Below are 144179 nucleotides of genomic sequence, written 5' to 3'. Positions count from 1 at the left end.
CTGACATGCATACATCATGAACAGAAGGGTCATAACTGCAATGTACAGTCCATGCCTAATCATCTTGAGCAAAACTGCAGATTCCTTCTTCTTTGCACTTGATGTAGATGCATCAGCCACAACCATGCCTGATTCTTTCTTTTTCTCCTCCTCTAGCCTTTTCTTGCACTCATGTATGTAGTGCCCTGGTTTCCTGCAATAGTGACACTTACCCTTCTTTTTAGGCTTATCACCTTCTTTCTTTGCATCCTTACATGAGGATTCTGATTTTGGCTTATAGCCACCATGCGAAGAAGCTTTACCTTTTCCTTTCTGATTGGCAACAAAAGCTTGGTCACCAACTCGCATATTAGATCTGTTTTACCTAGACTGCTCTTCTTGCAAGAGTATCGAAACCAGCTCATCAAATGTAAGGGCATTTGGATTTTCCTTCATCATGAATCCGGTAATGCATTGAGAATTGTGGGAACCAATGTACTATCAGGATATATCTCATTCACACTAGCAAGCTGCTCCTTAAAATCTTTGATCTTGTTCAAGAAGATATCCATTGAGTCTCCCTCATTCATGTGCTCAGACTCCAACTGTTTGCGCAGATATGCAACACTGCTTCATTGTGCACCTGGTATAATGCAGCAAGTGCATCCCATACCTGTTTTAAAGTCTTACATGACTGAATATGAGGAATAATGCTACGCTTCACACAAAGTGCAAGCAATGCATGTGCTTGTGCATCTCTTCCATCCCATCACATTTGAGTAGCAATGGGAGGTACTAGTGGTGCATGTGGAGGAGCCACATCTGTATTAGATTCTACTTCAGATGTACTGGCAGCACCTGGTTGCACTGGTAGTTGTGAAACAAGACGAGTTTCACTATACCACTAACCACATTCCAAAGGCCTTTAGCAAAACTAGTACATGCCTCATCGTATAGGACCACAATGGGTAGTTAGTCCCATCAAGTTTGTCCTCATTCATCAGCAACATGTTGAATACATCACTACTGCCAGCCATGACTTTCTACCAAATGCAAAATCTTTCAACACACTGCAAGTACTCAGTATTCATTGGATGCAACCCTGGATAGCTGCCAACTGACTGAATCACCTACAAAGTGTATGAAAAATAACACAGAGTAGAGAATAGAGTGTTACTAGCAAAAGTATGATGGTCGATGTTGTTGAAGACATTGTAGATGCTGCTGCACACCAAATCTTTGCTGCTACATAGCCCAAACACCCAAAATCGAGGAGAACCAATCCAAAATGATGCCCCAAAACGTTTTGCAAAAACCATGTGGTGCCCAAAACGTGCCCGAATCGTGCCGCTGACCCCGAAAATCCTGTATAATTTGTATACAACACACTGCAGTATACACCTTCTTCTCCTAAGAGGGTATCTCAATCGGGGAGATAGAAAAATAGGGTCGTGAGGAGGGAGGCAGACTACTAGATCAAGTGTCAAGGAAGCTAGCTCTGATACCAATTGTTGAAACCCTAACCCCAATTCCAATAGGTCTCACAAATCTGAAGCAATACGTGCTCCTCTCCATCTACGTGGAATTAATTAGAATGACATACACCAAAAATGTAAGCATGACATACACACACGCAACATATGTACAACAACACACAAGGTCTTAATGAAGGGAAAATAATCTCATCACTCATATGTGCAGAGATTCCATGGTGGGACAATGTCATTGGGGAAACCATAAACAGAACCTCCTATGGGCAACCTCACTACAATAAAATCACAAGCTGTGTTTATATTGACACCTTTAACATTAAAGGTCATGTCTCCCACGTTGGCCTTCAGAAACATATCAAAGACATGTTCTAGCTCCGGTGGACACGGCTGGTTCAAAAGGTCATGTCTCCCATGTTGGCCTTCAGAAACGTATCAAAGACATGTTCTAGCTCCGGTGGACATGGCTGGTTCAAAAGTGCACGGCCTATCTTCAAAGGATCTCCAACACATGCTATCATCTTTTTAGAATGATGTCCTACCACACCATGTTGAGTAGAGTTATACATCAATTGTTATTACAAGATATAAAAGACACATCTTTACAATCATTTCACATGTGGTAACAATTGATTCTATGACGGTAGAGGAACTAGCACTTTGATGTTCACTGGGAGTACCGAGGACTACTGTTGTGGTACGATGAGACACTCCTACAAAGTGTACATTTTGTAAGTGCATGCACCACACAAATACTTTACATTATCATTGCCAATGAGTAAAATAATACCTGACAAATTCATTTGGATTGGATTCAGTTCACCCAAGCTAGGTGGATGCAATGGTTCATTTGAGGCTTCACCTCTTGCTAAGATTATATGAATCCATAACTTAATCTATGTTAGTATGCAAAAATGTAACAATAATACTAATGAACCACAAGTAAAAGAGTGCCCTGCTTGTGTTGCTGCATGATCAGCTTCTTCAACTTTTGGGGTTGCCTCAATCTTGCATGTGCTGTCATCAGAATCGCTTTCGTCATATTCTGATGGGGAGAGGTATCAGAATCGTCCTCTTCCTGTAGTGACTTTCCTTTTCCCTTTCCCTTCATTACATCCTTTTTTGGAACTTTTTTCCCTTCATCACATCATCCTCTTCATCTTCATCATCCCCTTCATCTTTAATAAGACCTTTACCTTTGCCTTGAGCATGTGATTTGTCACGTAGACTTCTAGGCTTCATAATAGAATTCACCATTTGAAAAGATATAAGAAATAATATTTAAAATAAAGTGAAATATCTAATTGTATAGTTCATACCATGGTTGATTGCTTTGCTTTACAAGCCCGAGTATACATCTCTTTCTTGCTCTTGGGAAATTTGCCACTTGGAAAGTCAAGGAACAATGGGTATCTCTTGTATATCTCTGCATCCCAAAGGTCTTGAAGTTGTTGCTCTGTATACATAGTGCTTTCATGTTTTGGATTGTGCCATTCTTTTAAGATTGCAGGCACACACATTTGCAATAGATCTCTCCGCATGGCACTTACAAATCCATCTACACATTATTACATCCATTCAGTTTATAAATATAAGAGTACAACCAAGTAGTAAGTACGCTTTATGGAATCCTACCCGCCTGAACATAGCACGCTTGGTAGCCTTGACAGTAGGGTTCGAAGCTACCATATCTTATTTCTGTAGGGATCCCACCATTTCCATGAACAACTTCCCAAAATACATTCTTAAGGTCGGCGAGGTAATCCAGGAATGTATCTGGAAAAATTACCTTGTACTTTTTTGATATTTCTGCAAGGACGTTTACACCCTGCACTCTAATCTCATGCCATATGACCTCTTTGAAGCCAATCCCTGAATAAACTTACATTTGCTGCATTGCCATTGAAATTGTTATTCAAATAAAATAGAGTACCTTGTAAATATCAAGAAGATAGAAAAAGTAATTATTACATACTTTTAGGGATTTTTGAATCCTGTAGCGTCTACAAATCGCCATCAATCAAAATATCCAAAATCTATGCTTTGTGGTCATTTGGCAACGAGCTAGCTACCAAGCTGTATAGCCTATCCTCTGCCAAACAATCCGGTTTCTTGTCCCAATTAACTTGCACTAGTCATCTACAACACAACACCATAATTAAACCACAACATTAAAACCATAAAATGTTGTTGCCTACAAAATAGATAGAGGAAATAGTGTAGGATTTCTTACTCAAAGAAACCTTCCCCTAGTGCAGGGTTTACAATCACTGCCATCGACCTTGTAGCATGTCTCCACTTTCTTTCATCTTTATAAAATGCCATTCTCCATTTCTCTTCAACCTCTTGTGTAGGCAAACTATCTACTAGGGGGTCAATATCTCGGGTGGCTGTGAGATACTCATCCTATTATTCACGAATGATGTGAGCGAGAAGGCAACCCAAATCACTTAATCCAATTGTATCCAAGCAAGACCGCCTCCCTCTCTACCATGTATGTTTCTGATAGGGAATTGTCAAACATATGCCTAATGATTTCGTCAAGTGAGTTTGAGCAATCTACTCCAATTGATGAAAGTACTTTCCTGGATCTCACAAAAGGAGCTCCATCGAGGTCTCTAGAGGTGGTCGATCTCACAACTGATGGACCTTCGCGACAATGAACTTGGATGCGGTGCCAAAAGGGTGATGAGTTGAACAGCATTGTCAACCTCATAAATGAACTCCTACTCTCATGATGGTATTTTGAAGAAAATGTTGATGGCATGTTCGTGTATATAGAAAGTCCATGAAGTTCTCGAAATATATAATGGCAACATTTCTTTTGAGCTCCCATGCATAGGTGATTCTTCTCTTTCTCCCATGCATGGAATGGAACAAATGTATGACGGCCAAACCAGTGAGACTACTGTGAAGTTCTAGGGCGTCGTGTGAGGAAGAGCTATTGTGGAGGGTTTTTTGAATCCTCCTTATGGTTGGATTTTGGAGAGGGTAAAGGAATCAAAAGGTGGTTTTTAAAGTGGTTTTGTGGTTTTGGAAGGAGGTTTTGAAAAAGTTGGTGAAGAGGTATTATCCAATGGTTAAAAATGCCCTTTCACTTCTCAATCAATTTTCACTTGTCCTTCAATTTCTTGACCAGTGTCCCAATTCTTTGGCCTTCCTGTGCAAGTATTCCTTCTTTATTTGAGGCTTTAGTATTTACCAAAAATCAAATCGTTGACTTTCTTTGCTCCAAATAATTGCGTAAACTTTGATTTTAATTTTTTCTTAAAAAATCATTCTCTTTGAGTAGTCCCCAAAGCTCTGATACCATTGTCACGACCTTTATGACACTTAGAGAAGAAATTTTAATTCTTAAGCACAAAAATTAGAGCATAATATAGACTTCCATAAATTAAAAGTATAAACCAAATAAAATTAACAAGAGAGCTAGAGAACAAGAAAGATATCACCGTCGATACCTATATTTATATGTATAACTCTAAAAAAACAAAGCACAAGTGTTTTTGAGTTTTTGAGCATAAAAAATATACAAAAATATAGTAAGCTACAAATATAAAGTCTTGGGCCTACCAAAAGTATAAAATACTAATTGGTATATACAAATGTTTGAGGCCTTAGCCTTACAAAAATATTAATGCCTAAATATGAAACCATAAAGATGTTCACATGTCTTCCAAAATATCTCATAGTGGTCCAACATATGTTCCACCCACGATTACCACATAATCTGTCATCAAAAATAATATTAGTCAACAGACACAACTGATTAAACACATTAATCTTGATGATAATATACCAGTGCACACAGCTGATTAAACACATTCATCCTAGTAAACGATATAAATAAAAGGCGCATCCAAAATAAAATACCCCAAAATAAAATAATGAGTATCACCATAGAGATTATGACTAACAGTGTAAGATGCAAGACACTGAAAATGAGCAAGCTTTTAACAAACAAACAATTATCTTTAATTAATATCTAGTAATTGCTTGGCTAGACCTTTCTACCCTACTCTTCTTTATAAGTCCCTTTAAAGTAGAGGTACTATTGTAATTGCTTGGCTAGACCTTTCTACCCTAGTCTTCTTTATAAGTCTCTTTAAAGTAGTGGCACTATTGTCTTTATCTTGTAATGGATTGGCGAGAAGTTTCTTTATGAGATTTTTCTACTCTATATCTTTCTTTATGAGTCCCTTTATGAGACTTTTGTACCCTATATCTTTCTTTATAAGTCCCTTTAAACCATAGTACAAGTAGAAGTATAGAAGCATGATTGTAATTGGTTTAGAGTTAGCTCGCACCTTGAAGTATCCACATAAATTGCAAGATAACAATATCATGAATAGGAATCTAGTTGAGACAACCTTGTCCCTATTGGTTTGAAGGTAGTTTGTCTCTCTTTTAAAGTGGGTTGGAAAAAGCTTTCTTACCCTTCTACCATACTAAAGCTTTCTTTAAAAGTTGGTTGGGTAATGATTTCTTTACCCTTCTACCAGACTAAAGACCCTTCTATCGTACTAAAGGGATCTAGTTAAATTTGAGTTTTCCCCTACTACCAAAGGGATCATGAGAAGGGTGTATCCTTTAAGAGGGGTGGCTTTGGAAAAAAATATTCTTTAGTAGACATTCCCTTAAAAGGATGGTTGTTTGGAAAAAATTATCCTATCTCTACCAATTTCTAGGCATTGAAAAATTGGCAATTGATTGTGAGTAATTCAAAATCTATTGTGCTCTTTTCACAACCATGAAAAAGCTGAAAAATTTATCTGCATGACCGTTCGACATTTATATCACTGGCGAGTTTGGTAGTTGGCATCGACATATCTTCGCCATAGATTCTACAACTAGACTAGACTGACTAGTCCACATCTACCCACTCCTCTTAGCATGTTCACATTACAGACCGCTTGTACATACTCTATTATGTGTGTTAGTCACTTTATTTTCTTTGTAGACCTCTTTTGTTGTGTGAAGAAGAAGAAGATTTTTCTTTTCAGTTGTGTCTACCTAGACTCTAGTTGAATTTGAAGCTTACCCTACCAAATAGAAGGGGGGGGGGGGTGGGATTGGTTAGATACTTTTTCCACACCCAAGTTATCTGGGACAACACGTAACATTCCATGCTCATTAAATGCTTGCAAGAAGGGTTGTTCGGTCTCATCTCTATATTATATAAAGAAAGAGTTTCACAAAGATACCATGTGGTAAAAATTTGGAGATTCGAGAAGAGGAGGAGGAGGTTGGGGTAGAATTTGAATTTGGAGCTTTGAGGAGACGTGCCAAACACGGGTAATCCCACTACTAGTTTGAATGGCCAAGTTTTGTGAATGAAATCATAAATGCACTACATATGGCATGATCACAAACTCCCATGGCCAGGTTCTTTGACACATCTAAAGTTCAATTATCCTTATCAGTAACTTACTCATCAAGAAAATTATGTGCTCTTAAAATTTGAAGGCTACCCTATCATTGGGGATCCAGGGGCACATGGGGTGTGTGGATGTAGGGGGACATGTTGGTTAGATACTCTTTCCACAACCAAGTTAACTACTACACAAAACATTTCAATGCCCATTAAATGCAAGGGTTGTGTTGGTTAGATACTCTTTCCACAACCAAGTTAACTACTACACAAAACATTTCAATGCCCATTAAATGCAAGGGTTGTTTGTTTTCAGAGTTTGAATGGCCAAGTTTTCAGAGTTTGAATGGCCAAGTTTGAATGCCCATTAAATGCAAGGGTTGTTTATTTTCAGAGTTTGAATGGCCAAGTTTTGTGCATGAAACAAAAAATACACTTGTTTTCACATAGTTATAAAAACTCCCATGACAAAATTTTTTGACACACACAATATAATTGCGGGTACCTAACTCATCAAGAAAATTGTGTACTCTTGAAATTTGAAAGCTATACCCTACCTAGGATGGGGATAGTAACTCTTAAAATTTAAAGGCTACACCACCCTACCAAGGACGAGGGTTAGTAACTCATCATGTTGAGGGTATATTCTATGATTTTAATAAAAACCAACCTATAATTATTGGTTAATGTATCATATAGAAATGTGAACCTCTTTAGAGTCTTGGTGATGAAAATGTGGGGCATAACTTGGGACCATAGATGAGTGAGAGTGATATATTATGAAGCATTTATGTGGTTTCTAGTCCTACACGTGATAGTGTGTATGGTCTCTCTACCGCTTTTGTAATTAGTAAATTAAAGAAGTGGTATTGTGTACATGGTCTCTAATGTTTTCGTAATTAATTCATTATAAAGGGGATAAATTGACCTTAAATAATTGTTGTGTTAATTTGTAAGCATGTATAAAATAAACTATTTTTTAATTATGTCCAATATTGGAAAGATATTTGTGAGGGTGTATAAAATAAACTAAACTTTTATCAATTATGTTTATTATTGCAGATATGGCACTGTCCAAGGGGTAGTGGGGTGGACCTTTCTCATCAGTACTAGAGGCAAGCATCTCTCTCTCTCTCTCTCTCTCTCTCTCTCTCACGCACACACACACGCACACATGCACACATACACACACATGTGCATGTGCATGTGCACGCACATGCACACGCGCGCGTGCGCACACACACACACACACACACACACACACACACACACACGTGTGCAACATAGTGGCTAGAAGGATATGACATCTTCTTGTTTTACTTGGATGAAGGGGGAGGCACTAGGGAAGGGTTAGGTCTTGGCTATGTGGCAAGGCAAGGTTTTAGCCTTAGCATATTTAATGCAAATTAAAGTGTTTTCTAAATATACCTAATCATAAGGTAATATGCAACACCTGCTTGACTAATTTCCCATTGCTTCCACTCCTTTAACCTCCCCCTAGCTCCCACCCCTTCCTTGACATAACAGCCTTTCAATCTCCCTCCTCTCACTCACGATCACAACTACCATCTCCCTTGCTTCCTCTTCATACCCTCAAGACCCTCCCTTTTCTACCCTCACCCTCATCTATTATTGAGGACCCCATGAGAAAATTTCACTTCAATGGTGGCTAAGAACTAGTGTCATTGCTAGAAATTATCGATCACCCACGGCAAGCCCACGTCACTGCGGCCCATCAAAGTGCCACTTTCCTTGTTGTGTGACGACACTTATTTTTAAAACCTACTTGCTTTGCTCCTTTGTTCCAACATATGTACCAAAATGTGCAAGTGTGTGTGTACACAAACAAGCACACGCATGCACACACGCTCCTTAATGAGGTTGGGTCTTGGGCCTTGGCCTTGTAGAAATATAAGCTTAGCATAATTAATGTAAATTAAAAGTGATTTTTGAATACGTCCAATTAAATGTATGCCCATTGAGCTATTACATTATTACACAAAGCTTCTTCCGTCTTTCGAATTATCTATTAGGGGTCGTGTGCGAAAAAAGGGTCCCCTAAATGGTGAAAAAACTAGATATCTAAATATTGGAGGTATTGATAATAATGTGAAGGTATTTATAACTAATACCTATCCAAAATCTTAGAATTTCATCAAACCATCAAATCCAAAATTTGCAAGTAACTTTCAAATTTCCCGAGTGTGCAAAATGCACTCTGCTGGGTTTTTTTTATATATTGCGAGGGATATATTTTTAATTTTTTTAGTGTGGGAATTGAGAGACCGCAAACGGCATGTGGGAGGAGGGGGCGAGTATTGAACCCAGGTTGTGTGGCGGTGTGTAGGGCAAGAGCCCTTACAACTCGGCTTATCTCATTTAGGGAGCAAGGACCTTGGGCATGGTGGCAACAATGGCAAAATTTTTTTTTGGGACCAATATATATACATATTCATATACCAAAAAGCTTTTACATTTTTATCCCTGACTTAACATCCTTCAAACCCCATTTAACAAGTTACAAATCCATCTCTTATCTCATCTCTTATCTCTCATCAAGTATAAGATCTCATAGCAACAATGGTAATTTTTGATAATTGTGTCCCGACTGAGTTAGTGTAGTGGTCAAGCTTGTGACTTGTAACCTCTAGGTTATGAGTTCAAGTCCCACTAGGCTCTCTCATGTTATAAAGGGACACCTATGCTCGCTTGATGTGTTTGGTTGCTCGGGCTCTTGCCCCTTGAACACTCGAGTGACTCCTCCTCCTTGGGTGGTGGATCACCCGAGATAGGAGGATCCATATGAGACCCCTCCGCTGTTCCAACGCTCGACTCATCGCGGTGGTCATGGTGGATGCCTAATTCGTGGCTCTTGCCCGATGGTACGTGGCCTTGGCCCGACCATGATAATTGGCTAATTGTTGGAAGGGGAAATCGGCTCCACCCACTTGAGTGGGCCCCGAGTGTGTATGAATTTTTTTTTTGATAATTGTGGTTCATGGTAGTGCTCACATAACTCGGGTCGTAGTGTAATTTTCCCGCCTGAAATTCAAAAACCCCAGTTGGAATCTTAGATTGCCCTTAATTTTAACATTTTAGTTATAAATCCAGGACATTTGTATAATTTTTTAGTGATTTTTAAGTCTAAATCTCGGTTAAGCCTAAGCATTGCCTCTAATTTAAAAAACGTTTTTTTTTTCGAGGAGTGGTTCAATAGGTAAATGGAACTTGGCTTTTTGATAATGGGCTTTGAGAGGGGGTAAAGTGTTCGGAGTCAACAGACTATTTATAGCCACCAAAACTGGCTGACGCGCCTCTTTTCCCGCATTGACTTTGAACACCACCTCGCAATTTTCAATAAATATTTCTTTCGCCAACCCTCAGCTCACAGAGTCTGGACTCTGAGCTACACACACACACACACACACACACACAATTTGCTGCTTAAAAGCGATCGTCTCCAAAATCCAGCTCTTAACACACACTCTTCTGCTCTTAATTAAGGCCCTTCTTGCCCTCAATTGCATAATTATCTCTGCTCCTTTCACTAATTAAGCCCCCTGCTACCCTTGATCGAAACAATGATGCACAGCACCAAGATTAGCTTGGGCTGCTTCCTCCAACCCAAGTTCAGCCCTGCAAGTCCCGCCTTCCCACCACTTCGCAAAGACAGAACCAAGCTCTTCAGCCCCATCAGAGCTGTGCAGGTGAGCAAACCCACCATCAGAGAAGGCACACCATCTAGCAGTAGTCCTGCTAAAAACGGCCTCCCAGCAGCAACGAGGGAGTCGAAGCCGGGGACTCAGCGAAAGCTCATCGCTACAGTGACCATCAGAAGAAAGCATGCTTCCAATCTCCTGGCGTCCCTCTTAGAGAGAGGCCTGGAGGCCTTCTTAGACAAAGGTCTGGAGGATTTTGATGCCAGGTTGGACTCTGCAGGCCTCAAGGTCATCTTGCAACTCATCAGCACAAAGATCGACCCAAGTGCGTATTATCTAAGCTCAATCTCAGGCTGGATAGAGAACACTCCTCCTTGCCGGGCAGGCATTGTTCTGTATCCAGCCTGAACATCCTTAATCCCCATCTAACTTCTTCTCTATTCCCTAAGCTAACACATGCATGGCACTGGCTAATCTCACACAATCATTTCCACGTACATGTACACAGAGACCAAGATCGGCAAATTAAGCCAAGAGTCCACCTTGAAGGATTGGGAGAAGAAGGCGCGGTATGTCGCAGACAAGGTAGAATACACTGCTGAGTTCATGGTTTCGGAAGACTTCGGGTTTCCGGGTGCCATTACAATCCTCAACGAGCATCCACATGAATTCTATCTTGAGACGATTGCATTGCAAGGATGGCATGGCGGGAAAGTGTACTTTCCCTGCTACTCTTGGGTTCATTCTAAGGTGGACAATCCTGAGAAGAGAGTCTTCTTCAGCAACGAGGTTTACCTTCCACAGGAGACTCCTGAGGGCTTGAGAGATCTCAGAGAAAAAGAGATGTTGTCTATGAGAGGAGATGGGCGAGGGCACCGCAAAAAGCACGAGCGCATCTATGACTATGCGATATATAATGATTTAGGACAACCTGATAAGAATAAGGCTCTTGCCAGGCCTTCTGTTGGTTCCACCGAGGAGCTTCCTTACCCTCGTCGTTTACGCACAGGCCGTCCTCCTGCCAAAACAGGTATAACCTCTAACATGACCCATAAGACAAGTGCATGTCTAGACCTTGTACATCATAAACTTAGGTTAATAAGTTAGCCTGCTAGCAGATGGTTAGTTGAGATATGGGTGATTGGTTTTAGTGAAAACAAATCACCAATATCTCCACTAACCAGATGTAATGGGATTTTGAACTTGTTTGAGTTTTCATACATGCAATCTGATAAGTTGATTTGCTTGATATGTTACAGACCGCACCTCAGAGAGTGTGCTGCCCAGGGGGTCTTACTACTACGTGCCCCGAGATGAAGCCTTTGAGGATCTCAAACAAGAAACCTATGTGGCAGGAAGCATCAAGCTTTTTGTGCATGAATTGCTTCCAGCGATCGAGAAAACAGTCACCAAAGTGTCTGAATTTAATTGTTTTAGTGAAATAGACCGCCTGTACAAAGACAGTATGCTGCTCAAAGAGCAGCAGCCTGACCTATTAATGAAAATGGTGAGCATTTTGTCCAACTTCAATCTTTACAAACAAGGGCTTCCCAGGTTCTTGCAGAAGCTCGAAGACTCCATGAGTCTGCGATTCGCGCCACCTCAACTCTTTTCAAGTAAGGAAAATGTGGAAATGTTTGTCTATGCTTGTTGCAAAATCATGCAGTACCCAATGAATTACCTTATGCTAAAAACTGTAGTTAATGGTATGCATCATTTTTAATGCAGAGGATAGGTTCTCCTGGTTGCGTGATGATGAATTTGGTCGCCAGGCATTGGCCGGGGTCAACCCTTTGCAGATTGAACTCATGAAGGTGTGAATTTTGCTATGTTTTCTCTACATGGATGTTGCCTTGTAACCAATGCACTTTAAGGTCTAAAATTGAGAAACAAACTCTTTTTGCAGTCCTTCCCTCCTGTGAGCAACTTGGATCCAGAGATCTATGGCCCAAAGGAGTCAACAATCAAAGCCCAACACATCCAAAGACTACTAGGTGGTCTTTCTGTGCAAGAGGTACATATCATCATTCGTCTTATGAAAATTTTGGTTACAGCAGATGGGCACCTACAAATGGTTATCCCCATCCTTAGCATTGCCAATGGGGTGTGTGAGCAGGCTTTTGAAGGGCCTTTGCATCAATCTGATCAGGAACACAAATAGCCTTGCAACATAGAACCAGCTAACTGCTCTAGTTGGATCATTGACTTGCCAAAGCTTATATTGGTGTAACAGGCTATTGAACAGAAAAGGCTCTTCATCATTGATTATCATGACGCTTACATGCCTTTCATCAACAAAATCAATGCATTGAAGGACCGCAAGATGTATGCAAGCCGAACTGTCTTCTTCTTAACTGAACTTGGGACTCTCTCTCCAGTGGCCATAGAGTTGAGTTTGCCACCTTCGTTCCCTGGCTTCCAGGGTAGCCAAAGGGTTTTCACACCTGGGCAGGATGCAACCAGCCATTGGCTATGGCAGCTGGCAAAGGCCCATGCAGCTTCCAATGATGCAGGCTTCCATCAACTAATAAACCACTGGTAAGTTACATGATTACATTTAGGTTCATCCCTTCCGATCATCCCTTCCATGGGGCTGAACAAAAATGCCAATGTTTGCAGGCTCAGGGGTCATGCTGTAGCCGAGCCTTATGTCATTGCCACACATCGCCGGTTAAGCATCTTACACCCAATCTCAAAGCTTCTTCAACCACATCTCCGATACACATTGGAAATCAATGCATTGGCAAGGCAGCTCCTGATCAATGCAGATGGTGTAATCGAGACCTGCTTTACACCTGGTCCTTGCTGCATGGAGATAAGCTCTGCTGCTTACAAGTCCAACTGGCAGTTTGACATGGAAAATCTGCCAGCTGACTTGCTCAGAAGGTCAGCTCTATCTCTCTCTCCCTCCCTCTCTCTCTCTAGAGCATACACATACAAAGTGGGGCACCCTAGTAGTTCTGGGTGTGTGTGGGTTCAAGTTTCACACCCATTAGCTACAGTGAAGCAGATTGGTTAGCTTGAGTAGTTGTAGATGCGTATATGGGTGCAAGTTTTAGTCCCATTGTAGTTTGTTGGCTGTGCGCCATGCTACAAAAGAATCTCTATCTCTCTCTCTCACACACACTCACTCAGGTGCATACACGAAGCATCTATAAAAATTATAAGGACATGCTTTTCTCAAGCTATGCAGGGTTGGAATGTGCAGGGGCATGGCAGTGGAGGATCCAAACAACCCAGGTGACCTAAAGCTGGTGATAGAAGATTATCCGTATGCTGCCGATGGCCTGATGATCTGGAATGCCATACGAGATTGGGTGAAGGAGTATGTTTCTCTGTACTATGGTGACCCTGAAGCTCTAGCCAAAGACAAAGAGATCCATGAATGGTGGGAAGAGATAAGGCATCATGGCCATGGTGACAAGAGCCATGAGCCATGGTGGCCTGAGTTGAATACTGAGGAGGATTTAGCATCTATTTTGAGCAACATCATATGGGTGACATCTGCACATCATGCTGCTGTGAATTTTGGTCAATATGCATATTGTGGGTATGTGCCCAACCATCCATGCATGACAAGGCGCCTCATACCGGAGCAAGATGAAAGCAGTAGAGAGTACCAAGAGCTTCTTCAAAACCCTCAGGAGTTTTTCTTGTCTACAATCTCCAACAAGTACCAGGCTACTTATGTGATGTCTGTCATGGACTCTCTGTCCACCCATGCAGCTGATGAGGAGTACTTGGGGCAAAGGGTCCAGATAAACTGGACATCTGATGCAAGGGCCAAAGCTGCTGCTAGTGATTTTGCCAAAAGGGTCGAGGAGGCTGAGAAGGTCATTGATAGTAGAAATGCAGATGCTAAGCTGAAGAACAGGAATGGAGTGGGAATCCTGCCCTATGAGCTGTTGAGGCCAACATCTGGTCCAGGGGTCACTGGGCGGGGCGTCCCAAACAGCATCTCCATCTGAAATCAAGCACTGCCATGGAACCTATGGGATAAAAACTTGCACTTTACCCCAAGGAGGTGCCCTCAAGTAACCCATACACAAATGGACTTTTCCACATTTTTGGTGAATCTCGAGATGTTTTGGTCGCCTTCTGGGCTCCACTTGTAAGCACCCATGATGTTTGTTATGTATGAGGCCTACTGATTTGGGCACCTTGAGACCCACAATGCATGGGGGTGCCCAAAATGCCCAAAACTTTGAACAATTTGCCCAAAAGAAAACTAAAGGCAAGAATCCTCATGTGCCCCATTAACCATTACCAAAGCAGTGTAAAGGCCCTCCCTCACATGATAGCAAGTCAGGGCTATAAAGGTAAGATAAAGCTATCTAATAATTGAGTCCTAGCTCTGCAGTTCAAGAGAGAGGATGGGTTGGGATCATCACTTGTTGAGTCCTTATACAAGCACTGCCCAAATGCCAAGGTCATTATTGCAAGCTAAGCTTGTGAAAACCTTATTCCTTATCACATGAAGCCCAATTTTTCTGTTGTATCATATCAGTTTCTAGAAACATGATTTTTGCAGAGAGATGTTTTATTCATAAAAATTGAGGCCACTCTACTGTAGCATGCAAGGAGAAAGTTTCTTTGAGTAACTTACAAGAATTGAACCAATTCCATGAGGAATTCTCTCGAGTAAAGTTTTGAGGTCTTTTGTTGTGCAGCAGCCTCTACCTCTGCTTCTGGTGTGCCATGAAAACCAGCCTGTGAAAAAAAATAAACAACCTGAATTCAAGTCATTTTCATCAATTGACAAGAGTAGGAGGTATTACCTGAACATGAAGGAAGCAACCTTTTTGTGTATCTAACAGAGCTAGCTCCACTCTCACATAATTTAGATTATCGTTATCTAAAAAGAAAAAGAAGCCATAGCAGTGGTAATGAAACATTCTTATAGTATTCTCTAACCCTTATCTTCACTGTAGATAGAACACAAAAATTGCATAATGTGACTTGAAACAAGGCATCTAGCTCCTAATTTTACTCACTACAATCAAGTAATGGTTGAGGACTTCACCAATGTGCATCATGCTTGTCAACACATTTGGAATATGGTCCTGAATGAGGTAGCTATTAAGACAATGAAGATAACAACCTTAGTCTAGGAGTACCTTAAGTGAGATTAGATTGGAGTTGTTTGGTTCTTGTTTGTAGGTGTGGCACAATCCTAGTAGGGGAGATTGTGCCACACCTAGAGCCCTCCTACCTAGTAACCCCCCTTTGAGAGAGGTGTGTTCGAAAAACTTTTTTTAATAAACATACTAATTTCCTCTTTATTACTTTAAAAAAAAAAAAGAGACATTACTCACACCACCCCATCTTGTGGAGTGAGGGGAGGGGGGAGATTTGAAGTCACACCATCCTTGGCTAGAGTGTTCGCCACTACCGATTCCCCACCCTCTTTATTACTCATCAAAGTTCGAAATTTCATGAAAATAGCTACACTTTTTTTGAAAAGTTTACATTAGACGTTTTGAAAAGTTTACACTATTATTGAATTTTTTTCAACCAGCTTAGGAGAGAAGCTCTCAACTCACCATTTTGAATTTTCAACCTGGTAAAGGATAAGCTAAAGACTAGTAGCTACCCTTTCTTAGGAGAGAAGCTCTCAATTGACCAATTTGAATTTTCAACTAGGTAAAGGATAAGCTAAAGGCTAATAGCTACCCTTTCTTAAACACCACACCTACATCCTGGCGATTGGAGAAACCCTACATGTGGACCACTTAATGGTTGGATGTCCAAATGTGAATTAGTCACACAATGGAAAGTTGTGCACATAGAAGGTGCTAGAAAAGTGACGTCACCATAGTATATCATTAGATCAAGAGATCAAACTCTAAGATTGAGCCTATGAGAGTCTTTTTACATAGTGGTAGTTTTGAAGGAGCTCAATCCCATAGAATACAGGTATGGGTTGTAGACACAATGGAAGCAATTTTTCTAGAAGGCAAGGTGAGCCAACCTGAAGACTAAGTGCCTCGTCTTGCTAAAGGGAACGGGGTTACCATGAAAATAGTAGCGAGAAAAGATGTACCTATCCAAGACTACGTAAACCAATCAAGCATATTTGTGGATAGAATGAAAAATAGCAATCAAATTTATAGTTGAAGAGAAAATCTCCTATTGCAAGTTGACACGTAGAGATAGCTCACCCAAGATAGCATAGCACCTTGCTTTTGATAAATGCTAAAAGTAAGAGGAGGGTTCCTATGATTCATGGCAAGTATTCATAACCCCCTTGCCCCTAAGGTGGAACATCCCAATAGAAAGGGTAACGGAACCCTCTAGCCCCTCTAGCCCCTTGGTGGAACGTAGCTCCAAGTAATACATGGTCTTGAAGACTCTTGTCAGATGGAATTGATGATATAAAATGTTTGGGAATGTAGCCATCACTTTTTCACTGTCAGATACTATAGTAAACTAAGGATGATAAACTAGTTCTACTGGAGGAGTGTATCCTTCACTCTCCCCAAAAGAGGTTCAATCCAAGCGGATGGTAGGTCAATGTTTCAAGTGTAGCTACATTGACCACACTACAAAATTTATCAAAAGAGGTTCAATCCAAGCGGACGGTAGGTCAATCCAAGCGGATGGTAGGTCAATGTTTCAAGTGTAGCTACATTGACCACACTACAAAATTTATCCAACAAACACAAAGAAGCTCTCCAATGAGGAGGCTACCAGAGGATGCTACTACTAGAGGATGATTTTGAAGAAATACACATGCAACTGTTTCAACTCTCTTCATTTTGGGGTTAGTCATACACTAGGGTTACATGATCATTAAGACCATGCCTACTACATCACAAGAGACTTTCTTGTGGCATCTTAATTGCCCAGTAAGTCATCTAGAGGACTATGTGCCATAATAATATGAACTTATACAGAATAGTAGTCGGAATTTCTAATATGGGTTACCCATAGACCACAATTGTAAGAGGTTAAAGTTTCCAGACATGTGTCTGTGGAAAACTCTTTGAAGCCACGAGTCGTGTTTAATGGAGGCTTGGTGGCTCCTTCTTTACTTGTGGCACCATAAGAGAACACATTGGTCGCTCGATACGTCTTCACCAAAGTGTCTTCACCAATGGTAGAAGTAGGTCACTTTAAATCTATTCAACAAAAGATTAATTTTTTGCTTTGGTATTAGAAATGTTATTTTCTTAAGCATGTTCCATAATAGGGTGTCAATAGGGAGGTTTGAGCATCAAAGTTGCTAACCCTATCGTTTGTGGTTGCACAAATGCCTTTCTCGCAGGGTTTGCAATCACCACACTAGCCACGTGGGTGGCTAGTGTATTGAGGCAAGTTTTTGTTCCTCCCTCTTCTAGCTATCACTTAGAAGAGAAATCTCTAGATTAACTTGGATGGTGCGAACACCAAAAATCTACCTACACCTACTCCTTTGTTCTCCTCACTCTTGAACCTACCTACCTAATCGAGGTGCCTAATCCATCCATTTGAAGTCTTTTCTTACTTCCCAGGTGCATGTGTGATGTAGCATGTGTGGCGTGTGATGTGTGACGTGCGATGTGTAGTGTGCAACATGTGCATCATGCAATGTGCGGTGCACAACGTGTGCATCATGTGATGTGCGACATGCAATGTGTAGTGCGTGATGTGTACAGGTTGCAACATGGTGAGGTGTGATAGATGAAAAGTGCGAGGTGCAAGATGCGTGGTGTACGATGTGAAGTGCAAGGTGTGACATGTGGGGATGCAAAGTGCATGAGATGTGCGAGTGCAATGTGTGATGTGCGAGTGCATGAGATGTGCGAGTGCAATGTGTGATGTACGACGACATGCAAATGCAATGTGTGATGTATGATGGCATGCGACATGTGAGCTACAATGTGTGACGTGTGACATGAGGCAAAATGGTGTGTGAAGTGAATATTGTGTTTTGTTCATCTAAACATGGGGAGCAAGTCTTCTTTCCCCTCCTTCCTTCTCCTTCATATGCATTATGCCTCCTTGTGCCCACTCCTTCTCCAAGAAACATAAGGAAGAAATAATGGGAGTTTCTACTCTACTCTCCTCTATCCTTCTTCAAGAAATATGCCTCCTTGTGCCTACTCCTTCTCCAAGCAACACAAGGAAGAAACAACGGGATTTTCCCCTCTCACAAACATTTCCATAATCTCATTCTTCAACACAGATTTCTCTTGCTATCATTTCCATAATCTCATTCTTCAACACACATTTCTCTTGCTATTTTCTTTTCCTCTCCTATGCACATTTCCCTCTCATCTCTCTAGATCCACTCCCTCTCCATGTCCATGCTTCACTCCACCCTAATCTTGTGATTTCAGCCAAAGCATTTCTCCACTCCCTTCCCATGTGCATGATTCATTCCATCCTAATCTTGTAATTTTAGCCCAGCCTTGCTCCTTCACTTGAGAGAAGTCAACATGAGCTTTCCCTGATCACACATACCTCAAATCTTCTATAGATTTAAAACTTAACAAAAAACACAACAAATTAGAGCTAACATGGCTAGAACATTCACAAGTCCCATGGAAGCTTGAAATTCCAAGAGAGCACCACACATAGAGAGTATAGAGAAGCAACTAATTTCTTATTATGAATTTTGATCTCACAAACACACCTGCCACTTTTAGCCACATGATGAATCACATATTCGTGAAGTACCAGCATTGTGTTATTGTTTTGTTTGAGAATATTATCCATTATTTTCATAAATTTTCCTCATAGAGTACCTTATATGCAAAACCATTCACCAAAAAGAGATTCAAAAGCAAATAGAAGAACTCTTAGACCATGGACTTACTTGACCTAGAATTTCACCCTTGGGTGCCAATTCTTTGAGTGCAGAAAAAGAATAAATCTTATCATTGTGCATAGACTATAGGGCACTAAATGAGATTACTATGAAAAAGAGATACCCTCTTCCTTGTGTGGATGATTTGTTAGATAAGCCTTGTGGGAGCATCTGTGCACAATAAAGTTGATTTAAACTTTGGTTATCATCAAGTATGCATGTATGCATATGATGTGTTTAAGATTGCTTTTCGCACACAAACTATAACTATGAATTTCTTGTTATGCATTTTGATCTTACAAACACACCTGCCACTTTTAGCCACATGATGAATCACATATTCTTGTAGTACTAGCATTGTGTTATTTTATTCTTTGATGATATTCTTGTATCACAATGAAGAAGAACATAAAAATCATTTAGAACTTGTCTTGATACTCTTGGAAAAAACCAATTGAATGCCAATCTTGAGAAAAGTTACTTTTTTCAAAAAGAAATCGAATATCTACATATTGTCTCTTTCAAAGGTATTAGAGTAATATGTATAATCTTACTTTTCTAAATGTTGGATATAGTTCAAAGGAGTATCTAGAACTTTTCTAGAAATCGACATTTTCATTTTGCAAAGTTTTCTAAAATTTTACATTTGCATTTGTCAAAGTTTTAGTGCAGAATTATAATGTTGATGGGATATTTGAGATGTGCATTTGGTAATTATAACATTGATGTGAGTGTTGAGATGTGTTTCAAGCTGCTTTGCATTTGGTAACTTCTACTAAAGAGCTATAACTCTACAAGGAAATTGGCATGTGCTTACATTTTGCAATACTTGTTGAAAACAAACAACAAATTAAAATTGCTTGTCAAAACATTACTTGTTTTTGATGATGGAAAAAATGTATCAAAACTTATACTATAGTATTCATAATTAACTTTTAATAAATTATTTATAATTAATGAAAAAATTACATACGTGAAAGCATGATTTGTGATTTTATGAATGAAAAAATTTTCATATGTTAAAGTATGCTTTACAATTATAATTTTATGAATGAGTCTATATCTTTTATTTTACAAATAAGCCCATATAATTTTATTTAAGATTTGATATTTTATAAATGTGTTCATATAATTATATTTATTAAAATAATGTGATACCTAATTAGTATCATCAATATTTGAGCTTTTAAACAATAGTAACAATCTATAATCTTATTGCTCTATTATAATTTCATTTATGTGAGGTGATAGTCATCTTGGAATGTGGAACTAGATTTCAATGTACAAGTTGATATTGTGTTGATACTTTAACACATAATTATGGCATGGCCCAAATATTTTTTATATGTAGAGACTTTTTCAAATGTTTGTACTTTTCAATGTACAAGTTGATATTATGTTAATACTTTGACACATTTAATGTAGAGACTTATTCAAATGTTTGTACTTTTCAATTATACTTTTGTAGTAAAACTTTTATTTTATGATTATCTTATTATGCATGTCATTGAATGTGAGTTTTGTTAGCATTAAACACATGTTGTTATTATGCATGTTGTTGAACTTTGTAATTATTGAACACAATTATCTTATTATGTATGTTGTTGAATGTATGTTGAGTTTTGTTAGCATTAAACACATGTTATTATGCATGTTGTTGAACTTTGTAATTATTGAACACGTGAGCATAAACACATGTATGTTGTTGAGTTTTGTTAGCATTAAACACATGTTATTTTACATGTTGTTGAACTTTGTAATTATTGAACACGTGAGAAGACATTGTAAAAAGCATTGCCATATATTTATTTTAAGTGTTTGTAAATTTGGATTATACTTGTGTAATCTTCTAAAACCTTAACTATTAAACACATGAGCATACAAATTGTGAAGCATTGTCATTCTATGATGTGACAACAAAATGAAAGCATTGAAAATTTAGAAAAAATTACAAATGATTAATATGTGCGAATGGCATCAAAGATGTAAAAAGGTTAATCTGTACTAATGTCATACAAATATACCATACTTGGTATCAAAATTTATAACAATTGTTACTATAAAGTATATTCATGTGATGGGAAAATCCCTAAGAGTCTAGAAATAGCTACACTAAAGCGACATGCATTAAACATAAAATGAGATATATTATGATTTTTGGCCTATATCAAGGGTTGATATATGCATGCCTCATATTCTATAAGGAAAGTATGATCATATTCTACATGTAAAAGTAATTTGTTAATGTGGGAGCATAAAGAATATTTGTCTTGTGCTATAGAGAATCAAGATGGATTTGAAGCACTTTGGGGAAACATGCCTATATAACTTGTGTAATTTTATTTATCTATTCCTTACTTAGCATGCAAAATTATGGATGATGTCTTTATAGTACTTATTAAATTAGTGTGCTCATTCCAATCAATCAATCAACCCAACTTATACTGCATTTGACTTACTTGAATGTATATAATGACATTTTTACAAATGATTGTGCAAAAAATAGTTGTCATGCATATACTTTATTATCTCCATTAGAACATTGATTCTATCAAATATGTGTTGTTTGAAGTTAGTTTGGGTATTACGACATTGAGTATCATTATACTCAATGTGTTGTTTGAAGTTAGTTTGGGTATTACGACATTGAGTATCATTATACTCTATTATCTCCATCAAAACATTGAGTGTACGATTTTCACTCAACATCACTATGAGAGAGGACCCTAAACTCACAAAACAATAGAGGCGAATAGGGGAACAGCACATTGTATTAACTTTCATAAACTATTCCAAATAACAAAGGTGTGGATACATGCTTTTATGGCCTTAGGAAGACATTTCACTTTTCCTATAATCTCCCCCATGATTTTTTCCACCTCTACGAATTATGTACTTAGTTGACTGCACCTTGTAATATCTTCTACCTAGCTAATTGTAAAACATGGGGTAGCATTAAATGAACCTTAGTATGTGCTACACTATTACAAAAGTCATGCACCAAACATGCATTTTACTAGAAATCTAACACCCCCCTTCAAGTATAGAATTGTACTTACGTGCAAAATTTGATACATCATGAATCATCCTATGCCTTCTCTTTCATATGACCATTCAGTTGTTGCAATAATATTAGGGAAAAAAATTTATATCTTTAATTTTTAACTTATATATATATATATATATATATTGGTGGATTTGCAATAGAAGCAATATGGACTCTTGTCTAAGAAGCTTGCCACACCCGCAACAACGGTATGGCATCATGTAGCATGATGGCACGATGGCTTGTTTTGATGACTTCCTTGACAATGGTTCTTGTATTTCCTAAAAAATCTTTTATGTGCAAATGTGCACATTATAAATACCCCAAGTACATTTAGTAAATAATTGTTGTCATTCACTAGTTCAAGTGGACACCCAAATCTAGTAACTATAGGAATTTGGTTATTAATCTAGCATTAACCTTTCTTGTGGCATGGGCCTCCACCCATTTGGAGGAATTATCTCATGATCCCATCTCGGCCTAGTTTGTATAATTTCCCAGCTACTATCATATAAGGGATTGCCTTCTTGATGAGGCATCTAGCACGGTCTGGTTGAGTGGCCGTTCCTAAGGGAAACCATTTACTAGATAATAAGCAATCTTCTCTACCCATTTAGGCATACTTGAAACAACGGAGTGTCTGGTAGATCATCACATAGATCCCCTCTGGTGGTTCTCTGCCATTAGGTACACACAACAAACAGTTGGCAATGAATGTGTTGAGAGTCCTTTTGTGCATAGTGTGACTTTGAACTCAAACTCTATTAGGATCAAAAGTTGATGGGTGATCCTTCTCGTAGCACAAGGAGAAAATAAATTTAATCATGGAAAGGTATATGGTATTTCAATTTCTCTCATAATAAAAGGATACTCTCCCATTTACAGAGTTGTTTTTTCCCTTGTGTAAACCCTCTTTCTAATCTCATTCTTAATCCCTTGCAAGACTAAGCTTATTAGTGAGAGTGAGAGTTCTAAGAGGAGAGTTCCTATGGATCACAACACAGCTATGAGCTCAGAGAATGGAGCTGGAGTCAACACACACAATGTTCAAAGATAAGAACATAGAGGTGTAGAGTTTGAGAGAGATTGGCAAGCTCAAAGGAGAGAGATAAATCTCTCTACAAGTATAAAGAGAAAGTATGAATGAGCAACAACCCTAAACTATGGATGAGGTTGCTTATATACTAGCTAACCCTAAGGTTCATGTTCACTCCTAGATGGCCATGGGGAAAAACCCAATGGGACAAAAGTGCCCCATGGCATAAGTACAATACTACCATATATCTAATAACCCCCATTGTAGTACAAATGTGGGATGTATAGAGATCAGCCTTTGAAAGGGAAGAGGCCCAAATCTTGTATAAGGCCTTAAACTTTTCACACGATAAGGCTTTAGTGAAAAGATCTGCCACATTATCATGTGTACTGTAATATATCAGATTGATCTCTCTTGCATGAAGTCTCTCTCTGACATAGTGGTAATGCACTTCAATGTGCTTGGTCCTAGCTTTAAATAAAGGCATGATACTTCGCAATTGCCATTGCACTTTAAGTGTCAGTGAGAATAGGAGTAGGAGTGTTTAAAGAGATATAAAGATCCTCCATCAATCTTCTCAACCATACACATTCAATTTTCATAAAGAAAATGTTGCTCTATATTCAGCTTCATAAGATAATGTTGCCATAGTTGGTTGCTTCTTGCTTAGACAAGATATGCATAAATTTCAATATGTGGACTATTGTGCATCGTAATTGCCTCTCTCATAATTCTCATTGTATATGTGGACTATCGTAACTGCCTCTCATAATTCTCATTGTATATGTGGACTATCGTAAAACTACCTCTCATAATTTTGATTATATATGTGTGATCACCACATAGACATCATGTTCAGTAAAACTAAGCCATTGTAGACTTCATCCACATAGTGTAAAGAGAAACACAGAACAATAATAAAATGGCAAGATTGCTCTTCATTATATTCCAAAAGTATTGCAGATTAATATAGAGCAATTGGCCAACATAGACTACCATTTCTTGAGTACTATCACTATAACAAGCTTCATGACACAACTGTCAACTATGAGTTGAGAGAGCATACAATGACTGCATCCTTCATACATTCCTTTTATCAGAGTGTCTATGTCTATTCGTGTCTAATATCGTATCTCCCTTGTCCCTATCTGCAGTGACCGGTTGCCCTTTTACACTAAGGCTTCTTGTTCTTGAATGGCTCTCTTGTGGTTACAGTTTGCCACCTCCACACGTGAGTGGGTTGCCTGTGCCTTTTGCCCCACTAAGCTGCTAGGCACAACACCTGGCATGCCCAGTGCTTGAGCTTTTGCTCCTGACGCAGTTTCCTTGACAAATTTCTTTTTGAATCTTATAAACATTTCTAGGGGAGTATGGTCCGGGATGTATACATCATCCAAGTAGGTGGCGTGCTTCTGTATCCTCTTTAATTTTTATGCATATTCTTCTGAGCATTCGAGACCATTATTGTCGGTCTTTTGTGTCTTCTGGTCAAAAACTTTCACCACTGATTTGAGTGGAGTTTGCCCTAGGATTTTGTTTTCCGCCATTGGTATGGGTCTCCACTCGACCTATACAGCTTCTTCATATTTTGCTGGATCATTTGAAGGTGAGCTTTGCACCTTTTTTTTTCTGGGTTTTTGGTTTCCCACTTCCAGACATTTTCACTTGTAGGTGGTTGCATTCTTGGTGGAAGCATCCTCCTTCCCTTCGGCATTTTGTGAGAACAAGAATTGTGAGCATGGGTGTTCCAGAGGAAGAGTTTTCCTGGTGGTAAGAAATGACGATATTATGTCTGCATTTTGAAAATATGGTGGTAGCTCTTTGTTAGCTCTCAATGGCTGACAGAATATCACATATGAAGCTTCAAAGAATGGATTGTCTAGGCTGGCCCATGAAGCTGCTGAGATGTTGACCAATCGGTCTTTCAGGTGCTCATTCTCTTTGTGCAAGGCTTGGTTGGCGTCATGCAACTTTAGGATCTTAACCAACAGCTCTCCGCGCTCCTTTCTGGGTACTCCAGGTGATAGCATTTTCGTGCTTTCTGTGGCTAGCTCCCTTTACCTTTGCAAGTTCTGCTTGGAGTCTAGCCATTTCTTCCTTTGCTTCCTTTAGCTCTAGCTTCCATTGTAGCCTTGTCTTCTGGGTTTGTTGCACCCTTTCCACCACTTGCTTTGCCTCCTCTATTTGCATTTGGAGGGCAGCTCTGTAGTTCTCACAATCTCCGAGTCTATTATTTCTGACTTGATTTTCATTCTCCATACAATGCTGCATTTCTAACTCCAGTGTGTTCAACTCATTGATGGCATCCATTTCAGATTTAGTGCTCCTCTCAAGCTTTTGTTTGTACTCCTCTGCCTGCTCTTTGGCCTTGTCTCTATCTTGGAGAGCCTCTCTCAATATATTTATATATTCTTTGGAGAGCGTGGCATCCTGCAATTCCTGTTGCAATGGCTTATTTCTTTCAGCTAACTTTTTTGCTTCCTTTTCCCAGTGTTCTGCTTTTGAAGTGGTAGTTTTTAGTGCTTGTGCCAAATTTTGGTCTTCATTTTCCACTTGCTTACCCTTTTCGGAAGTACTTGTTTTGGGGGCCTCTTGGCCTATTGGCTGTTGTTATTGCTGTTGCTGTAAATCCCTGTCTGCATCATCATCTTTATCTCGGTCATGGATGACTTATGTTGTGGCTTGCAAGACATCTGTTCATGAATCTCTATCAGGGCTTGCAGCACCTAATCCCACACCTTGCTAAGTCTGGCCTTTGTTGTTTTTATCACTGCTGCTTTGGCATCTAGTGGTAGGCACATAGCTTGTTCTTCTTCTTGGTTTTTCAGGGCTTGGGCTTCTAATTGGGTGACTTCCAATGCCGTTGTGCTATCCAGCACTTCATCCTTCAGTCCTTGTATGGTGTTTGCCCAGACCTTTGCTGGCTTCCTTGCTTTAGCTAATTCTACATAGAGCCCTTTCACCTGAGCTTGGAGTAGGTGCCTCTCTCTAATGAGGGCTCTGATCTTTCTCTCGCTTAGCTCCTTTTGTCGTACTAGGCCCTTTCCACCATTGCTATCTTCTTCTGCATCTCCTCATTTTGTTGTGCCATCATTTGTGTTTTGCCTTCTAAGTCTTTGGCTTTAGTCATGGTGTTTAGTAGCATTCCATGTTGTTTATGATTCAGGGTGCACATGTTATTGATTGTGCTCTAGGCCTTCTTCTCATGCTCCTCCATAGAAGGGAGAGCTTGTGAGAGGATGTTTTGGGTTGTAGACATCAGCCCTGTGTTTGTATGCAGTTGCTGGGGCTGGGGAGTTCCGCCTCCTCCAACTCTCCGGATAGCGTGAAGTTGTGGCTTGGCCCTTCTTGCACTTTCTGTGCCGCTTGGGTCACCACCCAAGGCCGTAGTTATGCTGGTATGACCACTTCTGCTCTTGTGGGCAGCTTCCCCTTTTGAGCTTCTTCTCTCTTTTTCCTTTGTTCTCCTTCTCTTCTCTTCTTCCTCCTTCCTTCTCTTTTCTTCTTCCTCCTTTTTCTTTTCCTCTTCTTCAAGTTTCTTCTTCTTTTTAGCTTCTGCCAACTTCTTGCTTCTATCTCTCTTCCAGCTCCCTTTTTCTTTCTTCTTCTGCCTTCTGTTTCTTGACCTCTTCCGAGTCAGGCAACATCTCTTCATCTATTCAGTTCTTCCTCTTCTTGCTGGCTTTCTAGGCAATCTTCTACCATTCCTCCTCATCATCTATGTCATTCTCAAACGAATATTGTATCTATTTTGTGTATTAGGCATTTATTTGAGTCTCTTTTAGAGCCTAACTTTACTTAATTTTACATTGTTTTGCAATTTTAGAGTCTAATTTTACACGTTAAATGCATTATTTTGAGTAATTTTAGCACCTCGGATGCTAGAACAATATTTATAGTTTATTTTTTGGTTTGATTGCTCAAATCATTGGTAGATTACTTGATTTAGGCTAGTCATTGTATAATTTCTAGTTTTTAACATTATGAGTGTGATTAGGATAGATTAGAGAGCTTTGAAGAAGGCCTCTAATCCACTCAATTTCTACTTAAGGGATGTTATGGCTCACTCTAACCCCCCTTAAAACACATCCAACAAGAGATTACCTGCTGGTGAACTGCAAATGTCATGAGGATCTTTCCAATGGCTGAGCTCGTAACCCTTGAGGTCTCCAAGCTCTACAACTCCTTGATAAGCAATTCCACCGTGCCTCTCATGAGCGTTGTCACACCGCCATGTTGCACTACGAGTACTCACCCCTCCTCTCACCTCACATCACTCACACAAACTCATTAGCATGCATTAGGGAGAGAGATTAGCAAGAGGACTATCAAGAGCAAGACTCAATTGCACAACGGGAGAGTATGTTGTATTATGAGAGAAATTCACTTATATACATGGCCATAAGTGTTCACACTCACTTAAACTGTGGTCGACTGAGCACTTTAGGCTCATAAGAGGCCTAATGTTGTTACAATGACTACTCTCATAATATATCCATGAAGTACATCACTTGGGACTTCATCCTACATGATATCACATGCTCTTGAAGTAAGAATTATCATAAATACTCTGTCACACCATTGCGGGCACCCGTCCAAGCTGTAGATTTGGACACCATTGCTTCATATCTCGAATGTATGACCCTTTGGTGTATCTACCTTGACTCCTTCATGTAAGATAATGGTGGTAGCTCTTGTTAACCCTAGGAATGGATTAACAAGGGATCATATGTAATGTGAGTACATTAATTAGAGTGTTTAGAACCTAATGTGAGTTGAATTTTTTGATTCAAAACCCATAATTTGATTGCACATTGGAGATTTAGGTGTAAAATTGGCTAATTTTTACACTAATTGGTTTTTCCCTCTTGTTTGTGCAGACAAATAAGGGCTAATCTATGCATAAACTTGTGAATTAACTTCACAAATAGCTTAGTTTTTTCTTAAACTTTCCATTAATACCATGTAAGTAAGATAAGCATTTATTTATGTTTAATTAGATCATTAATGTTCCCTTAAATTTAAGCTAAAAATAAGTAAGATAAGCATTTATTTATGTTTAATTAGATCATTAATGTTCCCTTAAATTTAAGCTAAAAATAAAAACTTAGCATAAGGATTAGTCTTTCAAAAACTTTTTCACACATCTCATGAGAGCCAAGAGAAATAAGTGCTAACTTTTCATCTTTGTAAACTCAAAAAAGAGCAGCCCACTTGAAAAGTGTAAAGGAAAAATGGTGCTTGTATTTTCCATCTTTGAAGAAAAAGGTTTGTCTTTTTCACACCTTGTTTAGCTTCACCACATCCATCTCCATGCGTCCAAGCCTTACCATGTCTATTTACACCAGCCTGGCACTATGGCCATCCTTGCCCCACGTTGCCATGCCTATGCTTCCTTGCAACCTCTCCTTCGTTGTCATGCCTACACCCTGCCTATGCTCCTCGTTCACATCTGTTATGGTCAACATAGCCCTGCCCACACATGCCCATTCACACACACACAATTATTTTCCTTTTCCTTCTTAATTTCTCCTTTTTATTACTTTTTTATATTTCCTTACATTTATTTTCTCGAAGGTTTTCTTACTTACTAGTAAAGTAATGCATTCAATTTGCTCCACTATTTCTATGGGTCTTCTAATGGTGGTTTTGGTGTTTTTGGTGGTTTTATTGTTTCAAAAACACTTGGGCAACACCTACTCACATGCATTGATTATTTCCTTTTAACTATAAAGATATATTATCTTTTAATTCTTTCCAACACTACTTGTGTTGGAAAGAGCAGGTTGCTCACCACACATATAGGCCTTCTCGGTCGAGGTTTCAACCCATAAAATGATATTGATTCTATTCCAAGATGTGACAAGATTACAAATTGCGATCACAAATGTGATGAGAGAAATCTTATGGGTGTCCAAGGCACAAGATCCCTTGCCCACAAGCCGGCATGTATCTAGCTTGACGTAGGTAGAAGAGGTCGAGCTAGGCCACATTGCTCCACCTCAAGGTGATCCCACATAGATGCAACATATTTGGGGCACCCAAGCTCACCTTAAGAGCACCATGTGAGGCCGGATAGAAATCCCAAGCTTCACATATAGCTCCCTTTTGGAGAGCTTGAAGCCTCTGTCAAGGAGTTAATCCTGCATCAGATCATCCCTAATGGGCTGAATGTCATAGAAATGCAAAACAAGGTGGCATGCTAGTTGAAGCATTTTCTCTTCTGGCACCCATATACAATCCGTCATGGGGCGGTACTTCCATTTAACATAGAATTCAGCAGGCCGCTTTTGAAACACGATTTCAGAATGAGTTTTGGGTCAAAGCATGCATGCACCATCCCCATGCATAGGCACATGACAACCAAAATGTGCATCCGGATAAAAACTTTTGAGAAAACTAATATGGAAAGCATTATGAATATGCACATTTTCTGGGAGCTCTATTTTGTAAGTCACTCCATTGAAAGATTTGAGGACCCGATATGGACCATAGAACCGATGGTTAAACTTAGGCATAAGATTTGTGGGAGGGCAATGTTCTGTGCACTTACAAGCACTAAATCGCCCTCATGGAATTCATCATGATGCCGTTTGGTATTGGCATGTCTGACTCCATATATGATTTTTCTCTTTTCCAAGTTCTATTTGGCCACTTGTATCCTTTTCTGCCAATTCTATAAAAAATCATTTGCATGGACATCTCTTGTTACAAGTGCAGGTGTAATCACTTCCTTGTTTGGTAGCCAACTCAAAAGGCATGTAAACGGTAGCATTGTGAATTGAATTGTTGTAATGGAACTCGAGGATCTCTAAGTAGTTTACGTAATATTTTTGATATGCTCAGACATAGCTACGGATGTAATCCTCAAAGGCAAACCATGATATTTGAAGACTTGACTAAAATAGAGTTTGGTAGTTTGATATGCTGTGAGTGGTGGTTTGGATAGAATGAAGTGGGCTTGATTTGAAAAGTAATTGACCACCACGAAAATTGTATTGTACCCACCATGAGATTCTGGGAGATCCATGATGAAATCCATTCTCACAATGTCCCACGGCCTGGACGAGACGAGCATAGTTTGCAGTAAGCCTGTTGGCTTTACTCGGTGTGCCTTGACGAGTTGACAAGTGGGACAGTTTGCTGACATATTCGATGACATCTTCCTACATGAGAGGCCAAAAGAAGTGCCTTCGGAGTTGCTCAAGAGATCATTTCAGACCTCCATGCTCGGCTAGTGTGCAGTCGTGTGGGTTTCCCAAAGGAGCAGGCTTTTAACTCGTGACATCGGGGACATATTCCTTTTGGTGGGCATACAACAATCCATCTTTGAAGTCAAGCAATCCCACTATCGATGTACCATTCTGCAAGTCTATTTCCATTCTGACGACTGTTGTTGCATCCTGTTTTTGTGCTTCCTTGATTTTGTCTAGTAGTGCACCATTTGCGACATTGACTACATTGACCTGCAACATGCGACTTAAAGCATCAGGCATCAAGTTGTGTTTCCCTGGCTTATGAATAATGTCCAAGTCAAATTCGACTATAAAGTCTTGCTATCTTCCTTGTTTTGGTGATAACTTCAATTGAGTCTGAAAATATTTCAATGATATATTGTCGGTAAAGACCTTTGTGTGTTTATCTTGTACATAATGGCGCCATTTCCTAAGATAATGAACCATAGCCTGCATTTCCTTTTCATGCATTGTCCAACGGTGCTCCACATCACTGAATTTCCTTGATTCATAGGCTACTGGGTGCCTGTATTATAGTAATACTCCTCCTAGGGCCCCATCCGATGCATCTATGTGATAGCATTCAGCATCTCCTTCTCCGACTGAAAGATACCATCATCATATCCCCATCTCAACCGAGGTCAAGTACAGAGCATTCTGAGAGGGTAATCTCCTGCAAAACTGAAACCCTGTTATTTTATTCCTTAAATATATTCGATGAATAGACAATCCTTAAAAAATTCTTTTAGAAAATGAAGTGCATATAGATATCGTTGTTTTTTCTATTTTTGTCGGGAAACGCGATTTCCATGGGTCTATTCTTCGAGAACCTTGAAAATCGCTTTTTACTGCAAATATTTGTATCATGCTATTCTGTTCTTTCATAATACATCAACATGAAATAAAATGGAATAATTTGTAAAGAGATAGTACAAATTAGTGGGAAAACGCGATATGAACATATTTTCCATCAAATTTTCCGAAATCGCGTTTTCTGGCAAAACTCTTCCTTTGACATGCTGTCTTGAGTGGAAGCTTACCTTATGTTGTCATCTTTAAAGTTAATTAAATATTTTGCTTATTACTCTTTCAGTTCTAATGGCAAGAACAAGGAAACTGCAAGGAAAAAGGGAAGTGGGCCTAACCTGGCAGTGGCTGGAGGTCAAAGTCCTTCAAAGGGGAGGTCGAAGTCCTCCAAGAAGGGCAAGCCCATGCACATGCTCCAGATATGCCAGAAGACGAGAATCAATCAGGGAGAAAATGTCCTCAGGGAGATCAGGAAGGCACAAAAGGCTGTAGGCTTCGCAATGCCCATGGCTCCTTTCCAGAGACTTGTGAGGCAAGTATGTGACTATTGGGGTGTCGGATTTAGGTGGTGTAGGACAGGCCTTCTCACCCTACAGGAGTTCAGGCTCATTAGAGACTGTATAAAAGCTCTTTCCCAGAGGAAGTCGTACCTGACAGATACTCTCATCCTGGCTACTCTCTAGTACGTGTTTTCCAAGATTAATTTTTTTACAAAAGTATCAATCCTTTTCAATCTCAAACTGAGTCTGCCTTGTGCAGCATGTTCAAGAGCAAATTGCATCCTGGGATTATGCATAGGATCTTCATCACTGATCCAAGAATCTCTTTCAAGCTCATAGATCACACAGAGAGCAGTGCAGACATTGCAAAATGGTTCAATTACTGTAATGTTGAAGTAGTTGATGTCATCTTCCTACCACAACACTCCAAGTAAGTACACATAGATTTTAGATTTCACAGTACTTTACTTTTTTGGTTCCTTTATCTTTGTGGTTCTTATATTATTCTTCTTCTTGTAGCTCTCATTGGAGTTTTGTTTCCATTGACCTTGAACAAAAGAGATGTTATACATTTAACTCTCTTCAGGGTACCCACCAGGAGCTAGGCCTGTAAGTCTTATCCTTAATGTATTCTCATGAAACTTTGGAGTATGGAGGATGCTAATATCAAAGAAATTTGATAGTTCTCACATTTCCTTTGGTATTGTAGTGGCTTGAAAAGACTTTTTGATGCCCTGGACTTATGTCCTCCAAATACAAATTTACTCAACCTGATTAAACCAATTGCACTGCAGGTTTGTGGAAGAACGCCAATCTTATTTTATCTTCTGTATAGAGAACTGTTTATCTTTATTGATATTCTCATAATTTATTTACAGACACCACAGCAGAAAGACCCATATTCTTGTGGATGGAGATTACTTATAGCAGCTAAATACATGTTGGACTCCTACTATGGAGAGAAGCAGCCTGAGTTTGTAAGTCAAAAGATTTACAATCATCAAATTTTTTAACATAAATGCAGTCAGTTTCTGAAAATAATATTTTCTTTATTACAGATGCAAGAAGATAGTTTTGTTGGCTATGACTATGTCTATAGTTTCAGAGCCAATACAATTTTGAGGTTGCTAGGACTTGCTTCTCCTATTCCTGCATCTCCTCCAATTCTAAACTCCAATTCTAAACCAGCCCAATATGCCCTTCCAATATTGATGTAGAAGTGATTACTGAGCAGAAAGATGATTTGAAATCTTTCAATCTAAATGATAACATTCTTGATGGGTTCCAGTGTTGCCATATATATAGGCAGTGATGTGTGTGAACACACTTAGGACCGTCGGGGCACTTTTTCTCTCTTTAGGAGGTTTTTTCCCCCGGCTTGTATATACGCCCATCATTCTAGGGCTAACTTATCTTTTGTACATTGACACAATCTAATACACTTTGTGTTGTGTGCATTCTTGCTTCTTCTTCTCCAAGCTTTGTGTGCTTTCTTGCAACCCTAATTCCAACAATTGGTATCAGAGCAGGCATCGGCTCCCAGGGCTACGCCGCCAGCACCCTCCGACTCACGTTCTCCGATTGAGGTAAGCTTTCAGGAGCGCTTGTGCAGGTCCCTATACTCTGCAAATAATCCTGTAGAGCTTTGCGTTCTCAGAATTTGCATCTGAGGTCGTTTCGGGCTCCGTTTTTTGCATTTCAAGTTCTGCACATGTGTTTTCGTCATTTTCTGTAGAAATTTCGACAGTGCGGTTTTCTGCAAAACAGGCATACGTGTTCTATTGTGGACTGTGCTACATAGCACAAGTTGTCTTTTTTTCAGTCTTTGCTTCATTACAGGTAGCTTTTGCATCAGTTTCAGTCAGTGGCCATGGTTGATAACAGCAATGATGTATTTCGCATGTTGTCTGCTGAAGACAAACTGGATGGAGACAGCAACTACCCACTTTGGGCATACATGATGCAGCATGTTTTGGTTGCAAAAGAAGTGTGGAACATTGTGCAGGGTACGGATGTACATCCAGGTTCTGTGGATGTAGGATCTGTTGAGGATGTTGCAGGTTCTAGCAGCTCTATTGTTGCTGCTGTTTTACCCACTGCTGAACAAGCTCGTTGTTGGGATAGTAAAGATGAGTAGGCTCATGCCTTGATTGCACTTTCTGTCAAACGTAACATCACCCCACATATTCGTTCAGCTAAAACAGCAAAACAGGCTTGGGATATTCTAGCTGGTTTGTATGCAGGTCGTAACGAGGCAAAAATCGCTTACCTGCGTAAAGAGCTAGAATTGAAGATTATGCAAGAAGATGATGACATGAATGTTTTTCTTGCTGAGATTAAAGATCTCAAAGAACAGTTGATATCTGCAGGTGAGATTATTCCTGATCATTCTCTTGTGCAGACTGTTCTTGATGCTTTACCTGAGACATATCAGACTTTTGCTTCCACGTGGAGACTTCTTAATGAGGACAGACCTGATGCTGTTAAGTATGATACTTTAGTCAACAAGCTCTTGCAAGAAGCGCAGTCCAGGCAAAACAGGGCTAGGCAGCGTGCAGTTGATCAAGCATTTATTGCTGCCCAGCAGCAGAGAAGAAGTGGTAAGGCAGCCCCTTCCACTGTTTCTTCTCCTATTAGTAGGTCTGCAACTTCTTCTCCTTCCACAGGTAGCAATAATAAGTCTGAGAAGGCTCTTGATAAAGGCAAGAAAAAGACTAGGTGCAACTATTGTAAGGCAAATGATCATGTCATTAAGAATTGCCCTAAGCTAAAGGCTAAAGAGGCAAAGAAGAATGAGTCAAATGTAGCCACAATAGCGGATGCTTCTACAAATGCAGATTCTGCAAATGTTGTGCAGGATACAGAATGGGCGTTTAGCGTGTATTGCCAGTATGACCCATCTGTACATGATGCATGTTTGGCAGTTTCTGTTGACTCTCATGCTTGGTATTTTGACAGTGGTGCTACAAAGCACATTACCTCGCATCGTGATATGTTCACTTCTCTTGAGGCTGTCCCTAATGGGAATACTGTCACATGTGCCAATAATGCTTCTTACCCAGTGAAGGGCATTGGTAAAATTATGCTTACTGCTGTAAATGGCAGTGCTTTCACACTTTCAGATGCTTTGTATGTGCCAAGGATAAAGAAGAATCTATTGTCTGTCTCTGCGCTTGCTAGACTTGGACTTGTAGTCAAATTTGTGGATGACAGATGTACTGTTCATGATTTGACTTCTGGTGATACGATTATTATATCTGGCACCTTGTTTCGTGGGTTGTATAGGCTCAATTCTTATGACAAGTGTGTGGAAGATTCAGCAAATGTAGTTTCTGATGAAAAGGCAGTTTCAGATGCAAAACTATGGCATGCTCGTTTTGGTCATCTGAACTTTGCTAGTTTGCTGCGGTTGCAGAAATTTGATATGGTTGCTTCATTGTCCCTCTTGAGGCACCATTGAAACATGTTTGTGAAGGCTGTATTTTGGGCAAAATGCAGCGTTCTACGTTTCTAAAGGATGGTTCTGTGCGGGCCACTCGCAAATTGCAACTTGTACATAGTGATGTATGTGGGCCTATGCAAACTCCGTCATTTGGTAAACACTTGTACTTCGTGACTTTCATTGATGATTACTCAAGGCATGCATGGGTATATCCACTGAAGGCAAAGTCCGAAGTGTTTTTGTGCTTCAAACAGTTTTTGCTTATGGTTGAAAATGTATCCAATTGTAATGTGGGCACCCTCCGTTCTGATGGAGGGGGGGAGTACATGTCTAAAGAGTTTGATGCATTTCTGGCTAGTCGTGGGATAAAACACCAATGTACAGTGCCGTATACCCCTCAGCAAAATGGTGTTGCTGAGAGGAAAAACAGGTCACTTATGGAGATGGCACGATGTATGGTCAAGAGCCAAGCTTTGCCACATGCGTTTTGGCTTGAGGCTGTCATGTGTGCTGCATATGTACTCAACAGGTGTCCTACTAAGGCTTTGCAGTCTATTACTCCATACGAAGCTTGGCATGGCAGGAAGCCTTCTATTGGTCACTTACGTGTCTTTGGTTGCTTGGCCTATGCTTTAGTGCCTGTGCAACAACGTAGAAAATTGGATGATAAGGCTGTCAAATGCATTTTTGTTGGTTATAGTGCTGAGAGCAAGGGTTCCAGATTGTATCATCCACAGTCAAAGCGTATCTTGATTAGTCGAGATGTTGTTTTTGTGGAAGATGCTGTGCAGCCTTTGTTATCATGTACCAAAGAGACAGGTGTGAGCTCACGGGATGCATTTGATACATTATTGCCTCTCTTTACAGGTGGGAATTCAAATGTAAGTCCTAATGAGGCAAATATTCAGCCTATGCAGATTTCAAACGACATCATAGATCAGCCTATTTCTGATGCAGATTTACAGGATGTAATTTATGAGGATAGGGCTGAAAATGAGCAGGCCAGAGGTATGCCTAAATGGCTGGTGCAAACCTTGCGTGATAGTAAGGTTGATGCACCTATGTCTAGTCGTACTCGTTCAGGTTTTCAGCATGCCTCTTATGCATCAGATTGTTATGCTTTGGCTGTGTCTAGTATGTGTGAAGAGGAAGAACCTCTTTCATTTGATGAGGCACAAAATTCAGAAAATTGGTTGGCTGCAATGCAAAGTGATATGATGCTAAAATGAAGAATGGTACATGGTCTTTGTGTGATTTGCCTATTGGTAAAAAGGCCATTGGATGTAAGTGGGTTTTTAAATTGAAACGAAAGCCAGATGGCAGTGTTGATCGCTATAAGGCTAGACTTGTTGCAAAGGGTTATACTCAAGAAAAGGGCATTGATTTTGATGAGACCTTTGCTCCCACTTGTTGTATGACTACCATTCGTAGCATTTGTGCATTGGCAGCTCATAATGGTTGGAATGTACATCAGTTGGACATAAAGACTGCGTTCTTGAATGGAGATTTGCATGAGGAGGTGTATGTATCGCAGCCTCGTGGTTTTGTGCAAAGAGGGCAGGAAAACAAAGTGTGCAGGTTAAAAAAGACTTTATATGGTTTAAAGCAAGCTCCACGAGCTTGGTATGAAAAGATACATGCATATTTGACTGCACATGGTTTTCAGAATAGTCCAACAGAAAGCACTTTGTATGCTAAACGTGTGGATGATGTGCATCTAATCATTGCTCTCTATGTCGATGACATGCTACTCACCGGACCAAATGAAAGTCATATTGCTGATTTTAAGGCTGATTTGAATGCCTCTTTTGAGATGTCAGATTTGGGGCATTTGCATCATTATTTGGGGATACAATTTAAGCAGTGTGATGGAGGTATTGCTTTGTGTTAGACAAAGTATATTGAGACATTGTTGCGGAGATTTGGCCTTGAAGACTGCAAGCCTATTGCTGCTCCAATGGAGACATGTTTGAAGTTGAGTCTTCATGATGCTGGAGATCACTTTGATGTCACACTCTATCAGACAGCTATTGGTTGCCTCATTTATGTATGCATTACGAGGCCGGCCATTCAGTTTGCAGTCTCACAGGTGAGCAGGTTTATGCATAGCCCAGGGTCTCAGCATTGGAAGGCAGTTAAACACATCTTTCGCTACTTGAGTGGCACCATACATCTTGGGTTGTTTTATCCCAAGGGGAGATCGTTGCCGCCAGATTTACATGCTTTTTCGGACTCAGATTGGGCTGGTTGCTATGACACAAGAGTGTCCACAAGTGGTTTTTGTTTCATGCTCGGTAGCTCATGCATATCTTGGTTGAGCAAGAAGCAACCTACTGTGGCCACTTCTAGTTTTGAAGCTGAGTACAGGGCAGCTTTCACAGCTACGGTTGAGTGTGTGTGGCTCAGACGGCTTATGGCTGACTTGGGTGTTGGACAGGAGTCTGCCACCTCTATCTTCACTGACAGTCAGAGCGCATTGGCAGTTGCGAGAAACCCAGTTTTTCATGCTCGCACAAAGCACATTGAGGTGCATTATCACTATGTCAGGGAGAGACTCTCAGCAGGAGAGATCAGCTTGGCCTATGTGCCAACACAGGACAACCTCGCCGATCTTTTCACAAAGGCGCTTCCTCGTGAGAAGTTTGAAGCTTTCCGCAAAGCTTTGGGCTTGCTCCCCTTTGTGGATTGATCTACTTCAGGCATGGTACTCCCCTATACATGAGTGCCAGCTCTCGTTCACACCATCACTCCCAGGGGAGATTTGTTGCCATATATATAGGCAGTGATGTATGTGAACACACTTAGGACCGTCGGGGCACTTTTTCCCTCTTTAGGAGGTTTTTTTCCCCCGGCTTGTATATACGCCCATCATTCTAGGGCTAACTTATCTTTTGTACATTGACACAATCTAATACACTTTGTGTTGTGTGCATTCTTGCTTCTTCTTCTCCAAGCTTTGTGTGCTTTCCTGCAACCCTAATTCCAACATCCAGAAAGTTCAGGAGTAGCCTTGCAAAGTGCCTGAGGAGATGAAAATAGAAGATGAGCCTCTCCCACGAAATATGAAGTCTTCGGATGTAACTGAGGAGCAAAAGGAGAAGTCGAGGGAGAGCCATATCAACAAGGAGCCTTTATCTAGGTCTTTGGACCAAAGCCAGGGTTTCTAGCTCAGGCTCAGCTTGAGCTAGAAACCCAAATATAGGATTATTTGTACATCTGTAGATATACCCTCCTCTGTACATCTGAGAACAACAACAGTAAATGCAAAGATAAATGCAATTACTTCTTCTCAATGGATCACTTCTTGGTTTGAAAATGTTAAGAATTCCATAATGCTTTTACTGTCTGCTAAAAGTATATATGAATTGTCTATTATACCTGAGTTCAAGATGATTGAACTATTTGAATTATTCTGCTTGCAATATCTCTGCATTGTATCTTGCTTTCTCTTCTTTGCAGTATCTGAAACAAAATCACAATTTGAAAATGAGATGTCTACATTTTTTGAATTAAAATTTTGATAAAACAATTTTGCCAATCTTGAATGAGTACTTTAGGAAACTCAGTTTACCTTTTTATTGTTTAAAATGAATGAAAATCCCATGCAGACACTCCCTTCAGTCTCGTTTATAATGTCATTCCGTAATCGAGAGAGTGTGCAATATCTTCCAAGTGTGATGGATGCTATTAAAATGCCATTCTCGACAACATCTATATCAATAATATCATTTTCTAGATATGAAGAGCTCTCATCTTGTTCCATTGGTACAAGTTGTGTACCTATCATCCGGCCTCGTTTATAGTAAAATGAGAAAATAAAATTCTGGGAGGCAAACATGTACTTGAGATTGATTGTGTCATGGACAACCTCACAATACACAGTGTTGGCCATAATTTTATTTTGAGCGTAAGAGTCTGTTTGAAACTTCCTGCTCGCGACAATCTAATTTCCTTTCTTCTCAGACTTTTGAGGGACTATTCCATCTTCGACAAGCATCTCTCCTTGCCATAGTTTTGTTGTAAATTGCTCTCTTCAACATTTCACCTGTTGTGGATATCTTTTTGTTCTTTCTTTTAAGTCGATCTACATTACTTAGAATGTTAGATTAATTGAAATCTAACATCATAATATCTTTCTTTTGTGTTGGTTTCTATTAGGGGTGTGTTAGATTCGTAGCCTGAGATGGCACCCAGAAACAATGGACGTAGCATTAGAAAACGTTCGGTGGGTTTAGATGGTGAAGACTCTGTTGATGTACGAAACATATCTTTGCCACGAAGGCCTATCACACAGATTTCAAGCATAGAGGTTTCCAATATTGTAACAGCAAATGCCACTTGGAAAATGTTTGAAGTGGGAAAAGGAGCTTGGGTACTAATGCAACCCAAGAGGATCAGGAAGAAGAGCAAAAAGCAACAATCAACGAGTACTTTCCTGACATCCTGGAAAGGCAGAGTAAAAGGTTTTAGAGCGAAAGAAGGCAGAAGATGTGTAAAAGAGATTCTGGTGCAGCATGTTTATATGCATCGACGAGAACTTCAATTGCGAGAATATCCAGCTTATCTTCCACATCATAGACCAAATTGTAAACACATAATATAACTTAAATTATTTTCAAGGCACAATTGTTTCTCTCTTTATAACTAAGATGATCTTTCTGAATGTTTCAGATCTATATCCTTCATCATACGAGGAGTGGAAACCAGTGGAATGCATTTTAGGATTCTTCAATGTCGTACCTGGCGCGATAGGAGAGCTACAGTACAAAGGTAGATCTGTAAGAGACTTGGCTAAAGCGGGTATTTTTTTCTATGATCACTTCTACCAGCTATTGGACCATGCTCATTCTTATGGCATATTGCAAAGGCAAGATTTTTTTGGAATGGAATATAATAGACTGGCCTGTTCTCGATGGAAGTATAATAGAGGCATATAGAGCCAAACTATATGCAGAAGTGCAGCATTCATTGAAACCAAATATTGCAACAAGAATAGTCAAAATCATAGTTTTTATGCCTGTCAATGTTTTCATAGATATTTTTCAAGAATATTCAATCCGAGTTTGTAAGACTATGTTTTCTTTTAAAGCAAAAGGCTGTGATGACATTCCAAAATTTTTGGATGATGGTTGATAGAGACATGCTGGAGAAGAGAATCAAAAACAAATCTCCCTATTCATCTCGCACGCTTCTGCCACCATAAAGTACTGTTCTATTTTCTATTTTTCACTCTTTTTTTGTGGATTTTCTACGTTACGTTGGCCTTCTCCTGATTGGTTTGCGAGACATTTTCTCCAAACCCTAAAAGGCCCCAAAATGAGCTCCGAATTCTTCTAATGTCTTGCATGTTCTTCACCATCTCCTCTAAGCATGTATTCTTCTACACAAATTCCTCCTTTATCTTCGACAACATCTTTAACTCATAATTGGGGTAAGCTCAAGCAAAGTTTGATACTTGCCTTTGGAGCTCAATAAAAGTTTCTCTAATGTGTCTATACTTGCCTTGGAGCTCCATGTTTTGTTTGTTTTTGTTGTTAATCTCCATTTGTTCCTTCATTCAAATTTTGAGCTCCTTGGGTGAGGGGCCATTATATTCTTTAGCTTCCTCTGTGTTTTTGCAACATCATGTCTAGATATTCCCTTGAGCTCAACTATCTATTAAACTTACTCTTTGTTTTTTATCCTTGCCCTCTCATACATAGTTAAAGGCATTAAATCTTCTAGACTCCTTACTACTACAATTTTAAAACTAATCATGCTAGCTCAGTTTTCAAATTTTCTCTTTGTCGAGCATAGTGCACATTCGTGGCATTAACGTGGCATCATATGACACTATCCCTAGTTTATACTCAAAGCTAGCCCTTGCCTTCCATACTAGTGGCATCATATGACACTATCCCCTTTGGTGGCTATGTACAAATTGCTATTTATCCCTCCCTTTAAGGACTATGTACAAATGACCAACTTTTCTCGATATATCTAGCTTAATAGGCCTATTGCCTTGTTCAAGGCAATAGGCCCCTAACATCGTTTTTCACCACACTAATTAATGTGATTCCATTTGTAACATTAGTGGAACCTTAGTATGTGAAGACCTTAGTAACACTAGGGGAGTGGGGTAGTGGGTGACTAAGTAGAGTGGCATGGCACGTTTAATCATGCATGGTAGTGGGAGCTTATCTCCATGCTTATCTCTCCATTGTTTTGCCTTTACCTTCATGCTTTGTCTCTCCACTCATTCGCCTTCGCCTTCGCCTTCGCCTTCATGGTTTGTCTCTCGACTGGTTCGCCTTTGCCTTCGCCTTCTCAATGGTGTGGTAGACATGGCTTGTCTCTCCACCATTGGTTCGTCTTCGCCTTCTCTATGGTGCATGCCCACTGCTTCGCCTTCTCGTCTCCACTGGCGAGATGAATTTTGTCAACATGGTTCCCATGCACATAATTTACGGCTACTTCTTGGTCTTCTGATTATGCTTGGATGTATTTTTGCTCATTTCTAGTTAGGGTTTATGTCACATGTCATGTTTAAGGTTTAGGGTGCTATATTCGATGTTGCTTGTGGCTATCATGGGCTTGTATCTCCACTGGGATATCATGCATGGACATGGGTGCATCTCATCTTCATGGTTATGTTCTTCTATGTGTTATATAATGCGGTCTATTGTGTTGGGGATCGAGTGTGTTCTCTATGTTATGCTTGCTCTGTAACATGGTACTATTAGGGTGCTTCCTCTATAATGTCTATTATTGGTTGGGTGCTTACTCTGTGTCCATAACATGTCTATTATTGGTTCGGTGCTTGCTCTATGTCTCTCTCCAAAACGTCTCCATTGGTGGATTTGAATAACACTTTTTGACATCTATCTTCTATAGGGACACTTGTTTTTTCTTCTATGACACCTAGCCTTGTTCTTGTGGGTGTTTCTTCTCATGGGGTTAATTTGTTGGGCCATTTGCTCTTGGTTTTGGTCAATCTGTAGAATCTAAACCTGGGTCTAGTGCTGCTAGGTTGCTACTAATCTTGGTCATGATACACCATCTACCTCTACTATAGCATTGATGGGCTGGGCCGATCTTGGTTTCCCAAGGATAATAACACCACCAGAGGATTCAAAAGCTGTGATCTACACATGGTGAAAAATAAAGCACATTCTTTAGGTTGTTTTTCTAATTGTTTATGTGAAATACTAATATCTGTCTTGGTTGTATATTGTGTGTCGCATACATTGTAGCTTTGTGTGATATGTATTTTGTATGTTTGGATGGTTCTGAGATTAGCAGAAGGTTGTGTTAGACCCTAGTGTGCAAAATAAAGAGGTTAAAGTATACAAAGCATTAGAGTTGTCGACTACTGTTGGTGTTGGCAGTGGGACTTGGACATAGCATTTTGGCAACCGCTTGAAGAATTTATCCATGCCGAATGCATTAATGGGTTGTTTTTGCATTAGAGAAGGGAGGAAATGTTAAATCATGTTCACTTTCAGATGGTTGTTAAAATCATGGCTCCATCATTGATTAGTGTCAACAAGTTAATAAAAATATATATGGCTTGGGATGTTGCAAAGCCTCCTAGTGGCATTGTCATGTGAAAGAGTTTCAAGCAAGTTTGGTTGCATACATATGAGGGCATGTTAGGGTATTGTATGGAGGATTTGCAAAAACCACATTTGCTACAATGTGTCAGTTGTTGATGAAATTTCGAGGTGACATCGGATACCCTCTATGGATAAGCTGACCTTAAGAACAAGGTTTGCTTATCTCAGGTCAATCTATTTGACCGTGCATATGTTTATATGAATAATACATTTCTAATAGGCTTGGGGAAACATTGCAATCCACTTTATTGTGGATGATTCGCACTTGCAAATACTATCCTTCAGCTCAATGGATCATTCCAAAAACAAGCAATGGAATGAGCAAGAGAGAGGCAGCATCAGCAATTTGGAAAGTCATGAAGATGCCATAAATTACTCAATGCAAAGATGTTGACCATTTTTTTTTTGGATAATGCTTCTTTCAAGTATTTTCCAGTTGAAGGAGCAATAAAGACATAGAAGCAACCAATAATGATGGCAAGCTTGGAGTCTTCGATCAACATCCTCAATGATGAGCTTGGTGATGCTAATATGAATCTTTCTAACAAGTATAGATCAATTTGGAATGCATAAGTATGAATCTTTTTGACAAGTATAGATCAATTTGGAATGCACCAACGAAGAAGGCTATCAACGAAGCCATGATTTTATATTTCTCGCAATGTAGCCCAAGACTAAAGATGTGATCATTTTCTGAATGTAGACGTTTTGTATATATGTATTTGCCGTACGTATAATGGTATTTTGTGAAGAAATGTAAAGGAGAAGAAATCATTTTTGTAGTAATACAAATATACCTTTTTTTGTCAACTTGTAATTTTTTCAGTGAACTTTGTGGACTAAAGTATTGTTATTTTTTAAATTTGGTCTGTTTTTAAAGGATGTTTAAGGTTGTTTATAATCTTAAGTTTTAATTTATTTAATTTGTTTAAGTAATTAGTGACTATTTTTTTATTTGTTATGAATTTTTTTAATGCAATAAAAAATTTACCATGTGTTATGTATTGTGCTTTTTTATTTATTGTCAAGATGGGATGGAAATAATCAAAAATCAAGTCATATTTTTTTAAAACTTTCGTTTATTTTTGTAATGTTAAGGTCTTTTTTTTAAGGTTTGTAATCCAAGGTTTGAAAGCCAAGGTACAACCTTCGCTTACCATTAATTAATTAATGGTGAAAAAGTGAATAGGTGAGTATGGCATAGATACGATCTTTGTAGATCCCTTCCTTCCTAAAGAACCTGACCTCCCAACTCTCCTTCTAGTGCATTCTTTTCTTGTGTGTTGTATTGCTTGAGTAAGTTGTCTTAAAGTGGTTGGATGTTGTCTTTTGATTAGTAAATTGACAAGTTGCTTCTTTGGAGCACATTGCAAGGTGATGGTAACATACTGAGAGGATGTATATTGACACGTTGCGTCTTTGGAGCACATTGCAAGGTGATGGTAGCATATTGAGAGGATGTATACTATAAAAACTACATTGTACAAGCACACACTAACTGCGCATTATGCAGCACACTACAGGTTTTTTGTAAGTTCACGAAAACATTTTCATAAATAGAATTGTAACTGTAAATTTCACAAGCTTTTTCCAAATTTTATACTTAAATTTATTTAAAATGATCATAAATTTGAAGGTTGCTGATTAAACATATATAGCTGAAAACTGAAACCCTAGATGTAAACACTCGTTTGGGTCCAACCATTTACAAGCCTTTTGAGAGAAAGCGTTTAAGGATGCAGTGTGTACAAGGGATCAAATATTGTGTGAAAATAGGGGTGCCAAATACCTGAGAGGGTTCATAAGTTCGGTAAGCTCGTGGACGGGGAGTCCTCTTCCCACCAGTCCCCCCGGCCATCTCCCCACGTGGCACAATTGGTTAAGATTCCCTCGGAGGCCGGTGCTCCGAAATATTTCATTATTGTTGCAGCCCCACGACTTGGGATTCTCACGTGAAATTTTAGGAGAATTTGAGGGTGAGGTGTGTAAAGGCCTAGAATGTGTAAAGGCCTGGAATTTCAGGAGGAGGTGTGTAAAGGCCCCTGCACCGTCTACTAAATAGTCCTGGCAATGCAATGAAAGATGGCTTCCGACCACTGCCATTCCTAAGAAGACGATCATCAGCCCCACATACAGGATCACAGAGGAGAAACCAACATGACCTTCCCGAGGACCTCATTTCTAACCCATCCTGGAACTGCAGGCAAAGCTCTGCGTACCCGCATCCCCACCACCACAGGGCCTCAACCGGAAAGCTGCAAAGAGTAGAGCCCTCCTCCTTCTCCTCATCTTCCTGTGGGAGCTTCAATGATGATGAGGCGCTTCTCCAGTCTCTCTGCGACAAAGGACAGCTTGACGGAGCTCTGCATGTCCTCTCCCACATGCACACCGCCCCCTCCCATCACACATACATGTCCCTTCTCAAGGCTTGCATCAAAAGCAAGACCCCCACCCATGCCAGGCGAGTCCATGCTCATCTCACCCACCATAGCGCCCACATCACTGGCTCGCTCGGTGACTACTTGGTTATGGCACTCGCCAAATGTGGTTCCATCGAAGAAGCTTACCAAGTTTCATGTACATTGCCTCACCTTACTGTCTTCTCTTGGACTGCCATCATTACTGCTTATGCAGACTGTGGCCGCGGTCATGAAGCACTCGCATTGCATCAGTCTATGCTAGAGGATGGTGTGGAGCCCAATCATTACACCTTTGTGAGCCTTTTCAAAGCTTGTGGCAGCATACGGGACCTCATACAGGGCAGGAAATTACATGCGGATGCTCGCAGGAAAGGCTTCACATCTGATGTTTTTGTCGGCAATACCCTTGTAAGTATGTATGGCAAGTGTGGGGCCCTCATGGAAGCAGAGGACGTGTTCATGGCACTATGTCAGTGGCAAGTTGTGTCATGGAATGCAATGCTTTCAGCATATGTTGAGCAAGACCAAGTAGAGAAAGCTTTGAGGTTGTACAGACAGATGCAAGATGAAAGCATGACTCCAAACCAACTGACATATGTGATTGCCCTTCAGGCATGTGGCATCCTTGCAGACAAGGAAGAAGGTCTTGTTGTGGAAGGCAGATCAGTGAAAATGTCATCTCTTGAGATTGGACGCGCATTGCATATAGATGCCCGGAGGAAGGGCTACACATGTGACCGGCTTGTTGTTACTGCCCTTGTGAGTATGTATGGCAAATGTGGGGCTGTTTTTGAAGCAAAGAACATGTTCGTTGCATCACTCCAACGGGATTGTGTGTTATGGAATACGATGCTCTCGGTGCATGTGGAGCAGGACCAAGGAGAGAAGGCTTTACTACTCTATAAATTAATGCAAGAAGAAGGCACAAGTCCAAATCAGTCAACATTTGTCATTTCCCTTCAGGCATGTGGCACACTTGCAGAGAAGGAAGAAGGAAGAAGGGAGCAGTCAACCAAAGGGATGTCTTTGGAAATTGGACAGGCTCTGCAAGCAGACGCTAGCAGCAAGGGCTACTTGTCCAACATCTTGGTTGGTACGACACTCGTGAGTATGTTTGGTAAGTGTGGGGCTCTATTGGCCGCAGAAGATGCATTCAATATGTTGTCACATCGTAACATCGTGTCATGGACTGCAATGCTCTCAGCCTATGTTGAGCAGGCCCAAGGAGAGAAGGCTTTAAAGTTATATAGACAGATGCAAGATGAAGGCATATGCCCAAACCAGTTGACATTTATTATTTCCCTTAAAGCATGTGGCACCCTTGCAGACAAGGAAGAAGGTCTTTTTGTGGATGGAAGATTGATCAAAGTGATGTCTCTTGAGATAGGGCGGGCATTGCATGCGGACACCCGCAAGAAGGCCTATGCATCAGATGTCCCTGTCGGTACTGCCCTTGTGAGTATGTATGGCAAGTGTGGAACCATTGTGGAAGCAGAGGGTGTGTTTGGTACAGTTTCCCAATATGACTCAGTGCTATGGAATGCCATGCTCTCAGCCTATGTTGAGCAGGGCCAAGGAGAGAAGGCTTTACAGTTGTACAGACAGATGCAAAAAGAGCATGTGGCTTTGGGTGATGCTACAATCATTCACGTTCTTCGAGCCTGCATTGAAATAGGAAGCCCAGAAACATGTAAACAGCTTCACTTTGATGTTGTCTCTGCTGGGTATGATTGTATTCTCTCCATCATGGCCACTTTAATTCAAGCATATGGGAGCTGTGCATGCATGGAAGATGTGCAGGTGCTCTTTGATGAAATTTCCAGGCCTGATATCATTGCATGGACTGCATGCATTGCTGGTCACACAGGGCAAGGAAACTTTGTAGCAAGCCTGCACATGTTTGAAAATTTGAAATTGGCATGTATGAAACCTGATGAAGTGATTTTCACTTCAGTTCTTTCAGCTTGCTGTCATACTGGCCTTGTTGTTGAAGGTTTTGAATACTTTGAATCTATGTGCAGAGATTATGGCCTTATGCCAGGCTTGAAGCCGTATAGCATTATGATTGATCTGCTTGGGCATGCAGGGGACTTTAAGAGAATAGAGAACATGCTGGAAAGGATGCCCGTGCAGGCTGATTTGACCCTTTGGTTGTGTTTGTTGGGTGCATGCCGCACACATAGCAATCTAGAGATGGCAAAACTGGCTTTTGACCATGCAGTGAAGGTGCAGCCTTGGCAGGCTACTGCATTTGTTTTGATGGCAAACATGTATGCTGATGCTGGCATGCAGACATCTGCAGTGGAGGAGGAAATCTTAAACAAAATAGAGGCCTTTGGAGGAAGCCTGACTTGAGCTTGATTGAGCGTGAGCGAGGAGTACACTCATTTATGACTGATCATCACAATCAACCACAAGAAAACCTTCCATATCATTTGCTACATTCGATGAGCAAAGAAAGGGAATTTTTAACAAAGAAAAGAGTGTTGTGGGTGCTGTTGCAGAAACCCTCCAGAGAAGTTGGTCATTGCTTTTGGGCCACTTACATACTCATAAGAAATCGACTTATTTGAAGAAACTTGCTGAGACTCACAATATTCAAAGCTAAGGAGATTTTCGAAAAAGCCAAAAATTTAGAGCTCAGTATAAGGTGGAGACATGCATGGTGCAAGCACTCATAATTGTGACGGCATAAGGATCTTTACACACTTGGATGCCGTAAGTGGCGAAATGGTTGATTGGGTAGGCAAGATTGCTTGGTAATTGCTAGTGAGCAGTGATATCTTTGTCTAGCAAGTGCACAAAGGCTCCCACACTTTAAGAGAGACTAGATGTAAAACACCCCAAGTAAGAGTCTACTTACGTGTGTCCACCCATGACCGACGATTACTCACAATTGTATGCCTGAGAAGCACGGCCAAGCCACTACAATCACGTATATCCAATCAACACACAAACACGTGAACAAGGGAACATAAAGGGGTTTGGTGGCTAGCACCCAACTATAGGCTCCAAACCACACGCAATGGTAAGCCATTCTCGAGCTAGAGACCAACACAATCTTTGCAAGCCCTCACCCACAAGGCATGTGTGTCCCATACCACACACCCCCAATCCTCATGAATGTCATCGGTAGGCTAACCCAAATGGGTCCCTTGGGAGGTCTCTCCCACCAAGGTAGAGTTTCACACATGAACTCGCTACAAATGGGCCACAAACCCAACTATATAGCCTAATGACGAGTTCACAATGCTATATAAATTGTGTCCATAATAAAGTTGCACAATGCAGAATCAAAACATAGGATAGAGGGAGAGCAAAGGAGAGAGAGATACCAGACAATGAACATCATGTTATGTAGCAAGAGGTTTTACAATGACAATATCAGCTAGCAAATGGTGTAGAACATGTGCCTGTCAATAGGTTAGATGGATGAACAAGTGAATAGAGGAGGCTCCTTTATATAGTGATGCAAGGGAGCTAGCGAAATGAGATGCACAATTTCTAACACCCCCTTTGTGGCTCATGGTGTGCAAGAGTTTGCAGAAGATAAGTTGAGGAAGATGCAACCCATGGACACTCCAATATTGCACAGTATTGAATACACCTAAGAAAGAGCACTTGCCAACTTGTTTCCTCAAAACAAAATGGCACCACAAACAAAGAACTTTGCTTGGCTCCGAATTCCCACACAAGTGTGCAGTGAACTCCAAGAATAAGATGATGAGCTATTGGACACATCGTGCCCATAATCCCCAATAGTGGATTGTGAACACATCACGTCTCAAAAAAACTCGAACAATAAACTTAGAACATGTCATGAACCATAGAGCGATTTCCACATGTACATAGGGGCCCATGGGTAAAAGGAGATAGTGACTATAAATAGGGCTTGGGGTACTTTGGTAGGGCCTTTTGACACTTTTACTAACTTTGGTCATCTTGTACCTTTGGGCTCCATCTATGGAGATATGGTCTTCCATGGTCATCCTCTTGGTGAGAGGTTAAACACACTTAGGCTATTTGTGCATCTTCTCTTGCTACATGCACTTATAGATTTTCTCTCTCTTTTGTATATTCATGTGATCGAGCCATTGGATCACTAATCTCATGATTAATGGATGCTAGATTCTTGCTTTGATGTGTTTGATTCTATATTTTGCTCTAGATCCATTTCATTTGGTATCAGAGCCTTGATTTTGATCCATTATCAAGGTTTTGGACATGAGATTAGTCATTTTCTTGATAATTTTTTGAATTTTCTCTTGATTTCTTGGAGTTTTGACTTAATCTTACTTAATTTTTGCTTAATCTTTGGAGATTAGTGGAGGAGAGGTATCATTTCATGTGATTTCATGGAGATTTAGCTCAATTGGACCTAATTTGGGTATCCTGGATCAAATATTTAGGGCGGGGTATAAAAATTAAAAAAATTAAATTAATCACCTTTTAATCTCTCTGTTAATCACGTTTATCTTTTGTGCTTCTTTTCCAAGCTTTCCATAGCCATTACTTCTCATCTTTGTCCCGTTTTGCTTCCATTTGCTAGGGCTTTTGTTGATCTTGAGGAGAGAAACACATAGAGTACCAATTTACATACAAATTTCTTAAAATTTTTGAAATTTTTTTTCCCTCTTCCTTCCCTTTGCTCCAAACCCTAATCTCTCTCACATAGCTCACCATTGTCTATCTCCAGTCACTCTAAATGGCTGCAAGTGTATGCTATGGCTATTGAGGGCTAATCTTGGAGTTGATTTTTGCTCTTTTCTACCATGAAGCTAGGCGTAGAGCGCCGTTTTTCAGCGCATCCTCACGGTCATATTTCACAAGAGTAGGCTCCATTACATGCTACTCCATACCATGTGGTTGTTAGCTATGGTGTTTGGCCTCTTTTTGGTGGATTTTAGGGAGTTCTTCATGGCTATTGGAGAGGGAGAAGAGGAGGTTTGAGCAGCCCACAGAAATTGCAAAAATCTTCAAGATTTGGTTCCATTGGAAGCTCTACCAAGCAACAATCCAACCATTGAAGCTTTCGGAATACCATTGGTGAGTTGCTATGGCTATTTTCTCAAGCATTGGTGATTAATCTTCATGCTATGGACAAATTGGGGTTATTCATGAATGGATTACATGCTTATTGATTGATGTTGGATCTTTGGATGAATGGTGGACATTTGGAGCCATGTGGATAAGCATGAGTTCATGCATAATGGTTTATGAGTATATTGTAATGGGCATGAGTCATGCCACATCTTTGTAAGTGATCCACCTCATTTTCAGATTCAAGCTATATGCACCTCACAATTGTTTGCACTCACTTCAATTTCCAGAAACTAGATATGTTGGTGAGGGTACCCCGGGTGTTGGCGGAGAGGCCCGGGGGAAGAGCATGGCTTGAATCCACCGTGCCGTGAGTGCCGTGGTAAAGCGGTACGGTGGAGGATTAGGTGTGGAGGTGAAGACTTGGCCTCAACCCGTGCCTTGGTTCGAACTAGGTACGGAGGTGAGAAGAGCTTGGCCGGGAGATCGGCAAGCTTCAATGCGCTACACCGACGATCCTCTTGGTTTATGTACATGGCAATGGCGCCTTAATATGGACATCTCATGGGAATTGATCTTGCATTATTATGCCATGGGAAACGTATGGTGAATGCTTGGAATTGTAAGGAATTTGTATGCCTTTTGGTGATGCAAGTTGAGGCACATGCTATGTAATGGATGGGAATTGATAAGAGGATTATGGATTTTTACATTGTTACTTGAGAAAAATTGAGATTTAGCTCCTAAAACAAGGGAGACTGTCAAAATTTTCTCAAAATTTCTCATCATACATGGACAATTGAAGCTTGTGGAGCATAATTTGCATACCTTGGGATGCCAATGAGGTGCGGAAGGTGTTGACATTGGTTTGGGAGCAAACAAGGGTCAATTGGGCACAAAAAGGGTCACTTTGGTAAGAATCTGCAGATTCACAAAAACCCTAATTCAGCCCCAACCCTTTTGGACTGAATTAAAGGGGACCATATGAGCTCTTAGTGCTTCCTTAGAGCTACCCAACGAGCCCTTAACCTCCGCATTTTGATATCTCTTTAGGATAGAATTTAGGGTTTTTGTAGAAATAGTAAACCCTAATTCAGTCACAAGGGTTTGAAGATCATCTAGATCCAATTACATAGGCTTGTAGTACTCATTCAGGGCTTCGATTTGAGCTAAAAAGTTTTACATTTGGATATTTCTAGCTCAAGTTATACCCAAAATATCGTTTCAGCCTATAATCCTGTAAACCCTAAAATAGAGAATAGTAGCACACCTCATCTCTTACGGGTCTTTACATAGTGGTCTAGTACACTTCATTAGCTCTCCAACAAGCTTTAGATCACTTCAATCGGACATCCCTACCTCAATTTAGAGCCAAATTTCTGAAACCGAAGGTTTCCATGGGGCCGAAGCCAAAAGGGTGACCGAGGTGCAACACTTTGGCTTCCGACGAGGTAGAGGATGAAGAGGTAATGATGGAACAAGGAATTTTGGATGCTCTGGAGGATACTCTTGGGCACACTTCAAGAGAAGGGGATACTTTTGGGCATACTTCAAGAGAAGGGAATGAGGAGTTGAATGTCGGAAGTGCCCATAAGCACAGGGTGATGGTTCAGCCCCACATGAGTTGGAAGAATGGATGAATAAGTTGGATACATACTTTCAGCTCTATCCGAAGAGTGAAAGGGACAAAGTGCATTTTGCATCCTTGCATTTGGAAGACTATGCACATCAATGGTGGAGACATATGCTCAAGGAAGTAGTTATGCCACATACTTGGGAAGAACTCAAGCATGAAATGAATATGACATTTGTGTCGCCTTTGGTTCTTGACCGATACCATGAAGAATGGTATGAACTCACACAAAAGGGCATGTCGGTTAGGGAGTACATCAAGAAGTTCACGAAGCTCTCTATGTTTGTGGATGGACTCAATGAAGGCATGCGATTGAAGAAGTTTGTGCATGGTCTAGATTCATACATCAAAGCGGATGTCTCGGCACAAAGACCAAAGAGGCTATGAGGTTGGCGGAGCTATATGAGCCAAAGTATAAGAGGGTTCAGCCCAATGTACCTTTTCATAAGCCATTTCACACTTCTTCAAATGTGGGAAAAAGTCTACCTTCTTCTACATCCACTTACACTTCCAAATTCCATACATCTTTTGGAAGTGGACAGTCCACAAGTGGAGTTCATAATGATGCTAAGAAGAGCAATGGGTTTGTCAAGAAGCCTCCTCAACCATTCAAGAAGACTCAACTTGTGGACAGTCCACAAGTGGAGTTCATAATGATGCTAAGAAGAGCAATGGGTTTGTCAAGAAGCCTCCTCAACCATTCAAGAAGACTCAACGGATGGATGATCCTAAGATTGAGGAATTGAGGAGCAAAGGCCTATGTTTTAAATACAAAGAGAAGTGGTCACCCGGGCACATTTGCAAATCAAAGAAAGTGGTGGCTACTATGATCATTATGGATGAGGATAACGATTCCAAGTCATCTCATGATGTGGAAGAGTTTGAAGATTGCAGAGCGAGGAGACACATGAAGAAGACTTGGAGGGTCATTCTTTTGTCAAAGAAGAGGATGAGTTTCCTTTCGACCCCAGTGGAAGGGATCATGCATGCATCTTGAGGGACAATATGCTAAAAGATGTAGGAAATGCAGAAAATGCAGCCCATGTATGTTCCATTTCACAAGAGCTTTTGGCGGGTTGCAAGAGTCCGAACACCTTGAGGTTGGTGGGCACCATTAATGGGAGAGTTGCACACATCTTGGTGGATTCAGGGGAGTACTCATAGTTTTGTTAACTCCAAATCCCTCAACTCTCTCAAACTATCTCCGACGGAGTTACCCATAACCTTCCAAGTACAAGTGACAAATGGAGAGAATGAAAAAGCCAATTTGTTTTGCCCTTCAACAAGAGTGAGTTTATCCTCTTCATATGCTTGGGAAGGTGACTTGGTAGTATTGGACATGGAGCCCATTGATGTGATTATGGGATGTGATTGGTTGGCTTCTCTTGGTGATTTTCACATGAACCTTCAACAAGGTGTTATGAGCTTTTCACATGATGGACAGCTTGTGGTATTGGCTGGAAATACACCAAAAGAGCTTTCTTTGATCACTCCAAAGAGACTCAAGAAGGAACTCAAAACTCTTGGTACAGTCTATGTGTTGCATGTCACTCACGAAGGGATGGATAGCAATGGACAGCACATAGACAAGGATATGGCAGCTCTTCTCAAGGATTATGAGGACATTTTTCAAGTGCCAAAGAGTTTGCCACCAAAGAGGGAAATCGACCATGCCATTGTACTTGAGCCGAATGCAAAGGTTGTGAACAAACCTCCTTACCGGTTGTCAAAGGTGGAAAGGGAAGAAGTGGCAAAGCAAGTGCAAGAATTGCTTTCCATGGGTCTCATTCAACCTCACAATCTCCATTTGCATCTCCCGTTCTATTGGTGAAGAAGAAGGATGGTTCCTTTCGTATGTGCATAGATTACCGTGATTTGAATAAGGTAACTATCAAGAATAGATACCCCATACCTCGCATCGATGATCTTCTTGATGAGCTAAAAGGGGCAAAGTTATTCACCAAGATTGACTTGAGATCGGGATACCATCAAATAAGGATGAAGGAGGGTGATGAAGAGAAGACGGCATTTAGGACCGAAAGAGGATTGTTTCATTTCATTTCATTTCATGGTTATGCCTTTTGGTCTCACGAATACCCCGGCCACCTTCCAAGCACTCATGAATAGAGTGTTGGCTCCTTTCTTGTTCAAATTTGTACTTGTGTTCTTTGATGACATATTGGTCTATAGCAAGAGCAAAGAAGAGCATTTGGTGCATGTGAAGCAAGTCTTTGAGGTCATGAGGGAGCATAGATTGTTTGCAAGGAGACCAAGTGCACTTTCATGAGATGAATGAGGTTGAATACCTTGGACACTTGGTGGGAGAAAGTGGCATTAGGGCTGATCCAAAGAAGGTGGCATGTGTCAAAGAATGGCCAATCCCTACTAATACGACTCAATTGAGAGGATTTTTGGGTCTATCTTCTTTCTATAGAAGATCTATGGAGCACTATGCATCAATTGCAGCACCTCTTACCGATCTACTTAAGAGGGAAGCTTTCTTTCTATGCATCAATTGCGGCACCTCTTACCGATCTACTTAAGAGGGAAGCTTTCTTTTGGGATGCCATTGCCGACAAGAGTTTCAATGAGCTCAAGGCTTTACTTATATCAGCTCCTATTCTTGTTTGTCCGGATTTCTCAAAGACATTCTATGTGAGAGTGGATGCAAGTGGAAGAGGTCTTGGGGCAGTTTTGTATCAAGAGCATGGTGTCATTGCATTTGAGAGTAGGAAGCTTTCTGAGAAGGAGATGGAATTGCATGTGTATGAACAAGAGATGTTGGCTATACTTCCTGCAATCAAGAAATGGCATCACTATCTTTATGGTGCTCATTTCAAGGTGAGAAGTGATCATAGGGTGCTGAAATTTTTCCTCTCTCAACCCAATCTTTCTCCCAAGCAAAAGAGATGGTTGGCTACGCTTCAAGGATATGACTTTGAGATATCCTATACTCCGGGAAAGGACAATGTAGTAGCGGACGCATTGTCTAGAATGTGGGCTTACACCTTGACATCAATTATGGAAGTGTATAGTGAATGGGTAAAAGGGATACAAGAGGAGTATCTTGTCAATGAGAGTGCTGCCCATATTTACAAAAAATTATAGCAAGGAGATGGTGAAGAATTTCCTCATTATAAGCTTCGGAATGATTTACTATGGCACAAGGATAAGGTGTATTTGGTTCCAACCTCATCCTACATTCCCAAGGTGCTTCATGAGATGCATTCTTAACCGCTTTCGGGTCATCTTGGTGTTCTCAAGACATTTGACAAAGTGAGCAAAAGCTTCTATTGGAAAGGCATGTGGAGGGATGTCAAGAAGTTTGTTTTGGAATGTGTGTCATGCCAAAGGAATAAGGATAGTCACCAATTGCCAAGTGGTTTACTTCATCCTTTGCCTATTCCGGATGGAAAATGGACTCACATTTCCATGGACTTCATCACGAGTTTGCCAAAGACGAAGCATGGATGGGATCAAGTATTTGTGGTGGTGGATAGACTCACCAAATCAGCTCATTTTATTGCTTCCAAGATTACTTATGGGGCCTCTCACATTGCCAAGCAATTTATGGAGCATGTATTCAAGATACATGGTTTGCCACTCAACATAGTTTGTGATAGAGATACCAAGTTCATGGGCACTTTTTGGAGAACATTGTATGAGAACTTCGGGACTCAAATCACTCCTTCTACAGCCTATCACCCTCAAACGGATGGGCAAACGGAGTGCACAAACAAATGGCTCGAAGTGTACTTGAGGCACTATTGTCTCATGACATGCAAGCATCATGGGATGAATGGCTTTACCTTGCTGAATTTTGTCATAATTCAAGCAAGAATTTGAGTATTGGGATGTCACCTTTCGAGGCTCTTTATGGGTATCAAGTGCATGTGCCATCTATTGCTTTCCATGAGGATAAAATGGTTAATCCTTTAGCCAAGGAAGAGTTGGAAAGGATGAGACAGCTTCTTCAATTATGCAAGGATAATATGAAGAAGGCACAAGAAGTCATGAAGGCAAATGCGAATGAGCATAGACGCAGAATGGAGTTCAAGGAAGGTGATTATGTGTTGCTCAAGCTTCCTAAGAGCCGTCACAATATTCTCAAAGGGTCTTCCAATTCCAAGTTGGCACTATGGACCATATTTGGTAGTCAAGAAAGTGGGTGATTTGGCTTATAAGCTTAACCTACCTCCTTCTACAAGGATTCATAATGTGTTTCATGTATCCAACCTTAAGAGGTTTGTGGGCTCTCTTCCTCAAGAGATTGAAGAGTTACCACCGCGATGGATAAAGAGGGAGAGATTATCTATGAGCCGGAGAGGATTGTGGACAAGAGGACAAAGGTTTTGAGGAACCGAAACATTGATGAATTCCTTGTGAAATGGAAGCGCTTGCCCATAGATGAGGCTACTTGGCAATCAATGGAGTATGTTCAGCAACATGGTTTACTTGATGGAAGTATTCCTTGATCAAGTGGCATGATTATTATATGAAGAATGGGCATATCATGAGGTTTCATATGTGCTGTAATTTCTGGACAACTTTGGTTGGATCTATTGTTGGGGTTACCAATCTACTCCAACACACTTGGAAGATCATTTGATTCGATGACAAATATGTGGGACCCTTTTGGGTGCGGCTACGCATCATTTGCAGCTCATTTTTATGGAGGTTTCATGAAGAATTTCAAGGGAAGCTTCATCGACAACATGGCTGCCATAACAGTCCTACATAACAGTCCTACATGCTATTTTTGGAGCTCATTTTTATGGAGGTTTCATGAAGAATTTCAAGGGAAGCTTCATCAACAACATGGCTACCATAACAGTCCTACATGCTATTTTTGGAGAAGGAGTTTGCCGGCTTCACTACATTTGGTTTCCCTATTCCAAATGTATTCGAGGCGCATTTTTGAAGACCTCTCTACTTCCCATGGGTTTACATTGAGATTGCGATTCAATTGTAAATATCTTATATGATTTTGAGGACAAAATCTTTGGGAAGGGATGGTTTGTCCATGAACCATAGAGCTTGATTTCCACATGTACATAGGGGTCCATGGGCAAAAGGAGATAGTGACTATAAATAGGGCTTGGGTTACTTTGGTAAGGCCTTTTGTTACTTTTACTAACTTTGGTCATCTTGTACCTGGAGATATAGCCTTCCATGGTCATCCTCTTGGTGAGAGGTTAAACACACTTAGGCTATTTGTGCATCTTCTCTTGCTACATGCACTTTATAGATTTTCTCTCTCTTTTGTATATTCATGTGATGAGCCATTGGATCACTAATCTCATGATTAATGGATGCTAGATTCTTGCTTTGATGTGTTTGATTCCATATTTTGCTCTAGATCCATTTCAGAACACATCCAGTCCATAATCTTTACTATACCAAGCAATAGACATGGAACACATCCAGTCCATAGTTCCAAAATAAACTTGTCTTGCCAGATATTTTTAATGCTTGGAACTCCGACTCATGGATCCCATGCACCAAAAATGGAGTTGCTTCCAATCCCCTCTCCCGCCCACGAGTCTCCTCTGGCTAGAAGCACATGGGGGAGAACTATCTGTATAACTATAGAAGCTGACCATCCAGGTCCTCCATGGCTTTTGTAACCTTGGGCACACTAGAAGTACCAGAGTCATCATCCTATATCTAATCATTGCCTGTCTTTAAAAAATTGATCCTGGCCTAGGTTGTACCTTTGGTCTTGCAATCCTTGGCCAAATGAAACTGCTTTCCAGAAGAGTAGCAGTGACACCATCTTGCAAAGATACTGCAATCCTTGGCCAAATGAACCTGCTTTCCAAAAGAGTAGCAGTGACACCATCTTGTCTATTGCACTGTAGCAAGTGCATGATCCTGTCCACTACTAGGAGAGAATCTTACTTGCTCTTAAGAAACAAGGATAGATGCCTCCTCTAAGAGGGAATCCATATCCATGGCAATAGCACACCTCTACAAGCAAGCCTTTGTGCTACTCATGATCTAAACACTCCACAACCAATCTCCAACACTTCTCTACAATGAAATGAGGTATGAGAAACAAGAATCCCTCTCTCAAAACTAAGAGAGAAAGGGATTGGACAATAGCAAACGGCCCACCAAAACTTGTCGAAAAACACTATTGAAAATTCTTTAGTTTGCCACGTTTGTCTTTATGAGAGGAACACTCCTACCACCTTGAATTACCACTTTGAGTATCCCTATATCTCTCTGTTTTGACTTTTAGCTGAACGTTAACTATGTGAGGTTGACCACCTAAACGGTAACGGAATCGGAAGTTTATTGGCTCATTTAGAAGCTCTTAGGTAGTTCTCTTAAGCTATGTAAACACCTTGAATTCAGTCCACACTGTTTTGGACTAAATTAGAACTTTCAGTCTATCCAAACCAGCACCTTTGCACCCTGAAACGGTGTCCAAATCAACCACTTAATGGCTTGTTAGATTTGCCTTAAGATTCCCTTTCAAGGCTTCTCAATGCCCTTGAGAGATCTTGAGTGATTTGGAACTAAATTGCACTTTTGTATTCACTGTAGAGTGTAGGAAAACAACAAAAATTTGGGCATAATCTGCCCACAAAACGGACCAAATCTCAATAGCAATCCATTAGCATTTGCCCAATGTCCATTCATGAGAAATGTCCCAAGTATTCGCAACCACAATCATTCACTTGTTGCCAATGCAACTCACATGCTTTGATCACCTCCAAGTGTCCACGGCATGCCCAATCAAGTATCATTTGGTCTCCATAGCCTCGGCATGCTTACAATGTAACCAAGTTGTATGTCGGAGGTACGCTTTATGCTTGCTGATATCCCGGCCAAGCCTTCCCATACTCGTACCTAGTCCGAATCTAGGCACAAGTTAGGGCCATGTCTTCACATCCAATGTACTTAATCCCCCTCCTTGTTGCTTTTCCAAAAAGCACTCACGACAAGGAGAGTTCAAGCATACTCCCCCTTCCAATGCCAAGGGTACCCTCTCAACATGCTAGATTCTAGGAAATTGAAGTGAGTACAAAGTGAGGTGGATGTGGATGTAAGATTCAAGAAGAAGGGTAGGGCACTTACAATGTGTGTACATGAACTGATGCCACTGTCATTTTGTCAATTACAAAATGAGCATGTACTCATGCTTTCCTTCAATCACCATAGTACCTCCAATACACCAAATCACATCAAACTAACATCCAAGTAGCATCAACATCATGTGAATCAAAATGCAAAAGAATTTGCAAGAAATAGCTCCACACTTCAAGAAGTAGGCATAATATCCCCAAAATGTTCCATGCAAACACGAGATCTTCTCACCGACATCAAATCCATCCATATCCTCTTTTGTATTGAATCATCCGAAAGCAGAGGATGCATGGAGCTAGTAGAGAAATGTCTGCGAGATAGATGCAAAGATGGATAAAGGCGAGATTCAAGAGGTTGTCCTTGTGGGAGAGTCTACTCGGATTCCTAAAGTGCAACAGCTGCTACAAGATTTCCTTCAATGGCAAGGGGCTATGCAAAAGCATCAATCCCGATGAGGCTGTAGCCTATGGTGGGAGAGGTTGCCAGCCCCAGAATTGGGAAAGCTTTGCTCAGAGGTGAACAGTCAATGCAGTCTACAGAGGCATCAGAGAGAGCAAAGCTGGTGCGACCCGTCCTGCACACACACCAAGGACAGAGCTTGTTGGATGCGTCCTCTTGTAGATGATCCAACGATGCCCGTAGCTCTACAAAACCATGACGATTCCCGTCTGGGAACACTTTCGCCTTCTCAGAAGAACCACAACACTAAAACAGGCTCTGTACTCCTACTCTTTCCGTTGATTTGAACCGATTTTGTTGCTGAAGATACTTGTCTTATGAATCGCCACCGTCAATAGCATCCCATGGAATGTGTGGAGGATGACAATTGCAAGCAAAGGCAATTATCTCAGGATTTCTTGAAAGCAATGCCTCAGATTTAGGGTTTTCTAACGCTGATGTAGAAAATTAGGGTTTTCACACACAAACTTGGAAAAAGAATGGGATCAAAGCTAGCTCTGATACCACTGTAGTGATGGACAAAGAGAGAAAGAAAGATGCACTCATAATGGAGTGCCACATGCACTCAAGGGAGTACCACCATAGCCATGGAAAGCTTGAAGCTCCAAGAAAGTATGATTTGATTAGTAAAACTATTAGTTGATCCCTAATTACAATTAGCTCACTTGTATACTTCCCACCTTTTCACACTTTATTAATGTTGGGCCCCCACACTTCCCTGGCCATATCCATGCCCATGGGCTTCCCTTATGTCCAAATCATGCCCAAGGCTCTAGCCTATTCCCAAGGGCCAAGCCCCCTTGATTACATTCATTCTTTAGAACACAATAAAAAATATCACATTCGTTATCGTGACATAGTTTTATAGTTTTTAAAGAAGAACACATAAGACTTTCATCACAAGATACATTTGAACAATACATAAGAAGAAATCTTACTCATTGCACAAGAAAAATTACCATATTCTATCAACTCCACGTTGTGAAAAACAACTAGCAAAGATCAAAATTTTGAATCTGGAAATGCTTCAAACTTATTTTAAGTGAAGATCCATATATATTCTTATCACAAAAGTGCACTTCATTCTTTAGAACACAATAAATAATACTACATTCGTTATCACATTCATTATTTTGAGGCAGTTTCACAGTTTTTCAAGAAGAAAACATAAGACTATCATCACAAGACACATTTGAATAGTAGTCTACACAAGAAGAAATCTTGCTCATTGGACAAGAAAGATCACCCATGCAAACATTTCACAAACCTAATTGGGAAATGAGGTAAACTATGTATAATCTCACATCCATCCTTGGTGATTGGATGAGGTTGACATGATTTACACCTCCTGTGAGGCATTGTAAAACTCAAATAAATTAATAAAGTTCCTCCCAAATTTTTTACACCTCCTGTGCATTCGGCTCTCCCAAAAATAATTTAGAAGTGAAAGGAGGATAGGTAGCCAATGAACTGAGTGGCCCTGCCCCTGTGGGGCTCCCCAGGAGCAACTTTGGCTTATAAATCTTGGACTTGTTGAAGCTCTTAGTTTAACATGGTCCAAGAGAACCATCCGTGGTTATGGTTGGGGTATACCCCCCACACCCATATTATAGCATGAGAGGAGAAATTTGTGAAGGAGAAGGACATTTGGCACAAAAGAAATCCAAGTACCCTAGGTGGCTACACATATGTAGTAGCATTTGGGGATTTTCCCCACATGTCACATGTCACCACCTCAAGAACTTTGCTTCATACACTTCCCAAAGCATGTACTCCTTCATTTGTTCAACTCCTAGAGCTAAAAAGAAGCGAAAAAGCTTGAGTTTTCTCCAAATGATACAAGGTTGAACCCTAGACAATGAACCCTAGACAAGTCTCATTTAAATTGGGAAGACAAAGATATGCCCACCACCCCTTACTTTTTCCAAGGCAAAAAATACCTTGTACTACACATTGTAAGGTTGTCTTCTCTCTCTCTCTCTCTCTCTCTCTCTCTCTCTCTCTCTCTCTCTCTCTCTCCCACAAATTTTCCAAAAGTCATGAAGAAATTTTATCTCTTCTCTCAGACTCCAAACTCTATATAGTTGGATTCCCATGGTTTCCACTAACCAGTCAAATAGATCGTTTGAAAACCATAAAAACCAAAATGTACTTACCTAATTCAACCAATTCCCTATCGATTTGAACAACCAAATCATTCTTAAGAAACTGGTATAGTTATGCAAAAACCATCTAGCTTTAATTAATCTCTTTATACGCTAAGGTTTCAACCATTAGTTGATTTTCCATGTACTATTATTTATATCTCATCTTTGGTTGATGAATTCATTATATTATGCACATCATATGCTCAAAATTGATGATAATTCCACAACCAAACAACTCTTTAGTTTCTCTTTAACCATCATTTAAGTAAACCAACACTTAGGCATAATTTAAAGCATTAAATATATAAGATTAAACTTAGATACCAAATGAAACACCCCAAGTAAGAATCTACTTACATGTGTGTCCACCCAAGACTAATTACTTATAATTGTATGCCTAAGAAGCACCACCAAGCCACTATAATCATGCACATTTAATCAACACATGAACACACAAACAAGAGAACATAAAGGGTTTGTCGCACCAACTGTAGGCTCCAAACTACATGCAATGGTAAGCCACCTCGGAGCTCGTCTAGACAAACACAACTTGGCAAGCCTACACCCTCAAGGATTGCACATCCCATATATCAGGCACCCCAATCCTCATGATGATCACTCTAGCACGGGTTAACCATTGGGCTAACCACAAAATGGGTCCCTTGGGAAAATCTTCCAAGGTAGAGTTCCACACATGAACTCTCTACAATGAGCCACAATCCCAACTATATAGTTCCCAATGACCAATTCACACTGCTTTCTACCATTTTCTAGTAATTTGTCAAGTCTGAATCAAGCTTCAACACTTGCCAATTTACTTCTACCCTTCACTAGTGACATTCAAAAGTGGAAAAAGCAAGCTTCACAACACACATGCCAATTTACTCATGTCCTAAGGATTTTCTTATATAATTGATAAGTGCAAGATTAAAGCTCAAACACATGGAAACTAAATAAAAAATACAAACTCATGTCCTAAGGATTTACTCAAAAGTGGAAAAAGCAAGCTTCACAACACACATGCCAATTTACTCATGTCCTAAGGATTTTCTTATATAATTGATAAGTGCAAGATTAAAGCTCAAACACATGGAAACTAAATAAAAAATACAAACTAATCTAAATTTAATTTTGATTAAAGCTCAAACACATGGAAACTAAATAAAAAATCTAGACTTAATCTAAATTCCATTTTTAGTTAACCTCCTTACCCTTTTTGGGCCTTCGGAGGATTTGTTTTGAGTGACCTCTCCTGAAAGTTTGTGTAGACCAACAGAAGTGCAACCTCATACATGGCAAACTAGAATAAAGTACTCCTATAGCTTCTAGTATGAAGCCCTCTTCTGTTCTTTCTATATTTTTACTGAAGACTAGTATATCATCAAAGAATACAACCACAAAATCTTGATGTTTGAGGAATATGTGGCTCATCATATGACTAAAAGTTGTAGAAGAATTGGTAAGTCCAAATGGTGGCTGCTAAAAACTTTTAGTGATCATATTGAGTACTGAGTACACTCTTATATACGTCCTCCTTAGTCATTCTTGCTTGATGATACCCGAACGTAAGGTCAATTTAGTTACATACCCCAGCCACTCTTAATTTATCCAATAAATCATCAACTCTGTGGGATGGGGTATCTATCTTATTTAAGCCTCTAAAGTCTATACACCTATGGCAAGTGTCATCCTTTTTCTTATTTAAGGCTCTATACACATACGGTAAGTGGTCCCATTCTTTTCTTGACCAAAAGTATAAGAGCACCATAAGGTGAGTGCTAGGTCTATTCAAACCTCTTTAAGATTTCTTCTATATCTCATGTTAGATTTATTTTTGCATTTAGTCTAGGAGGAAATTTTTAAAGAAAAAATCATTGAACTTAGAGAGGAATGCTTATCGTGAGGGACTAGTAGGTGTAGTTTCCATGGCTATTAACTTCATAACCAACACCATATAAGTTTTCTCCCTCTTACACAAAGCTCTCTTAGCTTGCGTGTGGCTAAGCAAAGGGCTAAGATATTCTTTCATTTGGCCTCCTAGACATAAACCCTTACCATCTTTGTTGATAATCCACATAATATGTGTACCATAGTTAATTTGAGGTTTAATGTCTACCCCTTGCAAAGGTGCTACTAGGAAATCCCTTTTTGCATAGACCTACATCTTTCATCACTACCTACAATTGAAGAAGAGTTTGCTAAAATATATCAACATAGGCATACATAGGCATACAAAGAGTCTTTCTCAACTGGTGTAAGATGTTTTATTGTTATCTAGCCCCCTAGCCTTATATTGTGGTAGTAGAAAATTATTTTTGATCAACTTCTTAAAAGATTTCCAAGTTTGGGGTTTGTGATGGCTATGCTTAGTGACATTCTACCATAAATTAGCACTCTTTACTAGATAGTTAGTAGCGCACTTGATTTTATCCTGTTTGGAGAATTTCTCCCTTGAATAGTAATCGCCATCAAGTTGGCTAAGTCAAGAAATAGCGCACTTAATTGTATCATGTTTAGATAATTTATCCCTTGATGAATAGTAATCATCATCAAGATAGTAAGTAGCACACTTGCTTTTATCCCATTTGGAGAATTTATCCCTTGAATAGTAATTGTCATCAAGTTGGCTAAGGCAAGAAAGTATAACGCATGTAGCTTTCTTGCTTCTTACCACCATCATAATTTTGAAAAGTAAAAGCTTTACGGAAGTAATCTTACTACCCTTCCTAGGATCCTGAGCGGGTAGAGTGGCCTCAATAATCCTATGGATTCTAGAGCTGATAGAGTGGCCTCAATAATCCTATGGATTCTAGAGCCTTTAGAATCTCATGAGTCTAGATTGGATGTGCCTCTAGTCCTCTTTCTTTCTAGAGCCTTTAGAATCTCATGAGTCTAGATTGGATGTGCCTCTAGTCCTCTTTCTTTAGGATAATCTATCTTCTAGTTCCCTCCTCAACTCCCTCTCAATAACTATTTAATTGTGCAAGGTGTTAAGTTACTCTCTTGAATAGAAGAAAGTTATGGATTTTCCCCCATGATGCAAAGTGTTAAGCTACTCTTAAATAGACAGAAGTTATGGATTCCCCCCCATGAAGAGAAAATTTAAGGAAAAATAAAAGATAATGATATTTCTAGCAAAAAGAGAAATAAAGTAAGTGGCTTATCTTTCACTCGACGAATGATGGAAAAAAGAGTTATCATCCCATCTTGAATTGATTTACCCACAAAATGTCGAGTTTCACTCTTTGCTTGTAAAGGAAGATGGGTGTCACAATAAGATGATCCAAGTGGTAGAAAATCTTGAAATTTTTTCAAGGCACTTGAAACAATGTAAGAACTCTGCCTAGAAATTGCCATATGAAGCCGAGATGATTGGTAGCTTTCTAAAGATGTTTTCCCTTATTTGCACCATAGAGACTGTGCAAAAGTTATTTGCACCATAGAGATTGTGCAGAAATTATGTGCAAAAATAGGCTAAGCCTCTTCAAGTTGGCCCCCAATTGTGAAAACAACGCTAGTTTTGGGCCCAAAAATAATGTAAAAATGATATTTTTTAAAGCCTCGATTTTCTTAATCTTCACTTTTGGATTAAGACATAAGTAAGCTTTGAAAAATGATATATTTCAAAGCCTTGATTATCTTAATATTCACTTTAAGATTAAGAAAAACATAAGTGGGCTTGGACTACAAGCATACAACATAAAGCATACAGCATAGTAGAAGTGCAATTAGATAGAGAACTTGAGAACTATGAGATAGGTACAATGTGATGGCACTGTCCACCCATGGGCTCTCCAGTAAAGCTTAGATGGCGATCTAGACAGACTCTGGATGGAGTACTGAGGATAGAGGGTGTGGATCCTCACTAGCATTGGATATACCTTAGCTTGTGATAGATGTGTCCATATATAGTGCTATAGGTGGTGTGGTAGACATGTACAACGTAATCGATTACACTGTATGGATGCGGTCACTGCCTGTATATCAAGAACGTGACCAACCGTCTACCCCCACTAATAATGAACTTAGGTGTCCTAGAGGGAATATTCCAAGAATATTCTCTACACCGTTAGGCCAAGGGCATCATCAATGGTCACAATAAGGACCCCATCAATGTCTAAGCCGAGTTTCCCACCAAAGACACATGCACCAATGGCTTCTCCTCATAATGGGGGCCTTTACATATGTGCACTAAACATAGATGTGTGAGATACATGCTGAGAGGCAGGCATTGAGTGTATACTAACGTTGAGAGGCGGGCATTGAGTGTATACTAACATGGAAAAGCTCATGAAACTGGCTCTTTTGCCTAGGGGACTGATGCTTGATCTTTGCACATAAGGTGGTCATGTTTTTAGATATAGATAAGATCCAAGACATTGTTAAACACCCTTTGTAATATCTTGAAGAGATGGCCTATAGAAAATTTTATTTTGTAGAATGATAGATGTCATTTTGTGAGATGGTTTCCCTTTTTCTTGAAGCCCTTCATTTTTGCCTTATATTATTTTCTTTATGATTTTATATGTTTTCATATGCTTTTGCCATGTATGATTTATTTGCACATGGTTTTTGAATTCTAGTTTGAAAGGTAAGTGAGTGGTGAGAGATTTCTCCTTGTACCACGATCCTTTCATTAGTATATCGGAGCTAAGGTATTTGTCAAGGAAGAAATTCAAAAGCTTGTAAAAAATGGAAAGCTAAAGTTCAAAGGAAGGCTTACGAAGCACCCTTCAACAAAGAAGGACGTCTTAAATCCCACCCACCCCCCACCCCCCAAACATGAGTGGCTCCAGTTCCCACACGTGGGTATTTTTAATATATCTTCCAAAATAGCCCAAGGAACAACAACCACCTTGTGGAGATTTGTCATATTTCATAGCTCTAACCAAGACTTCAATTACACTTGCACACTAAAGAGGCTCATGATCTTGAAAAATTAATGTGGTACTTAAACTTTAATCACCAAATATATAGATAAACCTATAAATTTAATTTAATGGTTATATCTAAGATACAAGCTTTAAGCAACTATATTGATTCATATAGATGTAAAACTCATATACTCTAGACAAACTTCATTGATTCATGTAGATGTAAAACTAATATTCTCTAGACAACTTCATTGATTCATGTATAGATGTGAAACTAATATATACTCCATGTTCTTAGCTTTCACATTGAGAGCTATTATGAGATTATTACCATTGGTGGATGTGGTAATGAACACTCTTGCCTCACCACATCCGCCACCCCCTCAAACCACTATGAGGAAACCTTGCCCACACAGATTAAGACCATCCCCCAAACCTTAACCTCAATAACCCCCTTGATGGAGGTCACCAAAGATGGAGTGGGTTCCCAAGTACCCTGGCAAGTCAAGGATTTGACGCCTAAGCAAAGACTTGGTAGCACCATTTGGCATAAAGCCCTACCAAGATTGAGTGGGTACCCAAGTACCCTGGCAACAAGCGAAGGCTTTAACAGCCAAGTAAAGACTTGGCAGCACCATTTGGCCGAAATCCCTACCAAGAAGAGCGAAGATCTACCAAAATAGGAGCCCCACGCAATAAAGACTTGGCTACACGTGGACTTAGTAGCACCATTTGCTGGCCCAAATCCCTACCAAGAGTGAAGATTTGCCATAACGGGAGCCCCATGCAATAGAGTTCTACCAAAATCCTAAGCCTTGTTGAATCTTGTTTTTTTTCTCATAATCTCTCGAGTTAAAATAAATTCTTCCATCGCCCTCTTATTTAGAGTGGAAAATTTAGCAGAAATCCTTAATTCTCTCAAACCTTTCATCTTTCCTTCCATGAATTATGACTTCATAATCTTGATGTTTATATCGTTATCTTAACTTAGAAAGATAAAGAGAAAATGAGGAGGTTGTGAGGTTTAATGTAAGTGTGTAAGAGTGTTTTTTATTATTCCAAGAAGTGACCAAAGTGAAACCCCCAACTTCGCATCACATCTTTTAGTGGAGACAATGGGCATTCTATCACAACCTCAAGGTCCCCTGTGATTAACAAAAGGAAGGTTATTCTTAGAAGAGCATTTTTCTCTTGTTTTTACTCATCTTTTAGTGTAAGATATTTAACATTCCAGTGTTCCATGGACCAGAAGGAGAACACCTAGGGAGTTATCTCAAACTATGTGTAAGAGTCAAAGAAAGCAGACAAATAAATGTCAAAGAAAGTGGTGTGTTGAAGTTCTCGCCAAAAAGGAGCTTCTATACATGGGCACACCTTTTGCCCACCAATGCCCATGTATAACACTCACAATATATATATAGGCTTTTCATCTAATTGACGCGTCAATATGCACTAATATCTCAAGCACTTACATTAATCCTCATTGTCGCTAGCCGTCCAAGTACATTTCTAGATGGGGAGACCATGGTGGGCGCAAGCGTAACCCATGATACAACCCATCATCTGGATCTTCCACACATCAGTAGAGTAGGAACTTTTCATGGCCTCTTCTTTGGCCCCACCACACATTTATCTACATTACCCCTATCCCTAGTGCTTGTTAATACCAAATCCCTTGAGCCACAGAGGTTGCCCAGCTCTATTTACAACTATGGGCACTGTCATGCATCAAAACAATCTAACAATCTTGACTCCCCAATATAAGAAATGTTGAAGAAAGTAGTAAAGAGAGTCGAAGAAAGGAGTTGAGTTTAGAAATCTTTGAGTTGGAGGAGTACACATAGAAGGGCACACCTTACACCCATTACACATACATGTCATAAGCATATTTTACTGCAAGCATCACAAATCACATCTCGCACCTCACAGTGCACCTACAACTAACACCAATGCCAATCTTCCAAGTCTATCTCTGACCATCATGGGTGTAAGACTAGCCCATTCTATGACCCATTTCCTAGAGAACAATCAACCTTGCACAACGCATGTAACCTCTACCTTCGAATCCAATTAAACAGCACCATAACCTTGCCTTGGCCGATGTATTCACCACAAAGAATCCTAATCTCTAATTACCACGTGCTATGACATTAAGACATCATGTTACGCAAGAAGATCTCGACCATTATCTACCCATGAAAATCATTCCATTTTAGTCTTGGCACACTCATTCTATCAATCACAATGTGCGGACCGCTTCCACCAACAACTGCCTAATTTTGAACGGTCCAAGACATTTCCACACATTTTTGCAATATAAGGGAGGCCTCGCATACATAAAGAACTTCTACATTACCTATACCTTTCATGCCACCTCAACAAGCTACCTAGAATCAAGGCCACCCACCAATATGTCTTACATCTAGTTGTGGATCAGTCCGATAGTACCATAGCACTTAACCTCGCATGCCAACTTCATGGCGTATCCTTGACCATCCACACCCTTTTCATCTCTAAAGTAGTAACTTCACCACTGACTTGGGTGACATGAGGATGCAGTCACACTATTAAGAAGGGGGGTATGCTAACCACTATGTTACTTAACATGGCTTCACCCTCGCTCAACCTACCGTACAGCACTTTGTCATGGCAATATTATCTTTTGTAAGATGGCATTAGAATATATAAATTAGCCTTACCTTGATCTTAATGTCAAATAGAGAAAGTCTAAGGGCTTCGTGTATATACTTGTTGAAGACTAGTAAAAGAGGTTACACACAATTTTTAAGTATAGCCAACCTAGTGTGAAAACTGGTCACTTATATATATAAGTCATTTTTTACACTAAGCAATATATAAGCATTCCCTTGTAATAGAATACTTGTGCACACTTCTCTTCTCTTGTGTGCTATTGGATTCATGCATGCTAGATGGATGCTTTCTTGAATAGGTTTGCTTGTAGGCTTCCCTCTTCCATTAGCTTTTTCTCTTGTATGTTATTAGATTCATGCATGCTAGATGGATGCTTGCTTGAATAGGTTTGCTTGTAGGCTTACCTCTTCCATTAGCTTCTTCTTCTCCCACCTTTTATGAGAGAGAATCACCATGAAGATGAATCTCAATTTGGCGAAGAGAGATTTTCTTTTAACTTCTTAGCAACAAGGAGAAATCCAGTGTGAGAGTGAGGACGTGACAACTAGTGCACCCACATTGAGAAGTTGCAATTGCAGCTCTAAGAGGTAAGGCCCAAGAAATCCAGTGTGAGAGTGAGGACGTGACAACTAGTGCACCCACATTGAGAAGTTGCAATTGCAGCTCTAAGAGGCAAGGCCCGAGAACACATGCTTCAACAAGGCTAAGGTAAGCTCTTGATTTGAACAATCAACTTGGATCTATTGGTGAAATTATAGAACATGATGTTTTCTAACCCTTGGCATATATTTTACAAGAGAGATTTTGTGAAGGCTGAAAATGCAAACTGCCCAAATTTGGGCCCAAAACCAGAAGATTGTACCTCAAGGAAAAACAGATTGATTATACCTTTGTTGCATTTATAGAGATTCCAATGGGAACCAAGCCCATGATAAAAATTTAGTCAAAGAAAGAGGACAGATTAAAAAAACAATCCGGTTGCACCACAAAGGCAACAATGGAGGTTTGCACTATGTTGGACTATCAGATTTCTTGGGCACAGTCTAGCTTTCTGTTGGAAGAGGAGAGATTGTCTTTGACTTGTAAACTCTTAAATGAAGTCCAATGTGAAAAAGAGGACTGTAGTGAGGAAATTTCAAATGTATGACTTAAAAGTGTACTTGACTTTTTTCAACACATATATATAAATATCTACTATTGATCCCAAAAAAAAAAACACTTGGATTTCTATACATTGTTTTTTTGAAACTTGTTATGTAATCATTTAATTTTAACCAACATCGAAAGCAAACTAGTACCTACAGGAAGACAATCTATCTATGGCCAATGAGGTTCTAGAAAGACCAAAGATTAAGAGGAAAATGAACACTTCATGCTCATTCCTTTGGCATGGATATATATTGAGACTGGAGGCAAGAATTGAAAGATTCAATGCTCTTATTTCGATCTCACACTAAAGACTCCAATGTGTGTAAAGGTTATGTTGACGAGCGTTAAAATGAGGTGGTTAACTTGAATTGCTTGGTAGAAAATTCATACGAGTGGCTACTTTTTTTTGGCTTTTCGAGCCAGACTCGCACTTGCCACTCCTAGAAAATTCAGAGTGGCTACTGTGAGTCAAAGTTGGGACACTTAAAAGGAATGTGGTGTTTTAATCTAAGAGAAGTAATAGGGGTTAAAATTAAGTGCATAGTTTACTGAAGCAATGTATTTGTGGACACTCAGGATAGTTAATGCTTACTGAAGCAATGTATTCGTGGACACTCAGGTTACTGAAGCCATGTATTTGTGGATATAGTTAATGCTTACTGAGGAAAAGGAGCCATTAAGAACTGAGAACTCATTTTATTGAGGTTTTAGCTCTTAAAGTTGAGCCATGTGAAAACCATATCAAACTCAAGGCCATTGTCATTGTAATGCTGTCTCCAGAGCATTGATAAGCTTGTCCCTGCCAGACTCTGAATAGATCTAGCAAACGCTTAACACTTTTAGCCAAACTGCATTTGCCTGCTCGAACAAGATAATAATTTTTATTACATCATAAAATTAATCAGACACATTAGAAACTATCATGGTTAACGTCAACTGCAATGGCACACAAGCAAGCCCCTACTTCCTAGTTGAAGGAATCAAAAACATATACGGAGTAAGACCTCAGTATTAAGCTTGGTCCCTGGGCTTTCCACTGCGACGCCTTCCAAGAAGTGATGAAAGCAGACTTTTGCTTCGAGTTGTTAAGGGTGCCCGATGCAGGTTGTCGAACTTTTCATCAAAAGAAGAGTGTGATGATAAGGGCTTTGAAGCATCCAATGAAGAAGTCTGCACATTCCCAACAATAGACAATCATCACAATGTTGACCAATACTAGAGGGAAACCTGCTAGGAAATCTTTACACATTATAATTTAGGATTATTATATATTTTGGCCCTAAACTGAGCACCCTTTCTGTTCGCTTGTGCGCACCATGTTTTGGCTGCTTGCCTAGAGAGCAGCTAGCAACTTTTGGGCTATTTTGCCTGCTTGGAACAAGCTGAAAACTGGCCACTGGTCTCTCACATGCATCGCTACTTCCCACAAGATGCATCACATTTTGGGCCAGGGCTCATCAGATCAAGGGATAAAAGGCCCAAATGTGAGTCCTGTTAAAGGGAAGAAAGATAACCATTAAGTGAACAGAAGGCTCTTTGGGCTTTCACTGCTAAGGACAGGGATGCACCACCTTAATAAGACGTCGTCATAAAAGTAGGAGTCTGAGCTGGAGACAGAAAGAAGCCATCTCATCCATTTGCAGACACGTTTTCATCCAGCTAGACCTGTCAGGACTTAGAACAGGTCCAAACTTTGGAGGCTGCCTCAGAAAGGCAGGGGGCAAGACCAGCTCAGATCATGCCAAATAGCATTGAAAGCTGGCTCAAGAACAAATAGAGCAACCCAGCAGCAGAAGATGTAGACCTATTGGTGCTATGAAGTGTTAACAGAGTACAAAGAACTCTGTTAACACTTCATCTTCTGTTAACAAAGTCTTTCGCTGTACACAGCGAAAGACTTGCAGAGCATGATCATACACAATTAATCTATGCTAAATTGCATTAACTCCGACCCCAATTTTACAACAGGTATAAGTACAGTAAATCAACAATCAGATAGAAGATCCCAAGTTGCTTCTGTTTCCCAAACACTGGCTGTCTTCTGCTCATTCCTGCCTTCAAACGCATGCAAAGCCCTGTCGGGCTGCTCGACCGCTGGAGGAGGGTCACAGATAGCAATAAAACCTTACAATTGAAAGCCCACCTTTCATACATGGGTAGTGCTTATTTGGTCCACCCACCCAATGGCTGCACCTGTCTGGCACCCGTGGGCAGCCCATCCCTGACAATGACTGCCTGAAAAGGCTGTGCTAGTCTGCAGTGTGCATCACATTCTCCCCACTCAGACTGTAGTGTACTGTACCTAGATGGGTGCCACACACAAGAACAGCAAAACTCCGATCAATTTTCATCCAAGGTACCAGATATCCTGAGAACTAGCTAACATTGTGCCCTCATCTTGTCAACACAATAACTTGCAAATGTATATCCCAGCAGAACCACCAATCGAGGCACCTCCTGGTGCCCCTGATGAGAATCCTCTGGCTGAGAACGCTCCTGACAGATTTTCTTCCAAAGATCGTGTAAACATCTCCAGAGTTCCCACTAGTCTAGTTGCTCAAATGGGGCACCAAACCCTTCTTTGCCAAAGCACATCTCAAAATCAGACTCAAACATGCATCTACCTATACTTCCCTGGCCATGTATGCTCAAACCAACACAACATTCACCAACTCCATATTGGCCTTCGATGCTCAGTCTTCCCTATGGACACCCTGCTCTGAAACATGCTCAAGAAAAATACAGTGCAATACACTTAAGCAAAACCTCCATCTATTTCCTTATCAGCTTCCAAGAAGCCTGTTTCTATCTCTTGTGAAGACACATCCGATAACCTGTTCTCTGGTGGTGTCAACTACTGAAGGAACCACCAATAGTGCAGAAGAGCCCCCAAACACCTTTCTTAGACACCTGGCTGGAAATTTTATCCTTCTGCAACCTTGGTCGTTGGGTACACCTCCCCGACGAAAAGTTCCCCCCACTCTGGCACCTCCTGCATCAACTCCACATATTCTAGCACATGCTTCTCAGGATACATGAAGCAAGCGTGGCTGCCCTTGCCATACTGCCTGCTTCATCTGAAAGCGAAGCCAAGCAATCGGTCCGGAAAGCAACAGCAAGGACTCCCCCACAACTTCCAACAGGCAGTCAGAAGCATCGTGGAACATCAGCCGGTGTTCATTATGATAGACAACCCCCTTATGATCGAAACCAAGGATGGCCCAAAATAACATCCACCTGATCCAAAGGTGCCACTTTGAAGGTGCACTTTGGGAGTGAGGCAAGGCACCGAGGGTCTCCCACTAGAATTGTCCTTATCATCGTTGGCCTTCAGCATGCCTTCTCCATGCCCCATGTCCATGCCCTGTGTTAAGCTGACTACCACTCCCCGTGTTGGGAAATCAGAGCTTCATGTGTGCGTCCACTTTGTGTTTATACCCTTGTTTGTGTGTCCACGTATGTGTAGTTGTGTTTATGTGTGTGAACAGCCTCTAAGGCTAGATATTATGTGTGTAGTAAGCAGTGATGTCATGGGATATGCCATGTGTCATTAGCTTAGTGTGTTTGAATGGGTCAAAAGATAAGGCTTTATGCCTATAAAAGGATTGTACTTGGCAAAGGTTAATCACATCAATCTAATCCTCATTGAGTCTTGCAATCTTGAGCATTATCACCTCTCTCTCTCTCTCAGCCGTAGACATCTTTGAAACTCCATAGCTGGCTTTGATGCTAACCCTAATACCAACATTTGGTATCCGAGCGTAGGTTAATAGCATTCTTTAGGGTTTGCTTAGTATAGTTTTGAGAGCTCTTTGCTTAGTATAGTTTTGAGAGCTCTCGCTGTCAACAGCACAGCATCTTCAACATCTGCAACAGCAAGAGCTTCAAGAAGTGTACACCATCTCTGCTGCACGTTGAGTAAGGCTTGTTTAAGCCTTCTAATAAGGTTTATAAGCCTTGGATACCTTCATCACCTTCATGCATCATCATGCTATTGATTTGACTATGAACTGGATCTCCCATATGGCATCTCCATCACTATCTCCTCGGAAACTGTAGGGAATGGAAGTTGCCGCTTTGCCTTTGGAAGCTCTATTGGCATGGTAGACTCCATGAACACCTCAACAAGTGAAGTACTTATCTTCTCCTCCTCGTCAATGCATTCGGAGATAATTGTGAGAACCTCGCGAACTATCACCTCCTCAATGGCTATGATGATCTTGGGAACTCGCATGGATTCTAGAATTGTTTGTGGCTCTTCATGCTCGAACAATTGCACCTCTTGGTTGACCTCGACTTGCGGATCCGACATGGTTTCTAGTGCCTCTTCGGTATCCCTTTGTTCTTGGTGTTCTACTATGGTACTCTTGTCCTCTTCCTTGGTCTTTACCACACTTGCTTCCACTAGAGTACTTTGACTCATCATGGCGAAAAACTCCTTTATTTGTTTCCAATACTCTTCTTCACGTCTTTCGTCGTCGTTTCTTCTTTTCCTTGCTACTTCTTTACGTTGTTCCTTTCTTTGCCTTGCTTCTTCTTCACGTTGTTCCCTTCGGCGATCTTAGCCTTCACATGCTTGTTGGTAGATCTTTGTCCTTTCTTGGGATACCCGTTCAAAACTAGCTTCACTTTGTCTTTTCATCAAAGCGAAAATATCCATGAAAAAACACTAGCTGTTTTTTTTTGCTATAGTCAGTCCCAAAACCCTAAACCTAGGCTTCTACATGCATCCTAGACACCCTAGAACCATGCTAGACTGAAATATAAACTTTCTAGTACTATACTATGCTAGCAATGAGCAAAAAGCTGATGTAAAAAGGCTGATTTAATGCAAAAACGCAAAGCCTAATTTTGCTTGCAAACACTAATTTGCTGATTTACATGCAAACCTTAGCATTGATGCAAAACTTTTCCTAGGAACCACCTAGCCAAGTTCGGACCAAAGATGGAGTATGTGTATTCGTGACTATTAGAGGTTCCTCATCACACTACAATCTTTGCTCCGAGGGAGGAAACCGGAGCTTCATGTGTGTATACCCTTGTTTGTGTGCCCATGTATGTGTAGTTGTATTTATGTGTGTAAACAGCCCATAAGGCTAGATATTATGTGTGTTGTGTGTGTAGTAAGCAATGATGTCATGGGATTATGCCATGTGTCATTAGCTTAGTGTGTTTGAATGGGTCAAAAGATAAGGCTTTATGCCTATAAAAGTATTGTAATTGGTGAAGGTTAATCACATCAATCTAATCCTCATTGAGTCTTGCAATCTTGAGCATTATCACATCTCTTCTTTTTTTTTCGTGAAATGGTGTTTTATATTATATGTAAAAATGTACATCAGCCACATGGCTCACACAGAACCTATGGTCCCAAAAAACCCCCCACAAAGGATTATGACCATGCAAACCTGTACACTAATAAGAAAGCCTCCCAGCCAAACAAGCATCCCAGATAAAAGCATCAAAGATGAGCCAGCCGAGCCGCCGTAGACCATAACGAAATAACATCTGCATCCAGTAGCTGAGTTGAGAGAAGAGAAGAAAACTACCAAAGCAGCAAACCGCGGATACGTAGAATCGGATACGTAGAATGTGCCCATGTATTCCAGACGAGGAATCAAAGATGAACCCATTCCGTGTAGTCCAAATATGCCAAAGTCCTGTCCATCTAAGGAAATGGAATATTTCACGGTGACTGTCCAAAGTAATGACTTGAGGACAAATCCCAAATACCCACTGATGAGCCGAAATAGTAGACCTCTCTACTGCCTCCCAAACGCGAGAGACAAAAGACCAAATCTGACGGGCCACTAGACAACTCATGAATAGATGCATAACTGTTTCAGTGCATGTCGTGCAGAAGAAGCAAGAGGCCAATGTAACTTTACGACGGCTGAGCTGATCCCGTGTAGGTAACCCTCCCACCAACATCCTCCAAATGAAAACCTTACCTTGGTAAGGGAGTTTAGACTGCCAACCATGCATAAGAGTTTTCTGCCACCATGATTTAGACTTGTGCAATCCCCACACCTTATTGGCCTTGGCTGAAACCCAATCTTTCTCTGATACAAGCTTATGATAGACCTGGTTAGCTGAAAGTGATATCAAGTCACCAGATTTACATAGTGCCCAATCAAGCCAAGGCTGATCTGCAGATGGCCGAGGCAATGGAGTAAAAGGCTCAACTGCATGCATGATGTCAACCCATAGTGGCTGAAATGTCCGAGGAACCCTAAAGTGCTGCCGAATACGACGAAACGAATATGGTCTGTGACGACCAAGTATCACAGCATCTGGGATTCTAACCAAGCCTAACCTGACCATGCGGTTGAGTCGTATGCGTGAAGCATCTCTGTCTGGCCAAACAATGACACGCGACTCCACAAATGTTTCGAACTGCAAAGAGTTCAACAGTAGTCTTTCATGACCAAGATCCCACCGAGCCAATAGTAGAACTTCATCTCTCTCTCTCTCTCTCTCTCTCTCTCTCTCTCTCTCTCTCTCTTAGCCATGGACATCCTTGAACCTCCATAGCTGGCTTTGATGCTAGCCCTAATACAAACACCCCACACTTTGCACTAGCCAGAGTCTCGAGGATCCTAGCAATGACCCAAGAGACTATGCTTCCAATGTGCACGAACAAACGCTTCAAGCCATCCAAGAACCTAGCCATCTACTCCAATGGCCATCTACTTCAAGAGCAACAACTTCTTTAAGGGCCAGATAGTCAGTTACCTGAAGGGTCAGGTAGTCAATTACCTGCTTGCTCTACTTTTGAAAAAAATTATCCCATTGCTTCTAAAACCCAACCAAGTTATCAACGGGAGTGAACTCCTTCAGGACTACCCAACAGCAATAGCCTAAACACCATGATGCTTCAAGTAGTCCTCTCACCATAACAAGGCAGTACCGGTCAAAGCTATTTGAACAGTGTGCAACAAGAACCAAACAGAATCACCTGGTGCCTCCAGTGTAAGTGTCATCTCCCAAGCCTACTTGGTACTGTCCGTCCTCCCATTGAGCTTAGGAGGCTTCAACATCTTCAACAGCTAGGTCCACTCTGCCCAAGTGCTGGGACTAGAGCACAACACTCCAACACAAGAACCCGATAAGGGCAACAGCAAACAGGAAATGGAAGAAGAACAAGAGCTTGGTGGAAAGGAATCCCACAAAGGGTACCATTGGTGGTGCTCATCAAAATGGCAACTACGATGTGAATGGCAGCTCTCAGCTCTCATGACAATTGAAGTGTTCTTGAGACCAGGAGCAACCAATTGAATGCCTTTGACCAAGATGCTCAAAGTACACTGGCTGCACCTACTCGGGCTAATCCAAGAGTGGTAGGAAGAGATACATGCGGAGTCTGGAGTCCCTTAAGGCTAGCATCACTGCTGGACCACGGTATCTTGATAGAAACTTCCTGCCTTGTTGCAATCTGGTCCAACATGTGGAAAATGCAATTACCATCTCATCTGTGGCTATGATGAAATCTTACAAGCTTAAAATCAGCAAGTGAATCCAAAAGTATCCTTTCCCAAGCCCTAACTACACTCTTGTAAATCCAGATGGTGATCCCTTATCAGGCAGAAAACAGGATGTTGGAATGAAAATTTTGGTAGAAACCCCAAGCTCTAATACCAAACGTAGACATATTGGTACTATAAAAGTCTTTAAAGAGAATGTTGGAATTAAAATTTTGTAGGAACCCTAAGCTCTGATACCAAATGTAGACATATTGGTGCTATAAAAGTCTTTAAAGAGAAAAGAAGTACATCGGAAGACTCTCAAAACACAATCATGCACAGTGTCACCATTTGGCCTTTTACCACCTTTGATCAGTGTTTTTGGGGAAAGCCCACATACAAAACAAAACCAAGGTGAGAACGGGGATTTTCCATAGAAGATGGGAGATGCCAAAGGATAAAAGCATTTCTCTGAAGAAGGTGTCAGGTGTTCAAACCAATATTTGAGGTTTGGACACTTACAAGGGTAATGCATGGACATGTGTGCCAGCTTTTTGGGCTTACAAGAACAATAAAAGCTAGGCCCCTCTGGGAGATATTTTATAGTATGAACACTAAAGGTGGCCAACTGTCACGTGCATCCCGCACTTGGATGCCACGTAGACATATCTAAACAAGGTGCAGGACCTAGAATGGAAACTGGTCCCATGTGAGCCCAATCCGGGACGAGTCAACCAATGTTCCATTCTATGCATCCGAGGTCAAGTGTACATTGTCCTGCACATGAAGCAATGCTAGTCCGTACTGTGGGTCTCCCTTTGGAATGATGTCAAGTGATCTGTGTGTCTGTTTTGCGACCGAGTGCTGAACATCTGTAGATGCATGTAGATTTGCATGTAGAGAAGGGGCCAGCCCCTAAGGCTACCCCAGGGCAAAGCCTAGTGCTCTTGTTGTGGGCATGGGGGAGGTGTAGAACAACCCCCAAGGGGCCAGGAGGGCTAAGGTTTGTGCAAATCAAGATTCTGTATTTATTTTCTAATTTACATCATTCTAATAAAGCAAATACACCATGCTCCTCACTCTCAACCTCCTCTTGGCATAGTCTGCATATCCTCTCTACTCTGGGGATCCGTGTTGCCCTACCTGCCTCAATCTCAAGTTGGTGTGATGACACTCTGAGAGAGAGAGAGAAAAGAAAGAAAGAAAGAAAGAAAGAAAGATTTTATTAACGTCTTCCAAAAGACCGAACTCGGCCTATGAGACAAATCAGTGTACCTGTATGGGGTATCCTCTGTCATCCCAACAAAATGAAAAAGTACTGAACTAAAAAGCTGAATCTAGGTGTGCAATAAGTACAATGAGTGGGGGAGGGGATGGAGCTCTACTACTAGGAGAATGCCAAGCTATATGCATGGAGTATACAATCATGATATGCAACCTAGCTAGCTCCATCCTGTATCATGAGAGAGAGAGAGAGAGAGAGAGAGAGAGCTCTATTAACGTCTACTAGAGGCCGAACTCGACCTATGAGACAAATCAATGTACAACTGTCAATGTCCTTTGGATGTCCAGAAAAAAAAAAAGGACAAAATGAACATGAAATAAACTATGAAAGTGCTGAGCTAGTGGGGGATGGATGGAGCACTACTATTAGAGGCTCACTATGCAACCTATATGCGTAGGGTATACAAGAATGCAATGGAGATCTATCTAGCTCCAACCAGTACCATAATGGGGGTGTAATATGTGATACATAGGCGATGGCGAGGCAAAAATGCCTCAAAGAATGATCTTCGGGTGTGAGTGTAAGTGAGCTAGCTGCTCCTGGATATGGTGCTAATGTCGAGCCCGTATCTCTGTGATCTCCCTCTGATATAGTCTGAGAGTCTGGTAGAGTGAGAGAGAGAGAGAGAGAGAGAGAGAGAGAAGAGGACACAATATTGGGTCCCAAATACCCTCTGTAAGGGAGTCCGCAGACCAACGCAGATTTGGCTAGTTCTTGCTAGAGAGACAACGCCACAGAGAGACACTGCTACGGACTCATACCACAGGGAGAGATGGGCGACAGCTCCAGCTCATTGATTTCTTCCAAAGATCTATCCCAGTGCCTACCCTGACATAGGAGGGGGTTACACTTCAGCACGCTGTGGACCTCCGAGCCAGACGAAGACCGAGAGCACCAGGCTACCAGACTCCTAGACTACATCAGAGGGAGATCATAGAGATACAAGCTCGACATCAGCACCATATCCAAGAGCGGCTAGCTCACTTACACTCACACCCAGAGATCATGCTCTGAGGTATTTTTGCCTCGCCATCACCTATGTATCACATATTACACCCCCATTATGGTACTGGTTGGAGCTAGACAGATCTGCATTGCATTCTTGTATACCCTACGCATATAGGTTGCATACTGAGCCTCTAGCAATAGTGCTTCATCCATCACATCCCCCCACTAGCTCAATACTTTCATAGTTTATTTCATGTTCATTTTGTCCTTTTTTTTTTCTTGATATCCAGAAGACATTGACAGTTGTACATTGATTTGTCTCATAGGTCGAGTTCGGCCTCTAGTAGACATTAATATAGCTCTCTCTCTCTCTCTCTCTCTCTCTCTCTCTCTCTCTCTGCACATCTACTTCAGTTTTGTGTGTTATATTTGTCGTGAAAGATTGTTGAATTCATTTACCGATTCGACCTCGAAGCTTCCACATGTTACATTGCTATCAGAGCCTTATTCAAGTGTGAAGATTCAGCCAGGAAAACCCCCCATAAAAAAAAAAAACTCGCTTATGTGGTTGGTTTCTAGACTCAATGGACCACCCCCTTTCAGTGTGACTCCTATTCCTCGAAGGATGGATGGTTTTCAGCTTCCGAAAGTCTCCCACACATAGTGGATGGTCAGATTGCACTCCAGAAAGGAAGTGCATTTTCCTGCTATGGCGAGCCACGATGACAAGAGAGAACGACAACCTTGGGAACAAAGTGCACCAATCAATCCTTCTAGGGCGGCAGGCATGAGTGTACAGGAGATGTTCCTGCAGATGATGCGAGCAATTGTAGAACAAGGTACCAAATTGGAAGAGCAGAAGGCACAGATTTTGGCCCAAGAAGAGCGCGCCCATTCTCCAGCACCTCTTTTTCCGTCTCCTCTCCCCTCCTTCCGCTTCCCAGATTCCAGATCCTCTACTACATGACCTTTTGAAGGGGTTTGACCGCAGCCGACGAGTTCAATGCGAGCAATGGAGATTCGACAGATGGAAGATCATGTGGCAGTAGCCCGTGCTGCTACACAAGATGACGCTAAGCAACGCGTGCAACACGAAAGATATCTTGCAGCGTTGGGACACAAAAATGACACCAGCGGCTTCCTGGAGTCATTTTTCGAGAAAATGAACTTCAGTAAGTATAATGGTAAGCTCGATCCCACAACTCTTTATTCCTGGTTGCATCAATTTAAGCTTATTTTGCCGCAATTAGAAAAAGTGATACTGACAGAGTGATCTTGGCTAGTTGGTAGTTGGAAGGTGAGGCCATTCCTTGGTGGACCCAATGGGCTGCCCCTAGTTCATCATCGAATCCCAATGCTTCAGTTGGTGCAATCGTTAGCCGAGAGCTTGAAGATGAGCAGAAGGGCACCCATGACCAGGAGTATGAGCGCAACAAATTGCTCAAGACTTTTGGATACATAGGTGGCCAGAGAGTCGTTGTCTTGTTTGACAACGACAGTACGGAGGATGTGGTCACAGAACAAGCTACTCCGCAAGCCCGTTTCGTCTTGACTTCAGTGGACAAGAAAGTGGAGAGATTTAGCAGTGACATGACGACAAGCATCAAGTTTGAAGCTCAAAGTGCTACGTTAGTCATTCAAGGCATAGAGTTTGTGTTAGAATCAGTGCATTTCAGTGTATTTGGGCAAAGCCTATTTATTGGACATTTAATGTATTTTCTCCTTTTTTCATGAGTCATGCGCTAGTCAGCCTGTTCTAGAGCAATCGGCCAGGTGCACAACTCACTATATAAGGAGGCCTCCCATTTCTCACTTTCTCATCCATTCCTTTGCACAAGTTCAACACTCCTCGCTGGCTAATTGCCATTGTATCGTATGTGTGTGGACTATAGAGCTTTGAACAAGCTTACCATCAAGAACGGATTCCCAATTCCACGTATTGACGATATCTTGGATAAGCTTGATGGCTCAGCTTGCTTTAGCAGACTTGATTTGAAGAGTGGTTATCACCAGATACGCGTGGTGCCACAAGATGTCCATAAGACTGCATTCAGGACAGCCTTCGGATTATATGAATTCTTGGTAATGCCTTTTGGTCTCACCAATGCTCGTGCTACTTTTAATCGTATGATGGATAGGATATTCCGACCCCATCGCAAGTTTACAGGAGTCTTCTTTGATGATATCTTAGTTTTCTCCAAGAATGAGCAGAAACACAGAACTCATTTGGTCACAGTGTTCGAAGAGTTGCGGAAGCATAAACTTTTCGTCAATGCCAAGAAAAGTGAGTTTTTCCTTTCAGAGATTCATTATCTGGGTCATATTGTATCCAAAGATGGAGTTACAATGGATCTTACAAAGATAGAGACCATTCGGAATTGGCCCGAATTGCAAAACGTACATCAAGTACGTAGTTTTTTGGGATTATGTTCGTACTACAAGCGTTTCATAAGGCATTTTGCTATGATTGCCACTCCTCTACATGATCTCACGAAGAAGAAAACTGCTTTCAAATGGACTTCAAAGGAACAGGATGCTTTCTTGCAGCTCAAGCATGCGATCATATGTGGTCCAGTATTGATTGTTCCTGACTTGCACAAGTCATTCGTGGTTGAATGTGATGCTTGTGGTGATTGCATAGGAGCTGTCCTAAATCAAGAAGGGCATGCAGTTGCATACGAGAGCCGTCGTTTGCATGATGCTGAGCTTCATATGGATATCTATGAGAAAGAGCTCTTGGCTGTAATTCACGCCTTAACGATTTGGAAACATTACCTTCTTGGGGCTGAATTTGTAGTCAAGACAGATCATCAAAGCTTGAGATACTTTCTATCTCAAACCAAGCTTTCAGAGAAGCAGATGAGAATGGCAAACTTTCTTTCCATGTTTCATTTTCAGATTGTGCATACTCCAGGAAAGAAAAATGTGGTGGCCAATGCACTATCTAGGAGGCCTTATGTTGCTGCAGTCTCAGTGGCCTCTCATGGAGATCTATCTGTTATGAGAGATTTGTATCATTTGGATGCTGATTTTTGCCATATATGGACTGACTTGATGGCTGGTCATTCACATGCCTCTTATGTTATCAACGAGGGTTATCTTATGAAGGGCAATTGCCTATGTGTGGTAAAGGATTTGCGTCCAAAGGTTATGGACGAATGTCACGCTCCACCTTATGCTGGTCATAGAGGTATTATGCCTACTACACGCATGATTCAGAGGTATTTCTTTTGGCCAAGCATGCGTAAAGACATTGAGGCTTATGTGCGTGCATGTATTACTTGCCAAAAGGTCAAATTTGACAGGCAAAAGCCTCCAGGATTGCTTCAACCATTGCCTATTCCCTCGCAACCTTGGGAAAGTATCACAATGGATTTTATTATGGATTTGCCTAGATCCCAGCATGGGAATGATGCTATTTGGACTATTATGGACAAGTTTAGCAAGCAAGCTCACTTCTTGCCCGTCAAGAAAACCATCAAAGCTGATCATATGGTAAAGCTTTTTCTTGCTAATATTTTCAAGCATCATGGTATGCCTAAATCCATTGTTGGGGATAGAGATCCCAGGACTACAAGCCTATTTTGGAGGGCTTTAATTGATAATATGGATACTAAACTTGAGTTTTCATCAGCTTATCATCCCCAAACGGATGGCCAAAGTAAAGCTGCAAATTCAGCTGTGTTGGATTTATTGAAATGTTATGTGGCAGATCAAAAGACTGCATGGGAGAAGTATCTTCCACTTGTTGAGTTTGCCTACAACAATACGATCCATGCTTCCACAGGAAAGACTCCGTTTGAGATTATTTATGGCAGAGTGGTCTTGCCACCCATCCTTCGTACAAAGGATGAGATTTTTGCAGCTGATGAATATGTTCGTGACTTGGATGTTACCTTTGGTCAAGTGCGGACAGCCATTGCAAGATCTCAAGATAAGCATAAAATGGCTGCTGACAAGCATAGAAGGGACATGGAAGTCAAAGAAGGTGATTGGATATTGCTGAAATTTGAGAAGGCTAGGCTTCGGAAGAGGCCAGGACGAGAAGGATCATATCCTAAGCTTTCTCCTCGCTATTATGGACCCTTCAAGGTGATTCAGAAGATCAATGAAGTGTCCTACAGGCTTGCTCTACCTAGTCATTGGAAGATTCACAATGCTTTTCATGTGAGTCTATTTCGGAAATATGTGGGGCCAGATCCTGATGAGCCTGTCACAAAAGATCCACCAAAGATTGAAGAGCTTGAGGAGATCCTCCAGCCAGAACAGATTGTTTTTCACAAGGAGAGAAAGCTACCTGCAAGAAAGCTTTCCAGGAGATACCTTGTGAAGTTTAAAAATTATTTGCCTATTGATGCCAAGTGGGTAAATGAGGATTATTTTGCAAATTATCCGCAATTATTGCAGGCATATCTTGAGGCTTTTCAGTTGAGGTCAACTCTTTAGAAGCCCGGGGGGATATCACCAATTGGCCGACCATTTGGTCCATCTCCAGATTTTGCATCTCGTTCACTTGAGGCCAGGCCGGTGTCTCATGTGAAGAGGCCAGTATTTTGCTGACATGGACGGGAGCCAGGATGTCACCAATTGGCCGACCATTTGGTCCATCTCCAGATTTTGCGTCTCGTTCACTTGAGGCCAGGCCGGTGTCTCATGTGAAGAGGCCAGTATTTTGCTGACATGGACGGGAGCCAGACTGGTGCCACCCCTGTGTTAGCAGGATGGTGTCGTATGGACGGGAGCCAGACTGGTGCCACCCGTGTATGACCTGGACTGTGTTCGACCCATGGGACTGTCACGCCATGGAAGAGCCAGTATTCGTGCCGTGTTTTGCCTATGGGGCTGTCACACCATAGGGAGACTCGTGCCTGGAACTGTGTCTTACCTATGGGACTATCACTCCATAGGAAGACCAGGTTTTTATGTTTTACGTCGCGCCAGTTTTGTGCCGACAGATATTTTGTACTTGTTCCATGAACGGGAGATATGTCCATGTTACTATTTGCACATGCACACATGATTTGTGCTTGAAACTCTTTTCGCATGACTTGTATTTTTGTGTTTGCCTGCTTGACGTGTTACTTACTGAGCGGGGACGCTTGCCAGTGAGTCGTGAAGTTTGCTCTGTATTCTGACGAGTTTTAGTGCATGTGAACAGGTGGTAAGTATGTTGCACATGTTTTTATTATTTTATTTCTAACCTTAAGTTTTATAAGGTTAAGTGTTCACATTCACTTAAATGTGGGCACCCCCTTTGGGCACCCACTTAGGAGCCAAGGTGGGGAGCCCCACTTAAGTGAGTGTGGGGGTGGGCATGGTCACCTACCCATACTCCCCACCCACATGCAAGCGTAGAGAAAACTTCACTTTAATTTTATAAAAAAAGGCTCCCTCCTTCAAGCGTAGACATCATCGCTTCCACCCTTTTACGTGAGATCACCCGGCGATCACCTTCTTGCGTTGAGAAGCCGGCGACCATCGTCTTTGCGCTTGTTTTTCCCAGGCGGCTGGCTGCTCTACGACTGCACACGCTACAGGCTGCCCATCATCTATTGGCGGCCTCACCTGTATGCTGTCCAGGCTGCGCTTCTGGACCATCTATGGCGGCTGTACCCTCTACCGGTTCCCTTTCTCAGCAGGCTGCGTGAGCTCTCCTGCAGGCGGCTGCTTCACCTCCTATACAGGCGACTGCACCTATTCGCCTGCAGCTTCTACTCCCCACAGGCGGCTGCAGCCAAGTATCCCTCTTCTCCATACAAGGTGGCTGCACTTGCTCTCCAGCAAGCTGCCCTTTCTCTCTTGCAGGCAACTGTGGGTGTACACTCTCTTCAAAACAGGCTGCTCATCCAAGCCCTCTTCTCCTCCACACAGCAGCCAGGTATCTTCTCCTTGCAAGTGGGTACTCCTCCTTTCACAGCAGGCGGCTGTGGTCTCTTGCGGTGGTACTTGTCTTGGTGGTTCACCACGAGGTGACTATTTCTTCAACAAGGTGTCTTTTTCCTACCTTGAAAGAGGTTGCTCATCTTCTCCACCGGTGACTACAAGAAGACTTCACATCCCCTGGGTGGCTTCATCTCCTACACAAACACCACGAGTATTGGTTTTCTATCAATCATCCACAAGTAAGTGAATTTCAGATTTAAGTAAAGTATTTTGTGTTTAAATCTGATAAGGGATTCCCGACTCCCTCTACGGCCACACCCGTTCGGTGCCGGGTTGTCCAAGCTCTATTGGAGAACCTCGGTCCAAAGGTGCTGAGATCGGGAGAGCCAGGCGTTAGTACGAGAGCGCCTGTTTGTGCGTGGTCTCGGAACACCAGTGAGGCGCTCTCCGCGGAGTCCAGTGAAAGCACAGGACCGTAGAGATTGAACCACACTAGTGGTCATTCTGAGCAGTTATCTTATGTCGTGCTCGTTGGCCACGCCCACCGAGATCCCGACCACGGCATCCTCACCATCGCCAGATCAGAGCCATTATTGCTCGGCATCGGAGGCGCCTACCTCGCTTCTACGACCTCTCCATTCTAGACAGCCCCAAGGCGAAGATACTTGATCTAAGGAGAGGGCAACACTTCAATTGATCAGCATACATGGATCTACCTAATATACATTTTTCAGTATTTTCCAGTATTTTCTACTCAGTATCATCTCGGAGTCTTGCAGTTCTGTTCTTATAACTGTAGGACAATCAGTTTATTGTACTTTTTAGTCTTGTTCTCTTTGATGAGACACCAACTTCAGATGTACTCTCAGTTTTGGTCTCATAGGCCATTATAGCCTCTTAGAGACGTTAATATATCATTTCATTTCTCTCTCTCTCAACTTTCACCCTCTCTCATGGCATCTTCTTCACAAGCAACCCTCGGCTCCGCACGTCGTGGTGGTGCTAGAAGAACCGACGATTGGTCATGGTGGGAAGACGTTAATGCCGACCGCCCTAGAAGTGGAGGAGGTCCACACCCATGGTCTTGCAAGCTTTGTTCCTATAGGCGGACGAGTGGGTCAGACAAAGTGAGAGCCCACCTTATGCATGAGTCCCATGCTTACCATCATTCCATGCTTATGTATTGGTTTGAACTTTGTCGGTGTACTTATTAGCGCCTTTTCGGTGTTTGCGCCACGTATTGTACATTTAAAGTGATGCCTTGAAAGTTCAAAGTGTAAAAACATAAATGTTATTTTATTTAGTGTGCTTTGTAGTCAATAAATTGCATATTCCATATGCTGTCCCTGTCCCCCGTCCCCGTTCCTTGCCTTTTGCCGTTCCCCGTCCCCGTTCCCGTTCCATGTTACTGTGGGTACAACCCCTAACTCTCCATCAACGCTTCCACATGATGTAACTACTCCATCATCCACCTTTTCCCATGCTGTCCATTATTGCAGCAAGCCTATAAATGAGGTTTCAGATCTCTCATTACTCCAATTTCAGCTTTATAAAGTCTCTTTTCCCTTCATCTTTGGATCAAGTACAAAGTTGCAACTTGCAACCATTGTATAGCTCTACATCAACAAGAAGGCTAATTACTCTCTCTCCCATTCGGACTTCTCACTATCGATGTATTGTAAGAAAATGCATTTGCATACTTGCTTGTTTTTGTATGTTCATTAGCATAGACTTTTGCATGGTCTGTGAGAGTGAAGATTACTTCTTCTTCACTCTCAGGTTGATTGTAACTGAACTCAATCCTAAAGTACTTGGATTGAGTAGAAATAAATTCCCATCTTGCAGAGGGGGGGGTGCCCATCTTCAACCCTCAATCTGACTCCCATCATATGTCTCAACTTTACTTCCAATATGTATTGCTATCTTATGCACATGTGTTGTAACTAATTTCAGCATTGAGTTATTTAGAGTTAGTTTTGTTATTCATCTATTTTAAGTGTGAAATAACCATCGAAAATAAACAAGAATATTAATTGTTAAGCATACCACATTGTACGGGGCGCTTACAGTGGTATCAAAGCTTCGGCTTGATCCTATACCCCCTACACTCGTAACGCTTGCAATTAGTATTTTCTTTAGTTACATGTGTAGTGTGACTTTACTCTTTGCATTTGCTTGTTTTCATAATCATACTCATCCACATGGAGACTCACGCTACCCACGAAAACCATGTGAGAGTGCAGAAAGTCTTCAAGAGGAAAATGAATTGATTTGTCAGCAACTCTCAAATATGGAGGCTACTAAGAAGAATAGTGCGAAGAAGGAAAGAGACCAGTGGGGGACCCAGAATTCCAAGGCAACAAGCAAGAGAGCGACCGGGAGGTGAGCGCTAGATGGAGGATCATCTTGGACCGTCTTGTGCTTAATGCATCAGTTAGGCGCAAGATCAAGGACCAGCTTTCCATGTACCGGTCATTTCATCAATCCTATGGCTATCATGATGCTTAGATTGACCGCTCCAAAGTTGGTGCTGCTCTATGGTGGGAGAACTTTGGTTCGGATGGACCAGAGCTCCAGCAACTTGCCATCCGCATACTTAGCCAGGCCGTCAGCTCCTCTTGCTTGAAGCAGCTTTGGAGTACCTACAGTCACATTGCCTCTAGAAAGAGGAACCGACTCGGGATAGAGCGTGCTAATGACCTTGTCTTCATCAGCGCGAACTTGCGAATGCTTTGCAAGAGCGTGACCAAGAAGGCAGATCCCTTCACCGAGTGGGAGATGAGTCAACAAGAAGAGCAACAAGAGGATGAGGTGCAGGAGTAGCATGCCAGTGAGAGGATGAGCTTCATGCTCCTTTGGCACAAGCTACCCATGACCATGAGGCGAGCACTTCGCGTGGATGATCATTCATGGATGATGATTCATGGGCCTTACTACTTAGCTCTAGCCTTTAGCCTCTAGGCTTTAGCACATTTTGTCATTGACTCATTTGAGTCCGTCCATGTATTCTGCCTCCTTAAGACTTAGTCCTGACTCTTGAGTCATGACTCAGTTTGTATCTACTTAATTATTGATACAATCAACCGTCAACGCCTTACTCTTTGATTGGCGTATTTTATTAATATGACTCAAAAGCTTACCATTTTAGTGTAAATTTGTGCTCATTTTGATGTACTTCCAAAGTAGAATAAGTGTACAGTAGAAAAACTTTTAAAAAAAGTATTTTTTGAGTGTCGTTCCCTCCCCCGTCCCCATTGCCTACTTATGGTCGTCCCTCGTCCCGTCCCCGTTACCGTCCCCCGTCCCTTGTGACTATGATCTCAACAAAGGACAAAACAAACCCTCCAATAACTCCATACCACAAGTCACAATCAATGCGATAGGAAATGTAATCCTAAAGTACTTGAATTGAGTAGAAATAAATTCCCATCTTTGGGGGAGAGAGGGAGGTTGCCCATCTTCAACCCTCAATCTAGCTCCACCATATGTCTCTCAACTTTACTTCCAATATGTATTGCTATCTTATACACGTGTTGTAACTAATTCCAACATTGAGTTATTTGGAGTTAGTTTTGTTATTCGTCTATTTTAAATGTGAAATAACCATCGAAAATAAACAAGAATATTAATTGTTAAGCATACCACGTTGTACAAGACACTTACAATCTTCGGATCATGAAGCAAAGACTGAAACAGGTAGACAAGCAATGCCCAAAGCTATCATTCAAGAGCTTTGGACCTTTTTCCATCCAAAGAAAGATTAACGTGGTTTCAATGTGGTTTCAAGGAAGTTGAAGCTATCTCCGGACTAGACTATGCATGATATGTTCCATGTCAGTTGACTAAAACCGTATGCACGTCCAATACCTTCAGAAGTGAAAGACAAAGCCAAACCAAATATAGTTAATTAAGCTGAAGTGATGGTTCGAGAACAGATCCTTTTGCACCGCTTCAAGCATGGCTCAAGCCGAAGACAAAAACTGTTCCTCACGAAGTTTCGGGACCGAGGGACCCACGAAGCAATATGGCTTACCAAAGAGTTTTGCAACGACTATCTAGCTTTATTAACAGACTATTTGGATGTTATGCAGCTTCCGTCAAGTTAAGCAAAAGGGGATGTCACGTGCATCCCGCACTTGAATGACACGTAGACGTATCTAAACAAGAAGGCGTAAGACCTAGATCCCATGTGAGCCCAGTCCGAGACGAGTCAGCCAAGGTTCCATTCTATGCATCCGAGGTCAGGTGTGCATTGTCCTGCACATGAAGCAGTGCCAATCCGTACTGTGAGTCTCCATCTAGAATGATGTCAAGTGATGTGTGTAGCCTATCTGCGACCAAGTGCCGGACAACTGTAGATGCATTTTGCATGTAGAGAAGGGGCCAGCCAATAAGGATACCCCAAGGCAAAGCCTGGTGCTCTTGTTGTGGGCATGGGGGAAGTGTAGAACCACCCCCAAGAGACCAGGAGGGTCCCAAGCTATGCCCACCATCCTTGGCTTGGGCTGGAGAGGCTGTCGGCCAGCCCTATGACCACTGGACAGTCAGCCGACTGGGCCCAAGCCTTAGAGAGGCTGTCGGCCAGCGGCTGCCCAACAACCAACAGGTTTGGTTGGGGTGGCCGGCCATGACAAGTGTGAAAGCATTGGGTTTTATGAATGCTATATAAAACAGTTGTGGAGATTTTACTGCTGGCCGACTTGCAGCAGCCCTGCCAATATTCATGTGTGCTATCTCTCATAATTCACAAGGGATCGCTGCCTTCCAAGGGCCGGGACAGCCAAGGGGAAAACTTCAATCAAGGTGAAAAGTGCAAGTCAAGATTCTGTCTTTATTTTCTAATTTACATCATTCTAATAAAGCAAATACACCATTCATGGTGGGGGCCGTACAAAGGGTATTTGGGACCCAATATTGTGTCTTCTTCTCCCTCCCTCCCTCCCTCCCTCCCTCCCTCTCTCTCTCTCTCTCTCTCTCTCTCTCTCTCTCTATTTTTTTCTGCACATTACTTCAATTTTGTGCGTTATGTTCGTCGTGAAAGATTGCTAAATTCTGAGCATTGAAGTTACCGATTCGACCTCGAAGCTTCTGCATGTTACACCAACTTTTATCATTTATAATATCTTTGGCTAAAGAAAGCATAAGTTTGAATCTTTTTAGCAAGCAAAGCCACTTTTGAAAGGAAAAAGCATGGGTTATTCTTTTTTTTGGAGCTGGCCGATTCCAGAAAAAGGGACTGGGCTGAAAAGAGGAGGGGCTACTCTCTTGTTTTTGGCACGCACAAGGGATCCAGGCCGGCAGCAGCGAACTGGTTTCTCTCTCTCTTGTGGTCGCCCAAGGATAGGCTGTACAGCAGCACTGCTCCTCTCTCTACTAGTCGTCCTCAGACTGGCCATACAGCCGCAGTGCTGTTTTCTCTCCCTACTGGTCGCATATGAACAGGCCGAACAGCAGCAGTTTTTATCATACTCTTCTAGTCGGGCTGCTTTCTTTGGTGGTCTGTACAAGCTGGCTACAGAGTTTCTCTCTCCCCACACGTAGGCCAGACCGGCAAAAGCTTCTGTGTCTCCCATGAAACAGCTCTGAACAGCCCCAAATCTGCCCCACAACAGTCCACTGTTTACAGCCAACAGTTCTGAGGGCGAGAGGACTGATTTGGCTCGGTGTCTTAGCTATCTTGGAGATTTCATGGACTGCTTTATGAAGCAGATTTAGGTCTGTATTGTTGGCTAAAGATTGAAGCTCTTTAGTTTTGTGGAGAGGACTTATACAGAGTCTCATAAGAGCTTTGTGGAAAGCTGCCAAGGACATGTGGAGAATCTGGTGCTGAAAGCACCCTCACCTTGGATTTCTTGTAACAACCTCTGAGTAATAAAGAAGTTTCCTTCGGGGGGCGGCCATTCCGGCTCAATGTGTTGTCCACCTATTTTGTGGCTGTTTGCACTTGAAGTGTTATTCTAGTCCGGGTTTTGGTTACACACAGCTAACCTACACTAAGTTGCATTCACTCTGAGAGCCAAAGCCCAATTATACAACAAATAGGAGCACAATGGCGGTCTGGGAGTTCTAAAAGGATCAACGATCACATAGAAGAGCCTAAGTTGATGGATTTCTTAACACTGGCTGTCTTCTATTGATACCTGCCTTCAGATGCACACAAAAGCCTGCTGGAGGAGGCTGAATAATGATACCCAAAGGAGGGGCCCTATTTACAGGTGAAGTCCCCTGGTTGTGGGCTGATCAGCTCGCAAATCAGCAATAAAACCTTCTATTTGAAAGCCCACATTTCATACAAGGGTGCTCAGCTGCTGGCCCATCCAGACCAGGTCACTGGCGCTTATTTGATCCACCCGCCAACCTGCTGCACCTGTCCAGCACCTGACAAGGGTGCTCAGCTGCTGGCCCATCCAGACCAGGTCACTAGCGCTTATTTGATCCACCTGCCAAACTGCTGCACCTGTCCAGCACCTGTGGGCAGTCTGTCCATAACAGCAGCTCACACATGGGACCTAGGCCCACCCAAGCAGGTGGGCCTCCAATTTGGAAGCCTGAAAAGCAGAAAAGCAACAACAAAAAATGCTGGTCAGCTGGCATCTTTATTGTTAGCTTAACTTGCCTTTCTAACGTCCTCGCTCCTTTCCTTTGACAGGCAGTCACCACTAGCCTTCGTATCAACTAATAGAGCACCAGAAAAGGCCACATCCCAATCTAGAGAGAACCCAAAATGCAGCAGAACACCAGCCATGTTCAGAGCTCCAGTTTGCAACAAATGTATGGCATTTAATAGAGAAAATAGAGGAAGTTTCTCCCCATTCTCCACACCCATTTCTCTGGGAGCACAGTGCTCATAGCAACAACCACACAAAATGCATTGGCTGAACTTGACTCAACTAGATACTGGACGTTTGGTCCTTCTGTGCCCCAACATGACCTTCCATCTCTTCTAAATGCTCCTCTAGACTAAAGGGTGGCATGTGCAGCTCAAGAAGTGGTGATACCCAGACAACTTTGAAACTTGTTCGCTTGGATTATGAACGAGAATGTGGTTAGACCTGAATATGCCCATGATACTCAGTATGTGATGCAGGTGACAGCAGAGCTGATCGACTTGATGAAGGGCCCGTGTGTTCAGTTGGGGTTTCCGACACCATATGCTCTGGCATTCAACCAAAAACGTGTATCATGGAATGAAAAACATAATAAAGAAAGGAGGAAAAGTCCTTTAAAAGGCTTACACACCAATTTACCTGAGCTCTCTGATGTACTGTCCGATGATGCATACCTGTAAAAATAGATGTGACAAAGAGGCATGGAAATACAAATCTTGCTTTTTATTTAAGTACCTAACCCCTATCCTCCTAGTGTCCCTGCCAATTTGTTAAAAAACGTCACCAGCAGATGTGAAAACCACCTGTTTGCAACTTGTTGGATGTGGTGATCCATCTTTGTAGCAGTAAAGGGATCAGCTGCTAAATGCCATGACAAGGTTTTTCCAGTATAGCCTGCGACTGTGGTAAATGCACCAACAATATCGAACTCACATCAAGCTACATAAGCAACATATAATCATGTTTATCAGCTGGGCCAATGGACCCTTGCACAGGATAATCATACCAGGGTGCGACTGCACAATCTGAGGTTCTTCCATCTTCTCTTCCCTCTTTTTCATGGGCTGTTCTTCAAAGTCAGGCACCACATCTATGACCATAATAACAAGGGTGTCAAACTAAAATATGCACACATATAAATACATAAGATTTGCCATTGCTGCTGGAAACGAAATATGCACTAAGAAGGCCCTTACCCGGTAAAAGGTAGTGTTTGTGATACCTCCGATTTGCTTTAGTAGGCCATTGCTGGGAAAAGCCTTCAAGATTTTTATGCTCTTGGCATGTGCGCACCCTCTAATCACACAAGCAAACATTAACCACTTCACAAAGTCTAGGGCTCAGATTGATCCAACAGATAACAACGGCCCAGAAGTTATTGGTCTTCTCCACCATCTTTTTGTCCTATGTTCTTGGTTATGATTGTACTGATGATATAAAGGTGTGTGTGTGTGTGTGTGTGTGTGTACACACACACACACACACACATACATACATACATAGAATAGTGTATATGCATTCATACAGACCTCTATATATGCATGCACACATGCTTGCTTGCTTGCACTTCTGCAGCTGTATGTTTGCATGCAATCATTGCGTGTGCCTGCCTACTCACATGAGTGCATGCGTCGGATGTGTAACTTTTCTTTTTGTTACATGGAAGGCAGGCCAAAAAGTTGTACCTGTGCAAGACCTGCAACCCGGACCTCAGCTGAAGATATGTCGCCTATCTGTTGAGATAACACCTCATCGAGTTTGTATGCCACAGTTCCCAAATGGTCTATTGCATTCACAAGGGCCTTCACTGTGTAGTCTTTCAAGTTTTCCAGCACCCTGCATGCAGCACAGGACCATCTTTGTATAAAGATAACTCCAAGACTACTTGCCACAGTAGGTGAGCACAAGTAGAACTTACACTTGCTTTTGATCATTGAACAGATAAGACGACTCACAATACTCCGCAGCAGAATACAGCTGCGGTCGTAAATTTTTCAGCTCCTGACATACCACATTTGGTGTCAAACAGATGACTGTAACAATAGCAGTCTGCGCATAATAAAGTTACATGGAACACTAAACTCTAATCTGCTCAAACCTTGACATGGATTCTTAACACTAATTTCAACAAGTCAAGAACATATTAGTGCAACACCACAGAGAAATCCTAAGGCACTCATAAACCTACAACCTCATCTATTCAATTCGACAAAACAGAGATACCCTACAGAAAAACAACAGAGAAACACTCTTTTTGTATTTAAGCCCTAATATTAACGCGAGTAAAGCTTGTACTAAATTCAAACCCTACGACAGGCAACCCTAACCCTACGCAAAGCCCTAAAAACAGACCTGCAGAGCCATGTAGAAATGGCGACTACCCTGCATAGAAGCCTCATCGTAGGTCATGGGTGGATCGGTGCCGGGGGGTGAAGACGGTAAGAAGCTCTGCTGCTGCATTGTGCTCTGCTTGACAGCAAGAAACACAAACTGAGAATAAGACAAAACTTTTGATTTCAGACAAAACTTTTGATTTCAGACACCGCTGCAAATGTGTCTGAAAGGCTGCGCGCACACGTGATCGATCATCGAGGTAGCTTGAAATTCAAAATTTGAGGTGGATAGGCCCTACCCATGTGAAAGGGAAATCTCGCAAGGTGAGGGCTGTCCCCAACCCATTGGGTCCCTCATGGAGCTTTGTGTATGTGTGTGTTTTTTTGGGAGTTTTGTTTCTTGGGGGTTCAACTATGTCTGTACAGACCCAGAGACGGCCTCTTGTTGGTATTGGGAGTCCTTGACAAAGGTTGAGGATTTCACCAATGGTGGGCAAGGAATATTTTCCCGAGATGATGGCATGCGGAGTCCAGACTCTGAAGTCCAAACCATTACACATGGGTTGATGCACCATCACCTAAACCTGAGGATGCCAAGAATCGGATGCATCTCTGATTGATGTACTTCCTAAGTTAAGACCAATTTAAAAAATGCATTCACCGTCATTAAATAGGGATCTATTTGTAGGCTAGAAAATTTGACTTTTTGTTTAATTGATTTTCAATCCGAGCATGTAGTATCTCTTTAGTTGGTGAAAAGCAAATATTGTCTTTAACTTTTTCGATAAGTTTTTGCTAACATTACCATAAGCCACATTCTTTCTTGTATATGCCTTTCTTATAAAGTCAAGCTCCGTTTGGAGCTTATCACTTGCCACCTATACTAAATGGTGGTCTAAAGCTCCCCTTGATATCACTACCAATTAACTCTTTGCAAATCCAATGAGAGAAAAACCATATCTACCATGTTAAACCAACCTCGATTATAATTGAGAAGGCTAAGCCCAAAAGGACCTAACTAACTGAAAGGTGTATGTCCTCGACCACAACCTTTTCTATCAAGACTGGAAAGCTTTTAATGTTATAACACACAAATGTAAAAGAAAATATTTTACGATATCACCCAAGTGCACATAAGAGCATTTTTACTTAGGTCTACTTATAGCCTTTACATGTATATAAGGTTTGGCATATATTAGGTAATCAATGTATTCGATTTTGACTTGTACAATAGTATAAGTTAAATATACATTTAAAAAGAATATATGCATAAATATACATTTAAAAAGAATGTATGCATACATGAAAGTTTATACACATTCACAAAAACGATGTGTGCATATCCATTTTTTTTTATCCTTCATAAGCAAGTGATATGGATGTTTTTTTAGAAGTGAGGCCCCACTTGTTATGAATAGTTAATGTCTCACATTGTGATAACTTGTTTTCTTTCGTAGTTCTCTAATTATATATCGTAAAGTTATATGTGTTTAAAAGTGAGGCCCCCATATGTAAATGTTAATGTCTCACATTGTAACACCTTGCTTTATTTAGTAGTTGGCTAATTCTATATAGTAAATTTGGCCGATATATGTCTTAAAGACACTGCGTTGATTTTGGATCATTTTTGTGAGCTAGTTTTGGATAAGATGCAAATAGAATTAGGGGAATTTTGTAGATCTCCTAAAGATTATTTTTTCTGTCCTATAAAACTTTCATGGATTATACTCATCTTCATGCAAAAAGATAAATTTATAAAGAATTTTGTCACCTAGAATTTTATATCCTATTTTACAAGGAATATTTGGAGGCTTAAATGTTGGGATTTGATTCCAAGCTATCTCTTAGTAGTCTAAAGATCTCAAAAGACATGGAACTTGTCTGAATTCTATAGAGTTTGAAATATACGAGCCCAAGAAGGTGGCAAAATCAACCAATACTTTTTTTAAATCATTACTAAAGAGAAGGTATGATTCCACATGCATGCTCTGTTGGATAAAACTAGAGTGGCATACTTTCCCTAGCATGGGATTGAAGGACCCAAAGGAGCTTCATATAAGAAAAGAACATTTTGTACTTGTGATTCAAAGTAAAAGTGAGATTGTGACTGAGATTGAGATTGAGAGTGAGAGCAAGAGAAATTCAGCTCGTTTTGAGCTCTTATGAGAACAAATTTTACTTTAAAGGAAAGTTGCTTCCTCAAAGTTTTGATTCTTTCTTATTATTATTGCATAAAGAACTATGTGACATAGAGACTCCCATGCTTGGTTTGAAAGTTTTAAATCTGATTGGTTCAAAGTTCTATACAATATGTTTCAATGGCTCAATAATCATAAGTTCAATCTCTCAATGCTACTTGATGAGGAGACATATAATGTAATTGAGTTTTGACTAACATATTATAGCCAATGAAAGGATGCCAGCACCTGTCTATGGAAAGGGAGAACGTAAATTACATGTATATAGCTAATTAGGGTCAAGATCTATGTTAGAAGAAATCATAAGATTTCTTTAATGGAAAGGCAAATGGACAAGGTAAATTACATGTACATAGTTAATTAGGGTCAAGATCTCCCTATCTTAATAAACAATCACAAGATTCATGTAATAGGAATATGAACAAAAAGAGTATCTTCGTGTACATGATGTGCTAGAAACTGATGCTGCGTCCTCTGTCCACATTTAGGTGGGAAATTGATTTTGTTGACCCTTTGAGTTGGTGTTGTGCATTAAAGGGGAAGAAAAGAGGGGGGGTGTAAAACTCTAGCCTCATCATTTTGTGCCGAGATTCAACTACTCATTTTGGGAAGAAAAGCGAGATGAGGTTCCCAATACCACATTTATATCCTGATTTTTATTTTTAAATGAGTACTTTTTTCCTTTCACACACCCACCCCCCCAACCCCCTCTGTTGAAAAGTCCTCTTATGCTTGAAGCTTGTTGAAAAGTATTGAATTTGTCCTTGGGGAAGCTTTTGATGAAAATGACCACCCTATTGTCTTGTGTGGAATACCATGTGCTCACAAGATTCTCTCATTGTAAAATGATGATGGCAAAGATATTGCAAGTTTTCTTATTAATCCAAAAAAGGAAAGCTAAGCCAAGGGAAAACATAACCCAATCCAAAGAGTGACCTTGTTTGTGAAAATCCTATACTTTAATGTAAACCACTTTGATGTATCTATATCTACATCAAGTGCCTAATTACTTTAATGCAAACCACTTTGATGTATCTATATCTACATCAAGTGCCTAATTACATGCCTAGTCCAAATGAGAGTACAAGGAGATAATGCATCTACACTCATTGCATCTATCCTCAACCTACCTAACCATGGACTAACATTGATCCACTTCCAAAGGTTTCTTTAGGTCCACTAAGCACTTGTGATTACTGCTCAACATGTGGGATAACATTATTATTTCTCATATATACAGCTTCAGTTGCCTTCACTAGTGTTCATACGAGCTACAAGTTCATCTCATTAAAGATAACATCTCTGCTGACTCGCATTTCACGAGTGGTAGGGTTATAACATCTTATAACCTTTTTCTCTAAAGCATAACCAATAAATATGCTCTGCCTTTGGATCCAACTAGGTTCTCACTTTATCAAGAACATGTGCATATGAATTATATCCAAACACTTTCAAGTGAGACACATTTCGTATTATGCTTGTAAAATTATATATCCAATCATCATGCCGACAATTGCATTAGGGGTCATGTTCATAATGTGCTCTGCCTTTGGATCCAACTAGGTTCTCACTTTATCAAGAACATGTGCATATGAATTATATCCAAACACTTTCAAGTGAGACACATTTCGTATTATGCTTGTAAAATTATATATCCAATCATCATGCCGACAATTGCATTAGGGGTCATGTTCATAATGTAAACAACAGTTTTGCTACTGCTTCAGCTCAAAAATAATATGGAATATTCTTTTTCGACATCAAGGCACGAGTAACTTCTACAATCTACATGTTTTTTCCTTTTTCAACGCAATTTTGTTATGTAGTGTACCTATATATGAATTGCCTCTTGATTCCCTACTACTTTCTCAAGAAATCACTCATTCTCCCCACCATTCAATCTTAGGCATTTGATCTACATACATTTTTCCTTCTCAAACCAAGGCTTTAAATCTATGAAAGTGAGAAAACACCTCACTTTTCTCCTTCATGAAGCATACCCTAGTGTGATCTCATCAATGAATATAATAGAGTACCTATAACCTACAATTGCTAGTCTTAATCAGTCCCCATATATTAGAATGTATAACATCTAATGGCCTTGCATTGACGTGCTTTTCAGCATTTTTTGCATGCTTATCAAGTTGGCATGCTTTAAATACTTTGTGTATGGCATCAACCTTAAACTTTGATAAATTTACAACATTATTTTAGGTTTACATAGACTTTAGCCTGATGTACATTCACACGACCAATGCACTTGTACCATATGTTAATATCTGCCATGACACCTCTCCTATGTGCAAACATGGCTACCTTCACCTCAAGCATGTTAACATATAAAGTAGACGTCCTACCATTTGTATTACGGTTTGTAACCAAGTAGTACTGAGTTTTGAAGTCTTCCATAAAGCGCTCTTGAGGATTGAACCTCACTTATAAACCCTACTCAACCATCTTTCCAACAGAAACCATGCCTTTCATAATATTATGAACACGAAGTACATTTTCCAAGTACCTCATTTTATCATCCTACATTGAAAATGGCACTTTACCAATATGCATAATGGGGTGCGCAATATCATTACATGTTTCCACATACCCTGGTTTTTCCATTTTCTACATATATCTAAACCACTCACCATGAGACTAGCCATGTGATTGGAGGCGCAAGAATCCACAAATAGAATTTTTAGCCCTTGCATGGTACACGAGGAGGTACAGAGTCATACTCCCGAGGTAGGGAGAGATCGAATTCTAGAGGAAGAGGTAGATGGCAACCTCAACTACAGTATTATATGGAAGTGGCATTATGTGAGATCCCATTTTCCACCGAGCAACGGATTCGGGGTACTAATAGTGGAAGTAGCACTTCTCGCGCAGAACAGGGGTCCCACATTCGGGGCCTCACCCCACGGATATCCGGACAAGAGACTAATCCGTCGGTTTCTCCAAACCAAACCCGAAAAAACTTCCTTTATCCGAAAAGCACGGGCGATTCCACCAGGATAACTCTTTAACGTAGTCAAGACCATTACTGATCAAACTCATCCGACTGCACCTATAAAGATACTCGGTCAGATCAAGGAAAAAACTTGCACTTGGATCATTGGGATCAACGCTTTTTCCCCATCAAGAGGCACAGCCGTTGATTCTTATCCATAGAATAATTACTATCCGGGATTTACTTCATCTATCGTAACAACAGAAATTGAGTCTCGATTTACGGATCCATCAGTCCAGCCTAACCCCATCTAGTCCCATGGGTTAGCCAAACGTCCAACCACAGTAGTGATGTGATCCAATTAGGAATTTGGTTAGGTTTTGTCCCGGGTACCAAGGAAAAGAGTTCTAAGGCCCCCTAGCCAGAAGTTCATGCAAACATAAAACTAGTCACACCACTTACACACCCATTATAAAATTGCCTTTTTCTCAACATCAGCTAACTTTAAAACAATCCTTTAATGAAACCATTATGTCACTGATGACAATCACTTAAAAGAATCTTGTAATGTATTATTTTATGTGTGCGATCACTGCTTATCTATAAAGGTGTACCACGAGATCCTAAGTTGAGAGATCTAGCTTTAGAATAGGTCTTTACACTAGTTTTAGAGTGGCCAAATGAGCACGAGGACCAGAATTTTGGTGGATGTCATCCAAAAGGCCAGTTTTCACTTAAAAGAATCTTGTAATGTGTCTCTGGTTGAATCCTTATTTCCAGTCATTCATTCATCGGTGTACTTATGGCATCATTGGCAACCAGAACGCTCACCACCTGTTCATTCAGGGGTCTTTTCCAGAGTTCCTAGCTCATAGTAACCGACAATATACTCATATAACAGAATGGAATCTCCGTGGAAGATCAGCAAGATCAACCCACATAATGGAATCTCCGTGGAAGATCAGCAAGATCAACCCACAGATCCATATAAAAGAGCCATGGACTCATCCGTTGAGGACCAGCAAGGTCAATCAACCAGATCCATGCCCGGTTTCAGAAAACAACTCTTATTCCTTGTTCCAATATCTTCCACGACGCACATGTGGGTATCTTCGGCGACCCAGAGCCCGAGCACCGTATGGTCAGCACCCTCTAGGATCCTTCTTCACAGGTAACCTAGTGCTTCACTCATAGGCCGCTTCTTTGGTCCCTCATCCACCGTACTGGAAGCTCAGCATTTAAATCGAACCGAGGCTGGTCAAGACCTCGGCCGACCTTGCTACGCGAGACGTCCTCCATTGACTCTCCGTTCAGCAGTTGTAACTTTATCAGTTAGGTCTCCATGACCTTAATCCATAAGACGGTCAAAATGCTTCCCCAGCATTCTTGACATAAAACAGTCATTTACAAAACAAACAATCACAAAATACAGTTTCTATATCGAACTCCGTCTTTCCATATTAGACCTCCTCAATCCAACTTATTCCACATTCCATTCATATGTATTCATTCTCATCCCTTTACTCATATCGACGACACATTATTTCCCATACCCATTCACATTCATTATTCTTTATACTCATCCATGCATACATCCATTTTCACATCCTCATTCATACATCCACATCTACATGCATACATCCATACATACACATCCACATTCACATCCATACATCCACATCTACATCCACATTCACATCCATACATCCATATCCACATCTACATGCATACATCCATACATACACATCCACATTCGCATCCATACATCCACATCCACATTCACATCCATACATCCACATCCACATCCACATCCACATGCATATATCCATACATACACATCCACATTCACATCCATGCATCCACATTCACATCCACATTCACATCCATACATCCACATCCACATTTCATACATCCACATCTACATGCATACATCCATACATTCACATCCACATTCACATCTATACATCCATATCCACATCCACATTCACATCCATACATCCACATCCACATCCATACATCCATATCCATCCACATTCACATCCATACATCCACATTCACATCCATACATCCACATCCACATCCACATCCATACATCCACATCCACATCCACATTCACATCCATATATCCACATCCACATTCATACATCCACATCCACATGCATACATCTATACATACACATCCACATTCACATCCATGCATCCACATCCACATCCACATCCACATTCACATCCATACATCCACATCCACATTTCATACATCCACATCTACATGCATCCATCCATGCATACACATCCACATTCACATCCACATCCACATTCACATCCATACATCCATATCCACATTCATACATCCACATCCACATGCATACATCCATACATACACATCCACATTCACATCCATGCATCCACATCCACATCCACATCCACATTTCATACATCCACATCTATATGCATACATCCATACATACTCATCCATTTTCATACATCCACATCTACATGCACATTTATACATCCTCTTTCTTATATCCATATCTACATGCACATTCACATCCATACATCCACATCCACATTCATACATCCACATCTTCATCCATACATCCATACATACACATCCACATTCACATCCATACATCCACATCCACATCCATATTCTCACCCTATCACAACCCATATACAGCTTATCCCATCACATACACTTCTTACCTCATCCCATACACATTCTATCACTTCTTAACTCATCTTATCACATCCTAACTCATCTCATATGCATCTTATCACATCTTATCACTTCCCATACCTTTTATGCATACCTTTATGCATGAAATTCAATTATGCTAAAAGTAACACTTTTACAATAAAATAATCATCTTTTATGCATACCTCTATGCATGAAATTCAATTATGCTAAAAATAACACTTTTATAATAAAATAATCATCTTTTATGCATACCTCTATGCATGAAATTCAATTATGCTAAAAGTAACTCTTTTATAATAAAATATTCATCTTTTATGCATACCTCTATGCATGAAATTCAATTATGTTAAAAGTAACTCTTTTACAATAAAATATTCATTTTTTTTTTGCATACCTCTATGCATGAAATTCAATTATACTAAAAGTAACACTTTTATAATAAAATATTTATTTTTTTTGCATACCTCTATGCATGAAATTTAATTATGCTAAAAGTAACACTTTTATAATAAAATATTCATCTTTTATGCATACCTCTATGCATGAAATTCAATTATGCTAAAAGTAACTCTTTTATAATAAAATATTCATCTTTTATGCATACCTCTATGCATGAAATTCAATTATGCTAAAAGTAACTCTTTTATAATAAAATATTCATCTTTTATGCATACCTCTATGCATGAAATTCAATTATGTTAAAAGTAACTCTTTTATAATAATAATTATCTTTTATGCATACCTCTATGCGCATGAAATTCAATTATGCTAAAAGCAACTCTTTTATAATAAAAAAAAGATGAATTTTCTTTTACTAATTTCTAAAAATTTTACCATAACCTCCTTTGTATGGCTGACCATTTTTCAATTTTCTATGTCTTTAAAACTAATTAAAGGTACACCAATATTGAAATTATCCTAAAGTAAATATTTTTTTTCCACTTAATTGAGATACACATTATAAAAAATTGACATTAATCACTTAACCATTCATCTAGGATAGAGAATGGTTGGTTTTGTTAGAGAAGAGAGGGGAATGCCTTTTGTAATGAGGCCTAACATTATAGAGAAGACATAAAGCATAAAAATCATTTAAAATCATAAAAATCCATAAAATAATTGAAAGAAAGAAGAATCACCAACTTACTAATGACTTTGATAGCTTTCCTTTGGCTTGATGGTTTGAGGGTTCAACTCTTGTTGAACAAGAGTGGCCAACCAATCTTTGGAAGAGGGAAATGTCAAAAACTAATGAATTATTAACAAATTCATAGTTCTTGGCTTGGGTGGAGTAGAGTAACAATGCATTAAGCATTGTTATTTTTCAACAAAGGGGAGGCTTCTATTTATAGGAAAATTTGAGCTCCTAACCAAACAAACTAATTCTAGAATTTTCCAAATCAGTTTGGTCAATTTTTGACCATTTTTAGGTCAGTTAAGTTAACTTTTTGGAACTAGACTTGAATTAGAAGAGAGGAGAGATAAAATATCACATTATTTATGAGTTTAAAACTCATTCATGCATGTGAAATATGCACCTCCTTTAATGGACTCCCCTTCCTTACATATGTGTCAAAATGGAATCATTATACCCAAAATATCTCATATTTTTTATATTGCTCATAGTTTTTTACTAATAAACCTTGTACATTTTCAATCTTATGTGAGCATTTACTCATTTTTGGATACCCAAAATATCTCATATTTTTGATATTACTCATAGTTTCTTACTAATAAACCTTGTACATAGTCAACTCTTCATCTTATGTGAGCATTTACTCATTTTTGGGTATCATCTTTTACAAAATTGGATTTATCTCCTCCCCACACATGGATTGATCTTATTGGTCCATAGGATCCTTAATTGGACCATAATCCAAATTTTTTTGAAAATCTAGACCCTTAGGCTAAGGTCCTTCATACCCATTTTCAATTAATTCCAATTGCACATTGGAAAGTTCTTTTTGAATTTCTGTTTCAGGGAAACTTACTTTAATAAGATGAGTTATTTTTCTATCCAAAAATATTCATAATCTAAATATTCTCTCTCTAGAATATTTTCTCTCTCTATGTCAAAACAACAGAGACGAGATCTCTTATATTTCTGAAGAGGGAATTGATTACAGGGGGAAGATGCCGGACCTTTTGAGAGGCTGGGGAGGAATCTTACATTCTCTCCCACTTGAAAAACGCGAGATGTCCTCATCTCGCAAACTGGGGTAATTTCGCAAGATGCACGAATATGAGACTGAGAGAAATTTAATTAAGATTAACCACCACTAAGAAAAGTCTCAAAGAGAGCAAGACTCAGAACAAAGATTTCAACTTTATTCACTCTTGGAACATAAACAGTAAAGATAGAAGAACTTTTTACACTTCCATAAGCCCGTCCATCATATGGTCACAAAAGCAGCACTCACAAGCTGCACACGTATAAGGTAACTCATCTCTGGAAATAGTTCGGCCGGTTATTGTCTATGCAGCACCTACCTCAGTGGTATGAGGTGATCTAACAAAAGGACCTCTGAGAGGTAAGCCAAAAACGGGATAAAGGCATATCTTCTGATGAGGAAGAAAACACGCTAGTAAGAAGACCCGCTCAGAAAACCCAACATGCCTTGATCTCATCACGCAATAATATCAGGGACCCAAACCCAAAGCTTCAATAACCATAGCCAAGCGAACATTGTTACGAAAGTACTGTTGACCCCACGGTATTACCCTAGTTATGTCTTGATAGGTTCGCCATTTGGTCTGAGCTACAGAAGTTCCCAAGTGAGGGAAAAGTGAGCGCTCATACAGTTCTATAAAATCCTTCTTCACAGACTCGCTTGCGTCTTGAAGGTGAGAAATCATCATGGATAACACCAATTCTTGCTGATGTGAGCTAGGAGAAACTCAATGATGCATAAATAAAGCGATGTTTCCTCATGGGGTTAAAGAAAAACACTTTGCATAATTTGATCATAGTCTCAAATCTAGATTCTTTTGAATAATGTTACTTGCATAGACATACAAAAATCTCTAAAGTGAGTGAGTCCTCGGGAGAACAACGAGGGGTAGGCGATCAAAGGCCGAGATTAGACTATATGTTTTTCTCATCTCCAATTTAAGGCACTCCATTTGGACAGCAACACGATGGAAGATATGGACTAAACCTATGAAGCCAAGGAGAAAAGAGACATTGATATCTGAGATGCCAATTATTGCAGAATTCTATAATGCCTTACTTGAAAACTTAGAAAGTCACTACAAGAAAGGAGATGAGCTAAATTGCTAGTAACCTTTACAATCCCTTTCTCTTGTAAACCTAATGTGTTGTTCACATTACGGGCATCACCATCCCAATCCACATTGCATGTATCCTTAGCCAATCCCTTCCTCTTTGTTGTAAACCTAATGTGTTGTTCACATTACGGGCATCACCATCCCAATCCACATTGCATGTATCCTAAGCCAATCCCTTCCTCTTCTTGTAAACCTAATGTGTTGTTCACATTACGGGCATCACCATCCCAATCCACATTGCATGTATCCTAAGATGATATTTTTATCTTACAGTCATTATACAAGGCGTTTGGTCATGTCATCTCATAATGTATGTATTCACATGCAACAAGTGCATTACCATCCTTAAACCAAGGAGCCCCATGCACACATTTAGTCTCCTTGACTCTAACATTATAACCTTGTAGTAGACGATAGCCACTTTGGAATGTTCTTGTACCATGTCGACACCAACACCACATATTGAATATGTCCCTTCTTATACCCTATCAACAAAGCACCATAGATTGAATCTTACTCTAGCAAGGGCAACTCTTCGTAACCTTCAACATTAAGTTATGCTAGACCTTGTACACCCACTTACATCTAATTGCCTTCTTATCCTTAGGAAAAAGGTACTAATTCCCATGTCACATTTGTATTGAATGCTACCATCTCCTCATTCACCATGGCATCAGCTGACCACAATTACCGAGAGGTATCAGAAAGGAAGAACAATTTATATCAACATTTTATGTAATTGATATGTCTATGGTTTTTAAATGGATTTTGTTTCTTAATTCTTAATCTTTGATATTGTGATTATGTGTGTGAGTACAAAGATCTTTATCGATGGTGCGCCTGATTCTATGTCTATGACGTTCCAGCTTTTGTGATATAGCACATGCTCAATTCCATTGATGACAGGAGACGTGTCAGGATCGAGTGATACTTGGTATGTGAATTCAGGTGCCTTTTAACCACCTGACTAATCAAGGTGATTGGTTTAGAGATATGCAAAAAATGAAAAACCAGGATATGTGGAAGCAGGTGATGATACTACACATCTAATTACGCATGACATTGTTGGTAAAGTGCACTTCATCAAGAACATGCATATATACATGCACATATATAATACATGCAAACACTTTTAGGTGAGACATATATGGTTTTATACTTGTAGTGTGGGGGTCTTGTCCATTTTGATCTAATGGCACCGAGATTGACTTACAATCAGTCATCTCATACTTGGACAACATGTCCAATACATACTGTCTCTGTGACACCCAAATACCATCAGGTGTGCGAATGACCTCAATTCCCAAAACGTAGCGCAGATCTCCCAAATCCTTCATCTTAAACTTCCTTTTGAGAAGTACAAAGCTTATATACATACTTCGGTTGACCTGTATCCTCAAAACCAGGGGGCTGTTCCATATACACCTCTTCTTGTAAGTTATCATGCTTTAGTTGCAGCCACCGCAATCATAACTCTCATAGTTGCCATCTTTGCAACCGGGGCAAATGTCTCCACATAATCAATCCCATGTGTCTACGCATATCCTTTGGCTACCAATCTAGCCTTGTACCTGCTTATGCTATCATCACTGTTTTGTTTCACATTATACAATAGCTTTCTTGCCTTCAAGAAATGGCACCAAATCCCAAGTCTCATTTCCATACAATGCATCCATCTCCTCATTCATAGCTTTCTCCCAACACACATTTCTAATAGCCTCATCAAAGCATGTGGGTTCTATAACCTGCATAACTTTTCCCATATAAGCATACCATCATAAGTCAACCTCTGCACAGGGTTTTTGACTCTTCCAGATCTTCGTAACTTTGCATTCATGGCTTCCAAAGCCTTCTTCACACTAGGTGTCCTCATTGCTGGAATCCCAAGCTCCTTATCAAGGCTCATCTCTGAGCCACTAGACTCTCCACCATCAACAAGAGAATGCCCTGCATAAATATCAGGTATAGCAAGGGGCTCAACCACTTTCTCTTTGCCTTTATATGATGTACCAACAACATTTTCAGGACTGGTATTATGATGAGCCTACCACTCCATGGTCTATCAATAGAACCACTGGATGAGGACACTCTTGGTCCACTCAATGTGACTGTGATTGTTGCTGACTTGCATTCTGCGCAACCACGTTTTCACTTACATTAGCCCCAACAATAGTTTTTTCAGCAGCATACCAGCTACTTATCTCATCATATACAACATCCCTGCTTACCCTCAATTCACGTGCAGTAGGATTATAACATCTATATCCCTTTTGCTCAAGGGAATACCCAATAAACACACATTTTCAGCCTTTGGATCCATCTTGGTACGTAACTCATCTGGCACATGCACATATGCAATACATCCAAAAACTTTCAAGTGAGACAAATCAAGTTTCCTGCCAGTAAACTTCTCCTCTAGCGTTACATCATGTATGCTGCAATAGGAGTCTTATTCATGATATAAATTGCTGTAGACACAGCCTTAGCCCAATAGCTATGTGACATATTCTTCTTTGCCATCAATGCTCGTGCTATCTTTGCAATGTGCTAGTTTTTCTGCTCAGCAACACCATTTTGCTGTGAAGTGTATCTACATGTAAATTCTTTCGCCCCGCAAGAATTTAGAGAACTCATTGGAGAAGTATTCTCCCTCTCCATCTGACCTTGGCACTTCACATGCTTTCCTGTCTGTTTTTCAGCCACCATCACTCTGGGATTTTGAAAATGAGTGAACACTTCACTCTTCTCCTTCATGAAATACACCCACACTTTCCTCGTGTGGTCATCAATGAATGTTACGTAGTACTTGCAGCCACCCATAGACATAGTCTTCGAACATCTAGTACATTCCTACTCACATTTTTGTCATGTGGAAATACATGCTTTGTTTGCTTTCCAAATTGACATGTTTCGCATACTTGAAATATACAAGTGAATAGGGTGTGTGCGGGAACAAGCCCTTGGCTAGAGGTTGTAAAAGAGAATCTGTAAATGTGAGAGAACCTATGAAAAGGTGAGAAGAATCTACTGGGAGAGCATAAGGGTAGCATGAGAAGATTTAGGAAGTATGGAGATATTCTGGGAGACGTGGAGAGAATCAAGCAAAAGAGGTGGAGTGAACTCTATAAATTGAGGCATTGGCCTAATGAGAATTTGCTGGTTTTTTATTATCCATGCCTACATTAAGCTATTAGTTAATTACTATCACATCTTAATTATTGTCTAATCACTTTGTTAATGATGTTGATTCTAGTATTTGATCCACCATAGCTCATCACATTGCTGTAATTTTAACATGGCATCAGAGCCAAGCCTAGAATCCATCAATTTGTGAGCCCACTATCTTGCTAATTACTTTGCTAATTAGGATTAGTAGAAAATTAATATTTTCACCTCTTTTTCAACTAACCTCTGTACCCCAGCCAGTGGAGGAGCTCCCTCTCCTTGCACACATCAAATTAGGCCCATTACTTCTAGCCATACATAGCCAACCGATAGCTGATTCAGCTCATCGAATCAGAAGCGCAAACTGCCGTCGGATGCAGGAGAAATCGCAATTTTAGCAGGCACCATTTTTTAAGAGGAAATCTGCATTTTCTACTTCATGAAATCAAATTGCTCTAATTCCTCATAGCTCCAAGGGTTTTCAAGCATGCTCTACAAGCTGGTGAAGTCAGAAATTGATTTGATCAAGTCTACAGTGAGATCCAAGCTCTTCATCAAATCTGCAAGTGACTTTGGTAAAACAGAGATTAAGCATTCAATGTTTGGTCAAATATTGTATTTCTTGGCTTAATCCTCTACTAGACTAATTGCTATTGGTGGCCTTGAAAGGAGTTTAGCTCATTTGAAGTCTAAGGCCCCAGATCTGGGCTCCTCGTATACTCTGTTTTTTGCACACAAAACAAAGGATTAATTTGCTAATCAATGATTAATCAATGTTAATCACTATATTTTGGTACAATTGAGGGTTCAAAATAACCATTAGGTATCTGCTACAGATCCCTATAACTTCAGATTGCAATTCGGAGTTGGTTTGATACTCCAACCATTCCGTATAAATTGGTTACCCTCGATTTAATGTAATTTCTGGTGATTTTATGTTGATAAATCTGTTGAAATCATCTCTTAAACACCAGATTGAGTTGTAAAAGGGTAGACACTGCCCTTGAATCTTGAAATTGGATCAAGAGGTAAGACCCCCTTCACATCATCATGAGTACAGCACAAGAAATAGCCAAATTTAATGGGGAGTAGTTTTACACATGGCAGATAAAAACCATGTATTTGCTCATGAGGAAAATCTGTGGGGGCTAGTTGAGGGAAGAGATGAATGCCCAGAGATGAGAGGGGAAAATGAGTGGAAGAGCAAGAATGAAAAAGCATTGGGACTTATTGCACTCAGTTGAAATGATGAAATCATTCATCACACAGGGATACAATGGGCAAAAGATGCATGGGATGAACTCAATAAATTATTTGGCACACAAGCTAAAAATTCAAAGATAAATCTGTTAATGCAATTCTACAAATTGGATATGAAGGAAAGTGAACCTTTAACCACACACTTGAACAGATATAAAAGCATTAAGCAACAACAGCTATTGGCAAAAAGGTAGAAGATGATGAGGCACTAGCAGTGCTCCTCTGAAGAGTGTGGACAAAGGTGAATATGAAAACATTGTAGCAACACTAAAGAATGTACCTGAATTGAAGCTACACGAGATAGAAGGAGCTCTACTAGAGCAAGAGAGCAGAGGCAAAGAGAAGAAATGGCTCGACTCAACAGTAGGAGAAGAAAAAGCATTCTTCACCCGAGGAGGATTCTCTCGGTCGAGGACGAGGACGAGGAAGAGGCAGAGTAGGAGGAAGGACCTTCACTTGCCACAACTATGGAAAGCCAAGACACATGGCAAGAGACTGCTATAGTAAACCCAATGGAGAAGGAACGGCATCGGCAAACGTCATGGAGGCTCCAAAGGAAGTGGAGTCGGATCATCTTTTCAAAGAGAGAGAGAGAGAGAGAGAGAGAGAGAGAGAGAGAGAGAGAGAGAGAGAGAGAGAGACCCCACAACCCAATATAACCTGCCCCAACAAAGTAAAACCACCTCTGAGCCACTGATGATGTAGGCCACGTGGTAGATGTATGTGTGAGCACTTTAGTCAAGGTCGCGGGCACTTGTAGTAGCCTTGGACACATAGAGAGAGAGAGAGAGAGAGAGTGTGTCAAGGACTATGAGTTTAGGGACTTGAGGCATTGGTCGCGGACTATCAAGTAAGAGAGAAACTTGGTATAGGGTCCAGGTGTGCTAAGTTAAATTGAGGGGAGGTGTGCTAGGCACTGGTCGCTCGCAGACTATCAAGTAAGAAGGAAACTTGGTATAGGGTCTAGGTGTGCTAGGAGTATTCACTGAAGGGAGGTGTTAAAATATACAAGTGAATAGGGTGTGTGCGGGAACAAGCCCTTGGCTAGAGGTTGTAAAAGAGAATCTATAAATGTGAGAGAACCTGTGAAAAGGTGAGAAGAATCTACTGGGAGAGAATAAAGGGTAGCATGAGAAGATTTAGGAAGTGTGGAGATATTATGGGAGAGGTGGAGAGAATCAAGCAAAAGAGGTGGAGTGAATCAAGGAGAAATCAGTGGGATTTGATGCTTGGATGTAAACTCTATAAATTGAGGCATTGGCCTAATGAGAATTTGCTGGTTTTTGATTATCCATGCCTACATTAAGTTATTAGTAGCTAATTACTCACTATCACATCTTAATTATTATCTAATCACATTGTTAATGGTGTTGATTCTAGTATTTGATCCACCATAGCTCATCACATTGCTCTAATTTTAACACTTTCTGCATACCTTTAACTTTAAACTTAGGCAGCCCTGTCACAATTTCTTAAGTCTGCATAGACTTCATTCTTTGCACATTTACATGCCCAATTCTCTTATGCCAAATGTCTGTATATGCAACAACTCTTGAACCATTTGCGAACATTGCAATACTTACTTCTGGCATATTTACATTCAATGTACACATTCTGCCCACTCTGTTTCCTTTTGCAACCAACCTGTACTTATCTTTAAAGTCTTCTACATAACAGCCACCATGACCTATAAACCTTGCTCAATCATCTGGCCAATAGAAACCAAATTCTTTGTAATGTTCGGAACATGAAGTACATCTGCAAGATACTTCACCTTACCATCCTGCATAGACAATGGCACATCTCCGACATGGGCAATCAGATGAGTAGTATCATCCCCTATTTCAACAAAACCTGGTCTTTCAAGACTCTTCATTTCCTTGAATCACTCACCATGACTTGTAATGTGGTTCGAAGCACCTGAATCAACATATCATACATCATCCTTACATGCTGCTACATCATTCAGACACAACAGCATTAACCACATGTTGCATAACAAACAACCTCTCATTATTCTCATTATTTTTGCTAGAGGATGCATAGTTGTTTTGCTGCACTTTACCATTTCGCATGTCACTCTGCTTCTTATAGCTATCTACCTGCACATGTCCAAGCTTACCACAGTAAAAATAGCCTTGTGTATCATTATGCTGCCTTTGCTAATTACCATGACCTCTTTGACTTCCACTGCCTCTAAACTGGCCTCTTTGACTTCCCCTGCCTCTAAACTGGCCTCTTCCACTTGTGTGTTGTTGCGAATCCTAGAACTGTTGCTGCTGCTGACCATAATTCTGATTACCTATTTGGCCACCACCTTGGCCACGTCCACAACCTCTACCTTGTCCTCTACTTGCACTTGTGTAGAAGGCTTGCTGCTCTGAACTATTTTTGTTTTGTGAAGACTGTTGATCTTCACCCAAATTCTTCTCTTCAATGATCAACATTGATACCAGATATGTGAAGTTGGGAATGTTTTCCCGAGTCTGAATAAACGTCTTGAACGCCTTGTATTGTGGCCCGAGACCACGTAGACACACTTCCACCTTATCATCATCATCAAAACAGAAACACCAATTGATGCAAGGGATTTCACGATGCCCTTGATCTTTAAGGCGGAATCATTCACAGACATATTTTTCTTCTCCACAATATAAAACTCATTCTTCAACTGAATCTTTCGTGTCTTGGTGTTAGTTTCATACAACTTCACCAAGGTGTCCCATGCCTCCTTAGGTGACCTTGCATCTTGTATATGCCCAATCAAGGTGTCATGTATATTAATATAAAGACAATACATGACTTTCCTTGCTCCTTGATTACAATCCTTGAATTCTTTTACATTTGCTATAGTTGGATTAATCTCCGGTATCTCTGGTGCCTCCTCATGTAGTGCCAATAACCTTTTCCCATCAGAAAATTTGTCAATCTAAACCTCCAAGTATGGAAGTTGTTCTTGTCAAGCTTCTCTGCAACAATCTGGTTTATTCCATCATTCGACATCTTGTCTGCAACACAAATTTACCAAAAACAGCACTCTTGTGACCTGCACAAATTGGTTGTATTCTCTGCAGCAGTACTATACCGCACCCAAACTGTCACAACCAGTGACCTCAATTTACATACATACACCCAATGACAAATTTAAGACCTCTTTGTAGTACACACAGTGTCTACACAACCAATTACCCTTCCTGCAGTTCTAAAAACAGAGTTCTATAGAGAATCAAAACTTACCCGAAGTGCCCGTTAATGTGCGAACTGAAAAACGGAGGTCCAGACGCACCCGAAACGCGTTTCGGCCCATAATAGAGCATATATAAGCGGTCCATAATATGAACATGCTAAGTGGAGTGGGTAGGTGTGTGGACTAGTCGGTGTAGTCCAGCTGTAGAATCTCTAGCGAAGATATGTTGGTGCCAGAGCTACCAAACCCACCAGTGATGTAAATGTCGAACAGTCATGCACGCGCCTCATGAGTGTCAGCTCATGTTGAGCTTGACATCTTAACATCTTTCACCTGTACGAGACTAGTTTTCTTATGGTTGTTGTTGCCTCTGGTTTTGATTTCTTAATCGACCACCACGTCCTTTAGATGACGATTTTCCTCTACCTCTACATGTATTTGAGGGCTTGCTCATGTGAATTTTTGGAGGATGAACCTCTGCAAGTTTATCACAATAGTTATTTTTGCACTTTCCGTGATTCATGGAAGAGAGAGAAGGCCTTTACAGGGCCCATTGCCAAGCTAAGGAGGCTCATAGCAAGTCAACATGGTCATATTCAATTAAGAAGAATAATTAGTACTAAATAGATTTTAAGGAATATACAAAATAAGCATAAATAAGAGTCTAATTCTCATTGTAAATCCACACATAATTGCATTGCTTTGGGGCTCTTAAATAGAGACACATCCAAAGTGTTCATGTTTTATTTGGCCTTTTCTACTTTCCAAGGGACATTTACTCTTTTCCATCTCCAAGAGACACACCCTTTACACATCATTGCTTATGTCATATGTAATCTACTCTTTCACCTTTGAGTTTACCTTTTGTATCTACCTTATTACTTCTTCTTCTCAATTTATCTCAATAACATTTAATAAAGACCCTTTTAGGCCTTACACAAATATTTCTTCTAAGGTTCACACTCCCCCTTTCTCTCACACCCTTCATCACTTGTATTTCTCACCAACACACCTTTCGACATTGTCATTTGGTGAATCAAAACATGGATTTCCATTGCTTGATGGAAGATCGAGACCACCCATGGCACACTAGAGGAGGCTGGGACTTTGTTGGTCCTAGGGACTACCCACGTGTGCAGGTCACATAGGAGTCCAACCTAGAGATCTCCTCAGTGATCACTAAATGTGGCGAGAATACAGGGTCGTACCCAGAGAAGTCCGCATTGACCCCAAGTACATGCCAACGAGACTAGTTTTCTTATGGTTGTTGTTGCCTCTGGTTTTGATTTCTTAATCGACCACCACGTCCTTTAGATGACGATTTTCCTCTACCTCTACATGTATTTGAGGGCTTGCTCATGTGAATTTTTGGAGGATGAACCTCTGCAAGTTTATCACAATAGTTATTTTTGCACTTTCCGTGATTCATGGAAGAGAGAGAAGGCCTTTACAGGGCCCATTGCTAAGCTAAGGAGGCTCATAGCAAGTCAACATGGTCATATTCAATTAAGAAGAATAATTAGTACTAAATACATTTTAAGGAATATACAAAATAAGCATAAATAAGAGTCTAATTCTCATTGTAAATCCACACATAATTGCATTGCTTTGGGGCTCTTAAATAGAGACACATCCAAAGTGTTCATGTTTTATTTGGCCTTTTCTACTTTCCAAGGGACATTTACTCTTTTCCATCTCCAAGAGACACACCCTTTACACATCATTGCTTATGTCATATGTAATCTACTCTTTCACCTTTGAGTTTACCTTTTGTATCTACCTTATTACTTCTTCTTCTCAATTTATCTCAATAACATTTAATAAAGACCCTTTTAGGCCTTACACAAATATTTCTTCTAAGGTTCACACTCCCCCTTTCTCTCACACCCTTCATCACTTGTATTTCTCACCAACACACCTTTCGACATTGTCATTTGGTGAAACATGGATTTCCATTGCTTGATGGAAGTTCGAGACCACCCATGGCACACTAGAGGAGGCTGGGACTTTGTTGGTCCTAGGGACTACCCACGTGTGCAGGTCACATAGGAGTCCAACCTAGAGATCTCCTCAGTGATCACTAAATGTGGCGAGAATACAGGGTCGTACCCAGAGAAGTCCGCATTGACCCCAAGTACATGCCAATCCAAAGAAGGTGGTTGGTCCTAGGGACTACTACCCACGTGTGCAGGTCACATAGGAGTCCAACCTAGAGATCTCCTCATCAGTGATCACTAAATGTGGCGAGAATACAGGGTCATACCGAGAGAAGTCCGCATTGACCCCAAGTACATGCCAATCCAAAGAAGGTGGTTGTTGCATAAATTCCTGTGTGTGTACATAGAAGGAAAAGGGTCTATCTACAACTTCCCATACATTGATGGCCCCACACCACTCACCACCACAGAGATGCAACTCCGAATGAAGAACTTTAATGGCCTCTTTTGCACCTAGATACTTGGCCCCCACTATAGTAGCCACATTCTCATCCTTGAGGAGGTGCTCAAGAACCAATGGACAACCAAAGAGCGTTGGTCTTCAATCTCAATGAAGGTCCCAACTTCTGCTACAGCGGATAGATGTTACGGCATGGTCAAATACTTCCACGGTCACAAATTGGTCACTTTTGAAGACATGCCAAATACTAGGTTTTGGAAGCCCTTTGAGATCATGTGTCGATCTGGTCAATGGCTTTCCCACAAGCCTTTCATCACGTCTTTCTATGAGACCGGTAGTATCCGGGTTGGTAAGTCTCACTCCATGCCGAGCTCGGTCTACTACTTTCTAGCTTCCTTATGGGTCCGAAAGTTGGTCCGAAACCCTTGTCTCGAGGTGCTGCACACAAGCTACATGAACAAAGATTTGAAGGAAAGCAAAATTACAAGAGTCGAAGAAAGTAGTATGTTTGAGTTTTCACCGAAAGAAGCTTCTATAGGACACACCTTTAGCCCCATACCCAAGCATGACACTTACAAGATACACACGGGCTCTTTCAAATAGCTGCATTAAGCCTCATTGTTGACAGATGTCTAGGTACACCTTTGGATGGGGGGACTATGGCAGGCACAAGCTTGGCCTATAGTACGATCCGTCGCTCTTGGATCCTCCTCAAATGCAGAAACCTCTCATGGCCTCTACGACCATAACTCAGATTTTAGTATAACAGATTTTCAAATACTATATGTAATATTCAAAAACCTTTTATACCCATGTGTTTATAAATCTTCTGTTTATATTTGTCTTAAAAAAAATAACTCTCTTTATAATGTTGAGATCAATACTCCACACTTAAACAACACTGATTTGCTAATTTCATTCAAATGCATGGTCTTCGTTTCCAGTTCAGCTGCGCTACTCCTCTTTCAATCGCTACTAAGACAGAAAGGAGCATTTGCTCTCGCAGGCGTGGCATCGCAATCCCAACAGCAACAACAACAACAAAGAAGAAGAAGCGCCAGCCAGCAGCAGCAGGAAAGGCAGAGGCAGACTGGGCTGTGGCAAGATTTCTCTATAAACAGTGGTGGATCCTTGCCACGACCACACCAACATGCCACCTCCCTCTCGTCTTTCTTTTCTTCTGTTAACTATAGGCAGGGTGTTGGTTTACATGATGACAATGGGGCTCTTCTTCAAACTCTGTGCGAGAAAGGGCAGCTGGACAGGGCTCTGGATGTCCTCTCCCGCATGCACATCGCCACCTCCGCCATCACCTACATGTCCCTCCTCAAGGCTTGCATCAAGAGCAAGGCCCTTCCTCATGCCAAGCAAGTCCATGCCCATCTTACCCGACACAGCAACCACCTGACCGGCTTGCTAGGTGACTACTTGGTGCTCACCCTCGCTAAGTGTGGTGCCATTGAAGATGCATGCCAGATATCTGCCACAATGCCTTGTCGTACTGTTTTCTCTTGGACTGCTATCATATCTGCTTATGCAGACTGTGGCCGTGGGCATGAAGCGCTCAAAATGCATCAATGTATGCTTGAGGATGGTGTGGAACCCAACAATTATACCTTTGTTAGCCTCTGCAAAGCATGTGGCAGCATACGGGACCTTGAACAGGGCAAGAAATTACATGCTGATGCCCGCATGAAAGGCTTTGCATTTGATGCCTATGTTGGCAATACCCTTGTGAGTATGTATGGCAAGTGTGGGGCAATCTTGGAAGCGGAGGATGTGTTCAAGGGTATGTCCCATAACAACTTCGTGTCATGGACTGCGATGCTCTCAGCATATGCTGAACAAGGTCATGTAGAGAAGGTGTTGCAGCTGTACAGACAGATGCAAGAGGAAGGTGTGAGGTCAGGGCCACTGACATTTGGAATTGCCCTAGATGCATGTGGCACCCTTACAGAGAAGGACAAAGCTTGTGGTATGAAGGGGCAATCAATCAAATTCATGTCTCTGGAAATTGGAAGGGCATTGCATGCAGATGCACGTAGAAAGGGTTACACTTCGGACACCCTTGTCTGTAACACTCTTTTGACTATGTATGGCAAGTGTGGGCACATTGAGGAAGCAGAGAATGTGTTTTCTGCAATGTCCCATCATGACGTAGTTTCATGGACGGCAATGCTCTCAGCATATGTTCAACAGGGCAAAGCAGAGAAAGCATTATGGCTGCACAGGCAGATGCAAAAGCATCATGTGTGTTTGAATGATGTTACACTTATTAGCATTTTGCAAGCCTGCAGTGAAACAGGAAGCTTGAACGTGTGTAAGCAGCTTCATTTTGACATTGTTTCTGCTGGATATGATCACGTCCCCTCAGTGGCAACCACCCTTATTTATGCATATGGAAGTTGTGCAAGCATGGTAGATGCGCAGGCAGTCTTTGATGAACTTTCGGAGCCTGATATTGTTTCATGGACTGCATGCATTGATGGTCATGCAGGAGAAGGAAATGCAGCAGCAAGCTTCCACATGTATGAGAAGCTGAACATGGCAGGTATTAAGCCTTGTAACTTAACGTTCACTTCAGTTCTCTTAGCTTGCAGTCATGTTGGCCTTATTGTTGAAGGGCATGACCTCTTTGAATCCATGAGCACATGTTATGGCACAACTCCAGACTTGAAGCAATACGGCATTATGGTAGACCTCCTTGGGCGTGCAGGGGACTTCAAGAGGGTAGAGAACATGTTGTGTAGGATGCCTATGAAGGCTGGTCTGACCATTTGGTTGTGCTTGTTACGTGCATGTCATACACATGGCAATTTGGAGCTTGCAAAACAGGCATTTGGTCATGCAGTTCAATTGCAGCCCAAGCAGGCCTCTACTTACGTTTTGATGTCTAACATCTGTGCCAATGCTAGGCTGAAGGAGAGTGTAACCCAGGCCCTGAATTTGAACAAAGAAGCTGGAGGCATGAAGGAAGTTTGGCTAGAGATGGATTAAGCACAAGCAAGAAGTTGATTAATGTAGAAGATCAGTAGCACCCACAAACAGAAACTTATTTTTTTGAGAGGCTATTTTATTAGGCAATGATAGCACATTTAACGACAGCAACAGGCAGGGTTTGAACTGGACCCTTCACTCAGCTATGCAAATGCTTACCAACCCACCTACACTCCCACGGACTATTTATCCCCTTAGAACCTTTCAATCAGAGGTCTAGTTCTAATCATTTGGTTTAAGCATTACCAGCCCCCTTATATGGTGGTACTTGATCATGCCCATGATCTGTGATGATAAGACTGCCATAAGTATTTCTGTAAAAAAACGAAGACCGCTGTAAATATCCTGTCATGTTTTGTCTCACTCACAAATGGTTGGCCCCGATAAAACTCCTGTCATTGTCCCCCAATAAAGCTCCTCCCATCATTTAACCCCACTCCATGATTTATGAACTTTTGAAAATGAACTTAAATCTTCCTTTTGGCTTCCTTTTAAGCTTGACATAGGGTGTTTCTTTGTCAATCTCAAGCATAGTTGCATATACTACTCGTACTTAATCCCCTGGTCTGTTCAGTACATACATCCTTGTAAGGAATGAATGTTTCATACCTGTAATCAAAATGCCAGAATAGGCTTCATAATCTTATGCCTAATTTTGACTGATCGATATGTATTGAGATATCATGTCCGTATTTATGAATGTGCACATGCATGCACTCATATGTGCATATATGAGCTCAAGTTGTGTGCTTTCTTATTTAGTGTTATGATTATGCTGAAGAAGCAGCAAGGGGGGGGAGGGGGGATGCGAGAGAGAGAGTAATTGGATTAATGTCAGCAAGGCTAAATATGGTCTATGGGATGGATTATAATGCATAAGACCATGAAAAGGCCTTCAATATGCTAAAAGCCAAAATGAAATAATGGAAAGAAAATCAAAGTCCTAAATGGTTAGCAAGGTCATCATGGTCGAGTGTGCACGCATATAGGGGGCCAAAATTCAACTGGCATTGGGTTTTAGGAAAACTGCCCATGTTCCTGTCTTCCTTGATGTTTTGACTGTGCTGGTGTAGGCTCCTCTAAAATCCAAATGGTTGTACCTTTCAAAATTTTGGATTGGAGACCTTTGTTCGTTTGTGTTGAATGTGATAACTGTGTGTTCATTGCAAAATCCAAACATACTAAAGGTGCCTGGTGGCTTGTGTGCTATGACAACCTGTGAAGTTTTGTTTTGCGAGCACTTTAGTCCACCCACTCTGCCAATGCTAGAGATTCCCTTTATTTCTATTCTTGAATCTTGAAGTTTAGATACTAGCACATTTTCCAACTCCTCCACAAAGTTCATCTACAAAATCCTGTTGTGTTACTCCAAGTTTTGTATGTTGATCCTTTGCACACTCTCTTCCTTGCAATGCTCTTGTTTGACCTAATTGCATATGCCTTGTTTGGAAACTATAACACTTTCAGGCTGAGAGAGAGAGAGAGAGAGAGAGAGAGAGAGGGGTTTCTTGTGCGTATCTGAATTCGCAAGTATTATTCAGGTTCCTCTATCTGTGACTGAGATTGGAGAACATTGGCATGCTAAAGTCCATTGTCCTTGTCTCATCAAATTTGCAAGGCATCACTTATCCAGCCTTACACCATGGCACTTTACAACTACAGACCTGCTGGCACCCTCATTGCCAAATATAGCTAATTGGGCTCTTACTACATGTCAAGTCTGTGCATTGAAAGGTATGTGTACAAGCTTGCATAGCATGGCGTACACTGGCTTTTCCCATCGCATAGATGCGTGATTTTTGTCAGATGCATGCAGAAAAGCCACAAAGAGATACCCTCCCTGTGTTTATCGATGTGTGAGGGAGCCTTTAAAAAAATTTGGCAGATATTGAGACTGCTGCATTGGAAAAGGTATAAGGCATTTATAATTGCCACAGGTATCATATTCGGGGCCCTTCACACTTGTTTGCAGGTAAGGTATCATCGAGGGTTCTGATGCAATGTGGACTGTGAGATTCCAACGAACAAGCAGGTGGATCTTCACACAGTTCCTGAATGGGGTGTTCCACGTCCAACATGGAGGGTTGAATCACAGACGTGTTTCAAGCAAACCTGTCTTGCCATCTCCATCCTGCCCGTGATGTGTCCAAGGGCGCCTCGTTCAAATCCTGAAGAGGGCAGCTCACAGATTTTGAAATAATGCCACCAAAAATCTGCTGCACTTCGTGTTTGTGACTGCTGTTCTCTCTGCACAGAGGGCTGTGTGAAGATGAGGTACACCAGGACATGGTGTATGCTTTTTCCCCACCCACAGTGGGCCCTCAGCCACGCTTGTCAGTTAACAAGTGTCAAGGCCTCTTAGGTACATGAGGCATTTGTTTTTGATACCATGTCCAGCTGCTAACCATAAAGTGATGGGGTGATATCTATAAATCACCATCTGCTTGGCATGGAAGAGCTCCTCATTCATAGAATGTTGCAAGCAATACGAATGTTTTCCTTGTGGTTGCTCTTGATCTCCTTCAATAAAGGGGTGTACTTGTTGCTCATGCTCAATCCAGCTCTAGCCAGGCTACTTCCAATGCACCTTGCTTCTGTCTTAAGTTTTCCACCTCCCCAGCACACTCATGCAGCCCAGCATCAACGTAAATGTTTGACATCAAAATATAGGCAGTAGCCTGCTTGGGCTGCAGATTCACTGCATGATCAAATGCTTGTTTTGCCAGCTCTACATTGCCATGTGTGCGGCATGCACCCAGCAAAAACCACCAGATTGCCAGATCCGCCTGCACTGGCATCCTCCCCAACATGTTCTCTATCCTCTTGAAGTCACCTGCACGCCCAAGGAGGTCTACCATTATACCATAATGCTTCAACTTTGGAGTTATGCCATAGTCTCTCCTCATTGATTCAAAGTACTCAAGGGCTGTGACAACAAGCCCAGTGTGACTGCAAGCAGTCAGAACTGAAGTAAACATTACTTCATCTGGACAAATGCCTGCTACCTTCAATTTCTCAAATATGTGCAAATTTGTGCCATGATTTCCTTCACCTGCATAACCAGCAATGCATGCAGTCCATGAAATGATATCAGGCTTGAGAAGCTCGTCAAAGAGCACCTGTGCATCGAGCATTCTTGCACAACTCCCATATGTATGAATTAAAGTTGCTGTGACTGAGGGAAACTCCTCATGTCCGGCAGAGACAATGCTGAAGTGAAGCTCTTCACATACCTCCAAGGTTCCAATTTCACTACAGGCTTGCAGGATGCAGATAAATGTAACATCATCTAGGGCCATCCTCTGCTTGTGCATCTGTCTGAACAACCGTAAAGCCTTCTCTCCTTCACCTTGTTCAACATAAGTGGAGAGCATTGCATTCCATGACACAACATCACGATGGGACAATTCACCGAACACCTCCTCTGCCTCCACGCTGGTGCTACACTTGCCATACATACTGACAAGTGCTGTGCCGACATGGGTGTCAAACGTGTAGCCCTTCTTGCGGGCATCTGCATGCAATGCCTGTCCGATTTCCAAAGACCTTACTTTAATTGCTCTTTCCCTCACAAAAAAGGATTCTTCCTTGTCTGCAAGGGTGCCACATGCTTGAAGGGCAATCACAGATGCCACCTTGTCTGGACTCGTACCTTCCTCTTGCATCTGCATGTACGAATGCAGAGCCTTCTCTCCTTGGCCATGTTCAACATATATTGAGAGCATTGCAGTCCATGAGACAACGTTGCGTTGGAATAGTGCACTGAGCACATCCTCTGCTTCCACTACAGCTCCACACTTGCCATACATACTCACTAGGGTGTTGCCAATAAAGACACCGGACGAAAAGCCTTTCTTAAGGGCATAGGCATGTAATGCCTGCACGATCTCCAAGGACGCCACCTTGGTTGACTGTCCATCCACTAAGTAAGCTTCTTGCTTCACTGGAAGAGTGCCACAAGCTTGAAGGGCAAGCACCAGCGTGTGTTGGTCTGGATTCATGCCTTCCTCTTGCATTTGTCTATATAACCGTAAAGCCTTCTCTCCTTGACGCTGCTTGGCATAAGCTGAGAGCATCACATTCCATGACACAATGGTGCGCTGGGACAACGCACAAAACTCATCCTCTGCTTCCTCAATTGCTCCACACTTGCCATACATGCTTACAAGGGTATTTCCAACAAAGATGTCAGATGTGAAGCCTTTCGTGCGGGCATCCGCATGCAGCTTCTTGCCTTGAACTAGATCAGGTATGCTTCCACAAGCTTTGAAGAGGCTGACATAGGTACGTGTATTTGGCTCCACACCTTTTTCCTGCATACATTGATGCATTTTAAGCGCTTCATGCCCCTTGCCACGTTCTGTGTAAGCGGAAATTATGGCAGTCCAAGACAGGGGAGTAAGGTGAGGCAATGTATGAGATATCTGGCGAGCATCTTCAATGGCACCGCAGTTTGCCAGCATCACCACAAAATAGTCACCAAGGAGACCGGTAAGCTGAACCTTATGGCGAGTGAGATGGGTGTGGATTTGTTTGGCTTGAGTGAGGGATTTTACCTTGCTGCAAGCCTTGATTAGGGACAAGTAAGAGCTGGTGGAGGGCGGTGTGTGCATGCAAGAGAGGACATCCAGTGCTCTGTCTAGCTGTCCTTTTTTGCAAAGTGTTTGGAGAAGCTGCTCATCATGAAGCGAATTCCAACACTCCCGGCAGGAAACAGCAGGGGCAGAGGAAGAAATTTTTGTGTGGGGGAAATGAAGTATTACCATGATGATGATGATGACGGCGGCGATGGCGATGAAGACAGCGGGTGGCCAAGTATCACCATCCACTGGGCTTGTGATGGAGGTGGTGGTGGTGGGCGAGAGAGGCTTCTTCGAGTCTCTGTGTGAGTGGTGCCAACGGCTTCTCTTGTGGCTTCGCCTCTTGTCCCACCACCAGGAAGAGATCCTCCCACAGCTCATGCTGCCTGCAATAGCTCTCAAAGCTGGGTAGGGTGGCTGCTATCAGGGCATCAGACATCTCTCCTTTTCATTTGATCGCGCGTGAAGGATGTCCACTGCGTTCAGGCTGGAGACACTTTGAAGAATGCTTCGAGGGGAGATGGCATGTGAGCCTGCCAGGACCAATGAGACTCGTCAGGTGGATGGTGAGTTCGAAATCAGTGAAGCTTGCCGCCCTGCATAGCTGCAGGGTTGGAAACTTGGCATTACTCTCACATTTTATATGCAAAATCTGTAACTGCCTATCCATTGTCAGGCTATATAATGCTTGAAGGTTTATTACACCAAAAACATGAGACATTCATGACATTTCTCATTTTGGCATGGTTTTCCTGATCTAACCATTGCATATTGCAGGCCAACATAGCCTTAGGCACGCTCAAAACAGAGCAACATGATAAAAACAACAAAATTTTACAATTCCCAAATACTCGCATTCACCATGAGAGTTGCAAAAGAAAAAGAAAACTGCCTCTGAGCATCACATGGCTTCAATTAGTCTAGTTGCAATATACAAGAGAGTTATATCTACTCAAATGCATTCATGAAGAGGAGATAGTAAGAGCACAATGAGAACATCACCAAACTTATTTCGAAACTTGTCTTGGACACTAGTAAAACTCTCCAAAGCTTCATTGTCCACCATGGAAATGATTGTTCCCATTCTTCGTGATTGCAACAATTTGTTATCCACCCTTGTCTATATGACTGCACGAGAGCTGTTGCTAACTCTATGTTGTAAGGCACCCTTTATGAGGAGAAACTAGAGAACCACAGATGCGTGGCCATGCCAGATGGTTAAGAGATGGCTTATGAAGGTTTGGCATCATGCCAAATTAGGCTACATATAAGTGCGGAGTGATATGATTGATTAGACCACACTATGGATTAGGGAGGACTTCTCAAGACACTCTATCTACATGGTACTTTCTAGCAGTTTTTAGCTTGTGTAAGCTAATTTGGACAACGGTTCAAGTTGCAAGGGCTCGGCCTAGTCAAATTAAAGGCGATTTTGTCGTGTAGGAGTTGTGAGGCTGCTGTTGGGATCGATGTGATACCGGTTGCAACACGAAATCCACGTGATTCAATGCAAACAATTCCACTAGATACAACTCTTGTTTTGGCATGGAGGAGAAGGGATAGATATACTCTATGTGCCATCATCACCAGCATCACTGACTCTGTTATGGCATTCAATTCAGCATGTCACCACGACGATATAGACATTGACTCAGATACTTTGTGTGCCATTATCATTGATTTTGTTATGGCATTGAATTCAACATGTCACCATAGCGACATACATCGAATTAGATAAAGATTCAAAACCTTGAGAGCTAGCTTGCCTTGGAGCAATTTGAGGAAGCAGAAAACAAAGACTTTTAGCACAAGATCTAGTGATCTAATGGTGATTATGATGACAAGCAACTAGCTAGCACGTAAGTACTTGAGTAAGTTGCCCCCAAGGTTTGATGGTCTAGCCACTTCATTGAACACTCAACACAATCTTTTGAGGATTCTGTGTAATGTTGCTTGAGGGAGAGGTGTGCATAAAGTCGAGACACAACTTTCTCTGTAGTAGCACACAGAAAGGCAACGGGAAAGACTCCGACAAACCATTTGTCTTCAAATAAAAAGGAGAAGAACAAGATGAAATGCTTTTATTGCAATAAGCCTAACCACATATAGAAGGATATATGAGAAGAATGGCATTTTGAAGCCCACTAAAGGTAACTGCATGCTAAATTAGAGCTATTTGTGGCAATAGAGCTATTTGTGCAGCAAAGGCAGAGTCACCTTCTTTTAATGGATCTTGGATCATCGATGGTGGAGCAACAGTCTGTGCATCGTTTCGGTACATCTGCAATGGGTCTCTCTTATTTCAAAGAACATTGTTTCTAAGAAAATTAAGGATGTCCTCTATGATGCCCATATCAAAAAGAATCTCTCGATTGTTACAGGTATTACTACTTATGACCTGAAGGATCAGTTTGATCAAGATGGCAATGGCACAATCATTATGGATGCCAATGACAATGTCATTGGGAGAGGAGTTAGGTGGAACAACATGTATGAGAGCTTTCTCTCAATGTCATATCAAGAGGAATCATCTCTCAGTTTTTGCAGCCGTCACTGCTTGTGACATGAAGGTTCATGGCACAATCATCATGGATGCTAATGGCAAAACCGTTGGGAGAGGAGTCAAGTGGAACAACTTGTACTTTCTTTGTCTAAACCAAAATTGGTATGACTAGGTTTGGCATGAGAGATTTGGTGGGCACTTGAGCTATGCAATTTTAAAAGAAGATTAGGATTGCGGAAAATCTAGTGAAGTTTTCAAAAAAGCTAGATGCATGTGAAGCTTCTATGATGATGGGGAAGCAACATCAAAAATCCTTTTTGTAGGAGGCCAGTTTCGCAGGCAAAGGCTTCTCTTTAGCTCAACTGTTTGTGCATGCTGATCTTTGTGGTAATATGTGATGTCAATATATTTCCTACAGGTTGAGGCTCTTGATAAGTTTAAAATATGGTTGAGCATGGTCAAGAATGAGACATGAAAGAAGCTAAATAAATTTTGCATAGATGTGGAGAATTCAAATAAGGTGAATTCAATGCCTTTTGCAAGGAGTGAGGGATCGAGCGTCTCATACTCCTAATCAGGATGGCATGGTGGAAAGAAAGAACTGCACAATTGTGGAGATGGCTTAGAGTATGCTCAAGGATGATCAAGGAGAAAGGGTTACCAAAGACTTCCTAAGGTACACATCCTCCACCAAATAGAATGCTCAAGGACAAACACTACAGTACCAAACACTTTCTATAGTACACATCCTCTAGCAAATAGAATGCCCAAGGAGAAAGGGTTACCAAACACTTTCTACAGTACACATCCTTAGCAAATAGAATGCTCAAGGATGCTCAAGGAGAAAGGGTTGCCAAACACTTTCTATAGTACACATTCTTGTTAATAGAATGCTCAAGGATTCTCAAGGAGAAAGGGTTACGAGACACTTTCTATGATACACATCCTCATCAATAGAGGCTACATAAAGGTAGTAGAGATGGCACCGTAGTAGGAATACTCTAGTAAGAAAACTACAGTGTCATATATTTCCATACATTTAGATATGTATAAGCATGTTCTAGACAAGGAAAAAATGGGATTCAAAGAGTTACAAGTGCATCTTCTTGGGGTATAGTATGGAGTTAAAGGATTATTAGCTCCTGAGCCTTGATGTGGTGTTTCCCCATCAGGTGGAGGAGGAGGCTCCCTCCAATTTATCCATAAAGGAGGAGATCATAGATACAACCACCACCATGGTTCTCTTACTTTCAAAGAGAAGGGGTTGCCTACACCCATTCCGCATAGGAGGTGGAGTTAGATGATAAAAGCGACAAGCTTGCAAAGCTAAGGAGGAAACTAGCATTTCCCAAATGGGTTAAGTAGATGTTTTGACAACAAAAATTCACTAGCCATCATGGACATACCCATTGGTGTATGCAGGTTAAAGAGGATATAGAGGAGGGCCTAGGCTAAAATTGTCAATTATGCATTGACAACAAAAATTCACCAGCCATCATGGACATACCAACAATTGATGTATGCCAGTCAAAGAGGTTATAAAGGAGGGCCTAGGCTAAAATTATCAATTATGCATTGATGGCAAGGATAATGAAGGTTAAGGAGCATGCAAATTTGGAGGAGGCACTAGTAAACTGGATGGGAGAAGCCATGCAAATTTGGAGGAGGCACTAGTAAACTGGATGGAAGAAGCCATGCAAACAGAGTATGATTCCATTGAGTTTACTAATGTAGTTCTCCACACTTTGGAGAAGGCACTAGTAAACCGGATGGAAGAAGCCATGCAAATAGAGTATGATTCCATTACGTTTACTAGTGTAGTTCTCCATGATTCCACACTTAGGAGGACCTTGTGGATTGTCAAGTGAAACACAAGGTGAACTGGGTGTATAAGACCAAGCTTGTATCTCATGGATCATTGGATAATTAAAAGGCAAGGGTCATGGAGAAAGGATTTGCATAGATAGAAGGATTTGATTTCCATGAGAAAATTTCCCCCCATATCTAGATTGACCATGATTTGCACATTGTAGGAGTGATGTGTCTAGTTATGTAGATGGATGTGTGAAGTTATGTGTCTAGTTATGTAGATGGATGTGTGAAGTCTGCTTTTCTAAATGAAAATCATGAGGAGGAGGTTTACGTGGAGCAACCACCAGGGTTTGTGATCCCCAATTCAGAAAATAAAGTCTACAAATTGAAGAAGGTATTGTACAAGCTGAAACAGGCCCCTCGGGCATGGTACCAATGGATCAACATTTACTTTATGAGTATTGGTCTTTCAAAAATCCCCTTAAATGTAAATCGTTATGTTTTTTGTACTCATGACACGTACATGATCATTTCCCTTTATGTGGAAGACCTCATTTTGATGAGGAGGCATGAAAAGAAGGCATCTCAAACAAAGGAGGCATGAAAAGAAGGCATCTCAAACAAAGGAGATACTGAGCAGAGAGTTTGAGATGACAAACCTTGGGCTTATGCATTTTTTCTTATAGGGATTAAAGTCTGGGAAAAATCCATAGTATATTTTCATTTCTTAACAAAATTATGTTGGAGATATAATGAAGGCATTTGGGATGTCTGAATGTAACTCATTTGACACCACCATGGAGGTTGATGTGAAGCTTTCTACAGGAGGATGGTGGACGTGAAGAAGTACATGAGGCTTGTGGTGGGGAGTCTCATTTTCCTATGTCACACATGGCCATACATCAATTTTTTAGTTGGTGTATCGATGAGTAAGTGCTCAAATAAGCCCCAAGAACTATAAGGAACTTGTGCTCCAAGTTGTTTAAACTCACAAACATTGGTTGGTGAGAGGGGTGGCATGGGGGGTGAGAGCAAGGGGGGTAGGTCGGTGAGGAGGTAAGAGGAGAGAAGTGAGGGGGTAGGGCGGTCGGCAGAGATGGAAGGCAACTACCTTACCCAAAAGAGAAAAAGAAAAATACAAAAAAATCAATAGAGTGATAAAGAAGAGTTTTTAATAAAAAAATATATACAACCGTTGTCATCACGACCCCTTAGCTGCCTGTCACACTGGAGGAGGCCAATACTTCTTCATTCTCGATCTGTTCACCAATGGGAGGGAGGCACCTTGGAGAGTTTATAGTTGCAGTGCACCCATGGGTAAGATCTCCTTGACCTTGAAGGGACCCTGCCAAGCATACACCAACTTTCGAGCCTTTTTTAAATATTTAGAATTGTAGACAAAGCCAAATCACCTTTAGAAAATTAAGGAAGTCTCAAGTGTCGATCATGCCATGCTTTACACCGAAGTTGCTTCACCTCTGTGGCCCTTCGAGCGAGTTGGCAGGTCCCTTCCAAGACCTCGAGTTGCTCCTACCGAGCGGAGTATGTGGGGTGATAGGTGGGGGCCCTAGGCTGTCCCGCTCTAGATGATCCTGTAATAAATTTAAAAGGTGATACGGCCTCTAGCCCAAAAGCGAGTTGGAATGGAGTGTGCAAGGTGGTTCCCTTGTAAGCTGTGCGATATGCCCACAATAGTCCCGAGAGGGCTTGATCCCATTGGTGAGCGTGCTCCTTGGCTACTCGTAAAAACAGGGACTTGCAGAAGACCCTGTTGCTGCTCTCCACTTGTTTCATTAGCCCTGGGGTAGTAAGCACAAGACCTCCGGTGGAAGATTTGATAACGTGCCAACAAGGTTTCTATGACTTTGTTCACAAAATGTTTCCCTCTATCTTCACCACTAATGATTTCTATGGGACACCCAAGTCTAGTGAAGATGCTCTCATATAGGAACTTGGCCACTGTGAGAGCGGTGTTGTCCCGAGTGGCCCTAGCCTCAGCCCATTTAGTCGCATAGTCAGTGGCCACCAAAATGTACTCGCACCCAGTGGGGTGGGACTTTGGGGTGATGGGTCCCACAAAATTAATGCCTCAATTCTCAAAGGGTTCCGAGGGTGGGGAAGCATGGAGAGGCAAGTAGTGTCTACTATTTGGTTTGGGCCTAGACCTTTGACATATTTCGCATTGTTGCACACACTTTTTGCAGTCAGAGAGCAGGGAGGGCCACCATAGACCAAGACTGCATGATCTTTTGGGCGGTGACATGGCTAGGCAAGTGACCTCTACTTGGTCCGGAATGAGCATCCTCCATGATGAGGGGAGCCTCATGTGAGGGTTGACACATCTCCTCAACACTTCATCCTTACCCATCTTGTACAACTATCTTGCAATGAGCTGATAAGGCCTGCTCTTAAGTAGATGCCTCCTCTTTGTCTTAACATCAACATTCTAGGGAAACCTAGCTCTGTTCAACAGCATCACAATGTCCTCATACCAAGTAGGTGTGGCATCCACAGGCAAACAACATGCTGTCAGGGAGATCATCATAAATCCCATGTTCAGAAGCTGGCTCCCCACTAAAGATTCTGGACAAGTGATTAGCCATGACATGGTCCTTGCTTGGGTGGTGGACCATAATCTCAAAGCTGAATTCTTGAAAGAGAAGGAGCCATCTCCAAATCTTGCTGGCCACCTGGGCTTTATTCAACAAATACTTCAGTGCTTGATGGTCCATGATCACCACAAAGTGATGCCCTAATAAATAATGTCTGAATTTATGAAATGAGTACACTATGGCCAAACCCTCTCGCCCTGTGGTGGAGTAGTTTCTCTCGGCCTTATTGAGCTACCTGCTTGCATAGTGGATAGGCCTATCCATCTTCAGTTCTACATTTGGCTACACGAGCACTGCTCCTACTACTATTGCACTGGCATCCGTGTGCACATGAAAGATTAACTCCCAATTCGGGGTGATGAGTACTAGAGCGTGCACCAACACATGCTTGAGAAAAGTGAAGGCTCTCTCTTGATCCGGGCCCCAATAGAAGGGAACATCCAAGTGGAGCAAGTGGTTAAGTGGGAAACAAATGTCTTCATACATGCGGACGAACCGGCGTTGGTAGCCTGTATGCCCGAGCAATTCTTGCTCGCCTTTAGGATTGGATGGAGGGCCTAATCTGAGAATAACAACGATCTTGTCGGGATCCGGAGAAAGACCATGGACTGAGATGATGTGACCCAGCAAGGCACCATGACCGACCAGGAAGTGGAACTTAAAAGGGTTAAGGCGGAGACCCGATACCTTGCGCTTCACGAACACCAAAGTGAGTGGAGGCAGTTGTACCTCTAGAACTACCACCCTTGGCATGCCCTTTTTCCGATTGAAGTTAGAGAAATCATCCAAAAAGATGCGTAAAAAATCATACAAATACTCCTGGAAAATCTTGGTGGCGGTCCTTTGGAAGGAGGATAGGGCATTGCAAAGACCAAAGGGCATCATCCTGTAAGCATATGTTTCCCACTGTGTGCCAAATGTTGCCTTGAGCTGATCCTTCTCTTCTATGACTACCTGGTTGTAGCCACTGAACCCATCCATGAAGGAATAGAGCACATGGCCGCCACATCTTCCAAAACCTGCTCTATGAAGGGCAAGGGAAACCCATCTTTCATTGTGCAATGATTGAAGGGTCTGAAGTCTACACATATCCTAATCTTGTTGGTCTTCTTTTTGGGAATCACCACTATAGGTGACAATCACTATGAGTGCTCAATGGGAACAATGATACTGGCCTCTTCCATCTTGTCTAGCTCTTTCTTCACCACTTTTGAATATTTTGGATTCATGCGGTAAATGCCCTTCCTGATTGGCCGATTGCCTTCTTTTAGTGGAATTCTGTGAGTGCAAATGACTGGGTCTATCCTTGCTTTGGGAGATCCTTGTAGCTCCATGTGGTGTTCTTTGAAAAAGTTGGTGATTCTCTGAAGAGTGGAAGGGTCCTCTCGGACCCAAGCTGCCACACTAAGATGGGGCGTGGCTTCTCTGCTATGCCCAGGTTCACCTCTCTCACCTCCTTGTCACTCATAAGTGGTGGGTGGAAGAGGAGCGGTGCCTAGTGATGCTTAATGGAGAGATAAGGGGTCATGGGCTGGGGTGATGTAGTGGTCTCAGCTCTCCAGGCAATGGAGACATGGGGGCCAGCCCTCTAGTACAGTGCATTGAGCTTGCATGTGGCCGCTTCCCCCACAACGGTAGCATATAAGGGGTCTGGTGGGGTTGTTGGGAGGATGGCGATTGAGGAAGGCGGGCCCCATATGTGTTGTTAGCGGCTGGATGTACTAGAGAAGTTGTTGCATAGACCATCGGGGTGGGTTTTGATAGGCTTGGGGTGTTTGTGGGATTGGCACGGGTGGGAGGTACGGCTGATAGGTTGGGAGAGTGCCTGCTTAATATGGGATTTGCATAGGCAGGGGGTTGTATGTTAGTGTTACTCTAGGATGAGGGGTATTGGTGTATGCTACCATGGCTACTTGAACTCCCTCTTGAGGCGATGTGGCCTGGGGGGGCGATTGAGGGGCTGGTACATAAGTAGCTATGGGGGAGGGAAGGGCACATGGGGAAGCTAAGTAGGAGGGGCCAATGGTGATAGGGTTAATATAAGCTTGGGATTGGGGGAGTAGCTATTCTTGCTGATTGATGGTTCAAGAAGGGTGTTGGGTGTTGGGTTTAAGATATTATTAAAACAGATACCTTACTGTTGGATTCCTTTTTCTTTTTCTTCTTCTTTTGAAGCTTGAATCAATTTTTAATTGTACGGTTGGGCTTCTTGTAATACCGGCAAGTAACCTTTTTTGGCTATTCAAAATCACTCTTAACCTCCTCAGAAGTTTTGTTACAATTGGTCTTCCATTGAAATTTCTTGCCCTTATTCATGGCTGCTAGAGCTTGATCAGTTTTAGAACTCTCATAGACATGCTTTCTAGACAGTACCTCCTGCAACAATAACTTAACAAGCTCCTAATAGGTAAAAGAGGCTACAGACAAAGGGAAGTATTGAAACCAAGATAAGATTCAAGAAATGAGCTAAGGGTGATGTTTAATCATATCCTTTTTACGAATGACCTCATCAATATTGAAATGACCTTCTCTCAAGTCCTATAATTATGATAAATATTCATTCATGGACCCCTTTTCTTGTACATTTTCATTATCAAGTTGCCTTCTGGGAAAGGTAGTGCTTGCATTATTTTTAGCATGCTCTGTACAAGTATTACCTTCTAAGTAAGGCATCATTTTTAGCTTGAAATATAATTTCTAGAGTTTTCCAAGCAAGCATGGATGTTTAATAAGAGAAAATGTGCAGCTGGATAATGTCAATTTAGAAGAAGGATCCCCAAAGGTTGTCATGATGTGCCTTTCTAAGGATATGCATGATTCAATAAGACTTATCTGAAGGTACACAAGTCATTATTTTGGTCTGGACTAAAAAGAGATGTGTATCATGTAAGAGAGTACCTTTGTCAAGAGTCAAAGTGGAATAAAGAAGAGTTCCTTGGAACCTCTCTATCACAAATTTTCCTATTAATGAGGATGCTTATGATATAATTTTTATGGTCATGGGTAGAGACTCACTAAGATGTTACTAAGATGGCACATTCTTTTTGATGAAACATACTAATTAACACATTTCTTTCTGATGAAAAAGACTAATGGAGCCATGGAAGTGGCCAAACTTTTTGTGAAAGAAATATTCTGAATCCATTATGCCAGATAGGATATCTATTTGGTAAGCAACATTCAAAGCCATTGGAAGTGAGCATTACTTTCCATCCTCAAACTGATGGAGAAACCTAGAGAGTTAACTGCATTTTAGAGGACATTCTTTGAATCTAGGTGAATGAGAAGTAGACCAATTGGATTGAATCTAGGTGAATGAGAAGTAGACCAATTGGATTGAATTGTTACCATTCATTGAATTTTCTTATAAACAGTTTATAAGAAAATCATTCTTCTATCAAAATGTCTAATGTCTCCATTTGAAGCTATGTATGGACAAGATTCTTGTACTTCAACAAATTTCTCAAATCTAACGAATAGAGTGAAAGTATCTAGGGAGATGGCAGATGGAGAAAATTAAAGAAGAGATGAGAAAGATCAAATCTCATATGATAAAATCCCAAGATAGATAAAAGGACCATTATGACAAAAAGCATGGATTCTCCTAGTAGAGAATTTGCTTAAGGTTTCTTAGGGTGATATGATCTTTCTTAGGGTGAAACCTAAGGTAAGCAATTTGAAGTTGGGATGGGACAAGACTGTCTTATAGATATGTCCATGCTTTCAAGGTGTTGAATATGGTAGATCGGCCTACCTTTTGGAATTACTCACATTAGTAATATCAAGCTACACCCTATATTTTGTTGCCATATATATAGGCAGTGATGTGTGTGAACACACTTAGGACCGCCGGGGCACTTTTTTCCTCTTTAGGAGGTTGTTTTCCCCGGCTTGTATATACGCCCATCCTTCTAGGGCTAACTTATCTTTTGTACATTGACACAATCTAATACATTGTATGTTGTGTGCATTCTTGCTTCTTCTTCTCCAAGCTTTGTGTGCTTTCCTGCAACCCTAATTCCAACAATTGGTATCAGAGCAGGCATAGGCTCCCAAGGCTACGCCGTCGGCACTCTCCGACTCACGTTCTCCGATTGAGGTGAGCTTTCACGAGCGCTTGTAGGTCCCTATACTCTACAAATAGGCCTGTAGGGTTTGCGTTCTCAGAAATCGCATTTGAGGTCGTTTCGGGCTCCGTTTTTACATTGCAAGTTTTGCACGTGTTTTCGTCATTTTCTGCAGAAATTTTGACAGTGCAGTTTTCTGCAAAACAAGCATACATATTCTATTGTGGACTGTGCTACATAGCACGAGTTGTTCTCTATTCAGTCTTTGCTTCATTATAGGTAGCTTTTGCATCAGTTTTAGTCAGTGGCCATGGCTGATAACAACAATGATGTATTTCGCATGTTGTCTGCTGATGACAAATTGGATGGAGATAGCAACTACCCACTTTGGGCATACAAGATGCAGCATGTTTTGGTTGCAAAAGGAGTGTGGAACATTGTGCAGAGTATGGATGTACGTCCAGGTTCTGTGGATGTAGGATCTATTGAGGATGTTGCAGGTTCCAGCAGCTCTACTGTTGCTGCTGTTTTACCCACTGCTAAACAAGCTTGTTGGGATGGTAAAGATGCGCAGGCTCATGCCTTGATTGCACTTTCTGTCAAACGTAACATCATCCCACATATTCGTTCAGCTAAAATAGCAAAACAGGCTTGGGATATTCTAGCTGGTTTGTATGCAGGTCGTAACGAAGCAAAAATCTCTTACTTACGTAAAGAGCTAGAATCGAAGATTATGCAGGAAGATGATGACATGAATGTTTTTCTTGCTGAGATTAAAGATCTCAAGGAGCAGTTGATTTTTGCAGGTGAAATTATTCCAGATCATTCTCTTGTGCAGACTGTTCTTGATGCTTTACCTGAGTCATATCAGACTTTTGCTTCCACGTGGAGACTTGTTACTGAGGACAGACCTGATGTCAAGTATGATACTTTAGTCAACAAGCTCTTGCAAGAAGCACAGTCTAGGCAAAACAGGGCTAGGCAGCGTGCAGTTGATCAATCATTTGTTGCTGCCCAGCAGAGAAGAAGTGGTAAGGCAGCCCCTTCCACTATTTCTTCTCCTATTAGTAGGTCTGCAACTTCTTCTCCTTCCACAGGTAGCAACAATAGGTCTGAGAAGGCTCTTGTGATAAAGCAAGAAAAAGATCAGGTGTAACTATTGTAAGGCAAAAGATCATGTCATTAAGAATTGCCCTAAGCTAAAGGCTAAAGAGGCAAAGAAAAAAGAGTCAAATGCAGCCACAATAGCGGATGCTTTTACAAATGCAGATTCTGCAAATGTTGTGCAAGATACAGAATGGGCGTTTAGCGTGTATTGCCAGTATGACCCATCTGTACATGATGCATGTTTGGCAGTTTCTGTTGACTCTCATGTATGGCATTTCGACAGTGGTGCTACAAAGCACATTACCTCGCATCGTGATATGTTCACTTGTCTTGAGGCTGTCCCTAATGGGAATACTGTCACATGTGCCAATAATGCTTCTTACCCAGTGAAGGGCATTGGTAGAATTATGCTTACTGCTGTAAATGGCAGCGCTTTCACACTTTCAGATGCTTTTTATGTGCCATGGATAAAGAAGAATCTATTGTCTGTCTCTGTGCTTGCTAGACTTGGACTTGTAGTCAAATTTGTGGATGACATATGTACTGTTCATGATTTGACTTCTGGTGATACGATTATTGTATCTGGCACCTTGTTTTGTGGGCTATATAGGCTCAATTCTTATGACAAGTGTGTGGAAGATTCAGCAAATGCAGTTTCTGATGAAAAGGCAGTTTCAGATGCAAAACTATGGCATGCTCGTTTTGGTCATCTGAACTTTGCTAGTTTGCTGCATTTGCAGAAATTTGATATGGTTGCTTCATTGCCCCCTCTTGAGGCACCATTGAAACATGTTTGTGAAGGCTGTATTTTGGGCAAAATGCAGCGTTCTGTGTTTCCAAAGGACGGTTCTGTGCGGGCCACTCGCAAATTGCAACTTGTACATAGTGACGTATGTGGGCCTATGCAAACTCCGTCATTTGGTAAACACTTGTACTTCGTGACTTTCATTGATGATTACTCAAGGCATGCATGGGTATATCCATTGAAGGCAAAGTCCGAAGTGTTTTTGTGCTTCAAACAGTTTATGCTTATGGTTGAAAATGTATCCAATTGTACTGTGGGCACCCTCCATTATTATTCTGATCGAGGGGGGGAATACATGTCTAAAGAGTTTGATGCATTTCTGGAGTGCTAGTCGTGGGATAAAACACCAATGTATAGTGCTGTATACCCCTCAGCAAAATGGTATTGCTGAGAGGAAAAACAGGTCACTTATGGAGATGGCACGATGTATGGTCAAGAGCCAAGCTTTGCCACATGCGTTTTGGCTTGAGGCTGTCATGTGTGCTGCATATGTACTCAATAGGTGTCCCACTAAGGCCTTGTAGTTTATCACTCCATATACGAAACTTGGCATGGCAAGAAGCCTTCTATTGGTCACTTGCGTTCTTTGGTTGCTTGGCCTATGCTTTAGTGCCTGTGCAACAACGCAGAAAATTGGATGATAAGGCTGTCAAATGCATTTTTGTTGGTTACAGTGCTGAGAGAAAGGGTTACAGATTGTATCATCTGCAGTCAAAGCGTATCTTGATTAGTTAAGATGTTGTTTTTGTGGAAGATGCTGTGCAGCCTTTGTTATCATGTACCAAAGAGACAGGTATGAGCTCACGGGATGTATTTGATACATTGTTGCCTCTGTTTACAGGTGGGAATTCAGATGTAAGTCCTAATGAGGCAAATATTCAGCCTATGCAGATTTCAAACGACATCATAGATCAGCCTATTTCTGATGCAGATTTACAGGATGCAATTTTTGAGGATAGGGCTGAAAATGAGCAGGCTAGAGGTATGCCTAAATGGCTGGTGCAAACCTTGCGTGATAGTAAAATTGATGCATCTATGTCTAGTCGTACTTGTTCAGGTTTCAGCATGCCTCTTATGCATCGGATTGTTATGCTTTGGCTGTGTCTAGTATGTGTGAAGATGAAGAACCTCTTTCATTTGATGAGGCACAAAAATCAGAAAATTGGTTGGCTGCAATGCAAAGTGAATATGATGCTATAATGAAGAATGGTACATGGTCTTTGTGTGATTTGCCTATTGGTAAAAAGGCCATTGGATGTAAGTGGGTTTTTAAGTTGAAACGAAAGCCAGATGGCAGTGTTGATCGCTACTATAAGGCTAGACTTGTTGCAAAGGGTTATGCTCAAGAAAAGGGCATTGATTTTGATGAGACCTTTGCTCCCACTTGTCATATGACTACCATTCCTAGCATTTGTGCATTGGCAGCTCATAATGGTTGGAATGTACATCAGTTGGACATAAAGACTGCGTTCTTGAATGGAGATTTGCATGAGGAGGTGTATGTATCGCAGCCTCGTGGTTTTGTTCAAAGAGGACAGGAAAACAAAGTGTGCATGTTGAAAAAGGCTTTATATGGTTTAAAGCAAGCTCCAGGAGCTTGGTATGAAAAGATACATGCATATTTGACAGAATAGTCCAACAGAAAGCACTTTGTATGCTAAACGTGTGGATGATGTACATCTAATCATTGCTCTCTATGTCGATGACATGTTGCTCACAGGACCAAATGAGAGTCATATTGCTGATTTTAAGGCTGATTTGAATGCCTCTTTTGAGATGTCAGATTTGGGGCATTTGCATCATTATTTGGGGAGTGCTAGTTGATAGTGTCACAAAAGCGTGTGCATGGTTCTCTTTGGGGTTTGGTATCATGGGCAACTCTTCTTTGATAAGAACACATTTAGATGGGGCCACTACACATGGGCAAGGTGTTTCCTCTTACTATTCATTGTCCACAAAATCTTTTGGCTTCTCTAGAGAGGTGGCATTGGAGCATGAGTCAGGGTGGAAGCCACTTTTGTCCACTCCTACGTGTTAAGCTTTGGGGTCAGTGTTAGAGACATGGCTTTTGGTCTCATTAGGGAAAATTCAGGCTCCAAATGGGTCCTTTGGAGCCCATTAAAAACCTTAAGGTTAGCCAATAAGAGCATTTGGATAAGAGCGCTTGGATTCTAGATCCATGTAACATGGATCTTTTTTGTCAGAGTGGGCCCCACAATTTCAAGCTTAAAAAAGGGGAATAAATATATTAGCATAAAACTCAACAAATAGAAGAATGTCAAGCCTAAATACCACCTACCAAACTTTAAAAACAACATATGTCAAAAGGAAAAGGAAAAGAGGCTAAACTGATGGAAAACTAGTCTAGAGACTAGAAGAAACTCGAGTTTTACTTTCTCCACAGTTTGAACTTTGTTCTCTTTGTTTCTCGCCTCTCTTACAAGTGTGTCACTCATTTCCGCCATATCTTCATCTTGTCTTCTTCTTCTTCTCTTAGCCTCTTTTTTCTTCCATCTTAATAGTTTGGTAAACTTCTTTAAGCTATGATTACTAATCATGATTTCTTTGTGTTTTTATTTTGCTTGTTATGTTGTCTATTGTGGAACCTTACTCACCACGATGTCATTCGTGAAACTTATAGGGTTATTTGTCAACTCGACTACAAGGAAAACCGAGTGCAAGATTCACAACATTCTTTTAAACTTTTATTTTTGTTATTTAGATTATTGAATCCATCAAAATGGTAATAATTTTTTGTTATTTAGATTATTGAATCCATCAAAATGGTAATAATTTTTTGTTCTCCCTTTGTAGATGAGCTCTACAAGAAAACATGTCTGTAACATTGAAAGTGTGGAGCTTTTCAATAGGAAGAATGTTGATACAACTAGATCCCTTCGTGTTCCATGAAGTCAGCAGATTGGATCACGATGAGACCCAGCACTCAAGAAACATGAAGGTAAAATGAAAAGACATTGGTGATCCTAACAAGCATTGAAAAGCTAGGATTATAGAGTTTTGTAGGTAGCCAAATGGTGCATTAGAGGTCCTTGTGCAGCATGCTTACATGCACACTCACATAATGCTACATCACCACGATGAAAGTATAAGATCTAAGACAAACAGTAAGATTCAGTAAGTAGTCTTTGTTTTTGTGTTCAACACCTAATTGTTTTGTGTGCTATAGCTAAGCATTAAAATTTTCTTCTAGATTTGTATCCATCAGATATAAAGGAGTGGTAGAACGAAGAGTGCATCAGTGGAAGAATCAATGGCACATTGCTATATGATAACCCACCTAGTCATTTAGCAGGATAGGGAATCTTCTTTTACAATTCCATGTATGTTTTGGCTAGTGCAAATGATAATATTGGTTGAATGGAGTCTATCCCACTACCACCATTGTCTAGCCAAGAATGGGTTTGTTCTTGCATAGACATCATTGCAACATGCAAGAATAACAAAATAATAGATATGCATGCATCAATGAAACCATTGACATGTTCTAAGGATGTCCATCTGAGTTGGTTTATACTATTTAGTGCCTTTGCACATATGTAAACCATCGATAGGTTCTAAGGAAGTCCATCTGAGTTGGTTTATACCATGTAGTGCCTTTGCACATATGTTTGTATCATGTGAGGGTCTTAAGAAAACAAAGTTAATATATCAAGTGAGGTCACTTGATAATGATTGGATGAAGTAGTTTTTGGGAAAGGGATAGGATGTAAAGAGGACCTCTATAGAAGATGCCATTGAATATAAAGTAATAATGCCAAATGTTACATTCAGGTGAAATTAGAACATAATGTTTGTTTGTATTTGTAGCAAGTTTTGTTAGGGTGACAACCGTTAATTTTTAGCATTGGTTGTTTCTATAACGAGGTATTTCATTGGGAGGCAAAGATTATGCATGTGATTTTGTTACAGAAGATGGTGACTGTGGAGAGGCGTCTGAAAAATCTTGGATCAAGACATGCATGATGGAATTCACTTTTATACGAGCAAGATGGATCTTACATTTTCCCCCACTTACGCATTGAGATGTCCTTATCTCGCAAAATGGGGATAGTCTTTGGCTAGATCCTCCTCTTTATCCCAAGTTTCATCCTCAATAGAGAAAAACTTCCACTTGACGAAGTATTCTCTCAAAATCTTGTTTTGTAAAGGCTTTTCTCTAACATCCATGATTTCTTCAGGCTTTAGTTCCATCTGTCCTTGTACTGACATTACTGATATGACCATCATCTAAGATGTGCCTAGGGTTTGTTTGGATGATACTTCTTTAACATACTAACATGGAAGACATTATGAACCTTAAGATTTAAAGGAAGGAGCAATTCATAAGCATGATCTCTAATCTTCCTTATGATAATGTAAGGCCCATAATATCTTGGAAGCAAACTTCCTATACTTTCCCAAGGATTAAGAACACCTCTTGGGCCATAAATGAAGAAAAACCATATCGTCTTCATCAAATTCATGACTCAACCTCTTTGGGTTTGCATATTGCTTATGTCTTGTTGTGAGTAGCTATGATGTATTTTCTTATGGAGTGCATCTGGTTGTTCATTTTATCAATCATTTACCTCGAAACTTCTAATCAGAGGGTTAAACCAATTCAAAGGCATAAGGCAATCTTCACCATATGGAGATTTAAAAGGACTCATACCAATACTCTAATGATAAGAAGCATTATAAGCAAACTCCACTAGATGTAGGTAATTCAACCATTTTTTCTGCTCATGTCCACAGAAAGCTCTTAGAGTATCCTCAATGATTTTCGGTTTGGCCATTTGTTTTTGAATGATAAGCCATACTAAGGTCTAAAGAAGTTCTAACTGCTTCAAAGAATGATGATGTATAGAATCGAGAAGTAAACTTCTCATCTTTTTGCTTATTTTATGTGAGGCAATCCATGCAAATGAAAGATTTCTTGCAAAAATATCATGACAATCTAAAGCAGTGAAGGTCTTCTTTACTAGGATAAGGTGTGTTTTGTGAGTCTATTCGACTATAATAAATATGGAATCATATTTGACATTTACTGGTGATGAAATCCACACTTATGCACTCCCATTTCATCATCGGAATATCCAAAGGATATAATTTCCTAGGAGATTTAACCCCTTTAGTTTTAATCTTTTGATAAATAAGGCATTGGCAGACATAATTTAGTACATCCTTTTTCAATCTTGGCCAAAATAAGCTCTTCTTAATTGTTATAAAGGTCTTCACATAACTAGGATGTCCTATAATTCAGCTATTAAGAGCCTCAACTAAGATCTTCTTCTTCAATTTCCTATAAATTGGGACTATAAGTGATTGTTATATAGTATAGGTATCCATCTTCAAGTTTTATACCCTTGTACCGTGTTCATTACCTAAATAGTTTTACTTTCCTGCATTAACAAGGCAATAATTGGGATAAAGAATACATCCATCCTAATTTTTTCCTTAATTTCTATATAGGAAGTGGATTTGATATAACTGTTATAGCAAGCAAGGATACTTTCTGACTCATATTTGATCTCAAAGTCAAACTCTTATAATGTCTGCATCCATCTCCTCTGATGCATATTGAGATCACTTTGGGTAAATATTCACTTTAAACTTTTATGGTCTGTTTACTAGAGTAAATCTTTTTCCAAGAAGATAATATCTCCATACCTTCAATGCATGAGTGACTACCAAAAGTTCCAAGTCATTGAATGCATAATTTTACTCACGAGGCTTGAGATTTCTTGACTCATAGGCTACTATCCTCAAGCTCATGAGGCTTGAGCTTTTGTGACCCATAGGATATTGGCCTCCCATCTTACGTAAGGACTCCACTAACTACAAAGCCACTTGCATCAATGAGGATCACCTTAAAAGGTTTGACAAACTCTAATAATTTCACCATGGGGTTGGTCACTAAGGCAATCTTAAGTTTATTAAATGCACTTTGATACATCGGCTTCCAATTGAAGGGGGTATATCCTTCTTTAGAAGATCCATTAAAGGCGAAGAAAACTTGGCATATCTTTGGATGAATATGTAATACCATCATATCAATCCAAGAAAATCTCAAACCTCTTTTACCATTTTTGGTTCCGATCAATCTATAACAGCTTGTACCTTAGTAGGGTCAATTAAAAATCCATCCTTGGACATAATAAACCCCAAGTATTTAATGTTGAGAGATGTAATCGTGGTGTTGTGTGTATGTGGGAAAGCACTCTAGAAGTGCAAGATATTGTGGTGAGATGGAATGCCACATGTAATATTGTATGGTGTGTGAGAGTTGACTAAAAGAGTGGAAAAGGAGTTGCCACATGGATGATGATGTGTAAAGTGGGATAAGGCTAGAGAGCCTATATCATTGTATGGTTCATTGTGATATGCAAGTGAATACAAGGGAATAGTGTTGAGTGTGCAATCTCTCTCTCTCTAGTCATGGAGTTTTTAGTGTGGTTTAATCCACCTTAATCTTATGCTTAATCTATGTCCTTCACCATGATCAATCCCATTTCTAGAATCTTAACATGGTATCAGAGCCAAATGGGCTCTTGGTCATGGGTGATTATTATGTATATTAGCTTGTTTGTGTGTTTGTTTGATTAAGCATTATTTTGAGTTATTATGAGAAAAAAATTATGCACACTCATATTATCATTTGGATTTGCATTTGTGATGAGGATTTGAGAGGAGATTTGCATTTGTGAGGTTTGAGAGGAGATTTGCAACAAGGAGGTTGCATAGAAGCTGCCCAAGAGAGTTGCAAATGAAGTTTTGCAACAAAGAGAGCTTGATCATCATCAAGAAAGCTGAAAATGGAGATTTCAGCATTATGAAGGCTATGGAGTCTTCATCATCGTCAAGGAAAAGCTGCCAACAAAGTTTTGTGAAGGTAAAAGTGTGATTTTGCCTCAAGTTTCTGTTATTGAGCATGGAAGAAGGGTTGCTGATTTGTGGGATGAGAAAATCCCATGGTTCTTTGCATTTGGGCAAAGAGTGTAAGAGGTGCAATGCTTGTCTAAGAAGGGACAAGCGGTTATGGGCTTGGAAGAAGTCCATGGTTGAGCACATTGGAAAGAGTGATGCTCATGGTTTTGCTCATAGAAGATGGGCAATGTTTGGTGAAAGCTTTTGGAGTTTTCACATTGGTTTGCACCTTGGTTTCTTGAGAGAAACCAAAATGAAAAGCACCCTTGAATGAATGTATGCATTGAAAGAAAGCATGCAGATTTGAAGCTCAATGGGGAGCTCAATGACCATGTTGATGGTTGTCATGGAAACCTTACAACAAGGTTTTCAACTTGGGTGTTAAGCTGGCAAAGAGCCAATGTAGCATGATGGACACAAGTTGGGTAGCTTGTGGAGTGGAAGTTTATAGAAGCAACAACTCAAGGGACACAGATCAGCACAGCAAGAAGCTGGCCATTCAGGAGGAACCCACAGATGACCACACTGTAGGGTTGGCAAAGCCCAAAGGGGACAACCAAAGCAACACTATGCTATGCAATGCATGCCAAAGGGGAAGGCATAGCAAAAAGGCGGACAGGAGATCCATATGGTCAGCACAAGAGAATCCAAATGACAGAGTGTAGAGCAGCGATGAAGAAATAGCAGGCAAG

General features: G+C 41.0%; 6 protein-coding genes across 9 annotated transcripts; 3 read left to right on the top strand and 3 right to left on the bottom strand.

Moving 5' to 3' along the window:
• Window positions 1-4937: 4937 nt before the first annotated feature.
• LOC147638996 (uncharacterized) lies at window positions 4938-15509 on the bottom strand. 3 transcript variants are annotated; one of them, XM_086786369.1, is made up of 3 exons: window positions 15278-15509; window positions 15106-15209; window positions 4938-5199 (listed from the first exon to the last, which is right to left on the bottom strand). In XM_086786369.1, the coding sequence occupies exons 1-3, from the start codon at window positions 15392-15394 to the stop codon at window positions 5058-5060; spliced, it is 363 nt and encodes a 120-aa protein (XP_086642495.1). In that variant the 5' UTR covers window positions 15395-15509; the 3' UTR covers window positions 4938-5057. The 3 variants fall into 3 exon arrangements, with proteins under 3 accessions (XP_086642495.1, XP_086642510.1, XP_086642502.1); XM_086786384.1 differs by lacking the exon at window positions 4938-5199 and adding an exon at window positions 9438-9882; XM_086786376.1 differs by lacking the exon at window positions 4938-5199 and adding an exon at window positions 13224-13362 and having other exon boundaries at window positions 15278-15504.
• LOC147638997 (linoleate 13S-lipoxygenase 3-1, chloroplastic-like) lies at window positions 10229-15052 on the top strand. Its single transcript, XM_086786357.1, has 8 exons — window positions 10229-10824; window positions 11008-11529; window positions 11759-12115; window positions 12228-12313; window positions 12406-12513; window positions 12733-13037; window positions 13119-13385; window positions 13708-15052. The coding sequence occupies exons 1-8, from the start codon at window positions 10422-10424 to the stop codon at window positions 14465-14467; spliced, it is 2808 nt and encodes a 935-aa protein (XP_086642483.1). The 5' UTR covers window positions 10229-10421; the 3' UTR covers window positions 14468-15052.
• Window positions 15510-45479: 29970 nt separating the features above from the next.
• Window positions 45480-47726, top strand: LOC147638995 (pentatricopeptide repeat-containing protein At4g13650-like). Its single transcript, XM_086793184.1, has one exon. It carries the CDS (start codon window positions 45480-45482, stop codon window positions 47724-47726), a length of 2247 nt encoding a protein of 748 aa, XP_086649310.1.
• Window positions 47727-70906: 23180 nt separating this feature from the next.
• LOC147638994 (putative protein ABIL1) lies at window positions 70907-95114 on the bottom strand. 2 transcript variants are annotated; one of them, XM_086786342.1, is made up of 10 exons: window positions 94960-95114; window positions 94526-94608; window positions 94293-94443; window positions 93804-93903; window positions 93614-93697; window positions 93411-93507; window positions 93247-93281; window positions 93052-93155; window positions 71425-71590; window positions 70907-71278 (listed from the first exon to the last, which is right to left on the bottom strand). In XM_086786342.1, exons 1-9 carry the CDS (start codon window positions 95065-95067, stop codon window positions 71432-71434), a joined length of 921 nt encoding a protein of 306 aa, XP_086642468.1. In that variant the 5' UTR covers window positions 95068-95114; the 3' UTR covers window positions 70907-71278; window positions 71425-71431. The 2 variants fall into 2 exon arrangements, with proteins under 2 accessions (XP_086642468.1, XP_086642474.1); XM_086786348.1 differs by having other exon boundaries at window positions 94989-95068.
• Window positions 95115-116986: 21872 nt separating this feature from the next.
• On the top strand, window positions 116987-119709 carry LOC147638993 (pentatricopeptide repeat-containing protein At4g13650-like). Its single transcript, XM_086786330.1, has 2 exons — window positions 116987-119157; window positions 119189-119709. Exon 1 carries the CDS (start codon window positions 117005-117007, stop codon window positions 119072-119074), a length of 2070 nt encoding a protein of 689 aa, XP_086642456.1. The 5' UTR covers window positions 116987-117004; the 3' UTR covers window positions 119075-119157; window positions 119189-119709.
• A 1917-nt stretch (window positions 119710-121626) lies between these two features.
• Window positions 121627-123537, bottom strand: LOC147638992 (pentatricopeptide repeat-containing protein At4g35130, chloroplastic-like). The gene has a single exon (XM_086793171.1). The coding sequence runs from the start codon at window positions 123535-123537 to the stop codon at window positions 121627-121629; it is 1911 nt and encodes a 636-aa protein (XP_086649297.1).
• Between the last annotated feature and the right edge of the window lie 20642 nt (window positions 123538-144179).

The sequence above is a fragment of the Cibotium barometz genome, chromosome 4 (assembly GCF_041138505.1).
Source record: "Cibotium barometz isolate CiBa-2024 chromosome 4, ASM4113850v1, whole genome shotgun sequence".
Taxonomy (NCBI): Eukaryota; Viridiplantae; Streptophyta; class Polypodiopsida; order Cyatheales; family Cibotiaceae; genus Cibotium; species Cibotium barometz.
This window is presented reverse-complemented; position numbering and strand designations above follow the sequence as displayed.

Excerpts from the sequence above, each read along its gene's own strand:
- LOC147638997 (XM_086786357.1), top strand. The coding sequence starts at position 10,422 with ATGATGCACAGCACCAAGATTAGCTTGGGCTGCTTCCTCCAACCCAAG. Across the intron at positions 10,825-11,007 it reads CAGCACAAAGATCGACCCAA|AGACCAAGATCGGCAAATTA; the intron begins GTGCGTATTATC and ends ACATGTACACAG. Across the intron at positions 13,386-13,707 it reads CCAGCTGACTTGCTCAGAAG|GGGCATGGCAGTGGAGGATC; the intron begins GTCAGCTCTATC and ends TGGAATGTGCAG.
- LOC147638996 (XM_086786369.1), bottom strand. The coding sequence starts at position 15,394 with ATGTTTCATTACCACTGCTATGGCTTCTTTTTCTTTTTAGATAACGAT. Across the intron at positions 15,210-15,277 it reads GTTGCTTCCTTCATGTTCAG|GCTGGTTTTCATGGCACACC; the intron begins GTAATACCTCCT and ends TTTTTTTCACAG. Across the intron at positions 5,200-15,105 it reads ATGGAATTGGTTCAATTCTT|ATTATGTGGTAATCGTGGGT; the intron begins GTAAGTTACTCA and ends TTTTGATGACAG.
- LOC147638995 (XM_086793184.1), top strand. The coding sequence starts at position 45,480 with ATGGCACTCGCCAAATGTGGTTCCATCGAAGAAGCTTACCAAGTTTCA.
- LOC147638994 (XM_086786342.1), bottom strand. The coding sequence starts at position 95,067 with ATGCAGCAGCAGAGCTTCTTACCGTCTTCACCCCCCGGCACCGATCCA. Across the intron at positions 94,609-94,959 it reads ATTTCTACATGGCTCTGCAG|GAGCTGAAAAATTTACGACC; the intron begins GTCTGTTTTTAG and ends GTGGTATGTCAG. Across the intron at positions 71,591-93,051 it reads AGTATCATGGGCATATTCAG|ACTTCTTCATTGGATGCTTC; the intron begins GTCTAACCACAT and ends GGGAATGTGCAG.
- LOC147638993 (XM_086786330.1), top strand. The coding sequence starts at position 117,005 with ATGGTCTTCGTTTCCAGTTCAGCTGCGCTACTCCTCTTTCAATCGCTA.
- LOC147638992 (XM_086793171.1), bottom strand. The coding sequence starts at position 123,537 with ATGCTGGCAAACTGCGGTGCCATTGAAGATGCTCGCCAGATATCTCAT.